Raw genomic sequence first — 144,179 nt, forward strand, 5'->3', positions numbered from 1 at the left:
ATTTTTTGCAAGTATATTTTATGTTTGTTTTATGTTTTGCAAGGATATTTGTTTTGGACTGTACACAATTTTTCTTGGCTTCCTATTTCATTCATATTCTATATCCGGGTGTAACATATATCTAGATTTGAGGAAATGAATATCATCTGTTGTTTGTTCCTTTTTATAGGAATCTGAGGAAGTGTAAATCTGCTAAAACAAATGGCATTCCTGATCTAAGACGTACCCTCAAAAAGCGAAATACTCGGACAGTAGGCTTGTCTGCCGATGCCACGTCACCTAAAGAACACTATTAAGCTGTACAGAATAGGACATAAAACAGGAATAACTTTTGTCATTTATACCCTTTAAATGTGTCTGATGCTTTCAAAGTTTATGAGCTGCAAAATCGTTAACATCCTTCAACATTTCCACTGGCCTATGCCACTGGCCTATGGATGCTACATGAATAGGAGAGAAAAGACGGATAAAGGAGAGAAGAGACAAATAGAGTTACAGTAGAATGATTGGGATCTATGTTAAGGCTGTAGCATTATCTATTTATGGTGTTGCGCATTTGTTGGCCACAAGATGATGCTACATATACTTCCGTATTTTATTAATAGAACACCACCATTCAGATTACATTCAGAGTTTTGTGATTGAGAAGCTGCGTCTCACTGCCACAGCTTCCCATTCATTATTACAGGCACTGTGGCCGGGTTTGAGAACAAGCTGTTCTCATTCCTGGATCACGGACCGTGAGAGTGAGATGGCGGCGGAGCGGCGGCTCTGCAATGTGCAGATCGGGAATAGCAAGGTAAACAAACAGGTGCGTATATATACACCCCCTGGTTGTTAAGTGAAGTTTCCAGGGGCGTATATATACATATGTACCAGCGGTAAGGGACTGGTTAAAGAGAATCTGTGATGACTCATAGAACATAAACAATTATTCAAGATACTCATTTTTATTTTAATTATCCTGATGTCAACACCAGAAATACTGCTTATATTCATATTGCTCTATATTAATATGTAACCCTGGAAGCAGGAGATTTGGGCGCATGAGACAAGTGGACAAAAAGGGCACCCCATTCACTCCCATTATAAATATCGTTTAATGGGCGCCAAACAGGGAAAAAAAGGCGCCGGAGATTATTAACGTTTTACAAACGGCGCCCAGAGATTTTCAAGGTTTTATAACTGTGCTTGTGATGATTTAACTTTACAAAATGAGCCCGTGACGAATATTGTTTATAAAGATACTAAATCACTATTTCTACAACATTTCTAAAACATTATTATTCACCCAAAAAATTATTTACATTTCTTTATTTACATTTTTTATTTATTAATGTTTGTAAAACATTATTATCCATAGGGGGTCTTAGGTTTAGGCACCACCAGGGGGGTCTTAGGTTTAGGCACCACCAGGGGGGTCTTAGGTTTAGGCACCACCAGGGGGGTCTTAGGTTTAGGCACCAACAGGGGGGTCTTAGGTTTAGGCACTACCAGGGGGGTCTTAGGTTTAGGCACCACCAGGGGGGTCTTAGGTTTAGGCACCACCAGGGGGTCTAGGGGTTAGGGATAGGTACAGGGAGGGTTATTAACAAACGTAAATATAAGTTTCAGTTTAGAAACAGGGAAGATTAACGTTTTAATAATTGCCGATCTCATACACATTATTTAATGATTTACAAATTCTTAAAACACTATTTGTAAACGAAATTCTACACAATATTTTTATAAACGATAATACTGCTTATCGTTTACACCATGCGCCCTTTTTTCCCGACGCCCTTTTTTGATGTACGCTGTAACCCTACCCTCCCAGTGGTGTTTAGCCTAGGCTATGATGTCATCGAATAGTGACTTACCTTGTCAGCAGTAACGATGCCAACATCACTGATTGATTTAAGAATGTAATTCACAGGGGAATATATTTATTCAACATTCAGACGTCGAATATGGCAAAAATCCTGGTTCTCCACATTACTCCCTTAAGTTAGCCCCGGGGTCGACCCGTGCCTTTTTCCAAGATCAACCCAAAATATTGGTCATAATGTCGATTGTGGGATGATCGGTGCTGTGGTCAGATAGTGTATGGATAGCTTTATATGTAGACAAGGAGGCAGCAAGTCTTTCCCTTTACAAAACACTGTGCCCTCTGCTTGTGGGCACAGAAGCTATTTGAACATCTCCCTAGCCCATTGGGGGTGTCTAGTAATAAGGATTAAAGGTAACTTTTCTGCAGCTAATTTTCCTATATCTCAGCCCTATAAACGCTAAATAAATACACAAGATGAAGATCAAAACTTGGTTTCAACTCTGCTAAAGCTACAGTAATTAAAGAAGAGAAAAAAAAACAATGAGCTTTGTTCTAAAGCCAGTCCATGTAGACAGCGGTAAGGTCCGTAGCTTTGCCTGCTAAAGTCTGGTATTTGCACTTTATAGTCCAAAATTAAGTCATCACAGCAGTCACCTATGAAATGTAAGCTCAAGAGGAGAGAGATACATATTTTACAATGAGCTCACTGATGACTAGTTACACCCATGTGACTGTAAATCAGTTTTTCCCCGTATTTTTGGCCGTTCAGGTAAATCAGTGGACAGGTTTCTGCTGTCCTCATGCATCTTCTGATTTCTGGTTCACATTATTTACTGGTGTGATTTTTTTCCTGGTGTTGTGTGAAATCTTCCAACCTGGATTACTTTTATGAAGTGCTTTCACTGTGACAAGAGAATAATGTCTTTATCTGAATTCAAGAATTCCACATCTCTCCAAGTTTTACTTCAAAACCTTTTCTGAAACTGAGCATTGTCTCATCTCCTTGACCTTTCTTCACCTTTGTAAGTGTTCACTCTATCCAGCCAAAACTTACTGTGAAATACTGTGACGTTTCTGGTTGCGGAATGAGTATGTACTAAATCCAAACACTGTGGCATCTATATATTATACACAAAGTATTAAAATTTACTTTTCTGCATAATTTATAGTTAAAAGTAGATACATCTCCGATGTTGAAGGCTAACAGGAAGTGTTCCCAGGTGGTGAGAAAACATGGAACAAAACATTATTGAATGGATCCAAGTTCATATAAAACAAACCAAACAAAAAAAGTAGGTTGAATTATCAAAACAGGTGCAAAGAAAACTTTGAAAAAAAGTGAATTATACAGCAGCAAGTAAAATGTGTATTTAGCTGCAGTGATGAACAAAACAAGATTATAGTCCCCTGTTTTACTACCAAGTTAGTGAAGACTCCCAAGAAAGAGGGCACCTGGTTAAGTATTAGATTCCAGTCCTACAGCTCTCAACAGACCAAGTCGTCACTAAAAGTATGATCATTTGGTCTGTATTTGATCTTTTTCCCATACAAAATTTAAAGAACAGACCAAAGACCATGTCAAGTGGCAAACAAAACTAGTTGGTCATAAAGCAGGACAGAACAGAGGTGGCTGATAAACAGAAATAAATTTTTTTAAAATAGTCATGGAGCCTCATCTCCTCCATAGAGACCTACAAATCCTTATAATTTACCCTCCCTCCAGAGTTAGAACAAGGGGGAAAGGGTGCCCAGGATGAATAAAATTTTGCTAAACACATGATAAAAATAGAAAAGATGGAGGTGGGTTACCTCTCCAATAACACAAATAAGAAATAGTAACGTTGAGTTTATTTGCACAGGCATTGCGTTTTGTGGGAGCACGCCCGCTTCCTCAGGCCAATTAAAGTGCCACTGTTATATTGCCGAACAGCACAAAGCATATCCAGAGTTAGGACAAAGTCATGTCTAGACACTGACAGTCGTGATGGGAAAGAGGAATGGCTTCACTTTCCAAAGCAATCACTTCCCTCACTAAATGCCTGGAGTAGGTTCAGAAAGTATTCAGATCCTCTTTACTTTTGTTCAGTTTTGTTAGGTTGCAGCCTGATATTACATCCATTTACATTCTTTTTGTTTTACCTCAGTAATCTACACTCAGTGCCCCATAAAGACAAGCTGAAAACAGAATTTTAGACAATCTTGTAAATGTCCCCATAGACCATAGTGTTAATTTGTGGCTATGGAGGGCATCAGGTGTTTAGATTTGGGGAAGTTGTCAGGTGCTTGGCAAAGAGAAGGGACTGTTCAAATGACGGGAAATGATTCTGGCTACATGGTAGCTCCACTCATATAGCAAGGGGAAAAGGGAATAGTACAATTGCTGAGGAATGAGAAGCCAAACTCATATAGCGACTATGGGGATGAGGGGAGCTTGCACTTAGCATGAGCATTATGGAAATACCTCAGGGGACTCTACAATGACAGCGCTGAGCACACTGAGCACTGGGGACAGAGTTCAGCTACAGTGTAGCTGAACTAACAGTGATATTTAGTGTAAGGAACGTAGAGAGGCAGAGAATAGTGTTAGGAGGGGAGAGGGGGAGGTTAGTGTTAGGAGAGGGGGAGGTGTTAAGAGCAGAGGGAAGCGGAAGTTACTGGTAGAAGAGGAGCAGGTTAGAGTTAGGAGTGGAGGGAAGCTGAGGATAGTGTTAGGAGAGGAGGAGGTTAGTGTTAGGAGTGAAAGGAAGTGGAGGTTAGTGTGAGGCAGAGGAGGGGGGGAGGATAGTGTTAGGAGAAAAGAGGGGGAGGTGTTAGGAGTGGAGGGAAACAGAGGTTAGTGTTAGGAAAGGAGAGGAGAAGGTTAGTGTTAGGAGCAAAGGGAAGCTGAGGTTAGTGTTAGGAGAGGAGGAGGCAAGTGTTAGGAGCAAAGGGAAGTGGAGGTTAGTATGAGGCGAGGTGAGGGGAAGTTAGTGTTAAGAGTTAGAGCAAACCTGTGAGTTTTAAAACCTGAGGAGAAAAAAAAAATACTGCCAGAATACTAATGTCTTCAGGACTCCTCTGTAATGTTTTCGACACTCTCCGCTGCTTTAATCTTATCTAATCTATGAATTTATTAAATCTGATATTCTCTGGCTAGTTGGCCGCAACCTCAGAAGCAGTTTCAGGGTCTTCTTCCCAGATACAATAACATTTTATAAACTGCTTTTAGATCAGATAAAAGCAGCAGGAGCGGCGAAAACAGTACAGGGGGGGGGCGGAAGCCATCAGGATTCTAGCAATATGGGTTTTTTTTTGGGGGGGGGGGGGGGGGGCAAAGGCAGGAGCGTGGCTGCAAGAAGCACATATTTGACAGAAGAAGATTTGGAGGTGGCAGCAATGGGTGAGGCGTTTATTAGGCCTTTCCATTTCAGCTGATGCCTCCCCTTCCTCTTTTTCTGTTGACAATGCTTATTGAACTGCAAATGGCGGACACCCAGGGCGCCTATGGATGGCACATGGAGGGCAAGCAGCATTGGCAGGAATCCAGCAGTAAGGTAATATGAAATTAGCCCCTACAATTGCTTAAGCACTTTAAAAAAACAGGAAGGCTAGAGTGAAAATAAGAAATGAACGTTTGTACAGAAATTACTGATATACTAATTATCGGTAATAATCTGCACCAAACTTCCTAACGTTTAGACCAGGGATGTCAAACCGGTCCTACAAGGGCCGAGGTCCTCACACATTTTTGACACAGCTCAAATTAATTGATGGGTCTGAATCAGGAAAGGTGTGGTCCATCAGGTAGAACATATTCATCTCTTTCTCAGTCCATCCTAAACACTGGCATGGATCTGGCCCTCCAGGCCTGGAGTTCGACACATGTGGTTTAGATCAACTGTACGCAATAAAAAGATTATAATATCATACTTACATAAATATTCAGACCCTTTACTTAATACTTAGTTGAAGTACCTTTGGTAGCAATTTCAGCTTCAAGTATTTTGGGTTATAATACAGCAAACGTTACTCATCTGGATTGAGGGATTTTCTGCCATTCTTCTTAGCAAGTCTTCTCAAGCTCCATCAGGTTGGATGGAAGCTGGGCCACTACAGGACATTCATAGAGTTGCCCCTAAGCCACTCCTGTGTTGCCTCGGCTGGGTGCTTTGGATCATTGACATATTGCAAAGTGAGCCTTTGGCCCAGTCTGAGTTCTTGAGCACGGTGGAACAGATTTTGATTAATAAACCTCTGTGTGTTGCTCCATTCAGTATTGCCTAAAGCCTAACCAGTCTCCCAGTCTCTTCTGCTCAAAAACACCCCTACAGAACAATGCTGCCACCACCACCCTTCACTGTTGGGATTGGACAAGTGATGAGTGGTGCCTGTTTTCCTCCAGGCATAACATTTAGAATTGTACCCAAACATTTCAATTTTGGCTTCATTAGACCAAAACCTTTTTTTCTCACAGTCTGTGAGTCCTACAGGTGCTTTTTTTGCAAACCACATGTGTCTTTTCATGTGTTTTGCACATGGAGAGGCTTCCAGGCTTCCACTAAAGCCTAGATTGATGGAGGGCAAAAATTAGCACAAATGTTCACACATAATATTTAAATTACATGGCGCAGGTGGGGCCCACGGAGATCAAAGTCCAGCAATAGCTCCAGTAGTGGCTGCTCAGGTTTAAGTGGCATGAGGCAAAGGTAAACTGGTGGCCCCTACCCTGACGGGAGGTTCAGAAGGTAACCTGGGGTGGACTGCGGAACTGTCATGTGCTGTAGCGTCTCCCCATTGCATGCACACCAGTATAATACTGGTATTACAGGGCACAGCATGGTACTGAAGGGGATAAAACACGTTGATCCACATAGACTGCTGCCATGCCGGACTAGATCTGGAAATGGCAAACCTAGCGGCGAGCACAAATACTCACACATATTACATGGCACAGCAGGGGCTGACAAAGATCAAAGTACTGATGCTTTGCTGGATTTTATCCAGCAATAGCTCCCCTAGTGGCAGGGCAAGTTTAAGCAGGTAACCTAGGTGTCCTCTACCCCGCCATAAAAGTCAGCCCCTGGGACCCTGAGTCGGCTGCTGCCACCCCATCCCCCAAATGGTCTTCCCCTAACTGCTCCAGCATTCCTGAGAACCTGCACGATGTGTGGCTGGCTGCATTGTTATAACTCACCTGTGCCAGCAAACTGCTCAGTCTGAGGTCCATCTTAAGCCCCACTGCCTACCTCTTCTCCATGAGCCGATGCATGTTATGCATAAATATCCTGCGCCTGGTCATGGAGAAAAGACAGGAAGCAGGGCTGAATATGGAGCACAGGTGGAGCAGCGTGCAGGGACTGGTGAGTTATAACAATGCAGCAAGCCAGCCACACTTAGTGCAGGGGCCCCAGGGACTCGAAAGCAGTTGGGGGAGACCACCTAGGGCGGCTGGCAGTGGTCAGGTGCCTGGGGCAATTGCTCCATTTGCCTTGGTGGCTGCACCAGCCCTGCATAGCGGCAGCCTATGGTGGCATATGCCATTGTTGGACATATTCCAACATAGGATCGGAAAGGGTTGACCAATCCATTTAATTCCACTGTGTCAGTATGCAATGGCTGGAGGGTGGCAAAGTTGAGGACGCTCAAAAACCGTGACATGCATCCTTATTAAGTGTAGCAAATTACTTGCCTTCTGTGAATATAGTTCAGGTGATTTGGAGCATTTTTTGGCACCATCTCAACAGTTTGATAATCTTCCAAGCAGCTATACACAGCTTGCAGTGACTGAATGTTCTACGTCTTTCTGTCCTGCCACCATACCAAACAGCATGTCTCTGATCCTCAAGCTGATCCAGGAAGTGGAGGACAGATCCTGTCTATACAACATGATAAACAGATACTAGAAGTTATGCTGATTCACATAAGAGGGACACATGAGTAGAGCTGATGTGATGTTATGGACCCAGAACGTGACAATCCATCCAAGGATGAGCTAGATGACTTTGGTATTTGTTTTTTGGCTGTAACTGCATGTTGAGATGTGTTTTCAGGCTTACTGATATTGCATGTCACAGTGTGTTTATTATCTGTTTCTGTTCTGTCTCTCAGGAACAAAAAAAACATCATGACAAGATGGAAGTCTCTGCGTGGCTGAATTGTAAAAAGTAGGTGAAAAAATACTGTCAAAATTATTCTGGGTATTTTCTTGCATGCTCATGGCTTAGAAGGTATTTTATTTCTAAGATGTTAAAAACTTAGGAGAAAGAGTGAATTGCCTATGGCCCAGAGCATCTGAAAATGTGCAGGTGGTTACCTGTGCTGCATATGTTTTACGGTAGTCCCTAGTTAATGAACAAGACAGGGACTGTAAGTTTGCTCTTACACAGAGTTTGTTTGTATGTTGGAGTACTGTACCACATCCATCCCGTGCCTGATCTGCGTTCCTGTGTGCCTCTAGTGCTCCCCTCTGTGCCGCCCGTTACTTCACTGTCTAGCTGTGCCCCCCTCTGTGCCACCAGTGCCCCCCTGGGCCTTCCATGTCTCCCACTATGCCACTACTGTCCCTCTGTGCCTCCAGTGTCCCCCTCCTGTCCAGTCTTTCCTCCCGTGCCTCCTCTTGTCTTTATATGTTCCCTCTGTGCCACCTCCACTCCCCCTGTGCCCCTAATTTTCTTTCTGTGACTTCTGCTGTCCCCATGTGCCTCCACCTGTCCTTCTTCATGTCATTCTGTTCTCCATCTCCTGTCTTTCTGTGTCCCCTCTGTACCTCCACCTCTCCCCTGGTGCAGCCATGCCTATTCTTGTCCCTCTGCGCCTCCTCGTGTGCCTCCTTATGTCCTTCCGTGCCCCCTCCTATCCCCTCTCCATCTGTGCCCCCTCCTGTCCCCTCTCCATCTGTGCCGACCTGTCCCCCCTCCACCTGTGCCCCCTCCAGCCCCCCTCCACCTGTGCCCCCTCTCAGTGGTGTAATTAGGGAGCTTGGGCCCCTGGTGCGAGTTTTACATTGGGCCCCAAGCACTCTATTGATATTGAGCCTCAAAACCTACCAAGAATATCTGCAGTGTCAGAAAGGTGTAATCAGAGTAAGGAAAGGGTTATTTAAGGAGTACTACTGTGCAATGCACATATAAGGGTGTCCATTACCAGCATAACATTATAAAAAAGCTAATAAGATGGATAAGGGAGGGCCCCTAGTGGGACCCTCTAGCCCAGGGGCCACAGTGCGGTCGCAACCTCTGCATCCCTTATTGGTACTCCACTGCCCTCTCTCCATCTGTGCTCCCTTCTGTTTTACTGTGTCCCCTCTGCACCTCCCCCTCTTCCTCAGTACCTCCCCCTCTTCCTTATGCCGCCTTCTAAACTCCTGCGCCCCATCCTGCGGCAACCAACACCCCATCTCTTCTCCCCTTTGACAATGTTCCATGCTGCTCCAGTGAGCTTTTTGCGCATATGCAAAATAGGTGAGTGTTAGGCAGAGAAGGGGGAAGGTAAATCTTAGGCAGTGTGTTTGTGTGTGTGAAGGGGGGAGAGGGGGGGGAGTTAGGGTGGGAGGTAGGTGTTAGGCAGAGAGGGGGGAGGTTAGTGTTAGGTAGAAGAGAGGTTAGTGTTAGACAGAGGAGAGGGGGAGGGTATCGCTTGGAGGCATAGAGAAATTATAATAGGAAGCTGGTGATTGCTATTCTGTAAAAAAAAACAACTCACACTAGTGGGGGAAAAAAAGTACTGTGATTTGCATGTTAAATCGTGATACCGCTCCGATCTTGAACGAAACGCAGTGGAAAAAAGGCCCTAAGGTCCGGGAGAAGTTATGTAGAGACAGGAACAGGATGGGTAATGAAGCATAGGTTTGTGTGATGATGTAGCTCAGCTTGCAGAATGATACATCTAATTAAATTAGGCACAAACCAGTACAGCTTCTGCAGTCAGTACAGCTACCACAAAATCAGCACTTTGCCAGCCAAATACAGTTCAGTAGTTGCACTCAAAGCCTGTCTTCAGTCAGTACAACTACCATAAAATCAGCACTTTGCCAACCAAATACAGTACAGTAGGTGTACTCTAACAGCCTGTGTTCAGAAATCAGTACCACCAGGTGCTTATCTATTCCTATTTGACATTTGAATGCTTACCACATGTTTGAGAAAGATCTGCCACAGCAGAACACGAAAGTATTCAAGCAAGACATACTCCTGCTGTTATCACCTAATTCCCATCAAGACAACCACACTGCACAAGTCAAAAGCCACTATGATTTCCTTTGGTGTATTATTAGAGAGGGCTCCATACACACACTTGTGTAGTACTTCCTGTATCGTGTTGCATTGTGGGAAGTGTAGTTCATATCCAAGGACACGTATAGACCAGAAAGAGAAGCTGCTCAGGTAAAGAGAGGTTCAACTTTCATTCTTATAGAAGTGAAGTCCCAAGGTACAGCAGTTGCTGCCCACAGAAGAGGGCATAGTAGTTCACATATAGATTATACAGCATATACTGTGTATATATTTGGTGTAGAAGGCTGATTGTACTGTGAAGCAGCTGATTTTCTCTACAGCAGACCCATGACACTTCAAGCAGCAGTGAAAGAATGTTCTTCTATCAGCATCAGTTATGATGTAAGCAGTGCTTCAGCTAGTTATATAGGAGAGCAGCATCACCCACAGCTCCCAACTATCCCTTTTTTTAAGTTGGAAGGAGTCACGCTGGCCACATTACGATTATTTCCTGGTGAACGCTGGACACATTACGATTATTTCCTGGTGAACGCTGGCCACATTATGATTATTTCCTGGTGAACGCTGGCCACATTATGATTATTTCCTGGTGAACGCTGGCCACATTACGATTATTTCCTGGTGAACGCTGGCCACATTATGATTATTTCCTGGTGAATGCTGGACACATTACGATTATTTCCTGGTGAACGCTGGCCACATTACGATTATTTCCTGGTGAACGCTGGCCACATTATGATTATTTTCCCAAGAACGCTGGCCACATTACGATTATTTCCTGGTGAATGCTGGCCACATTATGATTATTTTCCCAAGAACGCTGGCCACATTACGATTATTTCCTGGTGAGCGCTGGCCACATTAGGATTATTTTCTGGTGAACGCGCTGCCCACATTATGATTATTTTATGGTGAATCATTGCTGCGTTATAATTATTTAATGGTGAATCATTTCTGCGTTATGGTTATTTTCTGGTGAAACATTGCAGCATTATGATTATTTTCTGGTGAAAGATTGTCGCATTACTTTTATCTTATGGTGAGACATTGCTGCGTTACGATTATTGTACGGTGCGACATTGCTGCGATACGATTATTTTCATCAATGGGCACCACACAGGGGGGGGGGGGGGGGGTGGCACAGGTTTTCTCGCCTGGAGTGACAAAATGGCTAGAGACGCCCCTGAGAAGGACAGTCTCTCTCTGAGAATCAAAATCCTCTGCCCCACCTTCTTCCTCACTTTTCCATTTTCAGGACTGATGTACAGATGATACATTTCTGTACTAATATCTGCTTATTCTTTTATTTTATTCTTTTCTTCTAAACTGGTGTGTTACTTTCTAATGTTGATATAATGGAAAAGCAGTGATAATAGAGAGGAAAGGATTGGTATGAACAGTGATGTTTCATTATTTTCTTCATGAATTCATTGTGTTAGAAAGGGCTAGAGGCGTGGCTGGAGGTGTGGCATGGTCATGTTCTTATCTCAACAATTTGGGAGGTTTGGCATCGGTTCTGCCACTAACAAGGTTATTTACTAATATTGTTGATGTGTAAAGGTGCCCACACATTTCTAGATGTCTCGAATCTGATCACAGAGACATTTGTTGGCTGCCCATACCCACCTCAGGCCAATCCCTGATCAATTTCAGATTTTTTTGGGATTTGCCTCTGTCGCTGCCCCTCCAAATGTAAATATCCCCCCAATGCGCATGCATTACAATACTTTACCTGTCTGCTGTCGCCTGCTGCTAGTGACAAAGGTACCCATACATATTCAACTTCCGCAGAATCGCATGCGATTTCCATAGCACAGAGTGGAAAACGCATATGCAATTCTGCCTAGTGTGTTCCTACCCTGAGGATTCATCTCCATTTACCGTGCAGCCTTCGGACCATTCTGATGCACATTGCGCATGGTTTGTTTTTTGGTGTGCTACAGACTTTCAGATGTAGTCATACATCTAGCGATTCTGATTCAATCGACAAACCAATCGACTTTATTGGGCGATTGACTTCAGTACGGTTGATCAAAAGTCGATTGTCTAGTGGCTCACATGCTACAAGCGATATTCAATACGATTCACCTTCGCTAATCGATGTGACCGATGTTGTGCCTTTATGTTCTGAGTGTAAAAATTGCTTAAAATTTCTGTGCAATCGACATATCTTGCATCCTGCTCGATCGACTAAGCTAGTCGGCCACTTTTCATCGATTGAGCATACTGGGACACACGCTATTCTCTCTCGATTCCATAAAATGATCACATTGAATAGTCGATCGTACAGTCAAATTGCTAATGTATGGCTACCTTTAGTCTCTAATCCTGACACAATTTGGCTGGGTAGTCATACTTAATACTTTTTGTTTCTGTATTTTTTTTTTATTCTATGGATTAAACACCTTGGTTGTTATGCATTGACAAAGAGGCCTTTAGATGCAAAACATTGGTTATTTGTGCCCTTGAACCTAACCATTTGGCGACTAACCCCCCTTCAGGACCAGGTGAATTTGCATGCGGGGGTGCGCATTTGGGGGGGGGGGGTCAGGCAGCGGGATCCCCTCTGTGTCTAGCTGGGCTGTGTGTCCTCTGTGTGGCCAGGTGTCCCCCCTGTATGCAGAAGCATTTACTCACCTCCCAGGCTCCAGCGATGAGCCACAGTTGCCCCCTCCGCTCTCGCCGGCATCCCCGCTCGCACTGCCGCTCAGTTCCAGGTCGTGGCTTGATGACGGCTGGCACTGACGTCAGAGCGAGAGAACATGCCGGCCAGAGCGGAGGGGAGCGCCGATCGCTGGGGGAACGGCAAGAAGGTGAGTGAATCCTCTTCTTCCCCCCATCAGTAACAGGGATCACTATGATCCGCCAGCAATCGTAGTGATCACATGATCAGCAGCCATACACGATGGCTGCTGATCACTGAGGGGAGATGTCAGCTGTCATATGACAGCTTAATCTCCCCTCTTGGGTGCGCACCATCGCATCGGGAGCGGAAACGGCAGGTTGCATAAAGCCTATGCTGCATCAGGCTAGAACAGCCACAAATGTGACGTAGAATTTACTATCGTCGGCCCCCAAAAGGTTAACTTCATACAAAATCTCTACTACCTTTACTTCCTACTTGGGGTGTCACAGGCATGGAGAAGATCACCAAGGTCCTCAACATTGTAAAGGGTGCTTTGCGAGGAGGTAAGGTTTTCTACCCCCTTAACAAAGCCACCCCCCACCAATGTTGACTGACTTCACTCTCTGACTGGCTGACGTATCGCACTGGCCACCCATCCTGCATGGCTGGATAATTGATTAACCTCCCTGGCAGTAACCCAGATTCAGGCTCGGGCGGAAAAAACACAGCTCAGAGAGGTAACCCTGAGCCTGACTCGTGCTAGCCGGCAGGAGGACTAAGCAGAGTGCTATGCACAGCGGGTGTTTCATCTCACCCCACCTGGGATCCAGACACTGGCAGTGATTCTCCTTCCTGTCCTTAGAAGCTCTGCATCCCTATGGTGAGATCGCTGTTTGTCGTCATGACGACAGATGGCAATATCACTACAGGGCTACAGCGCCGCACAGAGGACGGAGGGAGAACTGCAGCACTAGACCCCAATTAGATGAGTCCAAGTGCTGGGCTGCTGCAGACCTGGTTTTGGGGTCAGAAAGCGTGCAAAAAATTGCACCACTTTTGGACCCTAAAATCCAGAAATAATCATATGGCCAGGGAGGTTAATTGCTTTCCTACCCTGGGTTATTTCCCCTTAAAGGGATCCTAAACCCATGTAAAAAAAATGAGTTTCACTTACCTGGGGCTTCTACCAGCCCCCTCAAAGTCACTGACGGATCCTCTGGTCCCCCGCCGCCAGCTAGTTTCATTTTTGCTGACTCGGAAGGCCGCCACGTGTATCCTGTACCTGCGGGAAGCGCTTGCTCGCTATTTTTTGTTTTACAACAGCCTGCTAGCCACGATCGCAGTCTAGCAGGCTGTTATAAAACAAAAAATAAATGTATTTACATGTACAGCGCTGCAATCTACTGCAGCGCTGTATGAGGGACAGCTCTGTCTCTGAGCTGTTCCCAGGAGAGTCATGGAAACAGATCCCTCTTATAGGCTGACTATGATTGGATGTCAGGGGGGGGGGGGGGGAGGCATACATTTAAATAAAATTGTGATTTTTTTTCTTATCTAAACAAAAAAGACATATACATTAATTTAAAAAAAAAAAACACTGTCGCAGCAGCAATCAGATGCCACCAACAGAAAGCTCTGTTGGTGGCAAGAAAAGGGGACAAGATTCCTTTGTGTGCTTAGTAGTATGGCCCTGCAGCGAGCTTCTAAAGCTGCAGTGGCCTGAATTGTAAAAAATAGCCTGGTCACTAGGGGGGTGTAAGCCTGTGGACCTCAAGAGGCTAAAAAGGTCAACTATTGCAAAAAAAAAAAAAAGAAATTAATTTTAAAACACATACATACAAACACACATCTCTCCCCAGAGTGAAATATACTATTAATTACTTTTTTATGTGGCTGTCACTTACCGTAGGTACTGAAAATCTGACCAGTTTTCGATTAGCCCATATCTGCATATGGGATTCTCAGTTGTTTCCTTATTTACAAAAGCACTTACTGTGAAAACGAGAAGGGTGGCTGGCTGAAATCTTTGTATAGATCTTTTGCAGGGAGTGCTTTTGTAAAGAATAAAGGCTATACTTTGAATCTCCCATAAGGAGATAGACTAGTCCAAAACCTGTCAGATCTCTCAGCTTTTTACTACATACTGTAAGGGCTCTTTCACATCAGACAACGCGAACAGGAGCCGTTCTCCTGCACGCGTTGTCTGCCTGCGGCGTGTCGTCGGGTAGCTGCGGTGTGACGCAAAGCGGCGGTAGCTGGTAATTAAACCCGACGGAAAACGCCGGCTCGCGGGTGCGTTGGAGGAAAAACTGCGCCCGGGTGCGTCGGAACCGCAACGCATCGAAACGCAGCGTCGAGTGTGAAAGGTAAAATGAAAGTCTATGGACTTTCATCTTACCTTGGTTAACGCAAACGGCTTCCGTTTGCGTTAACGCAGAAAGTCTGCCCTAATGTGAAAGAGCCCTAAGGGACAGCAAAATAGGTAAAACAAAGTAATTTATAGTGTTTTTGCTCTGGCAGAAACATACATTTTATGTGTATGTATTTTACTTTTTAACATTTTTTACGATAGTGGTCCTTTAATATAGTGTTCCCCAACCCTGTCCTCAAGGCCCACCAACAGTGCATGCTTTGTGGAAATCCACACAGGTAGTTAATCAGCTCTGCTGAGACACTAATTACCTCACCTGTGAATGTTTGTGGTTTTCTGCAAAACATGTACTGTTGGTGGGCCTTGAGGACAGGGTTGGGGTACTCTGCTTTAACCACTTACCGACCGCTCACTGCACAGGGGCCCCGGAAAGTGGATCCCGCAAGGACCGCCGCATGTACAATTGGCGGCGGTCCTTGTACGGGCATGGGCGGAGCGATCGCGTCATCCGTGACGCGATCCTCCGCCGGGGATCGATGGCTGGGGATTCGGCCTCCAGCTCGCCGGCCACTTAGCAGCGCCGGCGGGTGGAGGAATACAGAATTCCGCTGATCAATCGTATAATAGGCTTTGTAATGTATACAAAGCCTATTATACAGGCTGCCTCCTGCCCTGGTGGTCCCAGTGTCCGAGGGACCACCAGGGCAGGCTGCAGCCACCCTAGTCTGCACCCAAGCACACTGATTTCACCCCCCCTGCCCCCTGATCGCCCACAGCACCCCTCAGACCCCCCCCTGCCCACCCCCCACGCGAATACCAAGTGGCTTGTGGTCCCGAGTGCGTTCAGGGGACATGTGCTGAAATCCACACATGGTAATCCTCTGACAGGGCACTCGGGTGTCCGCAAGACACTCGCCGGTATTCGGAACCAGTTTTATTGGCCCCGGATGAACAGGGATGTAGCAAACTACTGCAGGGCATGTGCCGTCTGTCAGGAGCTGGGAAGGTCCAGGGATTCCCGCGGGGTTCCCTTAGGTCCACAGCCACTTAGCAGGGGAACCCGGCGTGGGCTGGCTGTTGACCTAACCAACCCACTGCCCGTTGTCAGCAGTCACGGCAGACACCACGTCCGACTGCAGTGGCGCAAACGCCCTGTCTAGAACGGTCCATGTTGGGTCAACCCTGAGGGTAGCAGACCGCGACCGGTCCAGGGGAACCGAGCCACAGGCTCCAAGAGGTTTTCCCGCCGTACCGGCAACTCGAGGCCCGTCAGCCAGGTTAGCGGCGCCGCCACACATCTTGCGGATGAGTGGCTGAGCCGCAGACAAGGGGGAGGGCTGTCACGGACGGTTGCGGGGACGCAGGCGCGTCCTGGAACCGCCCGTGAAGAAAAGAACGATCGCACTCGATTCCTGCATCGATTGCGCCTCAGATCAATAGAACCAAGATTTGACGTGTAGTATCCCTATGCCTAGGAACAGCTGGGGGATCTGTCTTAGCTGAAGTGACAGCCTGGGGGGAAGGTGTTAATTAGCTTGGACATATTCCCTGTGGAAGGCACAATTTCCCTTTTGGTTCTGGGAACCAGGTGACACTTAGCTGATCTCATGGAGATGTTAATTAACCAAAGGATGCCTAGGTGCAGCCAAGCAGGCTACGAATCCACGGGAGGTCTTGACACTTTGCTCCCTAGTAAAGATCAAAGGAAAGTCAGCTGTTAGCAGCTAGAACACAACCCCAGTCTCATGGCATAATCCATAACTTCCCAGATCTGTCATATTTCTGGGGTTCCTGAGATGGCAGCTTCGCCAAACGTGGGGGAAGTGTAGCATGAGCCCCGGTGCTGGTTCTGAGGAAGTTTCAGAACATTCTGAGGTAAGGACTGCCAGTTAGGCAGTTTGAAAATGCCCTGATGATACCACAGGGGTCCCACCCCTCATGTCTGGTATCAGGGCGCTGGGTAAATCGAGACAGACCTGAAAATGTTAATAAATCTGCCCTGACCTGTACGGTTCTGTGAGATAGAGCCCATATATGGGTAGATATGATTTCTAGCCCCAGTACAAGGGGAGGGCTCATCTCATCTTTGAAGGGGGTGTATGGCTCCCCGCCCTCACTCCCTCCTACTGAAGCAGGGGCATAAGAATGGCTGAGGACCCAAACTCAGTGTCCTCCACACTGAAACATCTTGCACTCATCCGATGCCAGCTCGAGGATATGCTGGCATCCACCTGGTCTGAACTCTGGACTTTGAAACCAAGAACTTTATGATTCTTCCCACAATAAGGACATCTTTCCAGGAACTAAGTATTTTTCTCCCTTCTTTTATTTTTCATACTGGCTATTACTGTTTTAATAATTGTTGATTTTAATAATTGTCTGTATATATTAATTATTTATATTGCTGTGAATAAAAGACTTCCTCCAAGTCATTCACTGTTTCGCTACCCTGCTTATCAGCACACACAGAAATGATCCCGGGTCTCTGAAGATACGCTACTGTTTGTTTGTTGTTGGCTAGACAGAATATCGTGTGTTTAACCGTTTTATCCGCAGGATTAGTCAGTCAGTTAGTGGGCCCCACGGTCCCATGATAACCGCGGTGGTGGCAGTTTACTCTGAACCAGTGGGTGAAGTGGTAATCACCCGTGTCTCACAGGCTTCCTTCTGAGTTGTCTGCGGCTAATTCTTAACGGTTCCTGCGCATTGACTGCGACCAGAGTTCGCACGATCTGTGCGCTGGCACCGTTTAGAAGGCTAAGTGCGGTCAGCCACGAGGGCTCCAGTGACAGTGTTAGGCAGCGGTTGGGACCTGTGTTGTGCTGAAAGTATCAACGAACTAATTTGTTGGTGTAGCTGGAAGGCAATATATTTTTTATATATACAGAGAGACTGTGTAGCCAGTACCCCTCCCCAAAAGTTTTATTTTATTTAGCATGGAAATGTCCGGGAACTACAAGAAAATGGGCCTGGCGGACCTGCAAAATCTTTGCCAAGAGAGAGGCATTGATGTCGGCCGCAAGAAACAACAGGACCTGGTAACGGAATTGTTTCAATGGGATACCCAGCAACTGCGGGAGCCGGGAGTGTCCGCTGAAGTGGATACCAGCCCATCTGACCATCGAGGGGAACCAGAGACTGAGACTCCTGACCGTACAGAGGTTGTGCATCCTGAGGGCCCTGCATCAACAGTTACGCCGGAGAATGTCAGTGTGGACCCCAATCCCAGAGTTTCTGACAGTACTCGCCCGGAACTGGCCAGTACTGGACTGTCCGTTTGTACTGATCCGCTAATGCAGCAGGCATTACAAAAGCTGATGGACACTGACCTGGACAAGTACCTGCAGTACATGCGGGAGGAACGGGAGCGGCAAGCGGCTGCTACGGAACGGGAGCTCCAACGACAGCATGAGCTAAACATGGCAAAAGTTCAACAGGCCAGCCGGAGTTCACCGCCCAGCCTCCCTGCTGAAGGAGCTGCAGCACCCGTAAGTGCAAAATTTAAATTTGCTAATATTGAAAAGACACTGACATTCACTTGTTTTTGCGGTCTTTTGAAAAAGCATGCCGTCAGTATCGTCTGTCCCAAGACCAGTGGGCCAGACATCTGACACCTTTGCTGCGCTACAAAGCGCTTGATGCCTTCGCAGAATTGCCTGCGGAGAAGGATAATGATTATGCTGCTATAAAAGACGCTATCATTACTAAGTACCAGCTGACGCCAGAAGCCTATCGGAAAAAGTTCAGGGCCTGGCAGAAAAAGCCTTCTGATTCGTACCGAGATGTGGCCAGCAGCTTGCTCACCACACTCCGCCAGTGGACACTAGGCCTCACCAAAGGGTCTTATGATGTCCTGGAGGACTTGATAGTCCTGGAACAATTTCTGAACATTTGCCCTGCTGATGTACGCCAGTTTGTGCTAGAACGCAGGCCGGCTTCAGCAACTGTCGCTGCAGACCTTGCTGAGACTTTTGCAACTACCCGGGTGGCTGATACCCGCAGAACTGTCCCATCCAGTTGGAGAGGAGGTCAGCCCAATACCTCGGCAGACCCTCCTGCCCCTGTGAGCCGTCCGCCACAGAGGCCACCCAGCGCAGCTGCTGCACCCAGGCCTGCAGCGCCTGGAGAGGTCACCTGTCACTACTGCCGCCAGCCCGGACACAGGAAATTCGACTGTCCGGAGCGGAGACAGACACCACCAGCACCTGGATCATCTGCATCACCTGCACCTCACCCACAGCAGAGGCAGCCCGCCAGCGAACCACAGCCTGGATCATCAGATTTTGTCCTGTTTGCCCGCGGAAAGGAAATCCGCGACCGAACCGACCAGCAGCAACTTGTTAGAGTGAACGGCAAAGTTGTCACCGGATTTCGAGACACCGGAGCTGACATCACGATAGTTCACTCACATCTTGTGCCAAAGGAGAGCATCAGCTCCAGCCGATCCCTTGCCCTTACTGGAGTAGAGGGCACCCTTTTTCACATAGCCCACGCGACAGTGAAGCTGGATTGGGGAGTGGGAGGAATCCAAGAAAGGGTTGTTGGGGTTATGAAGGATCTACCAGTCCCTGTGTTGCTGGGGACTGATTTGGGCAAGCTTGTGTCCTACTATGAACCTGCCACGACCGCCTTGTCGCTCACGGAAGGAGACGGACTCTCCACCCACCACCAGGTACTTTATACACTTGGGGGAGCACCAGGGGGAGGTGGGTTGAATGTGCCCAGTTCAAGGGTACCAGGTTCAATAGTGCCTGCTTCAAAGGCACCTGAGTTTGATGTACAGACTGTCTGTTGTGATGATGCTGTAACTGTACCTGAGTTTACTGTACAACCTGTCTGTAATGAAAAAATGTCTATACCTGTCAATGTCATTACTGCATGCAATGATGATTTGAGTAATGTCCGTCTGTGCCATTCTGACAGTGTACCTGTGCTAGCAGTACCGCGCAGCTGCACTACTCAGAACCCGAGCTCAGAACAGGTGGAGGGGGTTCCGGCCTCCTCCCCCTCCTCTGACCGCAGGGATGAGACCTTTCAGCCGCTGGCCTCGTGTGACATGAGCCAATTGGCTGAAACTGACAGCGCCGTATTCTCAGCCGCACTACAAAGTGACCCAAGCCTGGAGGTGCTCAGGCAGCAAGCCGCTGAGCCCCTCGCAGACGGGGCCGCTTTCAAGGTGTACTGGGAAGGTGGGAGACTGTACAGTAAGTCTGTACAGCCCCCTACAGGTAGATCCCACGCGAATACCAAGTGGCTTGTGGTCCCGAGTGCGTTCAGGGGACATGTGCTGAAATCCACACATGGTAATCCTCTGACAGGGCACTCGGGTGTCCGCAAGACACTCGCCGGTATTCGGAACCAGTTTTATTGGCCCCGGATGAACAGGGATGTAGCAAACTACTGCAGGGCATGTGCCGTCTGTCAGGAGCTGGGAAGGTCCAGGGATTCCCGCGGGGTTCCCTTAGGTCCACAGCCACTTAGCAGGGGAACCCGGCGTGGGCTGGCTGTTGACCTAACCAACCCACTGCCCGTTGTCAGCAGTCACGGCAGACACCACGTCCGACTGCAGTGGCGCAAACGCCCTGTCTAGAACGGTCCATGTTGGGTCAACCCTGAGGGTAGCAGACCGCGACCGGTCCAGGGGAACCGAGCCACAGGCTCCAAGAGGTTTTCCCGCCGTACCGGCAACTCGAGGCCCGTCAGCCAGGTTAGCGGCGCCGCCACACATCTTGCGGATGAGTGGCTGAGCCGCAGACAAGGGGGAGGGCTGTCACGGACGGTTGCGGGGACGCAGGCGCGTCCTGGAACCGCCCGTGAAGAAAAGAACGATCGCACTCGATTCCTGCATCGATTGCGCCTCAGATCAATAGAACCAAGATTTGACGTGTAGTATCCCTATGCCTAGGAACAGCTGGGGGATCTGTCTTAGCTGAAGTGACAGCCTGGGGGGAAGGTGTTAATTAGCTTGGACATATTCCCTGTGGAAGGCACAATTTCCCTTTTGGTTCTGGGAACCAGGTGACACTTAGCTGATCTCATGGAGATGTTAATTAACCAAAGGATGCCTAGGTGCAGCCAAGCAGGCTACGAATCCACGGGAGGTCTTGACACTTTGCTCCCTAGTAAAGATCAAAGGAAAGTCAGCTGTTAGCAGCTAGAACACAACCCCAGTCTCATGGCATAATCCATAACTTCCCAGATCTGTCATATTTCTGGGGTTCCTGAGATGGCAGCTTCGCCAAACGTGGGGGAAGTGTAGCATGAGCCCCGGTGCTGGTTCTGAGGAAGTTTCAGAACATTCTGAGGTAAGGACTGCCAGTTAGGCAGTTTGAAAATGCCCTGATGATACCACAGGGGTCCCACCCCTCATGTCTGGTATCAGGGCGCTGGGTAAATCGAGACAGACCTGAAAATGTTAATAAATCTGCCCTGACCTGTACGGTTCTGTGAGATAGAGCCCATATATGGGTAGATATGATTTCTAGCCCCAGTACAAGGGGAGGGCTCATCTCATCTTTGAAGGGGGTGTATGGCTCCCCGCCCTCACTCCCTCCTACTGAAGCAGGGGCATAAGAATGGCTGAGGACCCAAACTCAGTGTCCTCCACACTGAAACATCTTGCACTCATCCGATGCCAGCTCGAGGATATGCTGGCATCCACCTGGTCTGAACTCTGGACTTTGAAACCAAGAACTTTATGATTCTTCCCACAATAAGGACATCTTTCCAGGAACTAAGTATTTTTCTCCCTTCTTTTATTTTTCATACTGGCTATTACTGTTTTAATAATTGTTGATTTTAATAATTGTCTGTATATATTAATTATTTATATTGCTGTGAATAAAAGACTTCCTCCAAGTCATTCACTGTTTCGCTACCCTGCTTATCAGCACACACAGAAATGATCCCGGGTCTCTGAAGATACGCTACTGTTTGTTTGTTGTTGGCTAGACAGAATATCGTGTGTTTAACCGTTTTATCCGCAGGATTAGTCAGTCAGTTAGTGGGCCCCACGGTCCCATGATAACCGCGGTGGTGGCAGTTTACTCTGAACCAGTGGGTGAAGTGGTAATCACCCGTGTCTCACAGGCTTCCTTCTGAGTTGTCTGCGGCTAATTCTTAACGGTTCCTGCGCATTGACTGCGACCAGAGTTCGCACGATCTGTGCGCTGGCACCGTTTAGAAGGCTAAGTGCGGTCAGCCACGAGGGCTCCAGTGACAGTGTTAGGCAGCGGTTGGGACCTGTGTTGTGCTGAAAGTATCAACGAACTAATTCGTTGGTGTAGCTGGAAGGCAATATATTTTTTATATATACAGAGAGACTGTGTAGCCAGTACCCCTCCCCAAAAGTTTTATTTTATTTAGCATGGAAATGTCCGGGAACTACAAGAAAATGGGCCTGGCGGACCTGCAAAATCTTTGCCAAGAGAGAGGCATTGATGTCGGCCGCAAGAAACAACAGGACCTGGTAACGGAATTGTTTCAATGGGATACCCAGCAACTGCGGGAGCCGGGAGTGTCCGCTGAAGTGGATACCAGCCCATCTGACCATCGAGGGGAACCAGAGACTGAGACTCCTGACCGTACAGAGGTTGTGCATCCTGAGGGCCCTGCATCAACAGTTACGCCGGAGAATGTCAGTGTGGACCCCAATCCCAGAGTTTCTGACAGTACTCGCCCGGAACTGGCCAGTACTGGACTGTCCGTTTGTACTGATCCGCTAATGCAGCAGGCATTACAAAAGCTGATGGACACTGACCTGGACAAGTACCTGCAGTACATGCGGGAGGAACGGGAGCGGCAAGCGGCTGCTACGGAACGGGAGCTCCAACGACAGCATGAGCTAAACATGGCAAAAGTTCAACAGGCCAGCCGGAGTTCACCGCCCAGCCTCCCTGCTGAAGGAGCTGCAGCACCCGTAAGTGCAAAATTTAAATTTGCTAATATTGAAAAGACACTGACATTCACTTGTTTTTGCGGTCTTTTGAAAAAGCATGCCGTCAGTATCGTCTGTCCCAAGACCAGTGGGCCAGACATCTGACACCTTTGCTGCGCTACAAAGCGCTTGATGCCTTCGCAGAATTGCCTGCGGAGAAGGATAATGATTATGCTGCTATAAAAGACGCTATCATTACTAAGTACCAGCTGACGCCAGAAGCCTATCGGAAAAAGTTCAGGGCCTGGCAGAAAAAGCCTTCTGATTCGTACCGAGATGTGGCCAGCAGCTTGCTCACCACACTCCGCCAGTGGACACTAGGCCTCACCAAAGGGTCTTATGATGTCCTGGAGGACTTGATAGTCCTGGAACAATTTCTGAACATTTGCCCTGCTGATGTACGCCAGTTTGTGCTAGAACGCAGGCCGGCTTCAGCAACTGTCGCTGCAGACCTTGCTGAGACTTTTGCAACTACCCGGGTGGCTGATACCCGCAGAACTGTCCCATCCAGTTGGAGAGGAGGTCAGCCCAATACCTCGGCAGACCCTCCTGCCCCTGTGAGCCGTCCGCCACAGAGGCCAGCCAGCGCAGCTGCTGCACCCAGGCCTGCAGCGCCTGGAGAGGTCACCTGTCACTACTGCCGCCAGCCCGGACACAGGAAATTCGACTGTCCGGAGCGGAGACAGACACCACCAGCACCTGGATCATCTGCATCACCTGCACCTCACCCACAGCAGAGGCAGCCCGCCAGCGAACCACAGCCTGGATCATCAGATTTTGTCCTGTTTGCCCGCGGAAAGGAAATCCGCGACCGAACCGACCAGCAGCAACTTGTTAGAGTGAACGGCAAAGTTGTCACCGGATTTCGAGACACCGGAGCTGACATCACATTAGTTCACTCACATCTTGTGCCAAAGGAGAGCATCAGCTCCAGCCGATCCCTTGCCCTTACTGGAGTAGAGGGCACCCTTTTTCACATAGCCCACGCGACAGTGAAGCTGGATTGGGGAGTGGGAGGAATCCAAGAAAGGGTTGTTGGGGTTATGAAGGATCTACCAGTCCCTGTGTTGCTGGGGACTGATTTGGGCAAGTTTGTGTCCTACTATGAACCTGCCACGACCGCCTTGTCGCTCACGGAAGGAGACGGACTCTCCACCCACCACCAGGTACTTTATACACTTGGGGGAGCACCAGGGGGAGGTGGGTTGAATGTGCCCAGTTCAAGGGTACCAGGTTCAATAGTGCCTGCTTCAAAGGCACCTGAGTTTGATGTACAGACTGTCTGTTGTGATGATGCTGTAACTGTACCTGAGTTTACTGTACAACCTGTCTGTAATGAAAAAATGTCTATACCTGTCAATGTCATTACTGCATGCAATGATGATTTGAGTAATGTCCGTCTGTGCCATTCTGACAGTGTACCTGTGCTAGCAGTACCGCGCAGCTGCACTACTCAGAACCCGAGCTCAGAACAGGTGGAGGGGGTTCCGGCCTCCTCCCCCTCCTCTGACCGCAGGGATGAGACCTTTCAGCCGCTGGCCTCGTGTGACATGAGCCAATTGGCTGAAACTGACAGCGCCGTATTCTCAGCCGCACTACAAAGTGACCCAAGCCTGGAGGTGCTCAGGCAGCAAGCCGCTGAGCCCCTCGCAGACGGGGCCGCTTTCAAGGTGTACTGGGAAGGTGGGAGACTGTACAGTAAGTCTGTACAGCCCCCTACAGGTAGATCCCACGCGAATACCAAGTGGCTTGTGGTCCCGAGTGCGTTCAGGGGACATGTGCTGAAATCCACACATGGTAATCCTCTGACAGGGCACTCGGGTGTCCGCAAGACACTCGCCGGTATTCGGAACCAGTTTTATTGGCCCCGGATGAACAGGGATGTAGCAAACTACTGCAGGGCATGTGCCGTCTGTCAGGAGCTGGGAAGGTCCAGGGATTCCCGCGGGGTTCCCTTAGGTCCACAGCCACTTAGCAGGGGAACCCGGCGTGGGCTGGCTGTTGACCTAACCAACCCACTGCCCGTTGTCAGCAGTCACGGCAGACACCACGTCCGACTGCAGTGGCGCAAACGCCCTGTCTAGAACGGTCCATGTTGGGTCAACCCTGAGGGTAGCAGACCGCGACCGGTCCAGGGGAACCGAGCCACAGGCTCCAAGAGGTTTTCCCGCCGTACCGGCAACTCGAGGCCCGTCAGCCAGGTTAGCGGCGCCGCCACACATCTTGCGGATGAGTGGCTGAGCCGCAGACAAGGGGGAGGGCTGTCACGGACGGTTGCGGGGACGCAGGCGCGTCCTGGAACCGCCCGTGAAGAAAAGAACGATCGCACTCGATTCCTGCATCGATTGCGCCTCAGATCAATAGAACCAAGATTTGACGTGTAGTATCCCTATGCCCAGGAACAGCTGGGGGATCTGTCTTAGCTGAAGTGACAGCCTGGGGGGAAGGTGTTAATTAGCTTGGACATATTCCCTGTGGAAGGCACAATTTCCCTTTTGGTTCTGGGAACCAGGTGACACTTAGCTGATCTCATGGAGATGTTAATTAACCAAAGGATGCCTAGGTGCAGCCAAGCAGGCTACGAATCCACGGGAGGTCTTGACACTTTGCTCCCTAGTAAAGATCAAAGGAAAGTCAGCTGTTAGCAGCTAGAACACAACCCCAGTCTCATGGCATAATCCATAACTTCCCAGATCTGTCATATTTCTGGGGTTCCTGAGATGGCAGCTTCGCCAAACGTGGGGGAAGTGTAGCATGAGCCCCGGTGCTGGTTCTGAGGAAGTTTCAGAACATTCTGAGGTAAGGACTGCCAGTTAGGCAGTTTGAAAATGCCCTGATGATACCACAGGGGTCCCACCCCTCATGTCTGGTATCAGGGCGCTGGGTAAATCGAGACAGACCTGAAAATGTTAATAAATCTGCCCTGACCTGTACGGTTCTGTGAGATAGAGCCCATATATGGGTAGATATGATTTCTAGCCCCAGTACAAGGGGAGGGCTCATCTCATCTTTGAAGGGGGTGTATGGCTCCCCGCCCTCACTCCCTCCTACTGAAGCAGGGGCATAAGAATGGCTGAGGACCCAAACTCAGTGTCCTCCACACTGAAACATCTTGCACTCATCCGATGCCAGCTCGAGGATATGCTGGCATCCACCTGGTCTGAACTCTGGACTTTGAAACCAAGAACTTTATGATTCTTCCCACAATAAGGACATCTTTCCAGGAACTAAGTATTTTTCTCCCTTCTTTTATTTTTCATACTGGCTATTACTGTTTTAATAATTGTTGATTTTAATAATTGTCTGTATATATTAATTATTTATATTGCTGTGAATAAAAGACTTCCTCCAAGTCATTCACTGTTTCGCTACCCTGCTTATCAGCACACACAGAAATGATCCTGGGTCTCTGAAGATACGCTACTGTTTGTTTGTTGTTGGCTAGACAGAATATCGTGTGTTTAACCGTTTTATCCGCAGGATTAGTCAGTCAGTTAGTGGGCCCCACGGTCCCATGATAACCGCGGTGGTGGCAGTTTACTCTGAACCAGTGGGTGAAGTGGTAATCACCCGTGTCTCACAGGCTTCCTTCTGAGTTGTCTGCGGCTAATTCTTAACGGTTCCTGCGCATTGACTGCGACCAGAGTTCGCACGATCTGTGCGCTGGCACCGTTTAGAAGGCTAAGTGCGGTCAGCCACGAGGGCTCCAGTGACAGTAGACATTAAAAAAAACAATTAAAATCAATTTCCGCTAACTTGTAACAAAAAATAAAATCTTCTATGAACTCACCATACTCCTAACGGAATACCTTGGGGTGTCTTCTTTCTAAAATGGGGTCATTAGTGGGGTTTCTATTCTGTCCTGGCATTTTAGGGGCCCTAAACCGTGAGGAGTAGTCTTGAAACAAAAATGACCTGTGAAATACTAAAGGTACTCATTGGACTTTGGGCCCCTTAGCGCAGTTAGGGTACAAAAAAGTGCCACACATGTGGTATCGCCGTACTCAGGAGAAGTAGTATAATGTGTTTTGGGGTGTATTTTTACACATACCCATGCTGAGTGGGAGAAATATCTCTGTAAATGGACAATTGTGTGTAAAAAAAAATCAAACAATTGTCACTTACAGAGATATTTCTCCCACCCAGCATGGGTATGTGTAAAAATACACCCCAAAACACATTATACTACTTCGTACGGCAATACCACATGTGTGGCACTTTTTTGCAGCCTAACTGCGCTAAGGGGCCCAAAGTCCAATGAGCACCTTTAGGCTTTACAGGGGTGCTTACAATTAGGCACCCCCCAAAATGCCAGGACAGTAAACACACCCCACAAATTACCCCATTTTGGAAAGTAGACACTTCAAGGTATTCAGAGAGGAGCATAGTGAGTCCGTGGCAGATTTCATTTTTTTTTTTTTTGTCGCAAGTTAGCAGAAATGGAAACTTTTTTTTTCTTTTTTGTCACAAAGTGTCATTTTCCGCTAACTTGTGACAAAAAATAAAATCTTCTATGAACTCACCATGCCTCTCAGTGAATACTTTGGGATGTCTTCTTTCCAAAATGGGGTCATTTGGGGGGTATTTATACTATCCTGGAATTCTAGCCCCTCATGAAACATGACAGGTGGTCAGAAAAGTCATAGATGCTTCAAAATGGGAAAATTCACTTTTTGCACCATAGTTTGTAAACGCTATAACTTTTACCCAAACCAATCAATATAGGCTGAATGGGTTTTTTTTTTTTATTTAAAACATGTTTGTCCACATTTTTCGTGCTGCATGTGTACAGAAATTTTACTTTATTTGAAAAATGTCAGCACAGAAAGTCAAAAAAAATCATTTTTTTTGACTAAATTCATATCTTTTTTGATAAATATAATAAAAAGTAAAAATCGCAGCAGCAATCAAATAGCACCAGAAGAAAGCTTTATTAGTGACAAGAAAATGAGCCAAAATTCATTTAGGTGGTAGGTTGTATGAGCGAGCAATAAACCATGAAAGCTGCAGTGGTCTGAATGGAAAAAAAGGGTCTGGTCCTTAAGGGGGGTAAAGCCCGCGGTCCTCAAGTGGTTAATAAGTCACTGAAGGGGGCTGGACTGGTGAATACAGTATTTATTTGAGGTTGTAGTCATTTTTATAATTTTTTTCTCTGACAATTGCCTGGGGCCTAACACCCTCGGGGACTGGGAATCACATATTAAATACCTGAAGGAACCTCATGGCCCGCAGCTAGGCTTGCAGCCCTACTATTTTAATGGATGCATAGTCATAAACTAACACTCATTTTTGTGTACATTTTTCCAATAGTTTAGACAATTTTTAATTTGTGTTGAGAATTCAATTAGCTTTTTGTTTAATAAAATTAAACTCATAAACAGTCCTTCTTGGCTTAAAAAAATGGGACATCGTTGTTATTTATTTTTGAAATGCCAGGAACACAGTGATTGGCAGACAGATATTGTGAAAGCCAACCTTGTATGCTGTCCAAGGGGGTCCTCAGGCCTAGTTTGTGTCTGTTTTTCACATGCTCCATTGTTTTATGATATATGAAAACAGGCACAATCTATGTGTCTTTTCTGGCTTGCAGCTGATATTTTACGCCAAGGCGCATACTTTCCTGTCTGTTTTTTATTATATAAATCGAGATTGTCCATAACAGCCTTGAAAAAACGTGCTCTAGCCAAACTTGTATAAGAAAAGGGGAAAAAAATCTCATGTTTTGTCTGTTGGATAATAAAGCAACCACAGGCCTTTGCCAAAACCCGCTTGCTTTTCATGTTTCACTTGTCATACAATATAGGAGAAGTCTCCATCTCTCTTAGACATGGTATTAAGTCTCTGGGGTTAATGGTGTGTACACACTGCATTTGGCATTGTTCTTAATGCGTCCTGGAATGTGACACAAAACCTCCAACTCCAGCTGATCTAGTAGGAAAAATATTTGACATCACTTTCAGCTAGATTGGTGTAAGTACACACACAAGGATAAAGTCTTGGGATCGCCCATGATGGCACTACTTATTTTATTCCATGTCTGTAGGGCATAGCTTACAGACATGGGATATTTTACAGATCATACAATTGTTTATGATCATTATTATAATTTGGTATTTGTATATAGCCAACATCTTTCGCATCGCTGCACAGAATATATAGTCTTGTCCCTAAATGTCCCTCAGAGGAGCTCACAATCTAATCCCTGCTATAGTCTATCTGTATTGTGTAGTGTATGTATTGTAGTCTATGGTCAATTTTTAGGAAGCCAATTAACTTATCTGCATGTTTTTGGGATGTGGGAGTTAACTGGAGGAAACCCACACAGCCACAAATTCCATGCAGATAGTACCTTGGCTGTGATTCGAACCGGAGACTCAGCGCTGCAAGGTGAGAGCGCTAACCTAACCACTATGTCACCTTGCTGCTTTGTGATCTGTTTTTTCATGAGCCTGTTGATTTTTTTGATGCCTTTATTGCCAGTTGTATGTGGTCTGATGCTAAGGCTCATCACACGCATGATCAAAGTCGTTTGAGGTGGCCGATAATGTCACGTATGCACCACTTTGTTCTCCCTCCGCCCACCTACATAGCAACAGAGCACATTGTCAGCTATACAGCTGACTTCGCGTCTGTCAATGTTGGCCCAGCGATGTCACCGAGAGATCTGGTGCCAATCCCGACAGGCAACAGCAGTCAACAGTGTGTACGGCCTTTAGTCATGGAGAGAATCCAAAGATATAACAACAAAAGTGGTTTAGGTAATTCTGGATTCTCTCTATGTTACATTACTTTTATACAGTTCTGATCCAGTTCTGTGTCATCATGCCTGAAGAAGAAACTTAAAGTGTGTGTAAAAAAAAAAAAACCTTCCTCTCTTCCCCCCCAGAAAAAAAAAGGTTAGATACTTACATATGGACAGGGAAGGCTCTGCATCCAATAGACAAGGGGTCTCAAACTCAATTTACCTGGGGGCCGCAGGAGGCAAAGTCAGGATGAGGCTGGGCCGCATAAGGAATTTCACAATCGCGGCGCATCGCCACCTCTGCCCGCCCCTCTCACTCTTCCTTCACAGAGAGGGGCGGGGAGAGGTGGCGATCCGTGCGGTGATTGACGTCAGGAGGGGCAGAGATGAAGCTGAAAGCTCTGCCCCTTCCAGTAAATGCCAGCGGATTGTCCCCTGGGCGATTTGGGGGCTCTGCAGCCCTCGTTTAGCGGCGGGGATGCGGATTACTTGGGAGCACTGAAGCGAACTACAAGGAAGCTTTTGCCTGCGAGGGCCACAAAATATTGTATCGAGGGCCGCGAGTTTGAGACCCCTGCAATAGAGCCTTCCCTGTCCTCTCTTCTATCCCTTGGTTCAGCACCGTCACCCTGTTTAATTTCTGCCTCGGGCGGCTTTCGGAAGCAGTCATGTAACCAAGTGCTTCCGAAGATGGGCGGCTCCGTACTGCCCATGTGTGAGTGCGCGCATAAGCGTGTGCTATCAAATAGTTACCCATATGGCAACTTCCACTATAGTAGCTCCTTTAGGAAAAAAAGTGCACAGTCTTTTGATATGTGTGTGACTTCTATTTAACAATCGTTTGTTATCAATTGCATCTGCTTGTCGCTAGCCTGATGTTTACCTGGCAGCTTGTCAATCAGTTTTCCCCGCATCGCCTCCCCCGCCTCCTCCATAGCGTGGTTCCCCCCGCCGCTAGCTTCCTCCAATCAGAAGCTACGCCGCAACCCAGGATTGTCGCTAGCCTGGCGCTATTTATCGGGGTGGGGGGGGATAAATAAACAAACAAAAGCTTAAAAGCAATTAATAGTCATCAAAATTGTAAGGGGCCAGGGTCAGTCATTTTTAGTGATATTATAAAGTGCAATTTGCAGTAAAGTGCTAGTGCAGACAATAATACACAACTCAAAACCAGACCAAAAGCAGAGCCATGGATTCCAAGGTTTAAATAATAGTAGCAGTAGGGTATTGTACCGTGTTAGCCATCAGTAAAAGCAAGAAGTTTTAAATCAGGATGATACCATTTATTGGCTAACTACAAAGAGGGAAACCCAGGCAGGCCCATAATCTCAGGGAGCGGAACTCTTACAGAGAACATCTCAGGGTGGCTGGAAAACATCTTGAAACCTCTTGTCTGTAAAAGACCCAGCTACTTACAGGATACCACCCACCTCCTGAACAAACTGACAGCCATCGGCCCAGTACCTGAGGGAACCATACTGGCCACGATGGACGTGGAGTCTGTCAGGAACCGGCCCGCGGCACGCCTGCGTATACGGTTCCCGACTGCGGGTTTGACCAGATTAAGCGGGGAACAGCCTTATTTAAGCTACAAACAAGGCTGGAACCCCTCAAACACTTCTCACTGCCACCACTAGCTGTTCGCTAGACACTTCCACTCTGCTGTCGAGTCCTCAGCGCGCACTCCGCGTTTTCGTATTTGGGTCAGCTTTGCGCTTAGGCCAAATACGGGAACGCCACGCACCCACACACACACACAGTTGCAATCTTACACTGTCGTGAAGCAAAGACCCACTAACAGTCGTTCCGAACGATACTGTTAGCCACTCTGCTGTCGCTACTCGCACTGGCGTTGTTCGTACGTTGGGTCAGCTGCGCGCTTAGGCCAACGTATGACAAACGCCCCCACACACAATGCAATTACAATTTCATACGGTAGTGTTGCTCAAGCGTACAATTAGGCATGAAACTTATACACGGTTACACTTCAGTCTCTTCTAGGCTATGAGTGTTAGTTTAGTACGGCAGAAGTCAAGCTTATTAAATAATAATTTAATATTCCAGAAAAACATAGAACAGTGCAGAACTTAATATATACAGAAAAATTACAAAAAACAAAGTAAAAATAGTTACAAGATAAAGTTACAAAGATAACACACAAAGCGATTTTGCTTACCAAAATAAAGGGATCCCGATAGAAGAATCGTGGACTTTGGTGTGGACGGACACAGTCTGGCTAGACCAGGAGTTCACTAGCTTGGGCCAGGAGACCGGCTGCCACTACCGTCAGAAGAGAACTGATTTGAGGTAGCTGTCCCCTGGTTTTTATAATGAAATATTCGCCTCGAGGCTGTAAGCCTGTGTGGACGGGGGGGGAAGCTGGATTTAATTACATCCTCAGTCATAATTGGATTTCCAGAGATCCAACATCCACTATAGTCCACACACCCAACAAAAGACTTCCTTAGCCCAATTTCCCCAGGTTACAATGTCTTTACATCAAGAGATTGTTAAATGAGGCTTTTCAACTCCACCAATAATTCAATTTCCACAGGTAGAAAATGGTATCAAAAGGACTTCACCTCTTCAATAATTTCCAGTAGGCTGTCAAATACATTTCAAACATTCAGGTGTCAGCTTCCCCCTGCCCCCAAGACTCTAGCAGGCTTGCCTTGTCCCCAATGGCTGACACCAGACTCAAAAGCCATGCCGACCAGCCTATTCTTCCTCAATTGGCAGGTAATTAGCAGTAGACACAGTTTCCCCTGCTGGACAATGGGGCAGAGGTAATGGACATCTACATACAGAATTACATTAGACAGACTTCAGTTTACTCTGGCCAGGTGACCAATTACTCCCAAGCCCAATACACATCTGAGGCATTATTCAGACAACTTGGTCTGACCACCTGTATAGGCTTCACAGCAACTGTCTAATTAAGGGTTTCCTCATTAGAAGCAGACAATGATAGGTAATTTACACTTTATACGGAATTCCAGGAAGACTGGCTAACAGACAATCCCATATGTTACAGTCAAAAAATGAAGGAAATATGTTCCTGTTATCCTTAATATCATCAGCACCTCAATATATCTCCACACCTCCGCCGTTAACTTGGTGCAAGGCAGATGATCTTCCCAGATCATCCTGCCTGCACCTACACTGTTGGTTCTGCTTGACGGGACAGCCCATCAGCATTCCCATGATTGCTCCCCTTCCTATGTTGAATGGTGAAGCTATATTGTTGGAGAACTAAGCTCCATCTCAGCAGTTTTCCATTGTCCCCAGAAACCCGATGTAACCAACTAAGAGGGTTGTGGTCGGTTACGACGGTGAATACACGACCGTAGAGATAGTGCTGCAGCTTTTGTAGGGCCCATACAATTGCCAAGCACTCCTTCTCTATGGTGGCGTAAGCTACCTCCCGGGGTAGCAGCTTCCGACTTAAGTACAGAATCGGATGTTCTTCCCCAGTTTGGTTTACCTGGCTTAATACAGCACCTAGGCCAAAGGCTGAGGCGTCCGTCTGGACTACAAACCGTCGGCTGAAGTCTGGCGCTTGCAACACGGGAGGGCTGGCTAGGGCCCTCTTCAGAGCTGTGAATGACTGTTCACATTCTGGTGTCCAGAGAATCTGCTTGGGCAGCTTCTTTTTTGTGAGGTCTGTCAAGGGCTTGGCGAGGGCACTGTAGCTGGGGACAAACTTTCTATAGTACCCCGCAGTCCCTAAGAAGGACTGAATCTGCTTCTTCGTGTGGGGGGTGGGCCAGGACACAATGGCATCTACCTTCCCAGTATCTGGACGAAGCTCTCCCCCCCCCCACCACATGTCCCAGGTACTGTACCTGTTTCATGCCTATCTGACACTTGCTAGGCTTGACTGTTAGTCCTGCTGCAGTGATGCGCCCCAAAACCTGTGACAGCTGCGCTAAGTGGTCGTTCCAGTTGGCGCTAAACACGGCGATGTCATCTAGGTAGGCGACAGCGCAGTGTTCCAAACCCTCCAGGAGACCATTTACAACCCTTTGGAAGGTGGCTGGGGCGTTTTTCATCCCAAAAGGCATCACATTAAACTCAAACAGACCTGAGGGGGTGATAAAGGCAGACCTCTCCCGTGCCTCAGCTGTTAGAGGGACCTGCCAGTATCCCCGACTCAAATCCACGATTGTTAGATATTGCGCACCAGCTAGCTTATCTAACAATTCGTCGACCCTCGGCATTGGGTAAGCATCTGATGCAGTTATCAAATTTAGTTTTCGATAATCTACACAGAACCGAGTGGTCTGGTCCCGTTTGGGTACTAGCACTACAGGTGATGCCCATGCGCTGTGCGACCGTTGGATCACCCCTAGTGACAGCATTTCCTCAATCTCCTTGCTGATGTGGGCCTGAACCTCAGGGGAGACTCTATAGGCTGACTGTCTAACCGGCTTGTTATTTCCGGTGTCAACATGGTGTACAGCCAGGCTGGTCAGACCAGGGCGGGCTGTAAAGGTACCACGGTAAAGGATCAGCACATCAGATAGCCCAGCCTGCTGCTCTGCTGTCAACTCCGGATTGATCTGCACCTCGGTAACAGAGTCGGTTTCCTGGGTGGATGCCAGGATGTCAACCAGGGCCTCTGCTTCACCGTCCGGTAGCAAACTGCAGACAGGGAGAGCGCAAGCGGTTCTAGCATGATGTTCCTTTAACATATTTACATGGTATGTTTTCAGCTGCTTACCTCGGTCATCCAGCGCGACCACATAGGTCACATCACTAATCTTCCTATGTATGGTATAGGGCCCATCCCAAGCGGCCTGCAGCTTATTCTGTCGCATCGGGTTTAGGACCCATACCTTGCGACCTACCTCATAAACTCTCTCCCTAGCCCCGTGGTCATACCACTGCTTCTGGGTGGCCTGGGCTTGAGTCAGATTCTCTCGCACTAACCCCACCAGGGTGTCCATCTTTTCCCGGAACTTCAGAACGTATTCCACTATGGAGACCCCGTGGCCCATATCCTGCCCCTCCCAGACCTCTCGAATGAGATCGAGGGGTCCGCGTACCCTCCTCCCATATAATAGCTCAAAGGGTGAGAACCCGGTGGATGCCTGGGGCACCTCACGATAGGCAAACAGCAAGTGGGGCAGGTATCGCTCCCAGTCTCTCCCTTGCGATTCAACAAACACCCTTAGCATCTGTTTCAGAGTACCATTGAACCGCTCACATAACCCATTTGTCTGGGGGTGGTAAGGGCTGGCCATGATGTGTTCTACCTGCATTTGTTTACAGAGGCATTCCATTAGGCGCGACATGAATTGCGGGCCGTGATCGGTGAGCATTTCGCGGGGAAAACCGACCCGTGAGAAAATGCGCACCAATGCGTCCGCAACCTTGTCTGCCCGTATGGAGCTCAGGGCTACAGCCTCAGGGTAGCGAGTTGCATAATCTACCACCGTGAGAATGAAACGTTTCCCTGTGCTGCTGGGTATCGCTAGAGGCCCAATTATGTCAACAGCAACCCTTTGGAAGGGCTCCTCTATTATGGGTAAGGGCCTCAGTGGGGCTTTGTCGGTGTCACCAGCTTTGCCGACCCGCTGACAGGCGACACAAGACCGGCAAAAATCAGCAATATCTGTCCCCATGTGGGGCCAATAAAAATTGTGGGCAAGCCGGGATTTGGTCTTGCGGATCCCCAAGTGACCAGCCAGGGGCACCTCATGTGCTATTCTCAATAGCTGCTCCCTGTACCTGTGGGGAACAATCAACTGCCGGTCGGCCTCCTCCACTTCAGACGGCTCAGAGGGAATAACCTCTCTGTACAGTCTGCCGTGTTCCCAGTACACCCTCACTTTGTCGCCCTCCACCGGTGCCCTGTCCGCCAGACTCCTGAGCTCTTCCAGGCTGCTATCAAGTCGCACAGCCTCGGAGAACTCAGCGCTGTCGGCCACAGGCACCAGGGAGGTGGCAAACTGAGAGGCCTCTGGGTCCTCAGAGCCAAGCTCTGAAGTGGAAGAGCCCGACCCAGTGACATCAGCCCCTTCAGTGGACAATTCGTCTGCTGCAGCCCGGTGAGCACTGCGGGTCACCACTGCAGCTGACGGAACGTTCACTGTACACATGTCATTATGCAACACATCACATTTTACATCAACATTATCTGCATTCATGGTAACAACATGTCCTCCTCCAGGCCTGGGCACTGGAGACTCACTAGGGCTGGCTCCTAGTACACAGTCCGTAGCCCCTGGGGCCTCACCAGCACTCCCCGCTTGCACAGCATTATCACACAGTACCTTGCAAGAGTCCTGAACTTCTGCGGGGGATGCAGGCTCCACGGGGTTTGGAGTAGGCTCATACCGGGCCACTAACCGTCCCAGGTCAGTACCCAACAAAACGTTCGTGGGGATGGCATCCGTTACCCCCACTTCTTTCATTCCGCTGCCGGCCCCCCAATCCAGGTGGACCAAGGCGGTGGGTATGGCAGGGGTGACGCCCCCAACTCCTTTGACAGCCATAGTCTTGCCAGGAATGTACTCCTCAGGGTTCACAAGCTGGGGGTGCACTAGAGTCACCTCTGCTCCAGTGTCTCTTAGACCGGTGGTAACTGTATCACCAACCGTGACAGGTTGCAGATTCTCTGCATAGCTACCTGCATTCCGGGTGGCACACAACGCATTCCGGGCCCCGCCAGAGTTTGGGGCTTCCTTCTTCTTTTCTGGGCACGTAGCACTGATGTGACCCGGTTTGTTACAGGCAAAACATCTCCGAGTGTCAACGGTGGCTGTTCTACCTCCAGGCGGCTGCGGGACTTGGCTTCGCTGGGTGCTCAGAGGAGAAGGTCTCGCAGGCTTTTCTCCCTTCCAGCTGGGCGCCGTAGTCCTCCGAAAATCAGATGCTCGATTGGACGTGTAGGCATCAGCAACTTTCGCGGCCTCATCCACGGTCTTTGGCTCTCGGTCCCGTACAAACTGCCGGACCTCAACAGGACAAGTGTGGAGGAACTGGTCTTTTATTATCAGTTCCTGCAGGGCATCAAAGGTCTCAACCGCCAGTCCTTTTACCCACTGCTGGAAGGCAGTGCGCAGGTTGCATGCATGATCCAGGTAACTGTCATTAGGACCTCGCTGCACTGTCCTGAAACGTTTTCGATACACCTCTGGCGTGAGGTGGTATCGCGCAATGATGGCTTTCTTAATCGCCTCAAAGTCTGTTTCTTCCTCCTGGGGGAGACTCACAAACGCCTCCAGGGCCTTGCCTCTCAGCCCTGGTGTGAGGTATCTTGCCCACTGCTCACGGGGCACCCCATACTGCCGACAAGTCCTTTCAAACCCCTGTAGGAAAGTGTCTATGTCAGAGTCCTTGTCCATAGCGGGGAACTTATCCAGGGGGATTCTGTGGACTCGCTCACCTTCGCGTTCTGCGGGTCCAGCAGACCGGTTCTGCTGCTGAAGTTTAGCCAGCTCCAGCTGGTGTCGCTGTGCAACTTGTTCCCTCTCGGCCTGGTGTCTTTCCCTCTCGGCCTGGTGTCGCCGTTCCGCGTGTTCCTTCTCTGCCTGTCGGTGCAGTAGGATCAGCTTTAGGCGCAGTTCGGGCTCAGCCGAACCTAGTAGCTGTAGGTCGGCTTCCAGAGATGTCATCTCCAAGTTCGGTGGATCATCCAGGACATCGTCTCCACTCGCATTCTGTGGCAGGAGCGATTCCTCCTCTGTCGTGTCGTGAGCTGCATCCGCTGACGTTGAAGCACGGGCTTGCTCTGCCGCATCATGCTCCTCGAGCGCACGAACTAACTGCTCCTTAGTCTGGCCGCTCACCGTCTCGATGCCTTTGTGCTCACACAGGTTGAGTAGTATCTCCTTGTTTTGCCTTGCATAGCTGGATGCTTTCTGAGCCATCGTGTTGCAAAAAATAAAAGAAAAAAAAAAAAAAAAGGGGGGGGAAGGGAAAGCAAAACACCAAGTGTGTATCTTTGAACAAAAAAAAACGTATATAGATTCTGCACTGAGTAGACTTCTGTAGGCTAGTTGCTTCTAGCAAGCTTCCAGCCTTTAGTACTCAGAATAGCGAGCTAAACTGCGTACTAATGTACTAAACGATGCCACCACTGCCAGCCAATTATGTCAGGAACCGGCCCGCGGCACGCCTGCGTATACGGTTCCCGACTGCGGGTTTGACCAGATTAAGCGGGGAACAGCCTTATTTAAGCTACAAACAAGGCTGGAACCCCTCAAACACTTCTCACTGCCACCACTAGCTGTTCGCTAGACACTTCCACTCTGCTGTCGAGTCCTCAGCGCGCACTCCGCGTTTTCGTATTTGGGTCAGCTTTGCGCTTAGGCCAAATACGGGAACGCCACGCACCCACACACACACACACAGTTGCAATCTTACACTGTCGTGAAGCAAAGACCCACTAACAGTCGTTCCGAACGATACTGTTAGCCACTCTGCTGTCGCTACTCGCACTGGCGTTGTTCGTACGTTGGGTCAGCTGCGCGCTTAGGCCAACGTATGACAAACGCCCCCACACACAATGCAATTACAATTTCATACGGTAGTGTTGCTCAAGCGTACAATTAGGCATGAAACTTATACACGGTTACACTTCAGTCTCTTCTAGGCTATGAGTGTTAGTTTAGTACGGCAGAAGTCAAGCTTATTAAATAATAATTTAATATTCCAGAAAAACATAGAACAGTGCAGAACTTAATATATACAGAAAAATTACAAAAAACAAAGTAAAAATAGTTACAAGATAAAGTTACAAAGATAACACACAAAGCGATTTTGCTTACCAAAATAAAGGGATCCCGATAGAAGAATCGTGGACTTTGGTGTGGACGGACACAGTCTGGCTAGACCAGGAGTTCACTAGCTTGGGCCAGGAGACCGGCTGCCACTACCGTCAGAAGAGAACTGATTTGAGGTAGCTGTCCCCTGGTTTTTATAATGAAATATTCGCCTCGAGGCTGTAAGCCTGTGTGGACGGGGGGGGAAGCTGGATTTAATTACATCCTCAGTCATAATTGGATTTCCAGAGATCCAACATCCACTATAGTCCACACACCCAACAAAAGACTTCCTTAGCCCAATTTCCCCAGGTTACAATGTCTTTACATCAAGAGATTGTTAAATGAGGCTTTTCAACTCCACCAATAATTCAATTTCCACAGGTAGAAAATGGTATCAAAAGGACTTCACCTCTTCAATAATTTCCAGTAGGCTGTCAAATACATTTCAAACATTCAGGTGTCAGCTTCCCCCTGCCCCCAAGACTCTAGCAGGCTTGCCTTGTCCCCAATGGCTGACACCAGACTCAAAAGCCATGCCGACCAGCCTATTCTTCCTCAATTGGCAGGTAATTAGCAGTAGACACAGTTTCCCCTGCTGGACAATGGGGCAGAGGTAATGGACATCTACATACAGAATTACATTAGACAGACTTCAGTTTACTCTGGCCAGGTGACCAATTACTCCCAAGCCCAATACACATCTGAGGCATTATTCAGACAACATGGTCTGACCACCTGTATAGGCTTCACAGCAACTGTCTAATTAAGGGTTTCCTCATTAGAAGCAGACAATGATAGGTAATTTACACTTTATACGGAATTCCAGGAAGACTGGCTAACAGACAATCCCATATGTTACAGTCAAAAAATGAAGGAAATATGTTCCTGTTATCCTTAATATCATCAGCACCTCAATATATCTCCACAGAGTCCCTGTACACGAACATTCCCCATGATGATGGTATTGCGGCCTGCCGTAAATATCTTCAGGGTCAGGGCATACCTGTAAAGCCTATTACTGGACTGATCAAATTCATTCTCACTCATAATTATTTCACTTTTGGACAGGACCTCTATTTACAGCAGATGGGCGTGGCAATGGGTTCGCGATTCGCTCCACAGTATGCAAATCTATTCATGGCCAAAATCGAAGAGGAATACCTCAATGCTTGTGGCATAAAACCCTTGGCCTACTTCCGCTTCATTGATGATATTTTAATCATCTGGTCCGCAAGTGAGGATGATCTTCTCCAGTTCCACAGGAACTTCAATGCCTTCCATCCTACAATCAAATTGAAACTTACCTACTCTCACACAGAGATTAACTTTCTGGACACCACCATATACATCAGGGGTAACAACATACAAACCTCTGTGTATCGCAAACCTACAGACCGTCCCACAAACCTAAGATATGACAGTTTTCATCCCAAGCACATTAAGAACTCTATAATTTACAGCCAAGCTATAAGGTACAACCGGATTTGTTCTGACAGGATGGACAGAGACAAGCACCTGGATCACCTTAAGAACACTTTCATTAAACAAGGTTACAGTCCTCCCATGGCTGAGGCCCAAATCAGGAAAGCCAGCAACATCTCCAGAACTGAACTCCTGAAATATAAGCAAAACCAGAAAGAGGAACGTGTCCCTTTGGTTGTCACCTACAACCCACACCTGGAAATCTTAAGGAGGATTGCTAAGGAACTTCATCCCATTTTACACAAGGATCACAGACTGAGAACGATATTCCCTAAACCTCCACTCTTGTCATCTCGGCAACCACACAATCTAAAACAGATGATTGTCAGGAGCTCTTTGAATAGGCCTCAACAAAACGGAACATCACCCTGCCGACAAAAAATATGTGGGACCTGCAGACACATTTACTCCACTGACAGGGTAACGATACCAGGTTCACTACAGGAGTACAGAGTACAAGGTAAATTTTCCTGTGGGTCCACCAATCTGGTATATCTGATCATGTGTGCTAAATGCCCCAATGTTATGTACGTGGGAGAAACTGGACAAACACTGCGCAAACGTATGAATGGACACAGGCACACTATTAATGATACCAAATCTGGACTCCCAGTTGCTACACACTTTCGGTCCAACGGACACAGCATGGATGATCTTCGTGTCACTGCCCTGAAGGGCGGCTTCAAAACGTCAAATGACCGATTAATAGCAGAAACAAAATTTATACATTGGTTCAAAGCTGTGCAGAAGGGTTTGAATAAGGACAACTTTCTATATTGGTATGAGATTGATGATATATGAACTGTCTCTGCCACTCTAGCTGAACTTGTGAACTAAGAATTTACAATACCTCTGGGTCAATCCTAATACCAGGTCTGTGAGCAATTAAGTAAACAAGGATCCTTATCTTACCCCATTTAGATGGTCTGTTTGTATTTAGGCATCTTAATGACGTATTTATGCTTGAAAAAAATATCTGTCTTCCCTTTTGATGTTGCATGTATATAAGCTGTCTGTACCACCAGCTTGCAAACTAACAGGATGTAAACCTGACGAAGGCTGCAAGGCCGAAAGCTTGTTTATTCTTATTCATTTGTAGTTAGCCAATAAATGGTATCATCCTGATTTAAAGGTTTAAATAAGCGGCTGTCTTCACACACTTCATAAAACGGATCCGCGGGATCCATTTTAAAAAACTGAACGAAGAGTCCTGATTTGCCGTTTTTTCATGGACCCCGGATACACGCAGGGGCAATGAAAGGCAATACAAAAACGGATCTTCCTCTACACAGACAAAAGTCCGAACCCCCCTCCCCACTGCTGTGCCCGCTGCCTCCCTTCCTGGCTGCTACCCCTTCCAGCTCCCCCCCATGGACAGCAAAAGAACAGCACTGATCTGTTTGCGTTCCAGTTTTTGAACACCGGAGGCTGGACCATGGATTGCATTCTGCAACCATACGTAGTGTGGACAGAGCCTAAATGGAATTAAGGGACATAGATTTCCGGATAGAAATAAATAGAGTGATAGCAAAGAGTCAGTAATGTGAGCTTTAGTAAATAATAAGAAGTAATAGGAATAATAAGACAAGGTACTTCCCTGTAATTAGTGGTAGAGGAGGACCGATCATCACAGAATCCCAAGGCTTTCATGCATGTTGTGGGCAATCCCCGCTTCTCACAGAGCTTGCGACGTAAACTCTATTTACACTCACGTTACCTAAGTAATGCAGGTCTTGCGCCTTGCGCTACTGTTTCAGCATGAGTAACTGTAAAATTGACATGCATTTTTGCACATGTCAACTTTAACAAACTTTAGTGAATATGGCCCAGTATTCCACATTTTTGCATCCCTCATAGTAAAAAATTGTTTGCACAGCTGTAGATTAATCTACTCAGCATCCCCCTTGCGAAGAGCCCTCAGACTGTTCGTGGCAACCTTAAATGGCAATTAAAGCGAGAGGAGGCTGTCATATTTATTTCCTCTTAAAGGTAAGGTTCAGGGACACTACGCAGTACAGCCCGGAGGACGTCCGATGACATCAGCGCGCCAGCGTGGAACGAACAATGGAGCGCAGAAGAGGCCCGACCTGGCCGCCGGCCTGGCCAGGTCGGGCCGCCCACCGGAGACCACCGTGAGCCTGCGGAGCGGCGCCGAGGGCACCTCCTGCCTGCCACGGGCTGGAGGAAGCCCCAGGCAAGTGGATGTGGATTTTTATTTTTTTTGTAGCGTCCCTGAACCTTCCAGTACCAGTTGCCTGGCTATCCTGCTGATCCTCTGCCTCTAATACTTTTAGCCACAGGCCCCGAATAACCATACAGCAGATAAGGATTTTCTGACATTATTTTCTGATCTGACAAGATTAGCTGCATGCTTGTTTCTGGTGTGATTCAGACTCTGGGCAATGTTAGCCAAATAGAGCAGCAGGGCTGCCAGGCAAATGGTATTAAGGAAATAAATATGGCACCCTCCATATTCTTCTCACTTCAGTTGTCCTTTAAAGAGAATTTGTAACATCGATGCTTCCCCCGTCCTCATGTGTCCCATGGCGGTCTCGCTGTGCCCCTCCGAACAGTGGGCATGTAAATATTTACCTTCCAGCGCAGGCTGAAAGTAGCGTCTCTCGGCTCGGAAATAGGCGGAAATAGCCGATCCCAGACAGGTCCGCTCTACTGCACAGACGCAAGTCTCCTGCGCCTGCGCAGTAGAGCGAACCCGACTGAGATTGGCTTTTTCTGCCTATTTCCGAGCGGAGAGCCGCAACAGTGCCCCCCGCTGGAACAGGGAAAGGTAAATATTGCACAGCCTGACAAATTGTCGGCTGTGCATTCCGTGGGCTGCAGCGATACCACCGTGGGACGGAGGAGAACAGCGGAAGCCTCAATAGGATCCAATGGCTTCCCCCTACCAGGGGAACTTTTTTTCAATTACAGAGTCTCTTTAAAGTGAACAACTTTTGGCTACATTTTATGTATAAATCCTATTCCTAATACATACATAATAAGTTATACTAGATGCAGGGCCGGCCCTAGACTTTATGCCGCCTGAGGCAAAATTTGAAAAAATCGCCCCCCCCCCCCCCCGCCGTGGGGGGGCGAGCTGGAGGGGTAGCTGGCAGAAAGGGGGTATTGGGCCTAGCGGTGGGGAGGTGGCTCCTCCTCCAGCGTTAAGTACCAGCCTGCATATGATGAAGAGGCAACGGGTGGGGGAATCACTCACCTCTTCCGTGTTCCATCGTGCGCTCCACTGACGTCACTTCCTGCAAGGCCGTCCACTTACAATACAGTGGGCGGCGTTGCCGGAAGTGACGTCAGTGTAGCACACGATGGAACGCAGAAGAGGTGAGTGATTCCCACGCCCGTTGTCTCTTCATCATATGCAGGCTGGTACTTAACGCTGGAGGAGGAGCGCAAATCGGGGGACCCAGGCGAGGGAGGGGGGGTCCGCCCCCCCTCCCCACCGCTAGGCCCAATACCCCCTTTCTGTCAGCTACCCCTCCAGCTCGGAGGGCGGCCCCCAGCATACATGGACAGGCGGGTGCCGCCCCCCCAGATCTGCCGCCTGAGGCAAATGTTTCACCCCGCCTCATGAGCGGGCCGGCCCTGACTAGATGTCTTCCATATTGCACCTCAAGTGCTTGGATAGCGGCTATTTCTGATGGACTACAGCAGATATGATATCTGACACAGCGGGGAATATCTAAAGGTGATGGCAGCTTGGATGAAATGGTGAAAAACAGGCGACTGCTACTTATAAGCTTGAATCTATCACATGCTGCTTTGCTGATCCCCACATAGTGGAGCTGCCCTTTTAAAAGCCATGTTTAAAAAGCCCAAGTAGAATAAGTCAGTCTGATATGAGTCTTGGCAGAAATACAAATTAGCTGTTGACAGGACCTGTGGTCTGATCTAAAGACCTATGTAAGTCCATTTCAAGAGATCTTTGTGTTTGACTCCAAAAGTTTATAATAACATTCTATTACGATGTGATCATTAAAGCCAATCATGAATGTGCAGAGATCCAAAGGTTATAAAAGCATTCTGTCTGTAACGTTGTTTGGTAAAGCCGTGTATTGCACAAAACTGATGTCTACCAAGATGCGTGCATCCAAAGGCTTTGTCATTCTTCTGGAAAAAAGAGAAAACACTTGTAGGAGAGTAGACCATCTGTAGGGATGGAAACAGTCCTGCACTCATCAATTTAGCACTTGTTCAAGTAGGATCTCCAAATATGTGACAGATGTTTCCTATGGTTACATGCACTTTGTGTGCATAAGGAGACATACTCTGAGGCTCTGTTCACATCTAAAAGCGTTTTGCAATTTTGTGTGCAATTTTTTTAGCGCCTCGCGCCGCTTGCCTGCGAGCTGCGTTTTTTTTAAGCGATTTTCTAAGCGGTTTTACAGAGCAATTTTTTAATTCACTCCCTTATGCAAGTCGGGAAGTGAACTCTTTGACCCGGAAAATAATAAATACAATGTATTTATTAAAACCGCAAATGCAATTGCTGCACAAAGAGGTTTTGTGAGCATTTGTGTTTTTCCTATACCTTCCATTGAGGCAAAATCGCCTCAAAAATGGTGCAGGTACCACTTTGCTGAGCGGATAAGAAACGAACCGCTCAGATGTGAACTCTCTAATAGGGAATCATTGCACAAGTGTTTTTAGGGCGATTTTGAAAATCGCCTGCGCTTGAAAAAATGCCGAAAATGCCCCTAGATGTGAACAAACCCAAATTCCCATCAAACTTTAAAAAAAGAAAAAAAAAAGAACAAAACAATCCTGGTGGAGATACTATATAGATTTAGCTATAGATGCAGAATCACTAATTACCGGTACTAACCTTAATAATTTTTTTTATTTTATCAATTTTTTCAAAAGCCTCGTACACACTCTAGATCAGGGGTCTCCAAACATTTTCGGTCAAGGACCGGGACAACATACTTCAGACTGCTGGGGGGCCGGAGTATAGATAAAATAATATGAAAAATATAACATTGAGCTTAAGAATTGTAGAAAGCACCATATCTAAGTAATACATTTTGTGTGTGTGTATGTGTGTGAGTGTGGGGGAAAAGCCTCAGGGCCACATTCGGCCCGCGGGCCTTAGTTAGAGGACTACTGCTCTAGATGGTTTTCTGCCGAGGCAGTTGATCAGGGCCTCCTCTGCTGAGCATCTAGCCTATGGCAGCCTTGATCTGAAGCACCAGATTGTCTCGTACAACGTTAGGCCGAACTTAGTTAGAACTTACCCTGGGAATAGGTTGTTTGGGCGTCAGTTGTAGATGGTATCTCATAGATGCCTATGCAAATGCTGGCTAACGGGCAACCAGTCGGTGGTTTGGGTGCACAGTGCATCTGATAGTAGATAGCCGATTGGCTATTAGGAGCCAATTGGCTATAAGAATGAATAACATAAGGGGTACCTTGAGTAGCTGATCATCTATTTGTAGACAGTCGATTACAATCAATGATCGGCTACTTTAGATTGGGTCATGTGGGCGCTTGGAGTGAGGAGGGAAATAGAAAGGGTGTGTTAGGCAATGTTAGTGTTAGGCACTAGGAGGGGGGGTTAGTGTTAGGCACTAGGAGGGGGGTTAGTATTAGGCACTATGAGGTATGGTGAGTGTTAGGCATCAGGAAGGAGGGGTGGTTAGTGTTAGGCATCAGGAAGGAGGGGTGGTTAGTGTTAGGCACTAAGATGGGAGGATTATTGTGAGATTAGGCACCATGTTAGTCTATAGTAAAATATTGGTACAGTAATATGGCATTCCTATTATGACCGCACTCAAAGTCTATAAGATGGAAAAGTGCAAGTTCAATATCACCGTCTCTAGCTGGTCCGCTGTGAACTTCAACAAGAGGCGATCATACATCAATCAATAGTATTTAAACCAGATACGTCACTCCTTCATCTCAGACCATCACGTTAACATGAAAAAGAAAAGGGCAAGAGGGCTCATAGCGTAACCAGCTTCTATCACGAGGCACCTCCACCTTCCCAGTGTGTATCAAACCACCTTCACCAAGCTTCTCCTCTGTGCTGTCCTCTCCACCACATCAGTGCGGTCATAATAGGAATTGTTTTCAGAGTTGCATTGAATACAGGTGCTTGGGACCTGCACACCACGTATCTACTATGATTATCCATTAGAGCATGATTGATTGTCTTTTGTATCTATTAATATGGCATTACTAATATTTTAACTCCCAGCGCCTTATTGAACCAGCACAATATGTACTCATTTACCCCACCTGCTTGAAGCCCCTTCGTCGTGCACCACAGGTCATTCTTCCTCCCTTCTCCATAGCAAAAGAATGGATTATTAGCCTGTAAGCATCGTTTGTATAGCACTCATTTCCGAACTGTCTTATACGTGTGTACACATCCGCTTCCAGACCTTGATGATTGAAACGTACACCCTGTTTGTGGCTTATTGCTGCCAGGGCATAGATTCCAATCAGCCCCACCACCGAGGCTTATCGCTCTCGCCATTCGCACCGCCATTTGCGTGGTGCTGCACCCACTTACTCTGCTGTCACACGGACAGCAGAGCTTGAGGATCAGGCATAAGCCATACTTTAAAAAAATGTGGCATTATCTGCATGGTGAAGTAACAGACACCACAGAATGCTTCTGTTACTTCTGTTCCGTACCTGCTTTCTGCAGCTTGTTTGTTGTCTCTGCAATCTGGCATGTTGGTAGATGTTAGCACTGTGCACAAAATGGGGAGAATTCACAGCAGTTTCCTGTGTAGTTTGCATCATTTTAGTCTTTCAGCAAAGTGAGTTAACAGAATCAGTTTCTAATCACTGCTTTGTACAGGGTATGCTAAAATCTGTGTTATCGCGCTAAATACTGAATAACTCTTGGCTCCATTACAGGGTCACAGTAGTTCGGGCACTGCTATAGGCTGTTATGTAATAAGCAGCTATAGCGGTGCACAGTATGTCATTTGGGCACCAGAGGTCAGGGGCGTATCTGGGTAATATAGAGCATAAGGCAAACACTGAAATTGCACCCCCCCCCCCTCTGGTCAGAGCCCCCTTCCACTTTAAAAACAGCATCTCTTCTCGCGTACATGTGTTATGGCTGGCTGTGTTTTTTGGCTCAGGATATTGATGAAGTTACTTTTTTGGCAAAATCTCTTCTTATTCCCTCTGTCCTCTTTTCTAACACTAAGCCAAGAGCACCCTACATACATAAACTAAGTAGCCATGTTCCCCAGATAACAGAATTAATCTGATCTGTGGCCTTAGTGACAGGGAGGCACAGTGGCAGGCATGGTGACACAGCAAAAGGGCAGGCATGGCGGCACAGCACAAGGGCAGGCATGGCGTCCTTGGTGCTGCGGCGTCCATGGCACAAGCCATGCCTGCACCCCTCTAGATACGCTTCTGTCAGAGTTTGCCTATAGTAGGGCTGAACTCCAGCTATTGGCGCAGCAGCAGCAGATCAGTAATAGCTGTTTGGCTATATAATTACAGAGCACAGGTTGATAAATTAGGTATTGTGTTATCAGAGGAGCGTCGGAGGACTAGTAATTAGCACTCAGCTATAATAAAGCTAAGCGTAGGGGGTAAATTAGGTTATTGGTAGAGTGATGGGGGATCGGTGGAGGTGCTCGGCTAATAAATAGCCGAGCGCCAGGGAGGGGAGTTTCATTTAGGCGCCAAGTTATCAACAAAGCAGCAAGGGAGTGGGTGTATGTACTGTAGGTAAAGGGGTTTAGTGTGTGGCATATATAGGAGGGAGGTCAGTGTTTGGGGTAGGTGAGGGGAGGTTAGTACTAGGTGTAGATAAGGGAGTGTTTATGTAAGAATTAGGTTACTGAGGGGATAGTAATATATCAATATAATTGCCTATATTCCACTATCACTATTACCACACACCCATTTTACCAGGCGCCCCTTTAAAATGTAGACACGTTTGTCTGCTGTGGAGAGTGTAATTGAATGAACACTACACTTTAGCCAAAGGCCATAGATGAATATGATTTTCCCCACAAATAGCCCATATGCAGTTCACTTTTTCTCTTGAGTTTTCTCCACAGCGGTATTTTCACACCTTGTCATAAAAAGCCTATTAAACCACCAACAAGTAAGAACATATTCAACATATTCAAAATAATTTTGATAGTTTTTCACCTAATTTTAGGTACATTTTCAATTGTAAAATGCTTAAAAGTTAATTTAAAGAGAATATGTAAACTATCTCTCCTAGGAGATAACTCAGGAGAAAAAGTTAATTGCATATAGGCCCATGTCTTATAATGAAACGTAAATGTGACACGTTTTCTAAGCTCCAGGTAAAAGTGAGAAAAATACCTTACAATTTAATAGTCAGTACTGTGAAGGTTAATTCATTATTACTTGCTTAATCCCAAGGCTGAGTCTGTATTATTTAAAGATGGAATGGCCACCCCTGTGACCAAGGCCGTACCCTGGCAGAGAACATGGTGTGTGTGGTAGGGAGAAGGCATAGCTGTAGTTTCATAACCTTCCAGTCTTGTCATTCTGTGTGGTCTGTAGATCTGATTTGTAACACTGTGTTCATAACGTCAGATTTTTGTTTGTTAGTTTGGGAAAATTGACCATTTCTAGTAGGTCATTATAATACATGCTGTAACAAAAATGCATTCATCAGATGTATTTAACTAGTAAAGTTGGGCCGAACGGTTCGCCTGCGAACGGTTCCATGCGAACTTCAGTGGTTCGCGTCCCGCAGGCGAAGTTTTGCGGAAGTTCGGTTCGCCCCATAATGCACCATGAGGGTCAACTTTGACCCTCTACATCACAGTCAGCAGGCCCAGTGTAGCCAATTAGGTTACACTAGCCCCTGGAGCCACTCCCCACCTAATAAAAGGCAGGCAGCGGCGGCCATTAAGCTCACTCGTGTGCCTGCGTTAGTGAGAGTAGGGCGAGCTGCTGCAGACTGTCTCTCATAGGGAAAGATTAGTTAGGCTTAGCTTGTTCCTGGCTGCATACCTGTTCTGTGAACCCACCACTGCATACCTGTACTGTGAACCCACCACTGCATACCTGTTCAGTGAACCCACCACTGCATACCTGTACTGTGAACCCACCACTGCATACCTGTACTGTGAACCCACCACTGCATACCTGTTCAGTGAACCCACCACTGCATACCTGTTCAGTGAACCCACCACTGCATACCTGTTCAGTGAACCTGCCACTGCATACCTGTTCTGTGAACCCACCACTGCATACCTGTTCAGTGAACCCACCACTGCATACCTGTTCAGTGAACTTGCCACTGCATACCTGTACTGTTCAGTGAACCCGCCACTGCATACCTGTTCTGTTCAGTGAACCCGCCACTGTATACCTGTTCTGTTCAGTGAACCTGCCACTGTATACCTGTTCTGTTCAGTGAACCTGCCACTGTATACCTGTTCAGTGAACCTGCCACTGCATACCTGTTCTGTTCAGTGAACCCGCCACTGTATACCTGTTCAGTGAACCTGCCACTGTATACCTGTTCTGTTCAGTGAACCTGCCACTGTATACCTGTTCTGTTCAGTGAACCCGCCACTGCATACCTGTTCAGTTCAGTGAACCCGCCACTGCATACCTGTTCTGTTCAGTGAACCCGCCACTGCATACCTGTTCTGTTCAGTGAACCTGCCACTGTATACCTGTTCTGTTCAGTGAACCCGCCACTGCATACCTGTACTGTTCAGTGAACCCGCCACTGCATACCTGTTCTGTGAACCCGCCACTGCATACCTGTTGTGTTCAGTGAACCCGCCACTGTATACCTGTTCAGTTAACCCGCCACTGCATACCTGTTGTGTTCAGTGAACCCGCCACTGTATACCTGTTCTGTTCAGTGAACCTGCCACTGTATACCTGTTCTGTTCAGTGAACCCGCCACTGTATACCTGTACAGGGGGGAAGAGCAAGAGGAGATGCATGGTACATCTGGATCCGACTTTGTGCAGATGTCGTCTTTTATGCTGTCCTGCCTGTTGAGGGACCCCCGTATAAAAAACCTCAAGGGGAATGAGCTGTACTGGGTGGCCACACTACTAGACCCTCGGTACAGGCACAAAGTGGCGGACCTGTTACCAACTCACCTGAAGGTGGAAAGGATGCAGCACATGCAAAACAAGCTGTCAACTATGTTTTAGAATGCCTTTAAGAGCGATGTGACAGCACAACGCCAGCAAGGTACCACTGCCATTAATCCTCCTCCCGTGTCCACGCAGTCAAAGACAGGAGGCTCCAGCGATCTCATGGTGATGTCGGACATGCGGACGTTCTTTAGTCCAACGCCTCGCCGTAGCCCTTCCGGATCCACCCTCCACCAACGCCTGGAACGGCAGGTAGCCGACTACCTGGCCTTAAGTGTGGATGTAGACACTGCTGTGAACAGCGATGAGGAACCCTTGAACTACTGGGTGCGCAGGCTTGACCTGTGGCCAGAGCTGTCCCAATTTGCCATCCAACTTCTCTCCTGCCCTGCCGCAAGCGTCCTGTCAGAAAGGACCTTCAGCGCAGCTGGAGGCATTGTCACTGAGAAGAGAAGTCGCCTAAGTCACAAAACTGTTAAGTACCTCACCTTTATCAAAATGAATGAGGCATGGATCCCGGAGGGCTGCTGCCCGCCCCAAGACTAAGTCAGTCCCCACACGCACAGCATCTCTGCCTGCACACCGTGTGACTGGCTGCCTGGCCTGCCCCAAGAAGACTAAGTCGCTCCCAGTCCCTCCACACAGCATGTCTGCCTGCAGGCCGCTTGACTACCTTCTCCGCCACCACCACCAACAGGGTCCGGGACTCCAGGCGGATTGCTGAATTTTTTAGGCCGCTGCTAGCAGCGGCCGCTGTAATAATTTTGCTGGTGCGTGTACATGACTGCCTAATTTTTCTGGCTGCACTGCGGGCAGCTGCAACAACAAAAGAAAAGGCATGTACATGCGCCCATTCCCCTTCGTGATCATTACCTTGCCGTGGTGAAGGGGCTTGCGTATCACAATGAAGCAATGACCGGCGCCTAGATGAGTGTCTCGGGGGGCAAACCCACGATAATAAGGTCGTTGCCTCATTGTGGTCAGACCAAATTTGATCAGCTGGACAGTCACTGTTCTGTCATTCAGCTACATCAGCCAGGCGACCATATGGGCTGTAAAGCCACCAAAACCTGCACTCTCGCCATGGTGCGCACCAGTCCAGCACGGCCGTCACTACACAAACAGCTGTGAAGCAGTACCTTAATTACACTACCTGATTGATGTATACACATGCAAGATGTTTTAAAGCACTTTAGGCCTGTCATTTAGCATTCAATGTGATTTCTGCCCTTAAAATGCTGCTTTGCGTCAAATCCAGATTTTTCCCGGGGACTTTTGGCATGTATCCCACTCCTCCACCTGGGGGTCCAGGTGTTAGACCCCTTGAAACATCTTTTCCATCACTTTTGTGGCCAGCATAATTTTTTTTTTTTCAAAGTTCGCATCCCCATTGAAGTCTATGGCGGTTCGCGAACTTTTACGCGAACCGAACCTTACGCGGAAGTTCGCGAACCGAAAATCGGAGGTTCGGCCCCACTCTATTAACTAGCCTTTAACCACTTGAGGACCCACCCTTTACCCCCCCTTAAGGACCAGCGCTGTTTGTTTGGATCTGTGCTGGGTGGGCTCTGCAGCCCCCAGCACAGATCCGCGGCCACACAGAGCGATCAGATCGCCCCCCTTTTTTTCCCCCTATGGGGATGATGTGCAGGGGGGGTCTGATCGCTCCTACCTGCAGGCATGTTGCGGGGGGGGCACCTCAAAGCCCCCCTCCGCGGCGACATTCTCCCCCCTCCCTCTCCTACCTGCTCCCCCGGGAGATCTGGGCTGCACAGGACGCTATCCGTCCTGTGCAGCCAGTGACAGGACGTCCCCTGTCACATGGCGGCGATCCCCGGCCGCTGATTGGCCGGGGATCGCCGATCTGCCTTACGGCGCTGCTGCGCAGCAGCGCCGTACAAATGTAAACAAAGCGGATTATTTCCGCTTGTGTTTACATTTAGCCTGCGAGCCGCCATCGGCGGCCCGCAGGCTATTCACGGAGCCCCCCGCCGTGAATTGACAGGAAGCAGCCGCTCGCACGAGCAGCTGCTTCCTGATTAATCAGCCTGCAGCTGGCGACGCAGTACTGCGTCGCTGGTCCTGCAGCTGCCACTTTGCCGACGCACGGTATAAGCGTGCGGTCGGCAAGTGGTTAAAACTAGATAATTGAAGCTTCGGCAGTCAGAATCTTTTCACAGGAGAAGTATTGTCTCAGTCTCCAGCAAGCAAAACAATACTTTAAATAAGTTGACAAAATTAACTTAAGTTTGATATTACTTTTTTGCCTACTTTTTAGTACTTTCTCACTTGCTACTTGTTGTAAAGGTATTCTGTAGTTATGATGAAAAAAAACATCTCCAGGGAGACAACTCAAAAGTAAATTGAATTAAAATATTCACAGCCATATGGAATTCAAGGTGATAAGAAGCGTGCAGCATGCAAGTTTCATATCAGCTGACATTGCTCAGTATTTAGTGACAATTTCAATTGTCTGCTTCACCAGGCAAATAACAGTCATTAATTAGACTGAGCTTTGCTCCTATCTGCCAGGCGATAAAGAGCAAGGTTCTGTACTCTGGAGCTGTCTTTCAGCACCATGGCACTGCAAATTGTCTTCCGTGAGATCCATCACACTTGTCACGACCCTCCCAGGCACTGTGACACATTCCTGAAGTCGGCCGCATCTCATCCACACTCACCGTTATAGTTACTGGCACCCAGCGCTTCCGCCACATACTAGGCTCCCCTGGCACCATTGTTCCCCGCCATAACTGTGCCAACTTGCCGGGACTACTGCCTCTGACTTGCTTCCGAACTATTTGAAACTGGTGGACCAATAGGGAGCCCTGGCAGGAGCTTTGAATATGTTTTTGCCTGACCTCCAGCTTCAATTAGTTCTGAAATTGGTGGTGATCCCACTGGGAGCTCCTGTCAGTCCCTGTCCTTGTAGTGCAACTCCTTGCCATAACTCTTGTATCTTCTTACCCTCCACCTTTCCAGGCAGAGTCCCTCTATATCCCTGTTGGAATGCTCTCATTCAAGCTTACTGGAAGAAGTCAAACAAGTTTAGAGGGACCCATCACTGGAATGGTGGAGTGTAAAGCCTGGTGCACAACTTCAATTTTAATTAGCCAATTTTTCCACCTCCATGTAGTATGAGGGTCCACAAAGTTTGAATGCTGTACTAAGAACAGGTTGTGTAGGTATACTGTCATACTACATGGAGGTGGTAAAATTGGTCAGTGATTGGCCAATCAAAATAGGATGTGTGCATCAGGCTTAAAGAAGATACAGACAGTCTGTACACTTTCAAGAGGCTTCCCACTACCGAAGTAAGTATCTAACTTTTTATTTTCAAAAAGCTACAGGTGTCCTAAAACCCTGGCACTGATGTTCATGCTACAATTATGACCCTACCTATCCCAGTTATCACCCATCCCTGCGCTTGGGGAGATTTTGTGCAATATTGGATCCCACCCACTTCCCTGAGACCTAAAGTGGACCTTTACTGAGATACTGTGAAAATTGCCATGTCTAAACTCACCATAAGAAAATGCTTGCTGTCTGTAAGGGCTCGTTTCCACTATCGCGAATCCGCATGCGTCCAACGCATGCGGATTCGCACATGTAATGCAAGTGGATGGGCCTGTTTCCACTGTAGCGTTGTTGAGGTGCGTTTTTTTCAGCGGTGAAAAAACGCACAAAAGAGCCGCAGAATTCGCCTGCGAGTGGAATGCATGCGAATCGCATGCAATGTATTTAATAGGGAAATCGCATACAGTTTCCCCATGCGTTTTATGCCGCGAATTTGCATGCGAATTTGCATAGGCACGAATGTAAATTCACACAGGCAGTGACATGGTTAAAATCGCATATACCCTCACCTAAAACGCATGGGGAATCACATCCGCATGCGATTTCATCAGCGGTGGAATCCAGGCGATTCTGCACCGCAATAGTGGAAACAAGCCCTAAGAGACGCTGCTTTTATGGCTTCAGATATTTGCGTCACACACGCAGAACACCTGATTTGTGTTCTGCTTGTCGACGTCTCCTCTCCATAGGCATAAACACAGTCACTTGGCCAAGCAACGGAGGAGTGGCTATGGGGGGGGCAAGGAGTACATCTGTCCCCAGGCGTAGAATCTGGGAGCGCAGTTACAGGTTTTACTTTCCCTGATGCGTCCTCGTCAAAGTGTCTGAAAGATGGTGGAAGGATCCAATCTTCTCCCCTGCTTCCTCCTGGTCTCTCCCCTACATTTTTTTTTTTATTTTGTCTCCCTGCTGTAATCAGTGCTTGCCATGTTTGCATCAGCAAAGTAGATCATGTGTATTTCTGCGAATCTCCCAACTTCCTAATGCCTGGTACACACAATGCAATTGCCTGCCAGATCGATGGGTAAAATTGATTATTTCTGGCATGTCCGATCTGCTGCTGATAAAGTACAGGATCGATTTTGTGCAGTGCTGATCTGAAAATTGATCCTGTTCTTAATCAGGTGCAGATCGGACATGCAGGAAATTATTCTAAAACTCAAACATCTCTGGGAAAGCAGGATGAAACCCCTTTTGGTTCACACCTTGTCACGAGGGGGCACAAAAACTGACTTTGTCCCCAGGTGCTGAAAACCCTAGCTACGCCTCTGCCAAGCACTCGTGTTGATAAAAAGATCAGCAACCCAAGTGGGCAGAGAAAGATCAGACTGTACCTTTGACCCCTCTCTTTAAAGTGCTATTAAGTATTTCAGTTTTCTTACAGTGCCATTTGAGGTCACATATGAATCCAGCATGCTCAGTAGTATTGTACCTCAAGATTTGTTTGCTATGTATCTGCTGAAATTACAAGGCGTAATATTTATTGGCGTCTTCTTAGCCCCACATCTCACAGTAAATCATGCAGTAATACCATGTTTTTGATACGTGCACCAGGTCATGATCTCGGTAATTGCTCGCGGGTGTTGTGCTGTCGTTGCCTCCTATATATCTGGCATTGTTGTTTTGCAGTCGCATCAATTCATATTTGGCTGGCAGACCTCAAGCAGCACCTGCAAAGGGAGGGATATGATAGCAATCAAGGAATGTTACCAAATCCTTGACGTCTCTTAAAATGCAGAGAGTAAATCCTTGGTTGGCAGATGATTTTGTAGGCTTAAAAATTATATAGATCTTCTTTTTTCGATGATATTTTCAAAATGGTATCTAGGGGGAGATGATTGTCACTTAGAAGCCAGAGAGCGATTACCAATAACATTTATTACGCACAAAAGCAGAAAAAGTTCAGTTCTGGGAAGTGACCTTTGAGGCTGCTGCAGCCAGACGTTTTATAACACACCAGCTCATTGACAGACTGTAGTTCTCTTCATGTACAGTCAGCACATCAATGGCCTTTCAGAAACTAGAGTCGGTTGTTAAAGCTGAACTCCACACAGCTACAAATAATAATAATAATCCAGTAATGTGCTATAGAGCATGAAGCATTTTTCTAGACAGCCAATAAAAGTATCTACGACTGCTGATACCAGATTTGGAAGAAGTGCAGTTATCTGTTTGCCCCCTCTAAAACGTTTGGCATAACAATAAGGCCTTGGGCCCAATACAGCATTTCCAGCAGCGATTCCAAATGCACTATGTTGATAAAAATCAATAGGGGTGATCCCACGGTAGCGATTTTGATATTGCAATTGTGGTCCCTGCAGCATTTGTGCAGCACTTGTGCTTCAATACAAAGTATAGGATTGCTGCAAACTTGCCTTTCAACTGCTATATAAAGTGTTTCCTACCCAAAACCACTTGCTTATCCATAACGCCTTGTGCTAATGGAAATTGCATTCACTACACAAATCTAGCTCTGAATTCAAAAACTTAAAATCGCCAGAAATCGCTCTGGAAAACACTGCAAAAATCACTACAAACGTGTTCTGTGATTTGTGATTTCTTGTGGACCCCAGCCCTAAGTAAGAACTCTTAACTACTAAATACCCATAGACTGGTCTAGCACCTAGTGTCCCTATGTCCCATCCCTTATTTTTCACCCTTTGATGATCTTAGTTATATATTTTTAAAGAATTTGATGAAAAAGCTGAAATCACACATGTAGCTGTCATAAACTGGGTATGATTTACTAATGTTGTCCTGAATGTGAGAGCTTGAGATCCTGCAAACAACTGGATTTTTATAATTGTCTGCTATAAGGTGGTAAATGTTTGCATCCTAGACTTGGATGATAGCAAAGCATGTGTTTTTGCCTTCTGGGACAGGCACAGTGTAACTCTGGAGTCATTCTTTGTGTTTTACCAACATAGCATAGGTGCTCTATTTGGACTGTACAGGCTCTTTACAATATTTACAAAAAAAACAAACCAGAAAACAAAACCTACAAAAAAAAATACTTGCACTAGATAGGTGACAACAACCTACAGCTACAACTTAAATGTGAGAATCCTCTCTACAGGGAGTAACCCTACTGTTTTTTCCAAATAAAAACAACAGACAACTTAGGCAAGTTTGTCCACAGCACAAACCTTAGATACCTTTGTTAGTCCACAGCCCTGTGGTTTCCAGAGTAGGATAGTTTTGGACTGACCTAATGAGCCCCTTTATTTTCACCTGACCACCTCCCACAAATCCTGGAGTGGACCTGTCTTCTCACCTGAGTATTTGTTTAAGGATTTGGTAAACTTGCAGAGCACAGGAGAGAAATCTGATTATTGAAAAAGGCAGCGCATGCAACTGCCATGGTAGTAAATAAGATGATTTTAGCAGTGTGCTTTTCTATAATTGAAAAATGCTGAGCACGGAATGTGATACTCTTTATTTGCACTAACAAATTTTATTATAGGAATAGCTTTTGGCAGTCACTCTCTTCATAAGACCATCTGAATTATCAATGCATAGTACAACACATGAACATATAGAGGTATAGAGGTAGTTCTATCACAAAGTTTGAGAATACAGTAGAAATATAGCCAGTCATAAATAAGAGTTTGGGGAATTTGGGACACATTGTGAGAAAAGCCGCACAAGTATAAACAGTCATAAATAAAAGTTCAAGAATGTGGTGTGAAAGATATCACAGAGTTGGAGGCCAAGTATAAAAAAAGAGAGATAAGGGCTTAAATTGTACATTTCAGTGTTCGGGTCGTGACCTTAATGTGTTAAGGGGGGAGGGGGACTGAGGGTGCGGCACGGGACAGGGCGGAACAGAGCAGGAAGGGGGAACAGGAGAGCAATAGGGCCGACCTGGGCTCAACTCACACGATCTGCCAGTGTGGATCCCTTGCAGATACATCAAAGGGGAATGGGGACCTCTTTACACACAATAGATTCTAGCCCCTGAGTTGGCCATCTTGTGCGTGTACAAAGCTTTATGCTATATTCACATGTGCATGTGCTCCTATTCAGTGCTGAATCAGATGATTTGACAAAAGGCCAATACTCACCTGGCGGGGTCTGCTGTATCTCTGTCGCCCAAGGGATCATATACCGATCCCTGCCAGGCAACAGAGCACTGACGATGCTGTAGAGCAGCGCTGTCCAACTGGCGGCCCGCGGGCCGCATCCGGCCCGCCAGGCCTCCAGCTGCGGCCCGCTCGTCTCCCTGAGTTGCAGGCATGGCTTCCGCTATAGGCGCCATGCCTGCAATCTCAAAACGCGCACTTTCCCGTGTCCCCGCTGGCCTGCATCAGCGCTGTCCTCTCCCGTGTCCCCGCTGGCGCTGCCTTAGCTCAGACCTCACAGATCGCGGCGACTGAAGAGAGCAGAGTGCGCATGTGTAGTACCCGCATACATGGAGTACTTCACATGCGGACGTGACATCATTTGTCACTTCCGCATGTGAAGTTCCTCCGCGCGGGTGCTATGCGCACTCTGCTCTCTTCAGTCGCCGCGATCTGTGAGGTCTGAGCTGAGGCAGCGCCAGCGGGGACACGGGAGAGGACAGCGCTGATGACAGGTAACGGGGACTGGACACCTCGCTATCTAACTTGGGGGGCACCTGTCTCTAACTTGGAGGGCACATGTCACTATCTAGCTGGGGGGCACCTGTCACTATCTAACTTGGGGGGCACCTGTCTCTAACTTGGGGGGCACATGTCACTATCTAGCTGGGGGCACCTGTCACTATCTAACTTGGGGGGCACATGTCACTATCTAGCTGGGGGGCACCTGTCACTATCTAACTTGGGGGGCACCTGTCTCTAACTTGGGGGGCACATGTCACTATCTAACTTAGGGGGCACCTGTCACTATCTAACTTGGGGGGCACATGTCACTATCTAGCTGGGGGGCACCTGTCACTATCTAACTTGGGGGGCACCTGTCTCTATCTAACTTGGGGGGCACCTGTCTCTAACTTGGGGGGCACATGTCACTATCTAGCTGGGGGGCACCTGTCACTATCTAACTTGGGGGGCACATGTCTCTAACTTGGGGGGTACATGTCACTATCTAGCTGGGGGGCACCTGTCGCTATCTAACTTGGGGGGCACATGTCACTATCTAGCTGGGGGGCACCTGTCACTATCTAACTTGGGGGGCACCTGTCTCTAACTTGGGGGGCACATGTCACTATCTAGCTGGGGGGCACCTGTCACTATCTAACTTGGGGGGCACATGTCACTATCTAGCTGGGGGGCACCTGTCACTATCTAACTTGGGGGGCACCTGTCTCTAACTTGGGGGGTACCTGTCACTATCTAACTTGGGGGGCACCTGTCACTATCTAACTGGGGGGCACCTGTCACTACCTCAGCTGGGGGGACCCCTGTCACTATCTAACTGGGAAGCACCTGTCACCTGCGGCTCCAGCAAGAACCTTCGGCCCTCCACCATGGGGTCAGGAAAAAAAAATGGCCCTCCATGCCCATGAAGTTGGACAGCACTGCTGTAGAGAAGTGTCCTCAGCCTCTGGCTGGAGACGCATCTGTTGCTATGGAGAGGGGCAGAGGGACCACAAGCGCGTGCAATGGACTGGCTTCTGGTAGGTGGGAAAGCAGCAAGAGCAATGTGATTGTGCAATGTTATAAAGATCCGTCATGCTGGATCTTTAGCGAACGTCGTGCAGCCGCTGTACCACAGTCTGACCACCCGCCATGGTGGTTGTTACCAGCTATCACGGCCGAGTTCAGACCAGTGTGCATATGTAGCTAAAGGCAGTGACTCCTGAAAGCCATTGGTGTAGAGTGCATTCAGTGCTTAACCTCAGTACAGTTTGCATGTTCTCCCCATGTCTGTGTGGGTTTCCTCCGGGCACTCCAACAGAGCCGCCCATCTTCATGAGCACTCAGTACGCTTGTGCGTGCACAGTACAGAGCGGCCATCTACAGGAGCACTTAGTATGCTTGTGCGTGCACAGTACAGAGCCGGCCATCTTCAGGAGCACTAAATATGCTTGCGCTTGTGCGTGCACACAGTACGGAGCTGCCCATCTTCAGGAGCACTCAGTATGCACAGTACAGAGCCGCCCATCTTCAGGAGAACTCAGTATGCTTGCGCTTGTGCGTGCACAGTACAGAGCCGCCCATCTTAAGGAGAACTCAGTATGCTTGTGCGTACACAGTACAGAGCCGCCCATCTTCAGGAGCACTCAGTATGCTTGCGCTTGTGTATGCACAGTATGGAGCCGCCCATCTTCAGGAGCACTCAGTATGCTTGTGCGTGCACAGTACAGAGCCGCCCATCTTCAGGAGCACTCAGTATGCTTGTGCTTGTGCGTGCACAATACAGAACCGCCCACCTTCAGGAGCACTCAGTATGCTTGCGCTTGTGCATGCACAGTACGGAGCCGCCCATCTTCAGGAGCACTCAGTATGCTTGCGCTTGTGCGCGCACAGTACAGAGCCGCCCATCTTCAGGAGCACTCAGTATGCTTGCACTTGTGCATGCACAGTATAGATCCGCCCATCTTCAGGAGCACTCAGTATGCTTGCGCTTGTGCGTGCACAGTACAGAGCCGCCCATCATCAGGAGCACTCACTATGCTTGCGCTTGTGTGTGCACAATACAGAACTGCCGATCTTCAGGAGCACTCAATATGCTTGCACTTGTGCGTGCACAGTACAGAGCCGCCCATCTTCAGGAGCACTCAGTATACTTGCGCTTGTGCGTGCACAGTACAGAGCCGCCCATCTTCAGGAGCACTCACTATGCTTGCGCTTGTGCGTGCACAATACAGAACTGCCGATCTTCAGGAGCACTCAATATGCTTGCGCTTGTGCGTGCACAATACAGAACCGCCCACCTTCAGGAGCACTCAGTATGCTTGCGCTTGTGCATGCACAGTACGGAGCCGCCCATCTTCAGGAGCACTCAGTATGCTTGCGCTTGTGCGCGCACAGTACAGAGCCGCCCATCTTCAGGAGCACTCAGTATGCTTGCACTTGTGCATGCACAGTATAGATCCGCCCATCTTCAGGAGCACTCAGTATGCTTGCGCTTGTGCGTGCACAGTACAGAGCCGCCCATCATCAGGAGCACTCACTATGCTTGCGCTTGTGTGTGCACAATACAGAACTGCCGATCTTCAGGAGCACTCAATATGCTTGCACTTGTGCGTGCACAGTACAGAGCCGCCCATCTTCAGGAGCACTCAGTATACTTGCGCTTGTGCGTGCACAGTACAGAGCCGCCCATCTTCAGGAGCACTCAGTATGCTTGCGCTTATGCGTGCAAAGTACAGAGCCGCCCATGTTCAGGAGAACTCAATATGCTTGCGCTTGTGCGTGCACAGTACAGAGCCGCCCATCTTCAGGAGAACTCAGTATGCTTGCGCTTGTGCATGCATAGTACAGAGCCGCCCATCTTAAGGAGCACTCAGTATGCTTGTGCTTGTGCATGCACAGTACGGAGCTGCCCATCTTCAGGAGCACTCAGTGTGCTTGCGCTTGTGCATGCACAGTACGGAGCCGCCCATCTTGAGGAGCACTCAGTATGCTTGCACTTGTGCGTGCACAGTACGGAGCTGCCCATCTTCAGGAGCACTCAGTATGCTTGTGCTTGTGCGTGCACAGTACAGAGCCGCCCATCTTCAGGAGCACTCAGTATGCTTGTGCTTGTGCATGCACAGTACGGAGCCGCCCATCTTCAGGAGCACTCAGTATGCTTGCGCTTGTGCGTGCACAGTACAGAGCCGCCCATCTTAAGGAGCACTCAGTATGCTTGCGCTTGTGCATGCACAGTACGGAGCTGCCCATCTTCAGGAACACTCAGTGTGCTTGCGCTTGTGCATGCACAGTATGGAGCCGCCCATCTTGAGGAGCACTCAGTATGCTTGCGCTTGTGCGTGCACAATACAGAACTGCCCATCTTCAGGAGCACTCAGTATGCTTGCGCTTGTGCGTGCAAAATACAGAGCTGCCCATCTTAAGGAGCACTCAGTATGCTTGCGCTTGTGCATGCACAGTACGGAGCTGCCCATCTTCAGGAGCACTCAGTGTGCTTGCGCTTGTGCATGCACAGTATGGAGCCGCCCATCTTGAGGAGCACTCAGTATGCTTGCGCTTGTGCGTGCACAATACAGAACTGCCCATCTTCAGGAGCACTCAGTATGCTTGCGCTTGTGCGTGCACAGTACAGAGCCGCCCATCTTAAGGAGCACTCAGTATGCTTGCGCTTGTGCATGCACAGTACGGAGCTGCCCATCTTCAGGAGCACTCAGTGTGCTTGCGCTTGTGCATGCACAGTATGGAGCCGCCCATCTTGAGGAGCACTCAGTATGCTTGCGCTTGTGCGTGCACAGTATGGAGCCGCCCATCTTCAGGAGCACTCAGTATGCTTGCGCTTGTGCGTGCAAAATACAGAGCCGCCCATCTTAAGGAGCACTCAGTATGCTTGCGCTTGTGCATGCACAGTACGGAGCTGCCCATCTTCAGGAGCACTCAGTGTGCTTGCGCTTGTGCATGCACAGTATGGAGCCGCCCATCTTGAGGAGCACTCAGTATGCTTGTGCTTGTGCATGCACAGTACGGAGCCGCCCATCTTCAGGAGCACTCAGTATGCTTGTGCTTGTGCATGCACAGTACGGAGCCGCGGCCGCCCATCTTCAGGAGCACTCAGTATGCTTGTGTAGTACCGAGCAACCCGTCTTCAGGAGCACTCAGAGACGCAAGTGGTCTCAAAGGTTTCCAAAGGCTCCCGGAGGAGTCCAGCAGGGGAACCAGGACACGGAGAGAGGATCTGGAGAGCTCTTTAGGATCCAGAGCTGTCCCCCTAGGTGAGTATGTGACTTTTAATCCGCTACAGATTTCCTTTAAGAATGCAAATAAGGGTAAGATTTTACAAAGTTCAAACAATGACTAAATAATTGATAAACAAATACTGTATAAAAAATAAGCCATTTTATGAACTCACTCATATTTAGTAAAGCGTACTGTATACATAGCTGCATGTATTATGATAGCCTGTCCTTGCTGGATAATGTCATTCAGTACCCGTGTTTTCCACCAGAGGGAGTATTTGTTCTCTGCTTGCCATGCAGCTGGTGATGTCAAATATGTAAAGCTCTGCTATAAAATGATTTCATGTGCCAGATTACAATCACTTTCTTTCTTCTTCTTGCTGTATATGAGCTGTTTAGTTATTAAATGCTTATTCCTAATTTCTGAAGAGATTTGGAGAAAACACTTTATAGAAGGTTTTATTTTTTTTTATTCTGGTGAAGTGACCGCACCTTTGGCAAACACACAAGTGCAGTGCCTTGGCCAGAACCACGCTGCAGCCACCAGGAGTCACTTGAAAAGCATTTCTTAATTCTTCTCCTCTAGAGTGAAAATGTCCAAATTCCATCTGAAATGATGAGAATGTTCTGTATTATTGCCGCTGACACGCAAGGGCTGGAATGGTGGAGTGATTCCTCTAAATTGTTTAAACTTAATAATGTTTCTCCATGACTTCAGGAAAATTTGAATGTTATGGTCCCACGTCCAATTTAAAGATTCATAACTGGAAAGAAATGGATGTTATTAATCCTAAATATGAGGCCAAACGCAGGTTATGGATGTGGGAACATGATACAAGCTGCGCAGCTAATGAGCTTGTGTTGATGTGTAAGCTCTCTGAATAGCCAGGAAGTGGTATTCAGGGATGAGACCCGACGAGACAACATCTCACTTGGCTACATGATTTGCCATATTCAAACTGATGACAGACACTTCATTAAGGGCTCGTGCTGCATAGTCTTGTCTGTATGTATCCTCACGCAAGCAAGGCTATGGAGCAGAGCTGGTTCTTGCTACAATGGGGCCCATGGGCAAAATTTACCTGAGAGACACCCCCGATTCTAACAGACCTGACACCTCGTTTTCCTAAAAAGGCATGGTAGGCCCCTCTTTTGATGCCTAATACCCCCCAGGCGCCTCGACCCAGCTGCCTTGCTTTGCCCCAGGTCCCCCTAAACGTAACTATTGCTTGTCCCTGCAGAGTTTTTGGCAGAGTAGCATCTCAAGTGTCCCGGCAGGCACATTCCTCACGGCTTCGTGCACCCCTTTTGCATCCACTGCGGGCCGCATCTTCTTTGTGAGCCGCGGCATGTTATTATGTAATGACATCAGGGAGGGGTGGCGCCCCTGCGAGGATGAAGACGGAAGTGCACAGAGCCTCGGATTGTTTGAGGAGCTGCTGGGACATGCGAGACACTTCTCTCCAGAAGACTCTGCAATTGCCTAGGTTGCCCCTATGGTAGTGCCGGCCCTGCAATGGAGAATGAGAGAGGTAATTTGCAGTGGGCCAAAAGGGGGGGGGGGGGGCAGAATGTCAGATATCGAATGAGATTTAATTGCATGAGACCACTACTTCACATAACATTTTTTAACCTGATCTCCCAGCCTTCCAGGCTCAATGTAATTTTGCCTTTTGAAAACAGAAGGTAATTGCAATAATTCAGCTGTAGGTGAGCAAATGTGGTTTCCCATCATGCATCACTCCCAAATATGCAAATCATCTCTTTATGTCCTTAGAAAGCAAGGCTGAACACCCAGATCCGTTGGTGTATAGTGAGCCTTTAGCTAATACATTTTACAGAACCACACTAATCCAACATAAATACATACATTCCAGCCTTATATGGTAACACAAAAAATGGAGAAAAAAGCCTGTGCTGCAAGAAATACAGAAAATGTAATTGCTTGAACCCTTCAGAAATATTAATTTTGCCTGTGTGTCCTTGTGTTTTTTTTTAATTTTGTGCATTTTAAGATAGTAGGAGAAAAGGAGTTAAAGGGACACTGAAGCGAAAACAAAATTATGATATAATGATATGATTTGTATGTGGAGTACAGCTAAGAAATAAAACATTAGGAGCAGAGAAAAAGTCTAATATTGTTTCCAGTACAGGAAGAGTTAAGAAACTCCAGTTGTTATCTATGCAAAAGAGCCACTGAACTGCACGATTTTCAAAGTCGCAGAGAGCTGAAGCTTGTTATCTTAACTGTCAGTCATTGTATTTTCTTTTTTCTCTGCAAAGAAGGTTTCAAAAGTTCACTTGCCTGCTCTGTAAAATCATTTAGAGTGCTGAGTAGTGTGTAAACTGCAAATATGTAGAACGATGCAATGTTATAAAAAAACTATATAACTGAAAATAAAAATATGAGAATATTTTCTTTGCTACTAATGTTCTAGTAATTATCCGTACTACACAACCAGTTCATTATATCATATATATTTTTTTCACTTCAGTGTGAGGCTTGTAGTTTTAGGAACAATCGTTGTACAGACACGCTGCTTGGCCACATGGTGAGGGGATAGAATGAGCAGGAGGTACCAAACAGTACCTGTATATGTCAGTTGTTTAGTGATCCGGCACAGCATAATGATTAATGTCATCATAGGACACTAGATTTTTGACTGAGATTATGACAGTGATCATCTGAGGACACAAATCTTTCAGAAACTACCTAAAAGAAACAAAGAATGAAATGTCAGACTGCAGGCTGTACCATATACTGTACTAAGATTTTTCAGGATGATTTGTCCTTTCATTATTATTTTCCTTATAAATCTTGTTATTGCTGTTTAAAGGACAACTGTAACGAGAGGGATATGAAGGCTGCCATATTTACTTCCTTTTAAATACTACTAGTTGCCTGGCAGTCCTGCTGATTTTCTGCCTCTGATACTTTTAGCCATATACCCTGAAAAAGCATGTAGATCAGATGTTTCTGACAAAAAATTTACAAGATTAGTTTCTGGTGTGAGTCACACATTACTGCAGCCAAAGAGATCAGCAGGACAGCCAGGCAACAGGTATTGTTTAAAAGAAAATAAATGTGGCAGTCTCAGTATCCCTCTCACTTCAGGTTCCCTTTTATTTCTGATATGTGGAACTTTGAGAACCACCCAGTGAATATTAACTCAGCAACCTGTATTATGTTTCATGTGAGCTAGCAGGTACATTCTGAACATAAACTGAGGTTAAAACTTTGTGTCTCTTTTTTTTTCTTTTTTGCTGCTAGCTATGAAAAGCCATGTATAAGCCACACCCACCTTTATGCCCACCTGTGGCTGTCAACAGTACGCGCTTACAAGAAGTGAGGGACGTCATTGCCTCCGCACACAAAGATTGTACCCCGAGTGAAAAACTTCAGTTCTACAACCAATGGGCCAACCAATATGAAGAGGTAACAGTAACCATAATTATTTCCTACAGTGTTATCAATTTCCTAACCGCCAGGGCCGGCCCGCTCATGAGGCGGGGTGAAACATTTGCCTCAGGCGGCAAACTTCTAAGGGCGGCACCCGCCCGGGGAGGGGGGGGCGGCTGCCGAGCCGGAGGGGTAGCGGGCAGGTCGGAGGTATTGGGCCTAGCAGTGGGGAGGGGGGTCGGACCCCCCCTCCCTCGCCTGGGTCCCCCGATCTGCGCTCCCCTCCAGCCTGTAATTAGGAAGCCGCTGCCAGATCGTAAGAGGCACGGGCGGGGAGGACTCACCTTTTCCGCGTTCCAGCGAGCGCTCCACTGACGTCACTTCCTGCATCGCCGCCCACTGTATAGGCCCAATACCCCCGACCTGCCCGCTACACCTCCGGCTCGGTGGCCGCCCCCCCCCCGCACCCACGGACGGGGGGGGGGGGGGACGCGGCGGCATCAGCAGCTCTCTCCTAAATTTGCCTCAGGCGGCAAAAAGTCTAGGGCCGGCCCTGCTAACCGCTGGGGGCCACTGGAATTTACACAAAGCTTTTTGCTTTTTATAGCAATTTTCGTACTGTTCTCCGCAGTGATTTCTGGTGATTTTAAAGTGCTTTTGATTTCCTTTTGGGGGGCTCTGGGTAGTAAGATCGCTGCAAAATCGCTTTTGTACATCGATTGAAAAGCAATTTTGCAGCAATCCTATACTTTGCACTGACTCAGAATCACTCCAAAAATGCTGCAGGACCACTATTGCAATTTGGGGAAATCATAATCGCTCCTATGGAGTCACCCCAATCGCCGGTGATTCCAAAGCACAGCTTAAACAGCTCCAGTGCGTCCCAGGCTGTATTCTGCCTGATTTATGCTTGATGGTCTGAGTGTAGTCTGAAAAATCCAAATATTGCTTGTAGATGAATACGGTATATAGTCATAGTTTATTAGTGCATATGTTCCCAATCTGCTGTTAATGTAGACAAGACACAGGACATTTATATCTTGCTTTTCTCCTGGCCGACTCAAAGTGCCAGAGCTGCAACCACCAGGGCGCACTCAGTACGCAGTAGCAGTCTTGCCCAAGGTCTCCTAACTGAATAGGTACTGGCTTACTGAACAGGAAGAGCCAAGGTCTCCCAGTCCCCTGTGTCAGAGGCAGAGCCCATTACACTATCCAGCCACTACCATCTGCCCAGGAGTCAGTTTCAAAGGGTGCCTTTGCTTGTCTCAGTAATTTCCTCATAACAGATGACAGTTGTAGCAAATAATAAATCATATCAAAAACAAAAATTGCTTAACCGCCCTGTGTTTTCTGTAGACGACTCCAGAGCTTATGAGCAGCACTTAGTTGCCAGGAGCAGTTCTGCTTACCAGTCTTACTGGAAGGAGAGGCCTCTGAGCCTGATGACAGACAGCAGTCTCACCTCAGGTAACACTGTTTTGGGTGTGCCTTGAGATAGGCTTCAGTTTACATTCTGGACTCTGACTGCAGCTTGTGTACACAGCCTGGTAGGCCTGAGCTGTTCCTGGATGAAGCTTGGCATATTTGCCAGGTGGGCAACCTCAGAATTGTTTTATTGTTTAACAGCAAAGTTCCTGTTATCCAGAATTCAGACAACTGGAAGTCTGAGGGGATAACGGGGACTGTTTTTGGGGGGGAGGTTTGCAGGCCACAAAATACTCACCGAGCTTCCAGCAAAATCCTGTAGTTCCTAACGGCTCCTAGCGGCTTTTGGACGTTTGTACACGACCTCCAGCATGTCATGTGACCAGACACGGGTCAGGTGACATGCCGGGACCCATACAAGGAGCTCGCCGGAAAGCTGCCTGGAGCCCGCTAGGAGCTACAGGACATCGCTGGAGGCTCTGTGAGTGTTTTATGCTGCACGAGGGGGAAAGCTTGTGCTTTTTCAGCTGGGTGCTTGAAGAGAAACCATAAGGCCCCGTTCACACTTGAAATCGCAAAACGCTATTGATTACCGCTAGTGTTTTGCAGGAGTGATTTTTCCGCGATTTAACGTGGAAAAATCACTGGACAAAGTAGCGTTTTGGGAGTGATTGCGATTAGCGGTTCTATACATGCTAATTGCGATCGCTCCAGAATCCCCGCCAAAATTCTGCAGGTAACGCGTTTGTGATTATCGCTAATTGCAAAACGCCTGCGATCGTGGCAGTGAGAACACTGCATTAGGATAACATGGGCTAAGCATTTTTTAAAAAACGTTAGAGGTTTGGGGTGAGCGGGAATCGCGTGATTCCCGCTTAGGTGCGAACGAGCCCTAACCAAGAATTGAACTTCATCCCAATCAGTAGCCGATACCCCCTTTCCCATGAGAAATCTTTTCCTTTTCACAAACGGATCATCACGGGGGCTCTGTATGGCTGATATTGTGGTGAAACCCTTCCCACAGTGTGACGTCAGGATCATAGTTCTGACACCATACTGTGGGAGCCTTGTTGCATTGTGGGAAATAACAGCTGTTTACAGCTGTTTCCAACTGCCAAAAAAGCAAGCAGCATCTCCTTCCACTGACATCACCTACCAGCAGTAAAAATGTCACCATGTGATAAATGTCAGATTCTAAATCAGGGAGAGTAAAGATTTTACAATGGGCAAACACTGACTAAATCATTCATACATAATTGTTGTAAAAATGAAGCACTTTTTTATTACATTACTTTCACTGGAGTTTCCACTTAACATCTCAGTCGTTTTCAGCTTATGCATCCGAGCAATGTTCACCTCCCATTCATTAGCCTATAACTTTATCACTACTTATCACAATGAACTGATCTATATCTTGTTTTTTCCGCCACCAATTAGGCTTTCTTTGGGGGGTACATTTTGCTAAGAGCCACTTTACTGTAAATGCATTTTAACAGGAAGAATAAGAAAAAAATGAAAAAATTCATTATTTGTCAGTTTTCGGCCATTATAGTTTTAAAATAATACATGCCTCCATAATTAAAACCCACGTATTGTTATTGCCCATTTGTCACGGTTATTTCACCATTTAAATTATGTCCCTATCACAATGTATCGCGACAATATTTTATTTGGAAATAAAAGAGCATTTTTTTCCGTTTTGCATACATCACTATTTACAAGCTTATAAAAAAAAAATAGAGAGAAATATTTCATCTTTACATAGATATTTAAAAAGTTTAGACCCTTAGGTAAATATTTGTGTTTTTTTTTTTTTATAGTAATGTTTTTTGTTTTTTTTTATTAAACATTTTATGTGGGCATTTTTGGGAGGGTGGGATATAAAAGTGTTTTATTTGGGGAAATATTGGTGTATTGTAATGTTTTTTGGCATTTACTTGTAGTTTTACTTTTTGGCCACAAGATGGCAACCTCGATTTTGTTTACATGACGTCACTCTAAGCGTACAATGTACGCTTAGAGGGACACAGCTTCAGAAAGAGCGAAGCTTCCGAGAGAAGCTGTCGCTTTTTCAGCGGGGGAGAGGAATCAGTGATCGGGCTCCATAGCCCGATACATTGATTCCGTGGCTACCGACTCCGCGGCCGGGAGTGCGCGTGCACGCGCGCGATCGGCTGCGGGAGCGCGCGGGAGCGCGCCTGTCCTCCTTGACGTTTTTATACGTCAAGGAGGACAAAGTGGTTAAGCAACCGGCAAGCATATGTATCTGGCATCAGGTGATCCCCGCCGGTGCTGGATACTGGGGACTCTGCTGTATTTATTAACCTGTCTGTTTCACTTTGCTTGTTAATGCTGCAGGATACTTTAATATAAGCCTGACTCTATCTTAACTAAACAATGGTCTTATCCTCTTAGGGTGGCCATACATCGGTCAATTTTGTTTATCCATATCATGCCGTTTTGATCATTCGAATTTAATCTGCTAGAAATTGATTCTGCAAACAAGTAGAAGGAAGAAAAATAGGCAAATTTATTTAAAAAAAATAATACAAATAAATAAATAAAAACAAACAAACAAACATGGCACCAGCGATCAGAGCCCACCAACAGAACCCTCTGTTGGTGGGTAGAAAAGGAAGGGGGGGGGATCGGTTTGTGTGCTGCATTCTATGGCTCTGCAGCAAGCTTTGAAAGCTGCAGAGCACTAAATTGTAAAAAATAGCCTGGTCACTGGGGGGGTGTAGGCCTATGGTCCTGAAGTGGTTAACGGGAGCAGGGCAATTGTTAAAGAGAACCCGAGGTGGCTTCCTAAGAATGCAATCCGCACACAGAGGCTGTGTCTGCCTATACTGCCCAGCCTCTGTTGCTATCTCAATCCCCCCTAAGCCCCCCCTGCGCTCTGCTTTGCCCCATAAATCACAGCCGCGCTGTCAACACGCAGCGTGTCGCAGCGAGCTGTGTTTACCTCTGTAGTGTCACTATCGCCGCTCCCCCCGCCTCCGCCATAGCTCCGGTTCCTGCCAGCGTCCCTTCCCTCCCCGCTGATTGGAGGGAAAGGACGTGGGCGGGGACCGGAGCGATGCAGGAGGCAGGGGTAGCGGCAAGAGTGACACTACAGAGGTAAGCACAGCCTGCTGCGTGTGGACAGCGCAGCTGTGATTTATGGGGCATAGCAGAGTGCAGGGGGAACTTAGGGGGGATTGAGATAGCAACAGAGGCTGGGCAGTATAGGCAGACCCAGCCTCTGTGTGCGGATTTCATTCTTAGGAAGCCGCCTCGGGTTCTCTTTAAGTATCGCACTGTGCCATGGGTAAAAGGCGCCTAAGAATTGTTGTAGATTTGTGTTCTCAGTGAGTGTTATATTCTGCTCTCATTCTGTTGTTTTGTATAAAGGATGTCACAGTATTGGAGTACAAAGCCCCTCGTTTGGCTGCAGAAGCACTAGCCTCAGTCTGTACAGTAAATCGGGATTCCAGACTTGTGCTGGATGTGGCGTGTGGAACTGGACTTGTAGCTGAACAGGTAGGAGACTTTCAAGTGTACCTGTACTGACATATAACATGATGAGATAAATATGTGTATGTATAGTACTCACAGCGTGTGTTCTATTTTTTTGTGTTGTATTTTTTTCACTGTAAGGCTACATTCATATTATACACATGGCAATACACACACTTTATAAGTGTTGCAATGCGCAATGTGTCAGTCACAGCATAAATGTAGAGTACCGTAACCATTTTTGCAGTAAACATGTGCATTGTACAGAAATGTGCGGCAAATAGTGTTTAGGTAAGACAAAATTTGTTTTCTCCTAGCCCCCTCTGTGACATTTTTGCCGCTCCCGCTGCTTTCCTGGTGATAAAATCACTGTTTTGTTCATTGTTTTTGTAAACAATGAAGATGGCCGCCAAACAGGAAATACATCATCAGAGCATGTGCCCGTTTGCAGAAGCTCCTATCATATGTGACTTGATTGCTAGAATGTTACTCCCACGTGTTTCCTTAATTGTTTGTCTGAGCTGTGCACTGATCTCTCTGCAGGGGGAGTGCATAACTTCTCCCTATCACAGCAGAGAGAGTGTATTCCTCTTTGTCTCGACAAGGCTTGAAAAAAGGAAAGAAGATTAGCTATATTACAGAGACAGTGCAACTAGAAAAGGCTGCAGTAAGCCAGACCACATTAGAACAGGTATAGGAACTTATAGGATAGAAGAAATAAGGCTGAAAATACAGAGTCTCTTTAACCACCTTGGCGGTAATGACAAGCTCAGCTCGTCCATTACCGCCGCGTTGGATTTCTCAGGCCCCACTGGGCCGATTTTTCTTTCTTTATTTTTTTTAACACGCAGATACCACTTTGCTAGCTGTATGCTATGTATGATTGCCGCCGATCCACCGCTACCCGACGCGTAACACGGGATTTCCTATTTGCTCTGATCGCCGGAGGCGATCGGAAGGGGTGGGGAGATGCTGCTGCTCAGCGGCTATCATGTAGCTAGCGCTAGGCTAGCTACATGATTTAAAGAGGAGCTGTTAGGTATAGGGTCTCAGGGAAAAAAAACAACACATATATCAGTAGATAAATATTGGCTGTACTTACATTACATATGCATTTCACTGTCCACGTTTGGATTTCACAGAATTTTTATATAGTATTTGCAGAGAATGATGCTCCTGACAGCTCATGGCAGGTTCCATGTTTGTCTGTGTCCTATGAAGCCAATTGTGATGTCATATCCTCCCTGCTTCCTGATGATTCGACTCACAAAAAAGATCCTAATGGACAACACTACTGTGCAGTGAATATTAATTAGCCATGTGGCTAGGAACAATAGCGGACTCATGCAGTATACTCTAACGGAACATGTGCCCTGTGATTTTTCAGTGCTGTGAGGCTGCTGTTACAAACTGCTGTAACATGAGCCTGTAACTTCTCACTGTGAAAGCAGCCTTAGGGCGTGTTAGGGAAATGAAGGGGAGGACCCAAGGTAGTGCACTGGGGAGAAGAAGCAGCCCCAGAATGCTTTGCAGTATCTGTTATGCGTCCTGCGGCCTCCTTAGGAGCTTGGGAATAACAGCCTTGCTGTTCAGCACACATCAAAGTAAGAGAGATTTTTAACTTCAGTATTGCCTTTTTGGCTTCCTTCTAAACTGTTTAACACAGGAGAATAGAAGTTTAAATTAGCCTTTGCAGCCTGACAGTTACTCTTTAACAACAACAAAAAAATACCGCTGTGCCGCCACCCTGGCGCAATCAATAGAACGCCAGGGTGGTTAAAGTGAGCACAACATGGACAGTGTTGTCCTACTGTGCAGTATACACAGTGTGAATGTAACCAAAGGGTCAGTAGTCCAAAGCTTTAAATCACACTTTCCATTTGCATTGGGTAATGGTGGCCATACATCTCTCGACTTGGCGGCCGATCGACCATCTGATTTGATAATTATTATCGGATTAAAATCGGGGCCGCCAAGAGCATGCGCGATCAACAATGCAACCAATTTCGGGGCAGAATCAGTTGCATGTATTGTTTGGATATGCTGTAAGATGTTGGGACAAGTCGTCGATTGGACGTGTGTGTATAAATGTACCCCAACCTCCATCCCCCATGTGTACATATATACATAACCTGTCCTGTGTTACCCACCGCGCAGTGTCCATGTGTTTTTGGATTCCCCTGTTTTTCCATAGCTCTAACGGAAGTTCAGGGGATTCCGAAGACGGATGGGCACTGCACAGTAGGTGACATAGGATAGGTTATGTATAAATGCACACCCAGAGGGGCACATTTATACACTGGGGGGGGGGGGCAGTGGAAAGGCGGCAGACTCAGCTGATTCTGGAGAGATTTCATGCTGTAATTGATCGGGAATCGGCCTACGGTGTTTGGGCAGCTGGCCGATCTCTCTCTAAACACATTCGATCAGAGAGAGATCTGTCTCTTGGTCGAATCTGCTCATCATCACTAGATGATGAAGTCATACTGCAAGGTTATTCTCCCTGATAACAAATACAGGTCATAAAACCTGTTCATGGCTATACGAACACTGCTAACAGCAGGGAACAGATAAGTACAGCGTCACTCTGTATCAGTGTTGCCAACTCATCCCTTTAATCACTGACACATATGAATTATACAGGTTTTGGGGCTAGGTAGATGCAGGTAAGGCACTGATTATGTGCAAATAGCCCCAGAACCTGTATAACTTAAATGTGTCAGTAATTAAAGGGATGAGTTGGCAACACTGCTCTGTATGGGAGTTGAATAAACATAAAAAAACATAAATGGATGCCAGTGAGCTAGTTACATTTTCTAATCTACAGTACAGTAGATTCTATTTAGGATTATTTCTATCCATGTAATATTTATCTCCATGTAGGGTGTAGGGTAATGCACTTAGCAACCACCAAGTGGCAGCACTTAGCTTTCTTCTACAGTACCTCTGGTAAACCTCTGTGTTATGCAGCAAAGAATCATTACTAAGAAATGAAGCAAAATAGTGACAGTGGGTGTATGGAATATGTCCCCTCTGTATTTCAAATGACAAAGTGATACATTCTAAGATATTATTGCACACACACATTTTGTAGTATTAAAGCACCAGTATCATGAATGAGGCTGTGTCAGGCAGAGCTTTTTACTGCTGGCCATATAGTGTTGAAGCCACCAGCATTTTTTTAAATGTGCCACATAAAGGAAATAAGCTTGCTTTATATGATGTCTCATGCCCATGCACTCGCATCAGCAACGTGGAACGCACTAGCGCTCTGTAGGGGATCATAATCAGGTTCTCCCAGAGCTGAATCACTTTTTCTCCTCGAGCCTATTTATTGTGTTCCTATGAGTGCGCTGTAGCTGCGCTCAGGAGCACCTGTCACGCTGACAGGTGACATCACCACAACTTGTGCCGAAAGCCTGTAGAGGGGACCATTAGCGTCCCCGGTGCCAGTTTAAGCCACACGGGGGCCCTGGGGCAAAAGTAACTTGGGGCCACCCTTCATCCCCCCTCCTCCCACAGCGAAGTCAGCCCCCAAACCGACTGCTGCCCCTTGTGGTCTCGCATAGACTTCTCCCAAGGCCCCCGCACATTGTGTAGCTCAGCTGCCTTGTAATAACTCACCTGTATCAGCTGCTCCATTCTGTGCTTTGCCTTCAGGACTGCTGCCTGTGCTCCTCCATCCGGCACATGTTACGTGTAAATAACATGCACAGGGTCATAGAGGCAGGCAGCGTGGCTGAAGAGGGAGCACGGCATGGAGCTGCTGCAGGGACAGGTGAGTTATTACAAGGCAGCTAGGTAGGGGTGTAAGTACATCATGACCCTCTGCAGGAGATTTGTTGGTGGACACCCCTCTTGGACCAGAACAGAGATATACCAGCAGAATCAATCAGTAAAGAAATTAAGAGTGTCGCCCAAGAATGTCCCACAAAGCTACGTATGCCATGTTCCAACACGCTATTCAGTCAACTATTCAGACATTTTAAAAAAATCACCAGGATTGCACTTTTATTTAGCTTTCCTGTATAAGAAGACACAGCCAGCAGTAGGGAAAGAGGGAAGCAAAGGTGAATTAGGGAGGGCTGGTGCCAACCAAGAGGGCTTCTGAGCGTTTTTCAAATCAACAGTGATTTGGAAAGCACTTGGCTAATGTTACCCTATGACAGTGTTCTCACAGCAGAGTTGTGATTTTTTTCAAAATCACAAACACACTGCATGTAGCATTTTTTTGAGCGATTCATTCAAAAATCGCTCTGAAAATCGTTTCATAAAATCGCAATTACAAATTGCTAGTGATTGCTATTGTGATTTTGGCGTGCACTAGCCCAGAAAGAGGAGGAGTGGAGAGAAATTGAGAATAGCCTGAAATGAAGCAGAGGGCTCATCTGTATTGCAGTCCCACATCACACAGAGGCTACTTGCCTGTAATAGGACTCCTGTCCCTGCCAGTCTCTCACACAAGTCAGTAAGCAGCCCTCCTGGAGTCTAGGGACTGTCAAAAACTTTTCAACTTGTATAACACCTTATCCACACATGCAGTCATTATAACAATGGGGAGAGACCAGACAGATGTTTGCCCACATGCTGTGTATATTTACCAGATTGCCTGTCCTCTAATTGCACTTTTATCAGCTAGCCTGGTGTTTGACATTGCCTTACAACAACAAACCTGAATACACCAGACCGACACTAAATCACTGAATGAAAGGCGGCCTGGGAGAAGATGGCCCCCTTTCCCCCCTGGCCAGTGTGGGCCTGCCTGCCACTGCAGCTGAGCTGAACATGCAGGCATATGGGAACAGTCTGAAAGACCACCTGGGGGGCCCAGCAGAGGTCAGAGGCGCTGGGGCATTTGTCCCTTTTGCCTCTATGGTAGCGCCGGCCCTGAGTGTCCCGTCTCTACAGGTATTGCAGAGGGCAGCTAACAAGTTTCTTCAGACTCAGGCATGCGCAGTGCGCAGCAACGAGATCAGAGCAGGAGAATTTAGTCGCTATAGAAAAAGAATATCCTACAAATGTGAAGCAGCACTGAACTGCGCTGTCTAGATAAAGTGTCAAGGGACGCTGAAGAGAACTCCCAAGAGGGAGAGTGTGTATAGGAAGGCAAGAGTCAAGAGACGAGCATACCAAGGATTTGGTGGGTGAGGGAGCACAACTCCTAAATCGCCAGGAAAATTGTCTGCTCTGTCTTAGATGTATTAGATAGAGAAGCATTTGTGCGGTTCATTGTTTGAAATAAGGGCATGAAGCTATTAACAGATGTCGCCACTGCACACTGCACATAGGGATAGACTGAATAGGCTGGGGGAGAAGAGGTTGATTACGCTCCCCAACAGAGCATTAGTGCGTTCCATTGCAATGCGTGAGAGCAGGGATGGGATTCATTGCATAAAGTACGTTTATTTCCTTCCTGTGGCGTATTTAAAAAAAATGCTGGTGACTTGAACACTGTTGGCCTGATCCAATTCACATTTTCTCCTAGATATAATGTTTCATCTTCTGTTTAAAATAACTTGCTAGCAACTGAAAAAGTATCAAAAAGTAGGTTTAAAGGAACTGTCAAAAATATTCTGAATATTTTCTTGCTTGCTGATGGCTTAAAGGGCATTTTAGTGATAAGATGTAAAAATATCACCTAGGAGAAAACTTAGGAAAAAACTGAATTGTATCTGGCCCTAGAATAAGTGCCAGCAGTAAGCAGCTCTGCTTGTTATGGCCTTATTCATGATAGTGGTCCTTTAAGACTTGCAAGACCATACACTACTATCATTATTGTGTATTTATACAATAATAGAATACAATAACATTTCTATAGCGCTTTTCTCCAATAGGACTCAAAGCGCTTAGGCTCTCTCAGATTCAGTAGTTGGTAGTAGGTTGAAGTATTCACACAACACACGTTATATTTCTGCAAATGCCAAACTGAACAGGTGGGTTTTCAGTCTGGATTTAAACACGTCCAGGGATGGAGCTGTCCTGATCTGCTGAGGTAAGGAATTCCAAAAGATGACAGAAGGCTCTGGAACCACAAGTTTCCAAGTGGACTCTGGGTATAACTAGATTATTAGAACCTGTGGATCTGAGATTGCAGAGATTGCTACGCAGCCGTAACATTTCTTTCATGTATCCAGGGCCCATATTATTTAGTGATTTAAATGTCAGTAGGCCGATCTTGAATAGGACCCTCCATTTTATAGGTAGCCAGTGAAGGGAGTACAGGACTGGCGTTATGTGGGAGTGACGGGGTTGGTTGGTTAACAGTCTGGCAGCAGTATTCTGTATCAGCTCTAGGTGGTACCAGGGCCGGCCCGCTCATGAGGCAGGGTGAAATTTTTGCCTCAGGCGGCAAAATTCCAGGGGCGGCACCCGCCCGTCCGTGGGTGCGGGGAGCCGGCCGCCGAGCTGGAGGGGTAGCTGGCAGGACGGGGGTATTGGGCCTAGCGGCGGGGAGGGGGGTCGGACCCCCCCCCCTCCCTCGCCTGGGTCCCCCGTGCTCCGCTCCCCTCCAGCCTTAAATACAAGCAGCCGCTATGTGTAAGAGGCACGGGCGGGTAGGACTCACCTCTTCCTCGTTCCAAGCGTGCGCTCCACTGACGTCACTTCCTGCAGCGTTGGTTCAGATACTGTAAGTTGGATGGCGGACCTTATAGCGGAGACTTTGGCCTCAATTCACAAAGATCATGCTGGAGATAATAAGGCAAGAGAAAACTTTCCACCACACAGTGAGAGAGTTATCTTATCTCTTCATTCCTTAAGTTACCTCCTCTGTAGTTATTTTCACAAGCAGTTAATTAACAGCCTGTCTATAGCTTTAGAATTCTGGAGTTATTTTAAGGATTGAAGAGTTAACTTAAAGACAGAAGAGTTAACTTTAAGTTTGCCTGAGGTAAAATGTTTCCTGAATACTACATGCCTCATCACCATGGTAATGACTCTAGAAACGTTATTAAAGACAGGAGATAAGTTTAGTGAATTGAGGCCTATGTCTGAGAAGAAATGAGCAAATTGTTCACAGAGATCCTTTGAAGACTGGATATTAAGTTTTTGACATGCCGGGTTGCAGAGTTTTTCCACTGTGCGGAATAGTTGGGCTGGTTTGTTAACTGCATTTGCAATTTCATGTGATAGAAAGTGCTGATAGTGCTGACATCTTCTGCAGAGCTTTGCGGAGTCTTGTCACTAACAGTCCCTCTGACCAGCTCACAGCCTAATCCCTACCACAGTCAAAGTCCGGTACCACTATCATGGTCTTAACCTTAATTTGGGGGAACCAATTAACTTATCTGTATGTTTTTGGGATGTGGGGGGAAGTCAGAGTAACCGGAGAAAACCCACACAGATACAAGGAAAACATTCACATTCCCTGTAGATAGTGTCCTGTCTCATTTGAACCAGGAACCAAAATGCTGCAAGGGATAAGTACCATCCACTACTGCAAAATATGCAAGAGCATGAAACATTAGAATTCAGAACACTGTAAAAAGAAAAAAGGACCTACCAGTTACCTTACAACACTGGGGACCCAGTTCTGCACCTTAGCAAACATTATCTACATTGAGGATCTGTATTTTATTACCTTATGGTAGGTGTCACGGACGGTTGCAGGGCCGCAGGCGCATCCTGTAACCGCCCGTGAGGGAAAAGCGATCGCACTCGATTCTCTGCATCGATTGCGCTTCAGATCGATAGAATCTGGGTTGAGTGTGTAGGAGCAGCTGAGTCTTTTCTCAGCAGAGAGATAGCATCAGCCTAACTGCAGGATGGCTCTTTTGATATGCTAATGAGCCTGAGCCTAGTCTGCTGCAGAGAGTCCCTGGCTTCAAGCTGTGCTGATGGCCCATCCATCAGGTATAGGTGACAAGCACCATGACAGAAGTAATCTAGAGTGGGACAACTCAGACACGCTGGCTCCTTCCCCCAGCAGGGAAGCCAACATGTGGCTTGCTGCTGCCAGCTTCAAAAGGACCTCACCTAGGAATGACCTGCTATCAATCCCAGAGGTAGATCATATTCCATAAACTGCTATATGTGTCATATTTTCTGTGTTGCCAGGCTGGCAGACCCTCCAAACTAACAGAGCATGGAGGGCCCTGTCTGGCGTTGGTTCTGAGAACATTTCAGAACATTCTGAGGTAAAGACTGCCAGTTAGGCAGTTCAACAGTGCCCTAATGATACCACAGGGGTCCCACCCCTCATGTTTGGTAAAACAAAAATTTGCTTTCCTAAAACAGAAAGAATTTACGATAATTCAGGTTGGAGTGAGCTCGAGATGTCTCCCAGAGCACCACTGCTGAATATATGCAAATTAACCATTGTACCCTTAGAAGCTAAACACACCTCCAGAACCGCTGGATTGCAATGATGTGTCAGCTTGTTAAATTGTACAGAGCCATAATAATCCAACATGCATACAGACTGTTTCGGATTGTTTGATCCTCATCAGTGCATGGCATGGATTAATTTGGCTCTATGGAGTAGGGCTTGTAAACCGAGAGGTACAGACTAACCAGCAAGCTCATGGTGACCCAGAACTCATTGGAGTGTGTAAGGGACTACAATGGTCCTAAAAGCCCCCTTACTAAGATGTTAAGAAAAACAAAAATTTGCTTTCCTAAAACAGAAAGAATTTGCGATAATTCAGGTTGGAGTGAGCTCGAGATGTCTCCCAGAGCACCACTGCTGAATATATGCAAATGGTTAATGGTTAATTTGCATATATTCAGCAGTGGTGCTCTGGGAGACATCTCGAGCTCACTCCAACCTGAATTATCGCAAATTCTTTCTGTTTTAGGAAAGCAAATTTTTGTTTTTCTTAACATCTTAGTAAGGGGGCTTTTAGGACCATTGTAGTCCCTTACACACTCCAATGAGTTCTGGGTCACCATGAGCTTGCTGGTTAGTCTGTACCTCTCGGTTTACAAGCCCTACTCCATAGAGCCAAATTAATCCATGCCATGCACTGATGAGGATCAAACAATCCGAAACAGTCTGTATGCATGTTGGATTATTATGGCTCTGTACAATTTAACAAGCTGATACATCATTGCAATCCAGCGGTTCTGGAGGTGTGTTTAGCTTCTAAGGGTACAATGGTTAATTTGCATATATTCAGCAGTGGTGCTCTGGGAGACATCTCGAGCTCACTCCAACCTGAATTATCGCAAATTCTTTCTGTTTTAGGAAAGCAAATTTTTGTTTTTCTTAACATCTTAGTAAGGGGGCTTTTAGGACCATTGTAGTCCCTTACACACTCCAATGAGTTCTGGGTCACCATGAGCTTGCTGGTTAGTCTGTACCTCATGTTTGGTATCAGGCTGCTGGGTACATCGAGGCAGACCTGAAAATATTAGTAAATCTGCCCTGACCTGTACGGTTCTGTGAGATAGAGCCCATATATGGTTAAGGTATGATTTCTGGTCCCCAGGACAAGGGGAGGACTCATCTCATGTTCTAAGGGGGTGTGTGGCCCCGCCCTCACTCCCCCCTACTGAATCAGGGGCATAAGAATGGCAGAGGACCCAAACTCAGTGTCCTCCACCCTGAAACATCTTGAACTCATCCGTGCCAGCTTGAGGATATGCTGGTATCCACCTGGTCTGAACTCTGAACTTTGATTGAAACCAAGAACTTTGATTCTTCCCACAAAAAAGGACATCTTTCCAGGAACTAAGTATTTTTCTCCCTTCTTTTATTTTTATACTGGCTATTACTGTTTTAATAATTGTTGATTTTAATAATTGTCTGTATATATTAATTATTTATATTGCTGTGAATAAAAGACTTCCTCCAAGTCATTCACTGTTCCGCTACCCTGCTTATCAGCACACACAGAACTGATCCCGGGTCTCTGAAGAGACGCTACTGTTCGTTTGTTGTCGGCTAGACAGAATACAGTGTGTTTAACCGTTTTATTTGCAGGATTAGTCAGTCAGTGGGCTCCTCAGTCCCATGGTAACCACGGTGGTGGCAGATCTACCCTGAACCAGTGTGTGAAGTTGTAATCACCCGTATCTCACAGGCTCCCTTCTGGTTTGTCTGCGGCTATCTCTTAACGGTTCCTGCGCATTGACTGCGACCAGAGTTCGCACGATCTGTGCGCAGGCACCGTTTAGAAGGCTAATTGCGGTCAGCCACCAGGGCTCGTGTGACAGTAGGGTTTTCCATACCTTAATGACCATCAAACCTGAATTTGCTGAAAGGACTGTGGACAATTTTAAATCAGAGGGGTACATTTCTTGTACTAGAATCCCCCATGAGTAGATGGACTAGTACAATGACAACAGCATAGGGAAGAAAGAATCTGGAATCTGTTGGGTATGTCTGTAGGGAACTACAATGTAAGGAAGCCGTGCTTTTATCCTGTCTTTAAGCACTTAAGCAAATGCAGGCTTGCGTGTTGAATGTCATTAAAGTATATGGAGGTGCCTGCGGCAGTGAAGTGATTGTGAGTAGTGTTGACACAGATGACTAAAAGTTAAACCTTTATTTTGATGATTTAACTCAATTCCAAGGCCTGCTGACCCATGTAATAAGTTTCACCTCCTATTTGAGGAATACTATAATCAGAACAGCTCATCCATGACTAGTAGTTTGCCTGTTTATACCAGCAGACAGGACATGCATCACAAGTCACAGAAATTTGGCAGCAACCCTTTTTCTTGTTGCATATAGGAACACTGTTGTCAGGATGGTTGACTATTTCCAGATAAATGGATAGCATCCGCATCAGCAGTAGGTGTGAGAATCCTGCTTCTATCCAATCCTGCTAGTTAGTATGAGCAAAGAAAAAGACTAGATATAGTTAATTAACTGGGGTAACAGTTCCCCCTACCATACCGTGTTGACACACTTTAAACAGCACCTGTGCACTAGTGAGGATGATAGCTCCACACACCCACTATTTACACAAGGCTTACCAGATATAGAATATAATTAAGGCTCAAAATATTCCACAGGATCCTACAGCTGATATCAAACTCCCATAAAGTAATTCAGCATCACAAGTGTAGAAAGCATATCCAGACTGGTAGATCATCTAGCCTGTGCTCCTGTAGTATCCCACATCCACCCCTAGTCTGATCCAGTCTGATTGTCTGAACAATCCACCTGGGTGCCTCCCACAAACCACGTGCACGCTGCGCTCTGCTTACCCCCCACCCCCAACATGTTTCATCATCGTCTTCTAACTCATCTGGGGCTGCCCAGGTAGACTAATAGTAAATATACAAGTTAGGCTCCAGATAGAGCATGCTCTCATACTGGTAAGGTTTGGGCCCAAATTATTGGTACCAGCATGTGACCATAATGACTACCCACCAAAATTACAGCACCTTGGTGCAAAAAATTAGTTCTTCCCTCATTAGTTGAGCAGAGAAAGCTGCATGCAATATAATGCACAAAATAATTGCAGTGGCAAAAAGCGTCCACTGAATTACAGTTAACACATTCCTTACCAAGGCTGATCCACAAAAAAAACATAATTTTCTTTGGTTAAAAATATTTTCACAAACTTCATGCCTATGGAGGAGTAGTGAATCACTTTTTAGGGATAGGTATTGGGCGGTAGGTGTGTTTATTTTTCCATGAATACATAATACAAAATCATAATTTTAAAATAGGTTTACTGATATATCTCTATATGTTTAGGGTGTGTTCGGGAGTTATAAAAAGATGTATGCTGCAAATGTTTTACATTTCAAATTAATATTGCTAAATAAAAATATTGTCACTTTATTGTGTGCACTAGTCTTTTTTCAGGGCTGTGGAGTCAGAGTTGGAGTCGAGGAGTCGGAGTCGGGGCAATTTTGGGCACCCGGAGTCGGAGTTGGATTTGCAGTCGTGGTTTCATAAACTGAGGAGTCGGGAGTCGGAGTCGGGTGATTTTTGTACAAAATCCACAGCCCTGTTAAATATTAGACTAAGGAGTCGGAGTCGGGGCCATTTTGGTTACCCGGAGTTGGAGTCGGAGTCATGGTTTCATAAACTGAGGAGTCAGAGTTGGAGTCGGAAGATGTTTGTACCGACTCCACAGCCCTGCTTTTAGTTGCCAGGAAATGTACACAATTTTGTATATTTTCTATGTTAGCATTGTTGCTAATGTATCCTTATAACTGTAAAAACAAACATAATATCGCTACCAATAGAAAGCTCAGTTTTACAGGAAAAAAATACAAATCAAATTCATACAGATGTCCTAAACTTTGACAGAGTTATTATTGGTTAAATTCATGTAGCACTGAAGTTGTGTATTTTCTCTGATCCTCAGGGGGTTAAACCCAGAAGTCACTATTTAGGAGTCTATAATGAAAGTTATGTGGGCCTAGCTAGAGCTGGTGCCATAATTGTGCCAATAAACAGTAGTTTAGTATTCAGAAGTCCTCTTCTTTATAAATAGCCCCATATATTGTAAACGTACTCAGCAAAAATCAAGGATAACATAAAGAACACCTTCACAGTGGTAGCAAAGAAAACCTCGCAGCTTTAGCAGGCATTGCCTGGCATTCGATGCTTGCTGCTTACTGGTGCTTTTAGCAGGCCGCCACTGAAGCATGCTTTAACCACTTGAGGACTGCTGTGTTAACCCCCCCCCTCCCCCCCAGTGACCAGGACATTTATTACTAAAATGGCCACTTCAGCTTTAAGGCCAAGCTGCAGGACCAAACAACTCAACACACAAGTGATTCCCCCCTCCTTTTCTCCCCACCAACAGAGATTTCTGTTGGTGGGGTCTGATTGCCCCCAGGTTTTTTTTTTTTTTGTAAATATTTATTTTATTAAATGCCTGCCGCTTGGAGACTGAAGGCGGGAGCTCCGCCCCCCCAAGCAGGAGATGCGTGTGCAGCCTGCGCGCGATCTCCTGCTAGCCCCATAGACGGCCGTTCACACCAATCAGCGTGGAGCGGTCCTGGGGCTGCCGCACTGCTCGAGCCAATTGGCGTGGAGCAGTCAGCAAGTAGTTAAGGTGTCCATAAATGGTACAATTTTTCACTACATACGATCTTTCAATGCGATTTGTCTAGAAAATTTGCCATTTATGCAGGCTAGATAAAATCGATCTAATAGTTGGATTTTATGATCAAATTTGAAGAAAGACTCGTTCAGTAATTGTGAACAATCAATAATTACCTTCAGATTAGTTTTGATCATTCAAATCACATCGATAGATCGCATTTAGTGAAAAAATTGTACTGTTAATGGGCACCTTTAGGTTGATGTCTAGTAGTGTTATCTAGCATTTTCACTGGTATTAACTGATACTTTCCTTTGAAGACTTTAGAGGTCCGTATCAAAGCCAGCAAACACCATGCTTGTATTGAAAGTTGGCTCACTGAAAACTATACATTTTACATTTTCCTAGCACTATGCTGGCTCAAGGCAATGCCACAAGATGCTTGGAATCAGGCATATTCTTTATAAAACAATGATGGAATAGTTTGTGGGTGTTGTCCCTTCATTGATTTAGTTATATGTGTTCAGTTACAGCATCGTGGCTTTCTCTTATTTCATGGCGTGGATGGCAGTACAGGAATGCTGGAAGTTGCTAAGAAGAAGCAGCTGTATCAAGAATTAAGGCAGTGCATGCTGGGAAAAGATTCTCTGCCCTTTGGCTCTGGTAAAATCATTACGAAAAATGTTACAAAAGTTTCAGATGTATAGCTTTAAGATTAAATACACTCATACCTGAATTTACAGATTTTGCTGACTGGATCAACTGCATTTTAATAATGGTTAGGAATCCTAAAGTGGACGTTTACAATATCAGTGGTGTCCCTAAGGCTGGTTTCACACTGTAAATTGGCGTCAGCGATGCGGTGAGTCGTGCCTGCTGCACCGCCAAAAGCACGCCTTCAGGGAACACCGCAATATGTTCCCTGTCTGGCCACCAGCCAAGGAGGAAGTGACGCACTTGCAGTCACTTCCTGCATCAGGTATGCGGAAGCATATTGTAAAAAATACGCATCCGCACATTCGCACTGTGACGTTGAGCCACCAACTTTAAAAAAAAAAAAAAACTTTTGTCACCATAGACTAACATGACTTCTGGGCCGACGCAGATTGCCGTAGGTCACCACGGGTCCCGCACGGTAACATAATTATGCGCTAGCGTTAAATTTGGCACTTCGATGCAGCGTACTACAACGTGGAAAGTATGTATTTTCCCCATAGGGTTACATTAGGCTGCTGTAGCAGTGCGGCAATTTGCCGCAACGCATTGCACCAGTGTGAAAGGGCCCTTCAGGGTTTTGCAGAAGTGTCGAGATTTTAGCAGGTGCTTTGTTTTATAACTGCTCACCATTAAATATTATACCTGCATAGTTCCAGGCTGTGTTGTTTTTTCTCACTGTAAGGGTTACGAATCTGAGGTATGCAAATGACACTTTGGCCTCGTTTCCATCCACGCATTTTGTTAGCGTTTTTCCAGAGTGTAAATTTGTATGCTAATGAAAGTCAATGGACTCATTTTGATTACCTGCGAATTTTCATTCACAGTCTGCATTTTTTTAACATGCCTCTCCTGGTTGTGTCAAAATTGTACATAATGATTCTCAATGGCTTGCCATGATAATCAAATACAAGCCACAAATCTCTTGCTGACGGAAAGCAACTTTTAAATGATTGAAATAGATTCAAAAGTACAATAGTTCAAGATTGTAACTCCAGAACACTGCAAGACTGTGCCATTCAGCCAGGGCCCTCCCTCGCCTGAGTCCCCCGATCTACGCTCCGCTCCAGCTGTAAATAGTTAGGAAGCAGCCGATAGTAAGAGGCACGGGCAGGGAGGGCTCACCTCTTCCGCGTTCCAGCGTGCGCTCCACTGACGTCACTTCCTGCAACGCCGCCCACTGTATTGTAAGTGGACGGCGTTGCAGGAAGTGACGTCAGTGGAGCGCACGCTGGAACGCCGAAAAGGTGAGTCCTCCCCGCCCATGCCTCTTACTATCGACTGCTTCCTAACTATTTACAGCTGGAGCGGAGCAAAGATCGGAGGACCCAGGCAAGGGAGGGGGGGGGGTCCGACCCCCCTCCCAAAACCGCTAGGCCCAATACCCCCATCCTGCCCGCTACCCCTCCGGCTCGGCGGCCGGCCCCCCGCCCCCATGGACGGGCGGGTGCCGCCCCTAAAATTTTCACACCGCCTCATGAGCGGGCCGGCCCTGCATCCAGCTATGACAATAAAAATGTTAAATAATATTTTAGCTTTGAACCTCAAAATAAAACAATGGAATTCTAGGGAAATATTATTTAGGAGGATAGATACAATTGTTTATTTCATCAGTTTATTTTCAGTTCAGGCTTTCTTTAAATTCAATTATGATATTGACCACTGATCAAAATAAATTGCTCTTTGGACTACATATGGCTACCGATGTATGCACGATTTTGTTGTACAGGAAGCAGCAACGGGCGATAAACATGTTGTTGGTAAGTGTGTGAGCACATCCTTCTACATTTTGTCAAACGGGACTCATTTAAGAGATCTGTTACTAGTTATGTATTGTATCTAGTTTTTTATATACTTTCAAAGAGAAGTATAGAAACTGGGAAACAATATTTTATAGTCCTTTTGAGTAAACATTCCACAAATGGAGTAGAGTGTAAATTGGTCCTTAGAGACAAATCTGCAGAAACTAGCTGGGAATTACATTAAATGTTAACAGCTGTGGAAATACTGCAATAAGCACTGCATATTTCCAGGAACAAAGGATTATGGGAAAGAAGGCTGAGGTAGCAGCTATAGTGATGTATTAGCTTTACCTGACAGTTGTATGTTAATAAGGAATAGCTGCAAAACCTCTGCTCCATTTTTACACTAACGTTTTAGGTCTGCTGACACTTTTACACTTGAGTTGCATTTACTTGCAACTTATTTTGCATTTCAAATGCACAACTGATCAGAGCGATTATGTGTTGTGTAATATGGAAAAGTGTGTTTAAATATTTAAGCTTTAAAGAGAACCCAAGGTGCAGATGGGACACAGAGGCATGTCACTTTCTCACTTCAGTGGCAGCCGCTGATGAGTCCACACGGATGAAACGCTTAGGGCGGAGCCAGGTGCGCCTGATGTCACGTACGAGGAAGGAGCTAGTACCGGCCAGTATCTAACCGCAGAGTGGTCCCGCGGCTGCCACTGAAGGGACGCCGGAACCACAGCAGGAGAGCAGACATCGCTGGGCTGTTAGCCCGATAGGCTTGATTTCACCTACAGACGTGAGTGCGCTGAATAGCGTGCACTGTTTAACTCGTTTTAAACATTTTACGCTATAATGGTTTTATGCTTTTATCTTTGAGTATGTGGAAGATGGAATAAAATTGTATTACCCCTGTTGGAGCAACTATTGCCGTTAGTATATTGATTTAAGCGCTAGATCCACCTGATGCATGAGGTGGTCTACATCTGGTGAGCTGCTACATTTAAGGGGGTTATAAACGCTGTTGAACACAGAGTGAAGCACACTTATCACTGGTGGTGTTGTGTGATATTGAACAGTCCAAACAGTAAAACACTATTGTGTATAGTTGTTTATTCCTACAGAGAGAGAACTATTGAAGGGGAGGAGCGCAGTCTACACTTTTTAAGACTGTCTTTGGCTTAGTTTATACTGCAAAACGCAATAATTGATACTTTACCTTTATGTGTATTCTTTTCTTCTAGAGAAATATGATGTTGTCATGATAGTCGGAGCTCTGAGTGATGGGCAGGTTCCAGTGTCTGTGCTCTCTGAACTGTTCCGTGTCACCAAACCAGGTGAGGATAAATCTATTCATGTGTTCAGGGAACAGACAAAACAGGACAGAAGGAAAACAGAGGGAAATGCACCCTGTATTTATTTAGAGCATTTAGCCTGTCTAATTCCCCCTCTGTGACAAATCATAAGTTGTAATTTGATCCCTCAATTGTGTCACCTGACTGCCACGGCAGGGATCTCGTTTGTAAACACAGGATGTTAACAATATGTCTGCTTCCAAGAAAGTAGAGAAACTGCAGATGTATTGCAGGATTTGTATCAGCTGTAACAAAGAAATGTTTTTCATTATTATTATTATTATTTATTGTATTTATAAAGCGCCAACCTATTACGCAGCACTGGACAATAAATAGGGATACATACATTGTAACAAGGGGTGACAGACTGAGCGGTAGCAAATGGTTTTACAACATAGCACAAGGTTATACATGCAATCAGGGTATAAATTGCGTTTTACAAAGACCTTTAAAGTCATTATGCTGTTGCTTATCTTTTAGAGCAGAGAGGAAGTTCTGAGTTCAGGTCCGCTTTAAAGAGGAACTGTAGTGAAAATAACATACTTAATAGAATTGCTTGTTTTTTTTTACAATATTCATTTTTACATTTAGTCAGGGATTGTCCATTGTAAAATCTTTCCTCACCCTTAATTGTATTCTGAAATGTATTACAGATGACGACATTTTTAGCCCTGGTAGGTGCAGCTTAAAGAGACACTGAAGCGAGAATAAATCTCGCTTCAGTGCTTATATTCAGCAGGGGCACGTGCACCCTTACCTCCCCAATCCCCTCGTGCTGTGCGGGCAGCGCTTCCGCATTTAGGCAGGGCTAATGGCTGCAGCCCTGCGTCATGCGCGTCTGTCAGCGCATATCTCCGCCTCTCCCCCGCCCCTCTCAGTTTTCCTTCGCTGAGAGGGGCGGGGGAGAGGCGGTGATGCGCCGCTGATTGATGGCGCTGACAGGCAGGGCTGCAGCCGTTAGCCCTGCCTGAAGAGCAGCAAAATCTACGACCAAGTTGGTCGTTGATTTTGCAGGGAGGGGTTGGGGGTGAAGGGACCCCATTCAGCCGCGGGATAGCGGCGTTTTAGCAGGGGCACACGTGGGAGGGAGGGGCTACACGTTCTCCTTTGTGTCATTAATTGACTCTTCAATATAATGGCTGTAATGAGGGCATAGCATATTGTCTTTCAGTGCTAGAGAATAAAACATTATGTAAGCTCTATAATTGGCACTTATCATCTGTTTAACTGATGCCACTGTGAATATATTCTCAGTTTCACAATAGTGTTTCAGGAAGCAGTTCTATAAGTAGCTTATTAGAGATAAGCCTGCTGCCCATTTCCTTTGCATTAATCTCTTAATTCCAAATCAGTATCTCATGTGTCCTTACCCTTTGCTTTTGAAATAGTATCGATTTTCCCAGGAGCTTTTGCTGACAGTATGGATTTTGCAGGCATGGTTAAACAGTTATAACAAACGGAAGCTAGTTATCTGCTAGATAACATTTAGGTTAAAACACAATCATTAAAGGACAACCGAGGTGACAAGTGACATGATGAGATAGACATGTGTATGTACACTGCCAAGCACAAAAATAACTAGGCTGTGTTCCTTTTTTTATTTCTCTGCCTGAAAGAGTTAAACATAATGTGTGCAAGTCACAGTGTCTGTCTGGGTCGGGACCGGGTCGGACTGGATCAGACTATAACATATCCTTCAATGATAAGTAATTACAGCCATAAAGTACTTTCCTGTCAGTAAATGGATTCTGAGAGCAGGAAATAGATAAAAAGGGTCAATAATGCATAGATTTGAGCTCTAGCATGTTTCAGTGAAGGTGTCATTGGGCAGAGACAATGAAGTAGTAAAAACTTAGAAACTTGACATAAAACTATGGGATATCTATAAAAAATTATTTTTAGGAGAAGGAGAATAGATACAATTGTTTTTCTCATCAGTTTATTTTCACCTTGGATGTCCTTTAAAGGGAAGGTTCAGGGACGATAAAAAAAATCCACATCCACTTACCTGGGGCTTCCTCCAGCCCGTGTCAGGCAGGAGGTGCCCTTGGCGCCGCTCCGTAGGCTCCCGGTGGTCTCCGTTGGCGCGCCCGACCTGGCAAGGTCATCGGACGTCCTCCGGGCTGTACTGCGCAGGCTCAGAACTACTGTGCCTGCGCAGTACAGTCCGGAGGACGTCCAATGACGTCAGTGCGCACCAATGAGACGCAGATTGGAGCGCAGCAGAGGCCCGACCTGGCCGCGGGCCTGGCCAGGAGACCACCGGGAGCCTGCGGAGCGGCGCCGAGGGCACCTCCTGCCTGCCATGGGCTGGAGGAAGCCCCAGGTAAGTGGATGTGGATTTTTTTTTTTTTTTATCGTCCCTGAACCTTCCCTTTAAATCAAACAGAATCAGCTGTGCAGCAATAAGGAAACTCGGTAAGAACAGCTATGCTCTGATATAAAATGGAGGTACAGTAACTAACGACAGTTAAAGAGAAACTCCAACCTAGAATTGAACTTTATCCCAATCAGTAGCTGATACCCCCTTTTACATGAGAAATATAATGATTTTCACAAACAGACCATCAGGGGGCGCTGTATGTCTGATTTTGTGCTGAAACCCCTCCCACAAGAAGTACTCTGTACAAACTGCCACAATGTAACAATGTTCACAGACAGGAATTAGCTGTTTACAGCTGTCTGTAACAGCCAAAACAGCTAGGAGCAGCTACATAACCTGCCCACAGTAAAAATGTCACCATGTAATAAATGTCAGAATGTAAATCGGGGAGAGGAAAGATTTTACAATGAGCAAACACTGACTAAATCATTTATACATAATTATGGTAAAAAATGAAGCACTTTTTTTTACTACATTATTTTCACTGGAGTTCCACTTTAAGTGTAAAATAAAAATATGCAAGATTGAGCATAGCAAGGAGACAGAGTGGCCTTCCTGCAGCAATGGGTGTACAGTCCTCAGGCCCCATTCACACTAGAATCGCTTTTCTGAGCGCTTTGTGATTGATTAGCGCTTTTTAAAAATCACTCCCATTCACTTTCATTAAAATTGCAGTAAAAATCACTGCGATATTGTGTACATGAAAATCGCAGCGATTTTTACAGCAATTTTAATGAAAGTGAATGGGAGCGATTTTTAAAAAGTGCTAATCAATTACAAAGCTCTCAGAAAAGCGCTTCTAGTGTAAATGGGCCCTCAGGCCCAGTGCACACCAAGCGGTTTTAGTAGCGATCCGCCAACCGCATCCGCCTGTGAAAACGCTCGGCTAATGTATTTCAATGAGATGGTGCACACCAGCGGTTTGAGGTTTTTAGCAAACCGCAAACGTGCCTCCTGCTGCACGTTTGCGGTTTGCAGAAGCATTTCTGCCTCAATGTAAAGTATTGGAAAAACGCAAACTGCTCTGGAAAACGCTATCAGAGCGGTTTTCCAGGCGTTTTTGTTACAGAAGCTGTTCAGTAACAGCTTTTACTGTAACAATATTTGTAATCTGCTACACAAAAACGCTTCCCAAAAACGCTAGGCATGTTTAGAAAACGTCTCTAAACATGCCTAGAATGGCTCTGAAATCTGCTTCAAAAACCGCTACCGTTTTGAGGATCTGCTAGCGGTTTTGGTGTGCACTGGGCCTCACTCTCCTGCAAAGACACACAATATGCTGGCTTCTCTGTGCTGTTAGAAGTTGTCCAGTGACACCACCAGCACAGACCCTGAAGAACCCCACCCCTCAGTCTCAGAAAGTCTGGTCAGAAGTGGTCTTCTTGGAAGGCTTGTGGATGAAAAGCTATACCCTAACCTAGAAACAAGATGGATCCTATGCACAAGAACTGGTGTGCAGAAAAATAGAAAGTTCTGAGGTATTCAGAGCCCAAAATCTGAAATATTTGTTTGTACCAGAAGGTAGTTTGTTTGCTAGAGGCCTGTTTCCAGGCAAAAGTCAATTTTCCTTGCAGATTTGGGGGTTGCATATTTGCAAACGGAGTTATGAATTTGTTTTGAATTGACAGTACTCTATTCCGATAAGTAGAGGTACTGTAGGTACTAATCTATCATGCCGCATCATAAGGGAGGTGTCTGATTTGTCCCAAAGTGCAAGATAATGATTGCAAGCATACACCCAAAGTACTATCATCATAAAGAACAACAAGGAGTCATAGAAGAGAAACTTCAACAGAACTCTGATCTCAACATCACAAAGTTTTTATGTGTTTACTGGAAGAGATAGAATCAATAGAGACACCCTACTCTATACAGTGCCATACAGGGCCAGTTCTCTCATAAAGCAAGGTGAAACATTTGCATCAGGCGCAGAGATTTCAGTGGCGGCATTTCTGTACTGTGTGAACCTTCCTGAGGAGGAAAGGAGCGGCTGAGGGTGAGCAGTTTGTTTGTCACAAACTCACAGCCAGCCAGTGTGTTATTGTGTTGAGCTGCAAGCATGTCATGTGAGAACATTAAATGAAGCAGAGTAAATTGTTGGGTGCTGTGCGATCATTCTAAATCAAGGGGGGTGGGGGGCGCATCCTCACAAGTTTGCCTCAGGCAGCAAAAAGTCTAGAACCAGCCCTTGTGCCATGGAAGGTATGAATAAATAATAACTGTGGTTTCTATATGTATCCTGAAAAGGCCAGGCATACCCACTGCATAATGTTTTTCAATACATTTTATATGCATTAAAGAGAATCTGTATTGTTAAAATCGCACAAAAGTAAACATACCAGTGCGTTAGGGGACATCTCCTATTACCCTCTGTCACAATTTCGCCGCTCCTCACCGCATTAAAAGTGGTTAAAAACAGTTTTAAAAAGTTTGTTTATAAACAAACAAAATGGCCACCAAAACAGGAAGTAGGTTGATGTACAGTATGTCCACACATAGAAAATACATCCATACACAAGCAGGCTGTATACACCCTTCCTTTTGAATCTCAAGAGATAATTTGTGTGTTTCTTTCCCCCTGCAGCTATCTTCCACTGAAGTGTCAGGCTGTTTCTTCCTGCAGAGTGCAGACAGCTCTGCCTGTATGTAATTTCTCAGTATGTGAAAGCCCAGCCAGGTCAGAGGAGGATTTATCCAGCTTGTAAAAGATAAGAGAGAAGCTGCTCTAATCTAAATAATACACAGGCAGTGTGCAGAGAGGGGTCTGGAAGGGGGAGATGCATCACAGAACCACAACACTGAAGAACTTGGCAGCCTTCCAGACACAGGCTGACAAGTCTGACAAGAGAGAGATAAGTTGATTTATTACAGAGATGGTGATAGTAGAACGTGCTGCAGTAAGCCAGAACACATTAGAATAGCTTTTGGAACTTGTAGGATGATAAAAAACAGGATGCAATTTTTGTTACGGAGTCTCTTTAAGGAGAATATTTTTTTATCCCTTGGAAATGTTTTGTTGTTTTATAAGTAAGTATTTTTATTTTTTGTCTAGGTGGTTTAATGTGTTTAACCACTCGCAGTAATATCTCTAATCTTCAATACAAAGCTGAGCTAGAAGAAGCCTTGACTGATCTGCAGAACAGAGGACTCTGGGAACAAATATTGGTACAGGAAGTGGAGCAGTGGGAAATAGCTGTATCGGAAAAGGAAGTTACACAGAAATCTGACTATATACCTGGTGTAATATATATCTACAGGAAATCTGGAGCCTATGAATAACCTATTTTTTGAATTTTTGGGTTTGTTTTTAAGTAAATGTTGTGGATTATCCTATATAGTAAAACCCTACTGTCTTTGCGTCCTGTGTCCCTGTGAGTGTCCCATCTGCGCTCTGCGCATGTGCAAGGATGCAGAGACAGTGAGGGGGAGTGACATGAGCCGCACGGCCAAGGGGCGGGCGCGTGCGTGGGCGCATGCGCAATGAAGACCTAGCCCGTTTTTAAATGGGCTTAGGTCCACTAGTTATCTATATTTTAGAATACCATAAATAAACCATTTGAAAGGTAATATTTTCATACATTCAACTCTTTTGGTTATCTTTACTTAAAGGGTACCTGAAGTGTAGCATGATGAGATACATTTTTACATACAGTATAATACCAATCCTTCCTAGAATCTGTGTGTTCCCTTTTCATTATTTTACTGTTAGGGTTAAAAGACCCTGCTGTAAAATGCAACCAGATATCTGATTGCAATGCAATAGCAATAACAGCTAGGAAGCCAAAAAAGACTTTCAGTAGGTCATCATCACTCTGCATGGGAGCCAAATACAAATAAAGAGCAACAGTGGATGTTAGTGAGACAGTCAAATCTTCAAAATTAGAGTTTAATGCTTTAAAGCCAATAGGAACCGCTACATAAAACAAGATACTTTTTTTTTATCTCACTAGGCCCTAATGAGCCTTCCCTCTCATCTCCCAGTGCCCATGGTGCTGCGCTGTTCCCGGGAGCAGTATTTGGCTAAATTGGTCAAATACTACTCCTTCCACCAGCGAAGGTGACTTTGGAAAGTCTTCGGGAGCCCGAGTACTCCCGAAGACGGGTCCCTCCATACTGCGCACGCGCGAGCGCTCTTTATCGCACATGCCCAGTATGGAGCCGCCTGTCTTTGGAAGGACTCGGCTTCCGAAGACTTCCGAAGTCCCCCGCGGTGGGGTATTTGAACGGGGGAGCCAGCGATGCACCGAGGGCACCGATAGAGGAGAGGGAAGGCTCTATAGGACCCAGAGCCTTCCCTCTCCTTAGGTAAGTATCTGGTTTCTTTTTTTTTATCAAGCAGTTCCCATTGACTTTAAACCAAAATAAGAATATGGTATTCCAGAAAAGCCCAATTTAGAGTCAATTTTTATTGATGCCATAGTGTATCTTATCAATTTGTTTTCATATCTGGTTTACTGTATATTAGAACTCCAGATAGTTTCTGACCAGGCTTAATACTGCCCATATTCCCAATGGAAAGAGTTTCCCTTACATCCTGTGATGTTATCGGAGATAAAAACTGATATAATGGCCCATATGCAATTACGGTAACTTTTTCTCCTAAGTTTTCTCCTGGGTGATATTTTTAAATGTGTCAATAAAATGAATGTTAGGCCATCAGAAAGCAAGAAAATACTCAAAATAATTTTGATAGTCCTTTTTCCTTTACTTGTTGGTACTTTTTTTAGTTGCAAAGTGCAGGGAAGTTATTTTAATTTGTAAATGAAAAATTATCTCCGAGAAGAAAACTCAGGTGAAAAAGTGAATTGCATATGGCCCAGTGGCCTTTATTGAATTCACTTTTTCTTCTAAGTTTTCTCCTAAGAGATTATTTTCCATCCTCTGTTTAAAGTAACTTTTCAGCATTCTGCAATTGAAAAAGTACCAAAAGTAGGTGAAAAAGTACTTTCTTGCTTATAAATCATCTTATTTATAAGGCGTAAAAATATCACCTTGGAGAAACCTTAGAAAAAAAAGTGAATGAAATAAGGTTCAATCTCTCCAAACATGGCATATATATCACATTATCCATTTTTAGTTCAATATGAAAGTAATAAATACAGCAAAACGAATTTCCCCATAAGAATGAATGGAAACCCAGTTGATTTGATCCACAATCCAAAAACAGTTATAGTAAAATAGTATAAAATAAAAATGCAAACAAAACTTTCATTGTAAGTAACAGAATCATTGCCATCTGTTGGCGGGCCCCAACCTTTTTTTTTTGCGTGGCTTTACCAAGGAACTTATTAAATAACAGTTACTTTTGAGGATTTCATGGAAATGTGACTTTGCACAGTCTCTACACACAGATTACCTGATGATGTGACCATGTATACTTTTTTTGCTTGTATATCAAGACATTGCGTGTATATCAAGTCAAAATTTCACAAACATTTTTGCTTGTATAGCAAAGTGCTCTTAAACCAAGTTAATCTCAATCCAGTTTTTGTAGTCAATTTTTCTGCATCCAGAATCTGCGTGTAGTGAAAACAGTGCCTGGCTGGGAATGTCCTGTTAACACCTATGGTGTTGCAAGAACAAGAAGTGCAAAAAAAATCTCTTCAGTAGGGGCATAACCAGTTATAAAGACAGGACAGATGGCCTGGGCCTATATGAAAAAAATAAAAATAATGCTTTGGCTGACGTTCTGCTTTATATATGACATACTGTAATCTGAAAATCCGGACATACTCCTTATGGCTGACAGCAAACCCTGCAATCTATTTTGAAGAAATCCAACTCCATGTTTGTGGCACCTCCTCCACTTTCAATGTTCCCACAATGTGAGGGATTCCAGTGAAGAGATTGTCCATAGAGAAAGATATAACATACAATATTGCTGGAGTATCTCTCATTGTAACATTTACAGCACGTCTTATCAGTATTTTATGTAGAACACATAAACGTTATCAGAACTTGGGTGCTATTAGGAGAGAATGTCCTGAAATGGTATTTTATTGTGGGCCTCAGAGTAGAAAGCTAAAGTCCCTTTGAAAAATAAACACAGTCATCTTATCGGCTTATTAACTGAAAGGAATGTCCTGTTCTGAATGGATTGTTCTGTCCCATCAGATATTTCCAGCCATTTCCTGCATTGGCCACTGGTGAAATTAGGTGGCAATAATTTATAATAAAGAATACATTGATATAGGTGCCATGCCTTGTACTCATAGACAGACTTGAACACACTGCAAGACTGCCAATTCATAACTGTACAGGTTGCAAAACAAGGGTGTATGAATAGGGCAATTATTAAATCCCAATAATAATACTGGAGAAAAACATTTTCCATTTCAGCTACTTGTCATATGAAGTGAGACTTCTTAGAAATACAGTGCAAAACGCAGTGATCATGCAATAACTGCAGCAACCCGTGGCAGTGAGTTTTCTGTTTCATTTCAAAATTGTATGCATATGTGTAAAGGACAAATTGAAGGAACCAAGTAAAAAAATTAAAAAAAGAATGAAATAACTTATTTGGACCTTATTCCCTCTAATTGAGGAGATGTAAAAAAAAAAAAAAAAGATTTAAAGACAAGGCATCTGGATAATATTCTGTAAGAAAGGAAAGTAAACTAGAGAAAGGATAAAATATAAGTGCTCAAAAGCTATTTTTTCGGTTATATGAAAAATGATCTCCTCGGTAAAAAAGTTTATTGGATAAGGGCCTACAAGTGCAATAACAATATCGGAGCAATATCAACATCTGAGGTCACATTTATCATCATGGAATCAAAGCAGTCTCTTGAGTTCTTGTTCTGGAGTCTTCTCATACTTTATAAAACAAAGGCAGATTATATCAGAACATAGTTGTCAAATTTTTTTTTTTAATGTGTACACTTGTACAGCTGATATATCAACTGGCATTGTATTTCTCCAGTGCTTTGCTGTTCTGCATATTGCCACTGTCAAGTAAAGATTAATAAGACTCTGCGCTGGCTATGGCCTTTTAGGGCCCATTCACGCTTAAAAGCGCAAAACGCAGGCGTTTTGCGGGAGTGATATTTATGCGATTTAACGTGGAAAAATCACTGGACACTGCAGCGATTTTTCCGCGATCGCGTTGTAAAATGGTGCAGGCTACACGTTTGTGTTTGCCGCTTTGCGTTAATCGCTGGCAATTAACACAAATCTCCCTAGTAAGAACGGGCCCATAAGGTATTATAGCACTAACGCTTTAAAAAGCATTAACACTTGAGCATTTTGCCAAAATCGCCGGCAAAACGCTCTAGTGAGAATGGGGCCTTAGGCTGATTTTACACCTGACCCTGGTGCAATGCTCTGCCCCCAACGCAACGCACAAAACGTCATTCATGTGACCCTGCGGCAAAGTGCACCGACAGGGTCATATGCATAGTGCCCCCCACCGCATGCCCCTAGCCGCCCCTCACCCAGTGATGTTCATCACTGGACAGGGAGTACATCACTGGGATTCCTGTGTTGTTTCCCACATGCACACCGCCGCCGGTGACATATTTAAAATTTCTGCATAATTCATTGACTTACATTATTTGCGCCACCATGGAAGTGTGACGGTAATGCGCTGTTGACTTTGCGACAGCTCAGCGACCGATCGTGCACTGCCGATGCGACGCAATGCCGTAAGTATGCTAGGCTCCATTGCCTTGCATTATTGTTGTGTTACTCTGCGGTAAACCGCAGTAAAGTTTAAGGCAAGTGTAAAAGGACGAGGAGAACGCCAGCGCATACCACTAAGGCTGCATCTGAAATGACCACCAGCTCAGTGTGAAGCACCTAAATAGATTTTCTGCACACTTTGCATTCAATTCAGATGCAAATCATATGCAAATCTCCTACTACTTATTATGCAAACAGGAAACTCAGGAGGAGGGGCTGGGAGCAGCTAACCTGACAGTTACATAGTTACAAAGTTAAAAAAAGGTGGGGGGGAAAGGCTGCGCGTCCCTAAACACATGTTGCAATTGAATGGTTAATCGCACAGGCATACACCGCCTCTGTCAGACTGAAAAATGCATGCCCTGCATCCTAGACAAGTGCTAACATTTATTAAACTAGGAGGAACTTTAGCTTCAAATATAGTTTGCATGCAAAGTATATTATACTTATTATGGTCATTTCAGATGCAGCCTTAGTGGTATGCGCTGGCGTTCTCCTTGCTGTTCAACAAAATGTAAGTTACACATTTTTTTTGCTTAGCTGCTCCCAAGGTTTTAAATTTAGGTTAGGTCACTTGCCCGGAGGTTTGCCTCACCGTGGCGCAAGTGTCTAGTATAATATACTTTGCATGCAAACCATATTGGAAGCTAAAGTTCCTCCTAGTTTAATAAATGTTAGCACTTGTCTTGGATGCAGGGCATGCATTTTTCAGTCTGACAGAGGCGGTGTATGCCTGTGCGATTAACCATTCAATTGCAACATGTGTTTAGGGACGCGCAGCCTTTCCCCCCACCTTTTTTTAAGTGTAAAAGGGGCCTAAAGAAAACCCAAGGGAAACCTAAGGACAACATTTAGATACTAAATAATAGAGAAAGCATCCCACATCCTTCTGGAGACAACCACAGCTTGTGACTGCCTTTACGATCACAGCTAGAGATCTTCGCGGAAGGTTCGGTTCGCGTAAAAGTTTGCGAACCGCAATAGACTTCAATGGGGAGGCGAACTTTGAAAAATAGAAAAAATTATGCTGGCCACAAAAGTGATGGAAAAGATGTTTCAAGGGGTCTAACACCTGGAGGGGGGCATGGCGGAGTAGGATACCTGCCCAAAGTCCCGGGGAAAAATCTGGATTTGACGCAAAGCAGCGTTTTAAGGGCAGAAATCACATTGAATGCTAAATTGCAGGCCTAAAGTGCTTTCAAACATCTTGCATGGGTATACATCAATCAGGGAGTGTAATTAGAGTTCTGCTTCACACTGACACACCAAACTCACTGTGTAATGCACCGCAAACAGCTGTTTGCATAGTGACGACCGTGCTGGACTGGTGCGCACTGTGGCCAGAGTGTAGGCCGTGGCGTTTTTCAAGCCCATATGGTCGCCGGGCTGTGGTAGCTCAATGATAGAACAACAGTGACTGTCCAGCTGATCAAATTTGGTCTGACCACAATGAAGCAACGACCTTATTATCTTTTGTGTGCCACCCCCACCCGAGACACTCAAATAGCCGGCGGTCATTGCTTCATTGTGATACGCAAGCCCCTTCACCGCGGCAAGGTAATGATCACGAAGGGGGATGGGCACATGTACATGCCTTTTGTTTTTTTGTTGCAGCCGCCCGCAGTGCAGCCAGAAAAATTAGGCAGGCATGTACACGCACCAGAAAAATTAGTGTAGCGGCCTTAAAAATTCAGGAATCTGCCTAGAGTCCTGGACCCTGTTGGTGGTGGCGGAGAAGGCAAGCGGCCTGCAGGCAGAGATGCTGTGTGTGGGGACTGACTTAGTCTTCGGTCGTGCAGTAGCCCTCCGGGATTCATTCCTCATTCATTTTGATAAAGGTCAGGTTCTGAACACTGTCGTGACTTAGGCGACTTCTCTTCTCAGTAACTATGCCTCCAGCTGCACTGAAGGTCCTTTCTGACAGGACGCTTGCGGCAGGGCAAGAGAGAAATTGTATGGCAAATTGGAACAGCTCTGGCCACAGGTCAAGCCTGCGCAACCAGTAGTCCAAGGGTTCATCGTCGCTTTTCACAGTGTCTACATCCACACTCAAGGCCAGGTAGTCGGCTACCTGCCGGTCCAGGTGTTGATGGAGGGTGGATCCGGAAGGACTATGGCGAGGAGTTGGACTAAAGAACGTCCGCATGTCCGACATCACCCTAAGATCGCTGGAGCGTCCTGTCCTTGCCTGCGTGGACTTGGGAGGAGGAGGGTTACTGCCAGTGGTACCTTGATTGCGTTGTGCAGCCACATCACCCTTAAACGCATTGTAAAGCATCATTGACACCTTGTTCTGCAAGTGCTGCATCCTTTCCGCCTTCTGTTGAGTTGTTAACAGGTCCGCCACTTTGTGCCTGTACCGAGGGTCTAGTAGCGTGGCCACCCAGTACAGGTCATTCGCCTTGAGTTTTTTGATACAGGGGTCCCTCAACAGGCTGGACAACATGAAAGAGGACATCTGCACAAAGCTGGATGCAGACGTACTCTCCATCTCCTCTTGCTCTTCCTCAGTGACGGGACGCAACTCCTCTTCCTCCCCCCAGCCACGAACAATACCACGGGAACGTGGAGCAGCATAAGCCCTCTGTGACGGCTGCCGCGGTTGTTCTTCTTCCGCCGCCTCTTCCTCCTCCACAGAAACACCTTCCTCATCATCACCATCATCAGAGTCTGACTCCTCTCCTTCCCCACACGACTCCTCTTCTTCCTCCTCCTCCTCCCCCCTCTGTGCTGCCGCAGGTGTTGTGGGAACATCGGGTTCGGGTGTAAATGGCTCCCACGACTCCTGCTGCCGTAACTCTTCTCGTTCACGCTCCTCCACAGCTGTATCCACCACTCTACGCACGGCACGCTCCAGGAAGTAGGCGTATGGGATCAAATCGCTGATGGTGCCCTCATCGCGACTCACCAGTTTGGTCACCTCCTCAAAGGGCTCCATGACCCTGCATGCATTTCGCATCAGTGTCCAGTTGTTGGGCCACAACATCCCCATCCTCCCAGATTGTCTCCTTGTACTGTAATAATACAGGTACTGGGTGACGGCTTTCTCCTGGTCTAGCAGGCGAGAGAACATCAGCAGGGTGGAATTCCAGCGAGTCGGGCTATCGCAAATCAGGCGTCTCACCGGCAAGTTGTTTCTACGCTGAATGTCCGCAAAGCATGCCATGGCCTTGTAAGAGAGCCTGAAATGCCCACACAACTTTCTGGCCTGCTTCAGGATGTCTTCTAAGCCTGGGTACTTGGACACAAATCTTTGCACGACCAGATTCAGCACATGTGCCATCCAGGGTATGTGTGTCAGCTTTCCCAAATTCAATGCAGCAATGAGATTGCTGCTGTTGTCACACACCACGTTGCCGATCTCAAGCTTGTGCGGGGTCAGCCATTGCTCCACCTGTTTGTTAAGAGCAGCCAGGAGAGCTGCTCCAGTGTGACTCTCCGCTTTCAGGCAAGACATGTCTAACACTGCGTGACACTGTCGTACCTGGCATGCAGCATAGGCCCTGGGGTGCTGGGGCTGTGTAGCTGGAGAGGAGATCCCGGCACCAGCCAAGGAGGAGGAGGAGGATGACGACAGCAAAGCGGTGGTAGCAGGTGGAGAGGAGGTGGCTGGAGGCCTGCCTGCAAGCCGTGGAGGTGTGACAAGTCGGTCCGCTGCGCAGCCACGTACTCCCTGCTTGCTGCCATCGGTCACCAGGTTGACCCAATGGGCTGTGTATGTAATGTAGTGGCCCTGCCTGTGCTTGGCAGACCAGGCATCCGTGGTCAGGTGGACCCTTGACCCAACGCTGTGTGCCAGAGATGACACCACTTGCCTCTCAACTGCACGGTACAGTTTGGGTATGGCCTTTTGTGAAAAATAATTGCGGCCTGGTATCTTCCACTGCGGTGTACCAATGGCCACAAACTTACAGAAAGCCTCCGACTCCACCAGCTTGTATGGTAATAGCTGGCGAGCTAATAGTTCCGCCACGCCAGCTGTCAGACGCCGGGCAAGAGGGTGACTGGCAGACATTTGCTTCTTACGCTCAAATACTTCCTTCACGGACAGCTGGGTACTGCTGTGGGCAGAGGAGAAGGAACTGCTGAAGGGAAGAGGCGGTGTGGAGGAGGGTGGCTGTGAAGGTTCAAGGGAGAAAGTGGATGAAGACGATACACCTGAAGGAGGAAGAGGAGAAGGAGGGTGGCTTGTCTTTTGAGGGGTGCTGCTTTTCCTCAGGTGTTCTTGCCATAGCTGTTTGTGCCTTCTCTCCAGGTGCCTTCATAAGGCACTTGTCCCTACGTGAGAGTTGGCCTTTCCACGGCTCAATTTTTGCTGGCAGAGACAACAGATGGCTTTGCTCCGATCTAAGACACACACGTGAAAAAATTTCTAAACCGCTGAGCCCCCCTGGGGTGATGGCGCTACGGTGGCATCAGCAGCTGACGTTGTAGGGCATGTTGGCTGGATGGCCATAGCTGGCTATACATGGCGCCGGACACTGCCCCCAGCTGTTTCTGAGGACGAGCTCCCTCTGCTTCTATCATGGAGTCGTCTCCTCCTACTCCTCTCTGACTCTTTCTATGAACTGTCCCCCTGGTCATCTCCTCTACCGGGAACATATGTGGTATCCGTATAATCATCATCATAATCCTCCTGGCCAGCTGCGCTTTCCTCAGACACCTCCTCAACTGCACCAACTTCAGGTGGTTCATCATCCCCCTCCTCCATACTATCGCCACCTAACTCAGACGTATGAGGTGGTGTACCTGCGCCTTCTTGTTGTTGTTGCAGTAGTGGCTGGGAATCAGTGATTTCACCACCACCAAATAAATGTCAAATGCAGCGGATGTGGTGCTTGTTGTAGCGCTGGTGGCTGCGGTAGATGAGGTGTTCTGTGTTAAATACTCAAGCACCTCCACACGATTTTGGGAAGTGATGGCACGTGCCTTCTTCTGAGCACTGTATTTTGGGGCAGGTCCGCACGAAATCACAGCAACACCACCTCGCACAGACCTGCCGGTGCCTGGTGGCCTTCCTCTGGGTCTGCCTCTACCTCTTCCTCTACCTGGTTTGTCCATTTTGTCCATCTCGGGGGGATGCTAGGTATATGCAGTTAGGTGGGTTCACTCAACACAACAGGTAGTTAGATGCAGTGAGGTGGCCAGGTGGGTTAACTCAACACAACAGGTAGTTAGATACAGTGAGGTGGCTAGGTGGGTTCACTCAACACAACAGGTAGTTAGATGCAGTGAGCTGGGTTCACCCAACACAAAGCTAGGTATATGCAGTGATGAGGTCGGTTAAGTAAACACAACAGGTACTGGGTAGTTAGATGCAGTGAGCTGGGTTCACTGAACAGTAAAGGTACTTACGATGCAGTGAGGTGGGTTCTCACTCAACACAACAGGTAGTTAGATGCAGTGAGCTGGGTTCACTGAACAGTAAAGGTACTTAAGATGCAGTGAGGTGGGTTCTCACTCAACACAACAGGTAGTTAGATGCAGTGAGCTGGGTTCACTGAACAGTAAAGGTACTTACGATGCAGTGAGGTGGGTTCTCACTCAACACAACAGGTAGTTAGATGCAGTGAGCTGGGTTCACTGAACAGTAAAGGTACTTAAGATGCAGTGAGGTGGGTTCTCACTCAACACAACAGGTAGTTAGATGCAGTGAGCTGGGTTCACTGAACAGTAAAGGTACTTAAGATTCAGTGAGGTGGGTTCTCACTCAACACAACAGGTAGTTAGATGCAGTGAGCTGGGTTCACTGAACAGTAAAGGTACTTAAGATGCAGTGAGGTGGGTTCTCACTCAACACAACAGGTAGTAAGATGCAGTGAACTGGGTTCACTGAACAGTAAAGGTACTTAAGATTCAGTGAGGTGGGTTCTCACTCAACACAACAGGTAGTTAGATGCAGTGAGGTGGCCAGGTAGGTTCACTCAACACAACAGGTAGTTAGATGCAGTGAGCTGGGTTCACTCAACGCAAAGCTAGGTATATGCAGTGATGAGGTGGGTTATGTAAACACAACAGGTACTGGGGTATATGCAGTACTGGGTAGTACAATGTGCAGCTCCCTGACACACACACAGGTAGTCATTGAATGTGCTGGGCTGCTGGCAGTGGCACACACTATCAATTAGCAAGGCTGTGCATGCAACAAAAGTGTCAGTTTGACACACAGAAAAAAAAATGTACAGGATGAGCTCTGAAAAGAGCTGTTGCTGTTGATGGGTGCTTTAAAAGCAATAATAATCAGTCAGGAGCAAGCAAAGCAGCCTAGAACCTAACTAATCTGTCCCTAGGAGAAAAAGTCTGCAGCAGCTGTCCCTTTCCTCTCTCTAGCAGGCACACGAGTGAGTGTAATGGTCACCGGACCCTGCCTTATATAAGGGGGGGGGGGCTCCAGGGCTTAGTGTAGCCTGAATGGCTACAATGTGCCTGCTGACTGTGATGCAGAGGGTCAAAGTTGACCCTCATAGTGCATTATGGGGCGAATTGAACTTCCGCAAAAGTTCACCTGGTGCAGGCGAACGCGAACCCCCTAAGTTCGCCTGGAACCGTTCGCCGGCGAACCGTTCGCTACATCTCTTATCACAGCCATGCTCCTCTTTCACGAGCGTGCCCGTTCTGCACCTGTGCAAATGGCCACGACTCCATAGTGGCACGGAGCCACTAGTGTACCAGCAGCTTTGGCATGGGCACGGCCTTACTCGACTTAAATATGGTTGCCCAGAAAACTACTCCTATACCTGGAATGAGACCAGGATCAGTGCCTGGTCCTTTCCCCTACATCACAGGCGTCAAACTCCAGTCCTTGAGGGCCATATCCATGCCATTGTTTAGGATAGACTGAGAAATGTGTCCTACCTAATGAACCACACCTTTCCTAATTCAGCCCCATCAAGTAATTTGAGTTATGACAAAAATGTGTGAGGACCTTGGCCCTTGATGACTGGAGTTTGACATCCCTGCCCTACATGGTACTTGTGGTGAAGTTTCTTTTATTCTAAACCTTCTTTCTGATAAAGTGGCCTGCCAATAAGGGTCTTCTAATACCACACACATTGTGACCATCAACGTATGCTATTTAAAGCTTATTTTGGTGTGTTTGAGCCCTTGCAAAGATCTTAATATCAGAAAACAAAAATTATCTGTACATGTTCCTGCACTTAAGAATCATGAGATGCACCTGGGAAGGATCATTTGTGAAATGATGAACAGAGAAAGGAAAACCTGTATTAACCGCTTTACATATAAACATAAAGTTATCACGTATTCATTCAAGGAAGTTGGGAACATTTCTCATTATAAGCTGCTATCTTGTACAGATTTATGCTCATTGCTAAAAAAAAATCCCAAAAACTGTTTGCACATTGTACTCATTAAAAATAACAAAATGCACCTGGAAAGAGTTACTCAGAAAGCATTTTAAAAGAACATAACAATATTTTGTTTTCTAAGAAGAGACCCATTTGGTAAAAGTTTTAAAGGAGAAAAAGGGTACAATATGTATTAATCCACGTTACATATGTTACAGCTCATAAATAAATAGACACTATGCAATGTGATCAAAAGTGATGTTTGGCATGGCAAACGTGTTCCCCTTTCTAGATGTTGTTAGTGGAACGGATTCCCAAGAGGACGGAGGATGCCTGGAACCAAAGGTGCCATGGAACTGAGTGATTTCCAAAGAGAAAGAGGGCAAATAGTTGGACAACATGAATGAGGTGCAAGCCAAAAGGGCCCATGCCCTACAGATTATATTGTCTAGCATTAATGGGGTGATTCTTCAGTACAACAGTGAATACAAGAAAGCCATCCACGCCTGGGTCAACTGGGCCCAACAGCATGACAGTTGAAGGCTTGCAAGCAGTTCATGGAACGACAGTCCAGTTGCACAGCTGCAGACGTGGCTGAAAAGCTGCAAGTGAGTGGAAGCACAGCTGCCCGATACCTGCATCAACTCTACTACCATGGTGGGAGTAGCAAGACATAGACCTCTGCATACCACAGCCAATATTTTAAAAAGGAAATGGTGGGCCACAAAAATGGTAATATTCTCGGATGTGTCCTCATTCACCCAGTTTTCCTACAGTGGCTGTGGCGATAACCCAGTCAAAAATAAGAATTTCCCTGAACCGTTTACAACCCAGGGTCATGGTGGATTTTTCTTGATGGCCTGGGGTGCCAATTAGAGCACCATCCTATACAATAAAATGCAAGTGTCCCTGCATCATCAACTGAATGGTTGTGTGTCCCTGGCTTTTTTGTACTGAGCATGTGCGCAGCCAGGGCAGTTAGGACACAGGGCCGTATCTGACAGTTTGCTGTGTGTGGTTCACAGAGGTTCTCATTGCATTGTGGGAAATAACAGCTTTTTCCAACTGCCAAGAAAGAAGCTCCCCGTGTACATATACTTCAGACAGTGGTGGGGAACGAGCAAGCGGGACGCGTATGTGCACGCATTGCAGGGGGTAGCAGCTGTGACATAGCACCTGTTTCTTAACGGGCGGGCCTTTTTACTAGTCCTATATAATAAAACCCCTGTGTTTCTGCGTCCTCCTGTGTTCGTGCTTCCAGACCTGACAGTTTGTGTCTGTGAACCTCTTTGTATTGTGGGAAATAACAGCTTTTTCCAACTGCCAAGCAAGCAACATCTCCCTGTGTGCATAGAACTCTGGACAGCAGTGGTGGACAGGCGAGTGGGACTCGTTCGTAGGCGCGTTGCAGGGGCAGGCCTTTTTATTAGTCAACAATAAAATATACGTTGCCATCTTGGAGCAGGTTCTGCTGCCAAAATTTTCCACTGGGTTGCATCTGAAAACATCTACAGTATTCCGTTTATGGAAAATGGAGCTCTGTGCCAGTGTGCTAAATACACCAGGCCGAGTAGGCAAAACATGACATCTAGAAGGTTCCATGGGTCAGTCAGTCGTGTGACATGAATCTCAGAAAATATCTGGGCTATTCTCAATCGTGCCATATGAAGGTGTCCGCAGGAACCATCTTACCATGGTCAACTGTTACAGTGTTTGTATGAGGCAGAATTCCCCAGTCCAAGATCACAGACTACATGTGCTCCATGCCTGACCGTGACAAGACTTTGCAGAAGGTTGGAGGTGGATAAATTAAATATTAATATATTGTATTATATATTTGGTATCTGTATAAGGTGGGTACTATTATAAACATGGCACTGTGTGCAAATCAGGGTGTCTTTTTATTTATGAGTTGTCTCTGTACATAGACATCCAATTACTGTATACCAAATGTATTGTTCTAGATCATATCTGCTTGTGTATATACATATTTATCATATTTTTCAGAACATGAGATGCATTTTTTTCTCCCCAAAAAATGGGGAGAAAAAGTTCCTGCGTCTTATATTCCAAAGACAGGGAGTAGAGGACTCCCTGTATCCACCCCTGTGTGGTCCTTTGGTCCCCCGCTGGTCTCCTCAGTTCCCCATGTGTAGAAACAGTTAGCGGCAGCGCGGCTCACCTAATCCAGCAATTCCAGCAGTGAGCACAGACCTCTCATCTCCTGCATGTCTACCCCTAGTGTCGGCTTCAGCTGATGGCGTGATCAATAGATGCTGGCACTAGAGCAGCAATGCAGGAGATGAGAGGTCTGAACTCGCAGTGGGAGCCGCTGGTTGAGGTGAGACACGCTGACGCTAATTGTTTTTAAACATGGGGAGTGGAGGAGACCAGCAGGAGACTGGAGGACCATGCAGGGGGACGGAAGGGGACACACAGAGTTGCCTGACAACGATGCAAGGGAACAGGAGGGGACACAGGGACACACATGTGACCGGGGGACAACAAAGGGGAATAGAAGGGGGCCAACAGGGGCAAATGAGGACACAGGGACACACAGGGGGACCAGAGGAGGATACAGGGACATAAGCGGGCAAAGGAGGACACAGGGGGACACACGGGGCAAAGGAAGATACATTGGAACACACAGGAGGACATGGGGACAGAAGCGTCACATGGGGCAGAGGAGGACACAGTAGGACACACAGAAGGAGCAAATGAGGACACGGGGAGACAGAAGGGGACACACGGGGAGCAAAGTAAGACACGGGGGGCAAAGGGGACACATGATGGACAGAAGGGGACACAGAAGAACAATGATTGGGGAGAACATATATAAGACGCTCCTGGAACATGGACATACCAGGTTTAGTATATTTTTTTTTTTTCCCTGGTTTTTGCCCTCTAAACCTAGGTGCGTCTTATATTCCGAGTATAGAATATATAGAATTATGTATATACAAGACTGCTGATATGTCTACAAATCTTTCCCTGTGATTGGATCACACCATCCACCTTCAACTAGCATGAAAATATAAGGAAGGGGATAGAATAGAAGTTACAAAATCACCAAGAAATAATTATTCCTCGATTTGTGTTTTGTGAATCAAGAATGCTTGTCCAATGCAGCATGTTAGGCCCCGTTCACACTTGCGGTTCTCTGCCAAACGGACCGGATGACCTGACCGGATCCGGTCCGGATCGGAACCGTACGGTTCTGATCCGGATCCGATCCGGATCCGGTCAGTTTGCATCAGGTGTTCATCAGGATGCGATCCGGATCCGTTTGGCAAAAGATAGTAGAAAAGGAATAAAAATGTTGGGGTCTGGGAGGTCAGCAGAAGGTGGACCTGTGGAATCAGGCCCTCCGCTGTTTAGCACCCACCTCCGACATACTGCCAACATCTCCAGCACGTTTAAAATCACTGCTGCTCCACTCCAAAATGCTTGCCCATGTGTCCCCATCCAAAATCGCCGCTTCAATACGCATAGGAAGTGGGGTACAACATCCGGATTTTTAGCCAGTGTGTTGTGCGCTCTCCGGTTCTCATTGGTTTGTATTGGCCGGATGGTGCAGTCCGGCTCCGCTCCGGATACGGCTGCCGGAGGAGCCGGACCAAAAAATAGCGCATGTTGGGTCTTATGCCAGAGTCCGGATCCGGTCCGGACGAAACGGACGCATGTGAACGGACGCATAGGCTTTCATTGCTATGCCGTGCGTCCGTTCTGCAAGCGGTCCGGCTCCGGCACGGCGATTCCGGATGGCGACCGCTAATGTGAACCGGGCCAAAGTGTGAATGTAGCCTACTTGTTGATGATTCATTTGTTTTCATATGTATCCTAATAGAGTTTGCATTGACTTACCCCAAGCCCAAAAGCTATCTGATTAAAAATCACAAGAAAAAAAGGGGAAAAAATCACAAGGAAAAAAGGAGATAAAAAATTGACTATGATGGCCAGTGCAGCAGTACGTGTTTTGCCAAGCGTTACAAAACACGCAGGAATCTACAAGTGTGTTCCCTGCCTTGATTTCTATATATTAACCTCTCACTTTTCTGCTCAGCATCATGGAAGCATTTATGTACTGAGCATTTTTGTTCTAATATAAATATATATATATATATATATATATACACACAGTATATATATATATATATATATATATATATATATATATATACATATATATCTCAGATCAGATTCTGGCATGTATGCTGTAATGCATTTGCTATTAATAGCTTTGAATACGCCTAACATGCAGTGCATGATGGGCTCAAGGCATTAGTTCATCGTTTTTGTTCTATTTAGAAGTTTCGTCATTGCATATATATTAGCTTACCTTGCATAGTTCGAGGAATATTTGTACTGAGATCAAAGAGGACTGTGTATTTCTAAATGAACATAATGATCTAATGGTGGATTAACAAGTTTGTACAACTGCCATTTCTGCGGAAACAGACCTTGAAGATACAAAGGGGAGATAGATGGGAACAGACTTTATTGTGAAAAATTACTGTCAGCTTTCTGTGAGATGAGTATGGAGTATGTAACAAGAAAAAAGCCTCCAAAACTGATAACACTGGAGCTTAATAACATATGATAGGTGAAACAACACATGTACTGCAGTTCGCACTGAAAAAGAAAAAACCTGTTCCTATGAATGTCCTGCAGAGGGCAACATAACATCTTCTGACCCAAAAATTAAAAATGCTGAAAAATGTACCATATATATTATAGTGAACAGAAAGTGTAGTTAATGGGTTCAGCAATAGAGTTTGAAAACAATTTAACATAATTCTGCAGAGGGTGCTGACCTTGGCCTTTTTCCATCTTTGTTTTTGCAAAAACAATCACCTGGCAATGCAAAGTGATGGATCACACTTGCCCTTTCTGTAGAGGCATAAATCAAGCCCACGGTATTATACAGTTGCTCTGAGCTGCTTTCTTTCCGTTTCTGTGGCTCATTGTTCAGCTATTGTGAAATTTGTGATCACATTTACCTAGTTTTCTTCCACATCGTAGCTGCAAACTTTGTGTATATTTTGCACTAGATTAAGGTCTAATTCACACTATGCACCACTGGCATAGGGATCACCATAGCACACATAGCACAGCTATGGGGCATGTAGCCAAGGTAAGCCTGGTGGTGGTAAGGGTGTCCTCGGCAGGCTCCATGGGGACCTATGACAGTCCCCCTGTGGTGCAGAATGGCGCAAGTGGAGACGTTAACTCCCCTCTCCAATTAACCTTTCTTTACTCATACTTTTCTGTTTGGTAGGAGGGGTCACATCTAGCTACCTATACAGGGTGGCCCTCAGGCTACCTATACTGTGGAGGCTACCTATACAGGAGGAGGGGGCTACTCCTTGCTTCCTATACAGGGTGGCCTTTCTGGCTACCTATATTGGGGGGGGGGGGGGGCGGGCTCAGGCTACCTATACTGTGGAGTCTACCTACACAGGAGGAGGGGGCTACTCCTATCTACCTATACTGGTTTACCGGGGGTTACCTCTAACTTCCCATACTGGGGGATGCTACCTAATTCTGGGGACCCCTCTGACTATCCATACTGGGGGGCTGCTTAGTATGTAGTACTGGAGAGTATCTCTGGCTACCTATACTGTGGGGTAGGGGCACTTCTGAAAGGCACTAATACTGATAGGCACCTCTGGCTACTTTAAAGAGAATCTGTATTGTTGAAATCCCACAAAAGTAAACATACCAGTGCGTTAGGGGACATCTCCTATTACCCTCTGACACAATTTCGCCGCTCCTTGCCGCATTAAAAGTGGTTAAAAACAGTTTTAAAAAGTTTGTTTATAAACAAACAAAATGGCCACCAAAACAGGAAGTAGGTTGATGTACAGTATGTCCACATATAGAAAATACATCCACACACAAGCAGGCTGTATACAGCCTTCCTTTTGAATCTCAAGAGATCATTTGTGTGTTTCTTTCCCCCTGTTCTCATGCACTGAAGTTTCAGGCTGCTTGTTTCTTCCTGCAAACAGCTTTGCCCTTGTCTGTAATTCTTCAGTATGTGAAAGCCCAGCCAGCTCAGAGGACGATTTATCCAGCTTGTAAAAGATACGAGAGAAGCTGCTCTAATCCTAAATAACACACAGGCAGTGTGCATAGAGGGGCCTGGAAGAGGGAGTTCATAGCAGAACAACAACACTGAAGAACTTGGCAGCCTTCCAGACACAGGCCGACAAGTCTGACAGGGGAACGATACATTGATTTATTACAGAGACAGTGATTAGTATAAAGTGCTGCAGTAAGCCAGAACACATTAGAATAGCTTTTTGAACTTGTAGGACGATAAAAAACAGGATGCAATTTTTGTTACGGAGTCTCTTTAAAGGGGTTATGTGGACTGGTTAAATAAGGTGTGTGTGTGTCTGTGTGTGTGTGCGGTGTGTGGTGTGTGTGCGGTGTGTGGTGTGTGTCTGTGTGTGTGTCTGTGTGTGTGTGTGGTGTGTGTGTGTCTGTGTCTGTGTGTGTGTGTGGTGTGTGTGTCTGTGTGTGTGTGTGTGCGGTGTGTGTGTGTGTGTGTGTGTGTGTGTGTGGTGTGTGTGTGTGTGTGTGTGTGTGTGTCTGTGTGTGTGTGTGGTGTGTCTGTGTGTGTGGTGTGTCTGTGTGTGTGTGTGTGTGTGGTGTGTGTGTGTGTGTCTGTGTGTGTGTGTGTGTGGTGTGTGTGTGTGTGTCTGTGTGTGTGTGTGTGTGTGTGTGTGTGTGTGTGTGTGTGTGTGTGTGTGTGTGTGTGTGTGTGTGTTGTTTTTTTGTTGTTTTTTTGCTTTCTCAGATTTTATTGAAACAAATCGGAAAAGCATTCCTGAACAGTGGAATACATCAAACATTAAACAGAATTTTCTTGACAAGTATAGAAGAAAAAACAAGGTATCTTGTACTACTGGGTAATGAAGGACAAATGAACAGAGGTACAAAGGTTATGAGGTAGAACTCTAAATACATTTATAAGAAAACTTGGGCATAAATCTCGAAAAAAAAGAGCAATTAAATATCCTACACAGACTGGAGGACTGGATGTCTAGTGTTTGATTTTTTGAGGAAGTTGAGACCATAAGTGGGAACCCAGGGGGAGTTTAACCAGCCATACCACATTTCCATGAAGGAGTCAATGTTGTCTAGAAGGTAGCTAGTCAAATATTTGTTTGAATTTGATTGAATTCCATTCAGTATCTTCCGATAGCCATTTGGCTGCTATGGAAATTTTGCTGAACATTTCACCATGTTCAACACAGGACTCAACTTACAAACACATTCAGCTTACAAACAATCTACCAGAATGGGGCCGGTTTGTAAGTAAAGGACCGCATGTACACACAAGGCTGGATTTATACTTTTTCCACCCCTGGGCCAACTTTCAGGGCCGGTTTCCACTATAGCGAATCTGTATGCCTTTTCTGCATGCAGATTCGCATAAGCAATACAAGTGGATGAGCCTGTTTCCACTTGTCATCATTTCTTTGCATTTTTCTGTGCAGAAAAAAATCTGCACGACAGAGTCATCAGAATTCGATTTGCATACAATGTAATTAATAGCAAATTCGCATGTGTTTTTTCCATGTGAATTTTCATGGGAATTCGCATGCATTTTCGCATTAAAGACATTGAAAAGTACACCAGTATTGACATGGTTAAAATCGTTGAACGCGAAAAACACATGCGAATTCGCATGAAAATTCGCATGCGTTTTCACATCCGCATGCGAATTCGCTCATGCATTTTCAACAGCAAATTTGCAATGCACAAGTGGAAACGGCCCTCAGTTATACCTTGAAAATCTTTTCTGGCAGGTTGAAGAAAAAATGACAGAATCGGGCCAAATTTGATATGTATTTTAACAGCATTTTATTTGCTTTTAAATGGCCATTCATCACTGTTTGAACTTCCCACTGCTTTCCCCAAGCATTACACAGGCTCAAAACACTATGCAGAAATAGTATGCTGTGTTTTACCAAATTAATATGAAATATCTGCTGCCATCTAGTGACTGAAATAAAATGCTGCAACCTTTTTTAGCCTTGAGTTGCTTTTAGCCTTGAGTTGCTTTGCTATGCTGCTACTATCTAGTGGCAGAAATTGCATAATGTAGCAAATGCACATTATACTGTAATATGATTTAAATGAAACCTGAGATGCGAATAATGGGTGTATTTATACTTACCTGGGCAGGGGCGCCTCTAGCCTTTTTGTCACTCCAGGCAAAAAAACCTGTGGTGCCCCCCCCCCTCCCCCCGGAACCCTTTAGCTGATAGGGGCTGCACTACTCTTTAAGCATGAGCAGAGCCTTGCCATACCCATGTGAGCATGGCCGCGTCTGTGTAGTATCTCAGAGCCACTCATGCACAGGCGGATCCGGCTTACTGCACAGGAATGGCTGTACTTGCGCAGGCATGGTGCGGCTGCATTCATGCTTGAAGAGGAGCATGGCCCTGATCAGTCAGAGGGTATAGGCAAGTGGCAGGAAAAGACTGGCGCAGCACCCCCCATTTCTGTCTGACGGGGTGGAGTTAGAGGCAGGGCCAGGGGCAGAGCCACGTGCAGTAAACATTACACTGCGCTTGTGGTTGCTTAGGTAAGGGTGGCCTTAGAGGTTGGCAGAGCATGTGTGCTCTGTCTCTATTGGTTGGGGTGTGGAAGGGATGCATCACAAAGGTGGCACTGTGGTGAGGACGGAAACAGTGGTAGGAACCAGTGAGCAGAGCTGCAGCATAATGTCTGTCTTTTGTGAGAATGGAAATGCAAAACATAGAATGTAGATGCAAAACACAGGGAGATGAAAACTTTGATTAAAGGATCGCTTATGCTGGGTACACACGATGAGATTTCCCGTTCGATTCCCGGATCGATTCGATTAAATCAAACATGTTCGATTGGATTTCGATCGTTTTTTCCGTCGATTTTGCATACCTATCATGAAAAAATCGATCGAAATCCAATCGAACATGTTTGATTTAATCGAATCGATCTGGGAATCGAACGGGAAATCTCATCGTGTGTACCCAGCATTAGTTTGTACAAAATGCTTATGTTAGTTTAAAAAGGCTACACATAATGCCTGGTACACACCATGCAATTTCCCATCAGATAATACAGGTTGATTTGATTATTTCCGACAGGTCTGATCTGATTTCCAATGGATTTTCTGATCAATTTTCTATAGAAGTGATTGGAAAATTGATCAGAAAAATGATTGGAAATCAGATCAGACTTGTTGGAAATTATCGATTTCGACCAGTCTATCTGACGGGAAATTGCATGGTGTGTACCAGGCACTATATCTCTCACATCCCCCACCACTACTTCACACTGGGAGCTGTCTGGTAACCCTATGTACCACAAGACCCAGAAAAGTTTAGAAAATAGCTGTAAAAGATGCAAAATAAAGGATTAAAAACACAATGAAAGGTATGTGTGCTTGTCTGCACTACAAGCAGTCCAACTACTGTAAACAGAATATTCCAGGGAACTCTATTTAGCATCACAAATCCATTTTAGCATACAGGGCGTTGTTTGCTTATACCAGCCTTATCTGTCACATAATGTGCACTGCTCTTCACAGGATCAGAAAGCATTCATCCATCACTGGATCCCAAAGCAGAGTCTGAGCATTCCTTTTCTTTGTTTATTTTCACACTTTGCTATAAAGAAGTTTTTCTTTGAAGTTTGCTCTGCATCAACAGGACAGGGTGCAGTGAAGATACAGTGGTGATGAATCCCCAGCATGACACGCTCTATCACTTAAGCTAAGTACTCACTAACTACATTAGTTACTGATACACACTAAACTTCCTGCGAAGCAGGAAGTTTAGTGTGCATCAGCGGCTATGTAGAAGAGGCGAACAGCGGGAAGTGAGAGGCGCCGGCGATCGGAACCAGGGAGGTGAGTTCTCTGTGCATAACTTGCCGAGTCTGCATCGGAGGGGGGAGCACGGAGGGCGGCCCGGAGAGGAAGGGAGGGAGAGGTCGGGCTGCCCTCCCCGCGGCTCCACCTCCAGTATGAGGGGGTGGGGCACCTACCTACCTACCTACCTACCTACTCTAATCTATACTGGGGGCAGCTAACTATCTAACCTATACTGGGGGGCAGCTAACTATCTAACCTATACTGGGGGGCAGCTAACTATCTAACCTATACTGGGGGGCAGCTAACTATCTAACCTATACTGGGGGGCAGCTACCTATCTAATCTATACTGGGGGCAGCTACCTATCTAACCTATACTTGGGGGGCAACTACCTATCTAACCTATACTGGGGGGGCAGCTACCTATCTATACTGGGGGGCAGCTACCTATCTAATCTATACTGGGGGGCAGCTACCTATCTAACCTATACTGGGGGGCAGCTACCTATCTAATCTATACTGGAGGGCAGCTACCTATCTAACCTATACTGGGGGGCAGCTACCTGTCTAATCTATACTGGGGGGCAGCTACCTATCTAATCTATACTGGGGGGCAGCTACCTATCTAATCTATACTGGGGGCAGCTACCTATCTAACCTATACTGGGGGCAGCTACCTATCTAACCTATACTGGGGGCAGCTACCTATCTAATCTATACTGGGGGCAGCTACCTATCTAACCTATACTGGGGGCAGCTACCTATCTAATCTATACTGGGGAGCAGCTACCTATCTAATTTATACTGGGGGGGCAGCTACCTATCTAACCTATACTGGGGGCAGCTACCTATCTAACCTATACTGGGGGCAGCTACCTATCTAACCTATACTGGGGGCAGCTACCTATCTAACTTATACTGGGGGCATTTACCTATCTAACCTATACTGGGGGCAGCTACCTATCTAATCTATACTGGGGGCAGCTACTTATCTAATCTATACTGGGGGCAGCTACCTATCTAATCTATACTGGGGGCAGCTACCTATCTAACCTATACTGGGGGCAGATACCTATCTAACCTATACTGGGGGGCAGCTACCTATCGAATCTTTACTGGGGGCAGCTACCTATCTAGCCAATACTGGGGGCAGCTACCTATCTAATCTATACTGGGGGCAGCTACCTATCTAATCTATACTGGGGGCACCTATCTATCTAACCTATACTGGGGGCAGCTACCTATCTAATCTATACTGGGGGCACCTATCTATCTAACCTATACTGGGGGCAGCTACCTATCTAATCTATACTGGAGGCACCTACCTATCTAATCTATACTGGGGGCACCTACCTATCTAACCTATACTGGGGGCAGCTACCTATCTAACCTATACTGGGGGGCAGCTACCTATCTAACCTTTATTGCGGGCACCTACCTATCTAACCTATACTGGGGGCAGCTACCTATCTAATCTATACTGGGGGCAGCTACCTATCTAGCCAATACTGGGGGCACCTACCTATCTAATCTATACTGGGGCAGCTACCTATCTAATCTATACTGGGGGCAGCTACCTATCTAACCTATATTGCGGGTACCTACCTATCTAACCTATACTGGGGCAGTTACCTATCTAACCTATATTGCAGGTACCTACCTATCTAACCTATACACTGGGGGCACCTACCTATCTAACCTGTACTGGGGGCACCTACCTATCTAACCTATAGCTGGGACAAATGCCTACCTAACCTATACTGGGGCAAGTATACTGGCTACCTATACTGTGGGCACCTACCTGGCTAACCTACTGTATACTGGGGGGATCTATAGCTGGCTACCTTTATTGGGTAACCTATGCCTGGCTACCTATACTGGGGGGACTTATAGCTATATGTCAGAATCAGGATGGACGGAGGCGCGCTGAGCCTCAGGCTGCTGCAGAGAAGCGTGCTGCATGTCCTGAGTGACGACGAGTCCTCTCCTGCTCCCAGGATCCTGTCACCTACACTGACACTAAGTCTGCAGACTGCTCTGCAGACAGTAAGAAGAGAAGACTGACCAGCAAGAAGTAAGGCTCCCCAACCTCCCTACGCTAAAGGGGGGAATATGCTTATGCTGCTAGAGGAGATACACTAATGGGGGGGGGGGGGGGTCGGGGAGGATCTGCTGCCTAAATACACTAAAAGGGATCTGCGACTGCAAGACTAGTAGCCTAAGCCTATATACACTAAAGGAGGGATCTGCCCCCCCCCCCTCCCCCCCATTATGTGTGTGTGTGTGCTCAAACGCGAAGAGGATAAATGTGTGTGTGTGGGGGGGGGCACCAAAATCTGGTTACGCTCAGGGCGCTGTGAAACCTAAGGCCGGCCCTGAGTGAGATGATACTTGCATAGCGTGTGGTTATCTCCTCTCATTTTGACTACTTACGTGGGGTTAACTCTTTTTATCTATAGCTCTAGCAAGTTTCAGAGTCTCTCAGGATTTATCAATGCTGTAGCCTCTCTGCATTTTTTGTCATGCGTATGGACAGTTTTTTTTTATTGCAGCTGCATGAAGTTTCCCACTGATGTTATCTTTTCAATTTGATCCTTGTCTTACATTTAAATGTGTGCAAATAAGTTTTTGGAGGGGCTATGTCAAAATGGAACTAACTTTCTAAGGTATATGTAGTATACAGTATAAACCCAAAAGTGGAGAAACTACAAAAACGCAGAGCAGACATTACATGGCGTACTGCACAAGGGGCACTACATGGAGTATCTGTGCACACTTCCATAATTGGGCAGGAACTATTAGAGGGGGGGGGGGGGCAAAGTCCACTCTCAGGCCAGTAAAAGGTTTGGATTGACTTCTGCTGCTCTTGGGTAGGAAAGAAGACTGAGATCTATGCCTTTTCCTTTTACATAATCAACAATTTGGTTATCTTTTATTATTATTTAGTATTTACAGTCATGGCCGAAATTGTTGGCACCCCAGAAATGTTCCCAGAAAATCAAGTATTTCTCACAGAAAAGTATTGCAGTAACACATGTTTTGCTATACACATGTTTATTCCATTTGTGTGTATTGGAACAAAACAAAAAAAAGGAGGAAAAAAAGCAAATTGGACATAATGTCACACAAAACTCCAAAAATGGTCTGGACAAAATTATTGTCAATCTTTTAAAAATGTGGATAAATAAGATTGTTTCAAGCATGTAAAGCTCCTTTAACTTGAGAACCAAAATTGTGGAAAAATATCACAATCTTAAACACTTGAGGACCCTGGGCACTTTTTTCCATTCAGACCACTGCAGCTTTCACGGTTTATTGCTCGCTCATACAACCTACCACCTAAATGAATTTTGGCTCCTTTTCTTGTCACTAATAAAGCTTTCTTTTGGTGCTATTTGATTGCTGCTGCGATTTTTACTTTTTATTATATTCATCAAAAAAGACATGAATTTTGGCAAAAAAAATGATTTTTTTAACTTTCTGTGCTGACATTTTTTAAATAAAGTAAAATTTCTGTATACATGCAGCGCGAAAAATGTGGACAAACATGTTTTTGATTAAAAAAAAACCCATTCAGCCTATATTTATTGGTTTGGGTAAAAGTTATAGCATTTACAAACTATGGTGCAAAAAGTGAATTTTCCCATTTTCAAGCATCTATGACTTTTTTGACCCCCTGTCATGTTTCATGAGGGGCTAGAATTCCAGGATAGTATAAATACCCCCCAAATGACCCCATTTTGGAAAGAAGACATCCCAAATTATTCACTGAGAGGCATAGTGAGTTCATAGAAGATATTATTTTTTGTCACAAGTAAGCGGAAAATGACACTTTGTGACAAAAAAAAAGTTTCCATTTCTTCTAACTTGCGACAAAAAAAATGAAATCTGCCACGGACTCACCATGCCCCTCTCTGAATACCTTTAAGTGTCTACTTTCCAAAATGGGGTAATTTGTGGGGTGTGTTTACTGTCCTGGCATTTTGGGGGGTGCCTAATTGTAAGCACCCCTGTAAAGCCTAATGGTGCTCATTGGACTTTGGACCCCTTAGCGCAGTTAGGCTGCAAAAAAGTGCCACACATGTGGTATTGCGGTACTCAGGAGAAGTAGTACAATGTGTTTTGAGGTGTATTTTTACACATACCCATGCTGGGTGGGAGAAATATCTCTGTAAATGACAATTTTTTGATTTTTTTTACACACAATTGTCCGTTTACAGAGAGATTTCTCCCACCCAGCATGGGTATGTGTAAAAATACACCCCAAAACACATTGTACTACTTCTCCCGAGTACGGCGATACCACATGTGCGGCACTTTTTTGCACCCTAACTGTGCTAAGGGGCCCAAAGTCCAATGAGTACCTTTAGGATTTCACAGGTCATCTTGCGGAATTTGATTTCCAGACTACTTCTCACGGTTTAGGGCCCCTAAAATGCCAGGGCAGTATAGGAACCCTCAAATGACCCCATTTTAGAAAGAAGACACCCCAAGGTATTCCGTTAGGAGTATGGTGAGTTCATAGAAGATTTTATTTTTTGTCACAAGTTAGCGGAAATTGATTTGTATTGTTTTTTTTCACAAAGTGTCACTTTCCGCTAACTTGTGACAAAAAATAAAATCTTCTATGAACTCACCATAGTCCTAACAGAATACCTTGGGGTGTCTTCTTTCTAAAATGGGGTCATTTGTGGGGTTCCTATACTGCCCTGGCATTTTAGGGGCCCTAAACCATAAGGAGTAGTCTGGAAATCAAATGCCGCAAAATGACCTGTGAAATTCTAAAGGTACTCATTGGACTTTGGGCCCCTTAGCACAGTTAGGCTGCAAAAAAGTGCCACACATGTGGTATCGCCGTACTCGGGAGAAGTAGTATAATGTGTTTTGGGGTGTATTTTTACACATACCCATGCTGGGTGGGAGAAATATCTCTGTAAATGACAATCTTTTGATTTTTTTTACACACAATTGTCCATTTACAGAGATATTTCTCCCACCCAGCATGGGTATTTGTAAAAATACACCCCAAAACACATTGTACTACTTCTCCCGAGTACGGCGATACCACACGTGTGGCACTTTTTTGCACCCTAACTGCGCTAAGGGGCCCAAAGTCCAATGAGTACCTTTAGGATTTCACAGGTCATTTTTGTTTCAAGACTACTCCTCAAGGTTTAGGGCCCCTAAAATGCCAGGGCAGTATATATTTTTTGTCACAAGTTAGTGAAAAATGACACTTTGTGAAAAAGAACAATAAAAATCAATTTCCGCTAACTTTTGACAAAAAATAAAATCTTCTATTAACTCGTCATACACCTAACAGAATACCTTGGGTTTTTTTTTTTTCTAAAATGGGGTCACTTGTGGGGTTCCTATACCGCCCTGGAATTTTACGGGCCCAAAACCGTGCCTAGTCTGGAAACCAAATGTCTCAAAATGACTGTTCAGGGGTATAAGCATCTGAAAATTTTGATGACAGGTGGTCTATGAGGGGGCGAATTTTGTGGAACCGGTCATAAGCAGGGTGGCCTTTTAGATGACAGGTTGTATTGGGCCTGATCTGATGGATAGGAGTGCTAGGGGGTGACAGGAGGTGATTGATGGGTGTCTCAGGTGGTGGTTAGAGGGGAAAATAGATGCAATCAATGCACTGGGGAGGTGATCGGAAGGGGGTCTGAGGGGGATCTGAGGGTTTGGCCGAGTGATCAGGAGCCCACACGGGGCAAATTAGGGCCTGATCTGATGGGTAGGTGTGCTAGGGTGTGACAGGAGGTGATTGATGGGTGTCGCAAGGTGTGATTAGAGGGGGGAATAGATGCAAGCAATGCACTGGCGAGGTGATCAGGGCTGGGGTCTGAGGGCGTTCTGAGGGTATGGGCGGGTGATTGAGTGCCCTAGGGGCAGATAGGGGTCTGATCTGATGGGTAGCAGTGACAGGGGGTGATTGATGGGTTATTAGTGGGTGTTTGGAGGAGAGAACAGATGTAAAATCTGCGGGCGATCTATTGGTGTGGGTGGATGATCAGATTGCCCGCAAGGGGCAGGTTAGGGGCTGATTGATGTGTGGCAGTGACAGGGGGTGATTGATGGGTGGCAGTGACAGGGGGTGATTGATGGGTGATTGACGGGTGATTGACAGGTGATCAGTGGGTTATTACAGGGAAGGACAGATGTAAATAATGCCCTGGCGAATTGATAAGGGGGGGTCTGAGGGCAATCTGAGCGTGTAGGCGGGTGATTGGGTGCCCGCAAGGGGCAGATTAGGGTCTGATCTGATGGGTAACAGTGACAGGTGGTGATAGGGGATGATTGATGGGTGATTGATGGGTAATTAGTGGGTGTTTAGAGGAGAGAATAGATGTAAACACTGCGCTTGGGTGGTGATCTGATGTCGGATCTGCGGGTGATCTATTGATGTGGGTGGGTGATCAGATTGCCCGCAAGGGGCAGGTTAGGGGCTGATTGATGTGTGGCAGTGACAGGGGGTGATTGATGGGTGGCAGTGACAGGGGGTGATTGATGGGCGATTGACGGGTGATTGACAGGTGATCAGTGGGTTATTACAGGGAAGGACAGATGTAAATAATGCCCTGGCGAATTGATAAGGGGGGGTCTGAGGGCAATCTGAGCGTGTAGGCGGGTGATTGGGTGCCCGCAAGGGGCAGATTAGGGTCTGATCTGATGGGTAACAGTGACAGGTGGTGATAGGGGGTGATTGATGGGTGATTGATGGGTAATTAGTGGGTGTTTAGAGGAGAGAATAGATGTAAACACTGCGCTTGGGTGGTGATCTGATGTCGGATCTGCGGGTGATCTATTGATGTGGGTGGGTGATCAGATTGCCCGCAAGGGGCAGGTTAGGGGCTGATTGATGGGTGGCAGTGACAGGGGGTGATTGATGGGTGATTGACAGGTGATTGACAGGTGATCAGGGGGGATAGATGCATACAGTACACAGGGGGGGTCTGGGGAGAATCTGAGGGGTGGGGGTGATCAGGAGGGGGCAGGGGGGGGGATAAAAAAAATAGCGTTGACAGATAGTGACAGCGAGTGATTGATGGGTGATTAGGGGGGTGATTGGGTGCAAACAGGGGTCTGGGGGGTTGGCAGGGGGGTCTGAGGGGTACTGTGGGCAATCTGGGGCAGGGGGGGGAGAAATCAGTGTGCTTGGGTGCGACATAGGGTGGCTGCAGCCTGCCCTGGTGGTCCCTCGGACACTGGGACCACCAGGGCAGGAGGCAGCCTGTATAATACACTTTGTAAACATTACAAAGTGTATTATACACTTTGTATGCGGCGATCGTCGGGTTAACATCCCGCCGGCGCTTCCGTATGGCCGGCGGGATGTTGCGGCGGGTGAGCGGAGACAGGCGCCGGCGGAGGATCGCATCATGGATGACGCGATTGCTCCGCCCATGCCCTTACAAGGACCGCCGCCTCTGTGGGTGAGCTGGTCCTTGCGGGCTCCACTTCCCGGCCGCCCCTGTGCGTTAGGCGGTCGGGAAGTGGTTAAGGTTACAAGTCCATCTTCAGAGATCTAGATTTGCCTTTGTCCACAGTGCGCAAGATTATCAAGGCGTTTGCAACCCATTGCACCGTAGCTAATCTCCCTTTGCGTGGACGGAAGAGAAAAGTTGATGAAAGGTTGCAACGCAGGAAAGTCCGGATGGTGGATAAGCAGCCCCAAACTAGTTCCAAAGAAATTCAAGCTGTCCTGCAGGCTCAAGGAGCATCAGTGTCAGCGCAAACTATCCATGAGACATTTGAAAGAAATGAAAGTTTTGGCAGAAGACCCAGGAGGGCCCCACTGCTGACAAAGACATAAAAAAGCAAGACTACAGTTTGCCAAAATGTACTCGAATAAGCCAAAATCATTGTGGGAAAATGTCTTATGGATAGATGAGACCAAGACAGAGATTTTTGGTAAAGCACATCATTCTACTGTTTACCAAAAATGGAATAAGGCCTACAAAGAAAAAAAAAAAGATGACTGGGTCTCCACCTGGATTTATGCTTAATAATAGCTTTTGTATTTAATTACACCATAGTAGCAAAAACACAACGTTTCAGCCTCACAGCCTTTATCAAGTGAAATATTCACACCTGCAGTGAAACATGGTGAAGGTTCAATGATGTTTTGGGGTTGTTTTGCTGCCTCTGGCACTGGGTGCCTTGAATGTGTGCAAGGCATCATGAAATCTGAGGATTACCAAAGGATTTTGGGTCGTATTGTAAAGCCCATTGTCAGAAAGCTGGGTTTGCGTCCAAGATCTCGGGTCTTTCAGCAGGACAATGACCACAAATATATGTCAAAAAGCACCTATAAATGGATGTCAACAAAGCGATGGAGAGTTCTGAAGTGGCCAGTAATGAGTTCAGATCGAAATCCCATTGAACGTCCGGGGAGAGATCTTAAAATTGCTGTTTGGAAAAGGTGCCCTTCCAATAAGAGAGACCTGGAGCAGTTTGCAAAGGAAGGGCCTATTTCCACTACACGCAGATTGGATGCAGAAAAACTGACTCCAATGAATGCCTATGGGCCGGTTTCCACTAAGCGCGATTTTTCTGATGCAAATTTTCCCATAGGCATTAATTGGAGTCAGTTTTTTTGCATCCATTCTGCATCCAATCTGCGTGTATTGGAAATAGGCCCGAAGAGTGGTCCAAAATAGAGGTGTAAGAAGCTTATTGATGGTTATAGGAAGCAACTGATTGTAGTTATTTTTTCCAAAGGGTGTGCAACCAAATATTGAGTTGAGGGTGCCAATAATTAAGTACAGTTTGCCTTTTATTCCCTCCCTTTTTGTATTTTGTTCCAATATACACAAAGGGAATAAACATGTGTATAGAAAAACCAAAATTAGCTTACCTGGTAATGCTGTTTTTAATAACCCTCCAGGACAGGTGCTACATATGAGATCTAGGCCCGCACCAACAGGAAACACAAAGAACTAGCTCTCTATAAGTTCCACCTCTAATCTCTACCTGCCAGTATGTTCCAATTAACTGTTCCGATAGAATACTTCAAACTTCACATATTAATAACACTCTAACCACTTACTCTTCCTTGGTCATGCTTACAACACATAGATAGTTACACGTCCAATAAATTTAGGGTGGGTCACCTCACTTGTCCTGGAGGGTTATTAAAAACAGCATTACCAGGTAAGCTAATTTTGATTTTTTCAAATAACCCTCCAGGACAGGTGCTACATATGAGATGATATGCAATAAATAACACTAACCTTAGGGAGGGATCACAGCCTGAAGAACTTTCCTTCCAAAAGTCTGCTCTTCTGCTGATAGTAGATCCAGTCTGTAGTGTCTGATGAAGGTGTTCATCGTCTTCCATGTCGCTGCCTTGCAGATATCGGTTGCTGTTGCTCCAGCTCTGTAGGCCCAGGAGGTTGCAACTGACCTAGCTGAGTGTGCTGTTATCTCTTTTGGACATGGAACTCCTTTAAGTTTATAAGCTTCATTAATACAGGTTTTAATCCATCTTGCTATAGATGCTCTGGACATGCCTTCACCCTTCGTTGCTCCCATAAAGTTAACAAATAGTGCTGTAGATTTCCTAAATTCCTTTACTCTTTATCCAGGTAGAAAAGCAAACATCTCCTAACATCTAACTTATGCCACCTAATTTCTCTAGGATCCGTGGCATTCTTGCAAAAGGATGGCAATATGATCTCTTGCATCCTATTGGATAGGGTAGCTACCTTTGGTAAAAATTCACTTGTTGTTTTCAAAACTACTCTATCCTGGAAAACTAAACAAAATGGTTCAACCGAACTTAGAGCTTCCAGCTCACTTATCCTCCTTGCTGAGGTAATTGCTATCAAAAAAATTGTCTTCATTGTTAATAATCTTAACGAAATGTCACTTAATGGTTCAAACTCATCACTCATTAACATATTCAAAACCAAAGTTAAGTCCCATCTGGGATATGAACGCTTCCATACCGGCCTGGAGCGTTCTACTGATTTGAAAAATCTAACCACTAAAGGTTCTAAGGCTAACCGCCTATTAAGAAAAACTGAAAGGGCTGCAACTTGCACTTTCAAGGTACTCAGTGCCAGTTTTTTATCTATTCCATCTTGCAAAAATTCCAGAACTGTGGCCAATCTATTGGATCTCAGACCGTTTTCCTTCTTCCAACTACAAAAAATCTTCCAATATTTCGAGTAGATTGCCCTCGTCACATTCTTCCTACTGTTGAGTATAGTCTCTGTGACCCTGTTAGATAGACCCCTTCTTTTCAAGATTTGCCCCTCAGAAACCATGCTGTCAGCTGAAGATTGGGAATCTGAGTCCACTCTCCTTCTCTTCTGAGGATGTTGTGTCTGTCCTTCAACTGTACTGGTTTGTCCACCAACATCGATTTTATCATCGGGAACCAGATACGTTTTGGCCAGTTTGGAGCAATCAATATCAGATACATTCCTGTTGATTTTAACTTCTGTAACAGTATTGGTAATAGAGGTATTGGGGGGAACGCATATGCCATGCGAAAGTCCCATATCTGGGCCAGTGCATCTACTCCTAAAGCACCTCTTGGGTCTAAGGAGAAAAACTGATTGCAGTGAGTATTCTCCCAGTTGGCAAACAAATCTATTTGTGGATGGCGCCACCTCTGTGTCAACTCTTTGAATATTTTCGGACTTAGACTTAGTTCTGAATTTGACAGTTTCTTTCTGCTCAGGAGATCTGCCATAGTATTTAGCGAACCTTTGAGATGTACCGCTGAGATTGACTGTAGATTTTGTTCTGCCCAGTTCAATATCTCCAGTACTAGTGTTAGGAGTTGTTCCGATTTCGTGCCCCCCTGTTTGTTTAAATACATTACTACTGTAATGTTGTCTGACCGGATTTGGAGATGGTGACCTCTTATTCTGTCTACTGTTTGAGTCAGTGCTTCCGTCACTGCCCGTAACTCTCGAAAGTTCGATGATTGCGTCATTACTTCCCTTGACCAGATGCCCTGTAAACATATGCCTTCTATGTGGGCCCCCCAACCTGTGAGGCTGGCATCTGTCGTCAATACTTTTGTTACTGGACACCTCCATGGACGACCCCGTGTTAAATTGTCCTCCTGTAGCCACCAATTCAGGGACTGCCTGATAACAGCTGGCATGCAAAGAGTCCGATCCAGATCTGACTGGACTCCTTTCCAACTCTGCAGCAACCACTGCTGTAGTGGTCTTGTATGCATTAGTGCCCAATATACTGCTGGAGCTGTGGAAGTTAAAAAGCCAATCAGCCTCATTACATGTCTTATCGTTGTATTTGTTTCCTCCTGACACTGGTGTATCATAGTCTGGAGTTTTATTACTTTGTCCTGCGGCAGATATAATCTCTGGGACAGTGAATCTACTCTGAATCCTAAAAACTGGATTTCTTGCGTTGGAATCAGATATGATTTTTGCCGATTCACTAGCCACCCTGTCTGTTCTAGAAGATCCATTACTGAATTCTTGTGGTCCTCCAGCTTGTGTATACTGTTGGCTACCACCAGCAAATCGTCCAGATAGGGTATTATGAGAATGCCCTTCAGATGTAGAGCCCCCACTATCTCCGCCATCACTTTTGTAAACATTCTGGGTGCTGAGGAGATTCCGAATGGGAGACAGCAAAATTGAAAATGTTCTAGACCTGAACTTGTCTTTACAGCAAGCCGAAGGAAACCTTGAGATTCTTTTCTTATTTGGATATGCCAATAGGCATCTGTTAGATCGATATTGATCATAAAACAACCTGGAGATAGTAGGTTTCGCATCGTAAAGACTGTCTCCATTCGGAATCTCTCGTACCTTATATAAGGATTCAGAGGTTTGAGGTTTAGTATCAGCCGATACTTCCCCGTGGAAAAAATTCTTGAGTAGAACCCTTGTTTCTCCTGATCTACTGGAACCTTGCATACTACTTCTCTTGCAAGCATATCCTGTACTATTTGTAGCATAGCATTCTTTTCCTCTGGTACCCTGGGGGACTGAGTGGTTAAAAATCGCTTGGGAGGAGATCTTGAAAATTGGATCTTGTACCCGTTTTCTATTAGGTCTAAAATGAACTTGTTCTTTGTCATTTATTTCCAACCCACTAGAAATGTCTTTAATCTTCCTCCCACCTTGTTGGTGTCATGGTTTATCCTTACTTTCCGTTGTTCTAAACAACGGATTTTTCTTGGGGAACCCCCTATTGTTTGCCCAAGGCTTACGTCTCTGCTGTTCTCTGCCTTGTGTTTGTCTTCTCCGAAAAAACGGTTTCTTTTTAGGCTTGAATTTCAGTTTTTTGGGAAAAGTTGTCTTTTTACTGGCTGTACGCTCTAACACCTACTGGAGTTGTGGCCCAAACAGTAAATCCCCAGAAAAAGGAAGACTACAAGCTCTAGCCTTTGATGCCTGGCTACCATCCCATGTTTTCAACCATAGGTTTCGTCTTGCATTATTTATAAGTGCTGTGGATCTTGCCGTTACTCTTAAAGGGAACCTTAACTGCCGTGGAAAAATAAATTCACTTACCTGGGGGCTTTCCCAAGCCTCCTGCAGCCGTCCTGTGCCCGCGCCGGTCCTTCGGTGCCCTCCGGTCTCCCTCCGCCGCTAAGTTTCGTTTTCGGACGACTGCCAGTCGTCCTCGGGCCTCTTCCGCATTCCTCGTCGTAAACTGCAGTAAAGCGCGTCCGCATGACGCCAAACGCGTCATGCGCATGACGCCAAACGCGTCATGCGGATGCGCTTTACTGCAGTTTACGACGAGGAATGCGGAAGTGGCCCGAGGACGACTGGCAGTCGTCCGAAAACGAAACTTAGCGGCGGAGGGAGACCGGAGGGCACCGAAGGACCGGCGCGGGCACAGGACGGCTGCAGGAGGCTTGGGAAAGCCCCCAGGTAAGTGAATTTATTTTTCCACGGCAGTTAAGGTTCCCTTTAAGGATTCTGAGGCCGCATCAATCACGTAGTCGTTACCCCCTTCAACTACCTCCACTGCTTCTAGAATATCCTTTTTGGTGCATCCTCATTCACCAATTTCTTTATTCTTTCTAACCATACAGACATGGTACGTGAAACGCAGGTAGTTGCTGCGGCTGGCTTAAAGTTAGTCGCACTAGCAGACCAGGCTTTCTTTAGTGAGAATTCAATCCTCTGGTCACCTGGATCTTTTAATCGACCCAAGTCCTCAAAAGCGAGTTCGTTATCTTTTTCTACTTGACTAAAAGCTACGTCCAGCTTGGGACATGACTCCCACAATTTAGCATCCTCTTCTGAGAATGGGAACCTTCTCTTAAATCCCTTTGAGATAAATAGTCTTTTATCAGGCTCCTTCCACTGTAAAGATATTACATTTTTCATTGAGCTATGAACCGGGAAGCATAACTGTTCCGAAGGTTCCATGCCCAAATACAATTTATCGTGTAACGACTTTTCAGATATCTTCCTTTGCGGTATGTCAAGGGTTGAGTAGATTGCTTTAAGCAATTCCTCTGTCTCTTCTGAAGCGAATTTAAATCTAGAAGATGTAAATGCCTCCTCAGTTTCCTCCTGTTCTGAAAACTCCTCAGCAGACCTAGAATCCGGTTCCCCGGTCTCCTGATGACTATCCTGTTCCTCTTCTGAGGAATAGACAACTCTGGGCGACTTTCTAGTAGCCTTTTTAGGTTTACTTGTCTGACCCGTCTGTTGCTCCTGTCCTGAGGTGGTTGGCAAACTTTCCCTGAAGGCCTTAAAAGTTTCCACTATCTCCATTGTAAACATAAAGTCTTTACAGGAAGCAGTGTTATCTTCATTAATAATACTTGATATACATTTTTGGCATGATGCTTTAGGCCAGTGCAGTTGTAGAGGTTTATTACATAAAATGCAACTCCTGGGCCTATCAGAGCTATCAGACTCCATAGCATCCTAGAAAAGATACAAATAATGCAATCAATACCGGATTCTCTTAAATGTTCCCTATATGATAACATCATATTGATAAATATCAGGCTGGCTCACCCACTATTTTACTTGGCCACTGAGACAATTAAGACCTCCATGGTCAGAAAGACCATCTAAGTCTGGATTACTGACAAAATAATCCTTTATAGATTGTGGCAAATAAGTGAACAACTGATTTTGCTTTCCAAGGCAGAATGCTATCATCTATAACCACCCTGCTATACATATATATGTGTTTAGATAACATAATAATACCACCCTAATAACAGGGTATGCATCAATAGACCTCATAGAATCAACTGTCTCGTTTTATAAAGTATACACATATACTTGCTTCCTAGCTCAGACCACCAGATCAGACAGCGGCAAATAGTATCAGTTATCATCCAGATGTCAGACCTCCATGATCCAGACAGCAGCATCAGACCTCACCGATCAGACGGGCACTTGTCCTCCGACGCTGCCCCACTTACCTGATCTGCCGTCTTCTGTTTCGCGTCCATCTACTCCGAGAACGCCACCGCATGTGAAGATGGACGCCGCGACCTCTAAACAGGCGCCCGACCCGGATCCGGAAGTGACGTCACCGGACGTGACGTCACCGTGAGGGCGGAAGTTCCACATCCACAGCGCTAATGCCCTCGCCTCCGCCTGGACACGCTGCAATGCTCACCGCTCCTTCCCGAGGCCACCATTCCGCCTCCGCTTGGTGTCAGCCTCTTCCGTCGGGCGTATGGCCTCCGCCTTAGCTGTCTCCAAAGTCGCTCCCCTGGCTGCCGCGCACCTGCCGACTCCACCAAAGGCCTCCACAACTGTGGATACAGGTAACCTCCGACCAAACCAGGATAGGGTTACCACACATACTAGTTCTCGGATGGCCTCAGCACTGCCTGGCTGCTGACCACCTTTCCTAGCTAGAGAGCTAGGTGTTCCCCGGAACAGGAAACACAAAGAACTGGCAGGTAGAGATTAGAGGTGGAACTTATAGAGAGCTAGTTCTTTGTGTTTCCTGTTGGGGCGGGCCTAGATCTCATATGTAGCACCTGTCCTGGAGGGTTATTTGAAAAACATGTGTTACTGCAATACTTTTCTATGAGAAATACTTGATTTTCTGGAAAAATTTCCAGGATGCCAGCAATTTTGGCCATGACTGTGTATAGCGCTGACATCTTCCACAACGCTTACAGAATATAGTATATCCTTCAGAGGAGTTTACTATCTAATCCCTTCTATTGTCATATTTATTTTGTTGTCTAAGGCCAATTTAAGGGGAAGCCAATTAACTTATTTGTATGTTTCTGGGTTTTGAAAGGAAATCTAGGTAGATGTACAGAGACCATACGAACTCCATGCAGATAGTGCTCTGGCTGGGATTCCAACCGAGGACTCAGCACTGCAAGGTGAGAGTGCACAGTTCCCAGGGGATATACCTTCATTTTGGGTGACATCAGCCAAGGGCGGCGAGGCGTTGTCACTTGGCCAATTCCCAAAAGTTTTCATGCTGACATCGATCGGGAATCGTCCTGCAGTTTATGGCGGCCAAAGATCTCTCTCCAATCAATTCCGATCAGAGAGAGATCTGTCTCTCGGTCAATCAGCTGCCAAGGTTGCTAAATGTATGGGCACCTTTACCCTTCCAAATTGAAAAAATAATGTAGAATAAAATTACTCAGCCAGAAAATAGTGTCCATGAATTGCTCTAGGGAAAAGCTATCAAAAGATTTTCTGCAGGGCCAAGGCCATAAATGGAACCTTATTCCAAAGTGCAGTATAAACCAGACAATGGATCTGGTTAAGTTTAGCCTCTTCCTAAATAGGGCTTTCTTTGGATCCCATAGTTTTATTTTAGTTTAAACGGAAGCTCAAAGAAAACCTGTAACGAAAAAAACATCCCCTGGGGGGTAGTCACCTCGGGTGGGGGAAGCCTCCGGATCCTATTGAGATTTCCCCATCCTCCTTGGTCCCACGGCGGCGGCGCTAAAGCTCCCCGAACAACAGGGATGTACATATTTACCTTCCCAGCTCCAGCGCAGGCGCAGTATCGGCTCTCCGCTCGGAGATAGGAGGAAATAGCAGATTGCTGTCATGCCGCTCTACTGCGCAGGCGCAAGTCGCCTGCGCAGTTGAGCGGACCCGACAGAGATCGCCTATTTTCGCCTATCTCCGTGCGGAGAGCTGCAACAGCGCCCCCGCTGGAGCCAGGAAAGGTAAATGAATCGGCGCTTATCAACGTTTGTTAGGCTTGTCGAGGGAGGATTCCGGGCCACTTCGGGGGAGCCAGCGCTGGACTGCCTGCAGCTACAGGGGAGGGGGAAGCCTCATTGGGGCCCTGAGGCTTCCCCCTCCCGAGGTGAGTGCCCTCCAGGGGAACTTTTTTTTGTTACAGGTTCTCTTTAATGACATGTAACATGATGAGATAGACATGTGTATGTACAGTGCCAAGCACACAAATAAATATGCTGTGTTGCTTTTCTTCTTTCTCTGCCTGAAAGAGTTAATATTCATGTATGCAAATGACAGTTTTCCTTCAGTCACTTTAGCACGGCACATGTGAGCGCACGTATGCACTGTTCTGGCAGACAGGATCTTACAAGTGCGTAGGCGCTTGCCCAGCCTGCCTAACTGCACATGCGGGGTGGCCATTGCACTGTACTACTTCCAGGTCAAGGCTCCCGACCTAGGGGAATGGTTCGGGCCCCTTTCTGTGTAATTGGAGGCATTGGGGGGGGGGGGGGGTGCAGTCTGTGTCCCAGCTGCTTTACACATCAAGGTAGGTACATACTTTTATTATAAGCTGTAGCCTGGGATATCCTTTATGTCTGAATTTCAGCTGCTATTGTCACAAGAGCTCTAAAAATGCATTCTAACCGGACTTCAAGTGTCATGGTCACCAGAGCTCTTCAACAATCTTCTGACTTAAATCTACCAGTTCAATTGGACTATTTCACATTATTGCCCTTTATTTTCCTGTAGCCTGTGTTTGTTTTATAATACATTTTCTCTAGCTGTCTTTCATCATTGTTCTTTGTTAAAAGATTAAACATCTTATTGCTAAGTCTTCCCAGCACTAAGTAAACATAATTGAATTCTGCCTCAGTACAAAGTAAGAAGAGAGTTACTTTAGTATTACTGTGCATTTATCTAACACTGACATCTTCCACACAACTTTACAGAGTAGTCATGTCACCATGTGTCCCTCAGGGGAGCTCACAATCTATTCCCTACCAAAGTCACCAAAGTGTAGTGCCTAGCATAGTCTAAGGCAAATTTCCAAGGGAGCAAATTTACTAACTAGTATGTTTATGGAATGTGGAAGAAAATCAGAGGACCCCATGGTAAACACCAGTAACAGACAGCACCAGATAACAGACCCCCAGTAACAGACAGCACCCCATGACATCACAGTCACAAATAGTTATGGTCGGAATTGCCAATTTCTGAATCCAACAGAATTCCAACTTGCAACTTAGGAATTTCGGAGAAAATGGAATTTCCGAATTACGCAGAATTGTTTTTTTTGTTTGTTTTAGTTGTTGTTAAAAAGACCCCTTAAAGGACATCCAAGGTGAAAAAAAACTGATGAGTAAAACAATTGTATCTATCCTCCTTCTCCTAAAAATGACTTTGTGAGATATTTCACTGTTTTATTTTATAGTTAAAACTAGTTTTTAAGTTTTTACTGTTTTATTGTCTCTAATCAAATACACCTTCATTGAAGTACACCAGAGCTCAAATCTATGAATTATTGACTCTATTTATCTCTTTCCTGCTCTCAAAAGCTATTTACTGACAGGAAAGTGTTTTATGGCTGTAATTACTTATCAGTGAAGGTTATGCTATAGTGTGACCCAGTTCGACCCGGTCCTGACCCGGGCAGAAACTGTCACTTCCATACCTGATGTTTAACTCTTTCAGGCAGAGAAAGAAAAAAAGGAACGCAGCCTAGTTATTTGTGTGTTTGGCACTACACATACACATGTCTATCTCAACATGTCACATGTCACCTCGGTTGTCCTTTAAGCCATCTGAAAAAAACAGACAGCACCTCATGACATGGTGGTTTATTGGTTTGGGCTTCCCTTGGAGACATGCTGCCTAATTATGCTATTGCAGATAAATGCTTGCCTAATTTTAATCTTATTGTTTTGAAGAGATGTAACCTATTTTGGGAGATATGTTATTTTTTAAATGTTTACAAAAAGTTTTCCAGAAAACGTGTATGTTGACCTGTTTATATGTCACTGTATGCCTGACCTATTGCCACCCCCCATACTTACTTGCCATCCCTCACGGGCCTTGTCGTAACAGACAAGAATCCTTAACAAATGTCATGACATTTCAGGGTGCCCAATCAGCTAATTTCTGTGCATAGTGAGAATTACGGCTATAGCAGTGCTCAGTGACTCGTGGGCGCTGGCGATAGCTGGAGCTTAAATTAGAATAAAAAAGAGGTAATTTGTTTGATGCCCGAATTACGTATTCTCCCCAAGTTGCAACAAATCAGAGGGGGAATAGCGTTAATGCCAACAGGAGTTTGCTTGCAGCAGGGTGAGCCTTCTTTCGGCTTCGCCCTATGCCGAAATTTAGCTGTGGCTATTTCAAATGTACTCACCTAACGGTACCCTCAGTTAGTCCAGTACTAGAGGACTGAACTCTCCTGATGCAGCGCTGTGTCAGAAGTTACACACTGTCTGCATAAAAATGATCTGTCCTAATCTCTCTACAAGTGTTTTCCATTCCTTCCCAAGGAAAACAATCAGCCATGCTGAATGTTGTGGCCACTTGTTATAGAATTTCTCCTCTTCTTATTCTCCATAAAAAAAAAAAACTTGTACAGTAGATGCTGCACAGCCAAGTTTGCAAGTGTGCATGTCCATATGGAGTGCAGTGAGCAGACTATCACCCAAAGCAGTCATAAATATTTTTAGAGATGGCTACAAATGTTATAGCTGTGGAGGAGTTGGGATGCAAAGTCCAATTAATTTAATAATGACTCAGGACAGAGCTGTAACCATGCTCCTTACTTACTATTCAGGAGAAGCAAAGTGTGTGCAACAATAAATCCTCTTACTTCATAGAGATTCGATGTAAAAATACAAAATAGCTTTATTAATCAAGAAACTGACATATACAGGGAATTAAAATACTGGAACCCCGTTCCAACACACAACACTCACTCCCACAAACACACCTAACCGACCACATAGTGCTTGATTCACAAAGCGGTGCTAACCTACTTAGCACGTCTAAAGTCTTTAGACGTGCTAACCAGGGTGCTAAGTAGGTTAGCACCAAATTTCTGAATCAGATCGCGCGCTATGTACCGCGCGCAAAGTTTTGCGCGCGCAGAGTCCTATGCGTGCGCTAAGTCCCATAGGCTTTAATGGACACTTCGCGTGGAGTGCCCTGCGCTCTGTGCAGTACGCGCGTAAAGTTTTATGTGCATAAAGTTTTGCGCGCGTAAAGTTTTGCGCGCGAAAAGCTCGTTTAGACGTGCTAAGGGGGTTTTCACAGGCGTGCTAACAGTTAGCACCGCTTTGTGAATCAAGCCCATAGTGTGATCCAGGGCCAGCTCGGTCTCAACCAATGCAATCAATGTTCAGCAGATGAAATAGCAATCCAGGGATCAAATAGGCATAGATGGTTATTGGTTAAAGATCAGCAAGCAGGATATCTCCGTCAGCACAAAACAGTATCAAAATGCTGAAAGGTCAAAGCAGTCTGCAGTGAAGCAGCAATAGGGCCACAAATGTCATTAGTGGTAAAGCAGTCTGTGTGATAAAGCAGCAATAGGTCCAAATATGTCATAAATGGCAAAGCAAATTGAACAATGAAGCAGCAGTTAGATAGACAGTATCAGCAGACACCATACTGTATCAGCGTCCCATTGCCTCGCATGAAAATACTGAGTCCGTCCTGGAGTAAAGTATCAGGAACAAAGGGTTCACAATGATGCTTGTGGATGATCATGGTCATGTGGTCTGGAAACTGCTCCCCGAAGAGGCCAGGGGGTATACACTGAGACGGATGCACTCCAGGAAGATTGGCGATTTGTCTGGCCTGTGAATGTGCCTCATCCGCAGTGCATCCCAGTAGAGCGGAAGGGACGCACGATACGCCTGGACCTCCACATGCAAATGCGGCATCTCCACACACCCCTGGAGCGGGGATGGTAACAGGCAGGGCGGGGGCAGCAAAGATGCATAGGGGCCCAGAAGGTTAGACACACCGCAAACCCGACATGTTGCACCGGCAACTTCTGGCTTGTTCAAGGGGGCGTGGCTAAGATGACATCTTCATCTCCCTACTATACTTAATAGAGATGGGAAGTTCCGATCTTTTCAATGATCCGGATGATTCGAATCGGATCATTGAAAAGATCCGGATCTTTGATCCGAATCTCGGATCATTTTACTACCGAAGCATTCGGGGGTGCAATGACTAGCAGGACAGGTCTTTCCCTGCTGTGGACAGGAGAAGGGGAGGGGGGTGGACACGCAGAGAAGGGGAGAAGATGGACAGAGGGCAGGGAGTGGACAGAGAAGGGAGGAGACGAGCAGAGAGCAGAAATGCATACCTCCCAACTTTTTGAGATGAGAAAAGGGGACACTTAAGCCACGCCCATGCCACACCCCTGGCCATGCCCCACCACGCCCCTAGTCACACATACCATAAAGATTTCATAAGAAAGATATGTTGTTTTATAAGTCAAACCACACTGGTCCTTTCTATCCTGGTTCATTTTCCTTCATAGTAACATTTTAAAATGAGCAATATATCAATTTAAAGGATGGGAATAAAGTTTAGAGTTAATCGAACACATTTTTAGTATAGAAATATATATATTTATATAGAAAAAGAGAAAAAGTCCTGAAAGAGGGACACATAAGGAGGAAAGAGGGACAGAGGGACAGGGCTCCCAAAAAGGGACTGTCCCTCCGAAAAAGGGACAGTTGGGAGCTATGGAAATGTTTGCTTGAACGCAATACCCACATGCTGCAATCCTATGCTTTACATGTATTTCACCTATATGTTCATCTGTGTACTTTGAATGCAAACGTCGCACAGTGAAAGAAAGCATTCCCCAAAGCATTCCCAGAAGTAAAGTGCAGCTGTTTAGAGCAGTGCAGGATGATCATATTGCCCTGCAATCACAGTGCCTGCAAAGTTGCTGAGCTGAGCCAAAAGCTTCCAATGTGTTCACTGTGCACAACTACGGAACAGACAGCCTATAATCAGCAGCACGTTATAGCCAGTATGTGTGCTCTACACATATCTGGCAGTGGCACCCATGTCCCCTCTCTCTCATCTCTCATCTACCTGTCTCCCTGCAAGGCTGGCTCCCATCCAAGAGAGCGATCCATCTCAGCTCTGCTTCCAGGACCCCGCTGCCCGCTGAGAGGGGGCATGTCGCTCCTGGCCCCGCCCCTGTTGCGATCCGAATCACTCATTTTGATGATTCGGATGATTCGACTCACAAAATAGATTCGGATCAAAGATCCGAATCGTTCATGATCCTGACAACACTAATACTTAACAGGTGCACCAGCCAATCATACAGTCGCCTGCGTGTATGCCCTCCCCAACATACGCACCAACAAAAAAAAATTAAGATTGCATAGAATATCAACAACTATATGTTACTTGAAATAGATAAAGGTACAAGTAATGGACATGCACTTGAGGGAGAGCAGAGCAGGGAGGCGATGGGAAACATATTGCTTACGATTTAAGCTAAATAGACTAAACCAAAATAAACGTTTTCTCAAACGTCAGTACATTAATATTATAATAAATACCTATCATTGCAATGTGGCCACAGATACCAGTCCTATAATCAACCTTTAAGGAAACCAAACAAGGGGGCAGCTATACCTTTATTATATAACTATACATGCTCCTAACTGCCAGCAGCTGTCTCTCCCATACGGCTCTGCCAAGCTCTGTGTGAACTTACATAACCTGCACTGAAGGTTGTTTTGTGAATGATCTGTGCAGTGAAAGTCACATCAGACTATGAATTGTGCAGATCATGTGTACAGCGGTTCCTTTTTTCAATACCCTGGACCAAAATGCATATTTAAAGTGTACCTGAGAAGCAGGGCTGGATTTAAACCAAGGCCACATAGGCCATGGACTAGGGCACCACAGGATCAAGGGCAGGTTGGGGGCAGGCTCACGACCATTTATATAGACAGCGGCTCTCAGCTATGATTTTTTAGATTGCTGGCATTTAATGTATTCTGTGAAAAGACCTTACCATTGATCATATTGGTTGCACCTATTATCCTCTGTGAGAGGTCCTTAAATTAATGGTTACCTATACCTATACCTATAGGTCCCTTACTTATACTTTAGGATATGGTGTTCCCAATACCATCCACTGCTATCCAACTTAATACTGTCCTTTAATTAATTTTTGTCATGTGCCTATAGTGGACAATACTGGTTCCGCCTCTCTGTACTCCTCTGGGAGTGGTTATGACCGGTCACTCAATTTTCCTTTATTGTTTGGTCACCTCACGGGGGCAGATATAGGCGGTATCAGGTTGATCCCCATTTTGGTTTAGCCAATCTTGGATATATACTTGTTTAGACTCTTGATTAGACTATGGCCTATGCAATATGCAATCATATTGGTCATGTCTATCCATGCACTCTGTGAGTGGTTATGAACTTTTTGGCACTACATACAACTTTGGTCTCTTCGCAGGGGTATGTATAGGTATAACCAAGATAAACCTTCTGGTATATTTAGGCAATTGATTACGCCTGTTGTCTGCTTCCCATGAGTAGTTATGATCATATTATTCTCTACCATACTCTGGTCTCCTTATGGGTTCACACAATTGGGTGTTATCTAAGGACTACTTTCTCTGATTGGTAGTTATTAGCAGTATGGATATAGCTATCCAATGGTGGTCCCCCTGTAGTGCCTAGCACAGTAGCAGCAATTTTGAAAAGTACAGTTTTTGAGCAGCATATACTGGTTTGTTTCTGTACTATTTTCTTTTTGGGAGCAGGCTATACCTGGGGGTGTTACCTGGTTACCTATACTGGAGGGAGGGGGGTCAGCATGTTATCTATATGGAAGGGGGAGGGTCATCTTGCTTCTTATACTAGAGGGAAGGGGTCATCAGGCTACCTATACTGGAAGGAAGGCAGTGTCATCAATCTAAACTGGAGGGGGGGGGGGGGGGGTAAGGGTTATCTGGCTACCTATACTAGAGGGAATGGTCAACGGGCTACCTATAGTGGAGGGAGGGGGAAGGGTCATCTGGCTACCTATATAGAAGGGAGGTGGCTGATGACAGTGGCCTTGGACGGACGGTAAAGAGAACAAACCGGCCCTGCTGAGATGGGGACTTAGGACAAAAAATATACATACCTGGGGCATCCTCCAGGCCTCTCCGGCATGATCACTCCCTCGTTGTCCTAAGTCACCACCTGGTTCATCCACATCTGGACCCGGTAAGTTGTCCAGTCGGGGACAGTCGGCACTGGCGCAGTCCGGCTGTGTGCGCTCACTGCCGTCACTGGGAGCATTTTGTGCCTGCGGACAGGCCGCACATGCGCAGTTGCTCTGAAGTCATCTTCAGTAAATTCCCTAGTTGCTCTCAAGAGTGCAACCAGGGCCGCATGTGACTGGGACTGCGCATGCGCAGCGGAGTGTGACAGGAGGATTTTCCTGGAGCTGACTGCAAGACAATGGAATAGAGCCTCCCAGGTGGAGGACAGTGGGAGAGCTAACAGCCTACAGGGGCTAGGAGGAAAAATACTTGTCTTCCTTTTATCTCAGGTTTCCTTTAAAGGGAAAATGCACCTTCATTGAGAAAAATGCAGTCCATTCAGTATTGCAAATAATATTGTATTATGTATTGATATAGTTGAAACCTCCACAGCAGTGGCGTAGGGATCACCATAGTAGGCATAGCAACTGCTATGGGGCCCTAGCCATGGGGTGGCCCACTGATGCTGCCTGTTCACAATTTTTCTTCCTGTATTTATGGTCCCTGGGCCCAGCCATAATCGCAAGTACTCCACCAACCTTCCTCCTGCATATTGCAGAGAGGCAGGCAGGTGCAATGGGACTATTTTGCACCTGTCGCCTCTCTGCCCATTGATATGGCCCGACACTTCGTTTTTAGCTACAGCAGGTCCGGAACTGAGAAAAGCTGGTTGTGGCTCCGCCCCTCCTGCCAATGTTTGTGACTCCGCCCATTATGTGCATGGCTCCGCCCCTCACGCACGTGGCCCAACCCCTTCCCTGCCACCTGTATGCACATACCAAGACAGAGCAACGGAGGAAGGGGCTCATGCAGAGATAGAGGAGGGGACTGCTGTGCAGTCTGGTCAGAAACAGCCCTCTTCTTGCAGTAGGTGAAAGTGTGTGCATGTGTAGTCTGTGTGGGATGTCTGTGCGCATGTATGTTATGTCTGACAGTCCTTGTGGGCTGTAAGTGAGTAACATCATACATGAGTATGTATGTACTGTACTTGGGGCTTCCTCCAGCTCCATGAGGTGCATGGGGTCCCTCGCTGTCCTCTCCAGCAGCTCGGCTCTCTTGTAATCCCCACGGTAATCTGGCCAGTCATACACTTCTGCACATGCATGGCCTGGCTACGTGCTCCCGCGCTGTGCTCCCGTACCCTGGAACATTTTGCGCCTTTGCAGTACTACTGCAAACGCTCCCAGACGCGGGAGTGCGACTGGGGTGTGCACGCAACCGAGCATGTGCATATGACCACTGCTGGCCAGATTACAGACGGGGATTATAAAAGAACAAAGTCCCAGGTTAGAAAAAATATACCAATTAATGCCATCTTAAGTTTTTAGTGGTCCTGAACTCGACAGAAGGAAAACATAGAGAAATGCACCCTGTATGTATTTAAAGAGTTTAGCCTGTGAAATTCACCTTCATTTGTGTCTAATCACAAGTTGTAATTTGATCTCTCCCGTGTCATATGACTGCCTATGGCAGAGATGGCAGATAAGCTAATTTGAAAGCCCAGGATGTTAACAATGTGTCTGCTTCCATGAATCGGAAATAGAAACAGTGCCCTATTCAGGGCTGTTCTAAACTCCCAGCCCACCAATTCAGATGAGAAGATAAAAATCGCTATTCACGGCTGTACTAAACCCCCGGCCCACCAATTCAGATGAGAAGACAAACACTATTCACAGCTGTGCTAAACCCCCAGCCCACCAATTCAGATAAGACCTGTCCTAGCAGGGCAGTACCTCCTCTTTCACATGCATACTCTGAGCGCTCTTTTTTGTCTTTCACCTTCACTGTAGATCATTAAGCTGCCCAGTCAGAGGCGTATCTGAAGGAGTACAATCATGGCTCATGCCATGGGCACCATGCCTGCCCCTTTGCTGTGCCCCCATGCCTGCTCCTGTGCTGCGCCTCACTGTCTGCCCCTGTGCTGCGCCCTTATGCCAGACCCCGGTGCCTCCCCATCACTCAGACCTCAGATCAGGTTAAGTACCTCAAATACTTAATTTATGTATGTAGTGCGCACTTGGCATAGTGTTAGAAGAGAGGACAGAGAGGGAATAAGAAGAGGTGTTTCCAAAAAATTAACTTCAGCAATATCCCGTCCTCAAAAACACAGGCAACCATAACATGTACGCGAGAACAGGGCCGGCGCTACCATAGAGGCAAAGGGGGCAATTGCCCCAGGGCCCCAGAGCTTGTAGGGACCCCCAGTAGCTACAAGAGGAAAAACATTTCAAATCGACCTTATAGTTTTTGAGAAAATCGATTTTAAAGTTTCAAAGGAAAAAAAAATACACATTTAAAACCCCACCGACTTTAATGGTTAATAGCAAATCCACCATAAATGCTAGAAACCCTAAATTTGCAGGATATGTTTAGGAGATCATTGGGAATAAGAGGAAAAAAACAATTTTTTAAAAAGACCTTATAGTTTTTGAGAAAATCGATTTTAACGTTTCGAAGGAAAAAAGTATACTTTTAAATGCGGTAAATGTCAATTTTAGTAGCAAACCTAACAGTAGTGTAATTTTACATGCATCAAAAGAAAGAGCAATGAATTTCCTGACAGGGTTTCCAGGGGGTCCATACGCAGCCCCTCAGCGCTTTGGCCAGGGATTGCTATACAGCCGCAATATGGCTGATCCCTGGCATTTTTTTCCTATTTTCCCAATTTTTTTTTTATGTTTAGAGTGTGGGAATTTTTTTTTTTAATTATGTGGGGTCCCCCCTCCTGAAACTTTTTAACCCCTTGTCCCCCATGCAGGCTGGGGTAGCCAGAATGTGGAGTTCCGACCGATTGGGGCTTCACACCCTGACTATACCAGCTGAAAAAAAGTCCCTAAATGCTGATTTTTTATGTTATGGGGTATCTGTTGGGGGGGGGGGGGGGGGGCAGGTTTATGTTGCCCTGGGGCCCCATTGTTGCTTAAACCGGCCCTGCGCGAGAAGGGATGCTGTTCTTAGAGTGGATGGGGGCTCTGACCGGGGAGTGTTTGCCATAGGCTCTATGTTACCCAGATATGCCCCTGAACCTCCTATCACCTGATCGCACTGCACACCCGGCTCATCCAGTCCTAACCCAATACAATACAATTTGTGGCATATTTTTCAGTTTTGTACACCAGGTTCATAGATTCATAAATTAAGATTTGTATTGTGTTCTTTGTAGAACTATCAGAACTACAGAGGAGAAGAAAAACTGTACACAGTGGCATTAGGATATTACAGAACAATGTGAGTTAGTTTTAGGCTGGAGAACAGAGAACGCCAATAAAACTAAAGGTGGCCATAGTACATTAGAACGATTATGGGCAGATTCGACCAAGAGACAAATGTATCTCTAATCGCATCTAATTAGAGAAAAAATGTGTCTCTATTCGAATCTGCCCATACACTACAGGCCGATTCCCGTCCGATTTCAGCATGAAATCATCAGGGAATCGGCTGAGCCGCCGCGTCCGCCTCACCGCTGCCCCCAAAATGTATAAATGTATGTAAATTATGTAGTGCATTTATACATCATCTGTCCTGCAGCAGCTCGCCGGGTCCATCCGTCCATCTCGCCAATAAGCCGTATACACGCTAGTGGCGCATAGCGTCTGACTTGAGACGCTATGCGCCTTCGTGACGTCAGAGCGCCGCCGGCGTGTATGCGGAACCCGGCGAGATGGGCGAAAACCGTGTGGAGGCTGACACCGGACAGGTAATGTATAAATGCACCACACTACATACATTTATACATTGTGGCCGGGGTTTCGTCGTCTCGTTGCTAGTTCGCAATTTGGCCACCGTACCGCCGCACACCCGACCAACCATAATTTTCCAACATGCGCGATCGACCGTGCGTACAATTTCTCTCCCGAAATTGGTCCCTTTGTCGGTCGGGCATGCACTTGGCAGCACCAATTTTCATCCAATTCGATTATAATAATCGAATTGGATGGTCGATTGGTTGGTTGGTCGGCTAGTGTATGGCCCCTTTAAGAGATCCAGTAATCGTTGATTGACTTTTTTTTTTCTAGGATGTTCTATTGTGGCATTTTCCCACTGTGTGTACTGTGAGCAGGTATATTGGGAGAGCAGGCAATTTGTTAATCACAAGGACACTTGCTTTATCGGGCACATTGCAGTGTTCTCTTTACACTGCTTGTGTTCTGATGTGATTTAATCCTTATACTCTGCTTACAGCAATTTGTTAATTCCAGTTAAATGGAACTTTTCAATCAAACTGTAATTGCATTAAAATTAAATGCAGAGCAATAGCTGAGAAAAAAAAATCTATTGCTTCCTCCCATGCACTTGTAAATAGCAGTGGAAGAAGGCGCTTGGGCTTGGAATACACAATGAGTTTTTTTGGCAGATAGATGGCTCGAGAGATCATTTTCGACAAGTCAGATCTGATTTTGATCATAGAAGTGAATGGAAATCTTTCGGAAAAATGATCAGAAAATCGAACGGCAGTAGATCTACCGAAAAAGCTCATCATGTATTCCCAGCATTAGAAGGGAAGAGTTTACACTGTGGTCATATCAGAATATTGTGACCATATGCAACATCCACACTAATAAGTTATCTTTATTAAATCCAGGACAGCTTAAAGGTACTCATACACTCATCAATTTTCCTATATGATTCCCTGCAGATTCAATTGATCTTCTGGGAACCAGTTTCCCCAAAATGTCTGATCAATTGAATTTGATAGAAAGTATCAATGAGACAAGGTGGAAAATCTAGTTTAGAGGAATTATGGGTGGAGCACGAGTGGTAGTCGATTGATAGTTCCTAACGTTGCATTGCATCAAGCAGTGCAACACTGCAATTCAATCGATTTTCAATAAATTCCCTGCGTGGAATCTATTTAAAAAAGTGATGTGTGTGGAAGGAATCGGTTCCTTTCTGAATCGATTCCAATCAGAGAGGAATCAATCCCTTTGCTACATCTATAAGTGTAGTTTATTAGAAAGAAAAGCTTGCACCCGACTGACAATGCCCAGTTTCTAATGCTGGGATATCAGTTTTTTTTATCACTGATCTGAGTCTGGTAATAGCACACCCCTTTAGGGAGTCTTCAACTGCTAAGTAAAGCTAGCTTGGGCTGATAAAGGGGTGGTGGAGGGGGTGCGGGCTGTGTTGGTGAGTATTGATTAGACTATCAATGAATGACACTCTCATCTCTCATCCACAAATGAGTCCCAGATATTTTGCTGCACTCATGAAGATAAGAAACTTGAGACACACCTGGAAAGACTTATTAACAAAACATGTTAAGAGGAACAAACAACATCAATACTTAGAGTACATCTAAGTGTAATACTTAAGGTATCACCAATTAAAATGTTTGGGGATTCTGTGGCGGGGGAGGTCACCATGTGGGAGTGAGTGTGAGGCTCTTCCGACTCCCCGGCTTGGCGTGCAAATGGCCGCCACGTGGATCACCGGTCTTCCGGTATTACACCCGCCGGAAGAATGCGAGGCTGAGTGGTTGATACTGGACTGAGTGGCAGAAGGCTCCCCTGTAAGCTGCAGAGACACAGGAGGCAGTGTTGCCAACTCATCCCTTTAATTACTGACACATGTGAATTATACAGGTTTCTTGGCTAGGTAGATGCAGGTAAGGCACTGATTATGTGTAAGTAGCCCCAGAACCTATATAACTTAGATGTGTCAGTAATTAAAGGGATGAGTTGGCAACACTGACAGGAGGAGAGGTGCTCATTGGGGAAACCCTCAGTGACGGGACCACCGGCCACTGTTGGAACGGACTTGGCCTGCTGGAGGAGAGTGGAGCGCTGCGCATCCCCAGTATCCCTCTGGCGGTAGAGAGACGCGGCCATGGGCAGAAAGGGGAGTGGAGCTTCTGAGAGGTGGAGGTGCTGAGGATATCCAGGATCGCTACCTCGGTGGACGCCCGGACTCACTGTGGAGGAGCGCGCCTGAAGGAGGGAAAAAGAAGGAGCCAGAGATAGTTCCCACAGTGGCAGTGTGGGAAAGCAGAGAAGGCTGGAACGCGGCCACCAGCGGATAGCAGCCTGGACGGAAGCACTCAGGCTCCCCTGACACGTGTATCTGAGGCCAGAGAAACACAGCAGCAGTGGAATAGCCTCGAAGGGAAAACTGACGGGGGCACTTGACAAGGTCGGAGGCTGAACTGAACCAGAGGGGCAAACAACCTGGTAAGCCTAAATTGACTTTGTGCCAATGAATATTACT

The 144,179-nt window shown here is 46.1% G+C and overlaps 1 protein-coding gene across 3 annotated transcripts; it reads left to right on the top strand.

Annotated features, from left to right (window-relative positions):
* The first annotated feature begins 7,742 nt into the window (after positions 1–7,742).
* METTL27 (methyltransferase like 27) lies at positions 7,743–94,349 on the top strand. Of its 3 annotated transcripts, XM_068265752.1 has the most exons (7): positions 7,743–7,794; positions 7,898–7,953; positions 65,471–65,635; positions 70,418–70,546; positions 84,003–84,138; positions 87,182–87,274; positions 92,728–94,349. In XM_068265752.1, the coding sequence occupies exons 3-7, from the start codon at positions 65,483–65,485 to the stop codon at positions 92,952–92,954; spliced, it is 738 nt and encodes a 245-aa protein (XP_068121853.1). In that variant the 5' UTR covers positions 7,743–7,794; positions 7,898–7,953; positions 65,471–65,482; the 3' UTR covers positions 92,955–94,349. The 3 variants fall into 3 exon arrangements, with proteins under 3 accessions (XP_068121853.1, XP_068121852.1, XP_068121854.1); XM_068265751.1 differs by lacking the exons at positions 7,743–7,794; positions 7,898–7,953 and adding an exon at positions 10,113–10,170; XM_068265753.1 differs by lacking the exons at positions 7,743–7,794; positions 7,898–7,953 and adding an exon at positions 10,199–10,216.
* The last annotated feature ends 49,830 nt before the right edge of the window (positions 94,350–144,179 follow it).

The sequence above is a fragment of the Hyperolius riggenbachi genome, chromosome 2, assembly GCF_040937935.1.
Source record: "Hyperolius riggenbachi isolate aHypRig1 chromosome 2, aHypRig1.pri, whole genome shotgun sequence".
Taxonomy (NCBI): Eukaryota; Metazoa; Chordata; class Amphibia; order Anura; family Hyperoliidae; genus Hyperolius; species Hyperolius riggenbachi.

Coding starts and splice junctions, on each gene's coding strand:
- METTL27 (XM_068265752.1), top strand. CDS start 65,483: ATGTATAAGCCACACCCACCTTTATGCCCACCTGTGGCTGTCAACAGT. Junction 65,636..70,417: donor GGGCCAACCAATATGAAGAG/GTAACAGTAACC, acceptor TTTTGTATAAAG/GATGTCACAGTATTGGAGTA. Junction 70,547..84,002: donor CTGGACTTGTAGCTGAACAG/GTAGGAGACTTT, acceptor ATATGTGTTCAG/TTACAGCATCGTGGCTTTCT.